The sequence below is a fragment of the Aulonocara sp. 'chitande type north' Nkhata Bay genome, linkage group LG23 (assembly GCF_057382095.1).
Source record: "Aulonocara sp. 'chitande type north' Nkhata Bay isolate Kocher_YH1m ecotype deep benthic linkage group LG23, A_spYH_male_GT1.1, whole genome shotgun sequence".
Classification (NCBI taxonomy): domain Eukaryota; kingdom Metazoa; phylum Chordata; class Actinopteri; order Cichliformes; family Cichlidae; genus Aulonocara; species Aulonocara sp. 'chitande type north' Nkhata Bay.
Genome location: NC_141365.1, coordinates 43,531,596 through 43,653,690, shown reverse-complemented (window position 1 = coordinate 43,653,690; position 122,095 = coordinate 43,531,596). Strand labels below are relative to the sequence as shown.

At 41.6% G+C, this 122,095-nt stretch overlaps 4 protein-coding genes, 4 long non-coding RNA genes and 4 other non-coding genes across 12 annotated transcripts; 6 read left to right on the top strand and 6 right to left on the bottom strand.

Annotated features, from left to right (window-relative positions):
* Positions 1–10,695: 10,695 nt before the first annotated feature.
* Positions 10,696–15,650, bottom strand: LOC147302578 (uncharacterized). Its single transcript, XR_015127259.1, has 2 exons — positions 15,302–15,650; positions 10,696–13,356 (listed from the first exon to the last, which is right to left on the bottom strand). It is a non-coding gene; the product is annotated as an uncharacterized LOC147302578 (long non-coding RNA).
* Positions 15,651–16,141: 491 nt separating this feature from the next.
* LOC147302577 (uncharacterized) lies at positions 16,142–19,072 on the top strand. The gene has a single exon (XM_086284698.1). It carries the CDS (start codon positions 16,259–16,261, stop codon positions 18,593–18,595), a length of 2,337 nt encoding a protein of 778 aa, XP_086140824.1. The 5' UTR covers positions 16,142–16,258; the 3' UTR covers positions 18,596–19,072.
* Positions 19,073–20,673: 1,601 nt separating this feature from the next.
* LOC147302576 (5S ribosomal RNA) lies at positions 20,674–20,792 on the bottom strand. Its single transcript, XR_015127455.1, has one exon. It is a non-coding gene; the product is annotated as a 5S ribosomal RNA (ribosomal RNA).
* Positions 20,793–22,047: 1,255 nt separating this feature from the next.
* LOC147302575 (5S ribosomal RNA) lies at positions 22,048–22,166 on the top strand. Its single transcript, XR_015127406.1, has one exon. It is a non-coding gene; the product is annotated as a 5S ribosomal RNA (ribosomal RNA).
* A 4,482-nt stretch (positions 22,167–26,648) lies between these two features.
* LOC147302574 (uncharacterized) lies at positions 26,649–32,339 on the bottom strand. The gene is made up of 3 exons (XR_015127368.1): positions 30,735–32,339; positions 30,386–30,498; positions 26,649–27,495 (listed from the first exon to the last, which is right to left on the bottom strand). It is a non-coding gene; the product is annotated as an uncharacterized LOC147302574 (long non-coding RNA).
* A 15,046-nt stretch (positions 32,340–47,385) lies between these two features.
* LOC147302573 (uncharacterized) lies at positions 47,386–50,773 on the top strand. The gene is made up of 2 exons (XM_086283587.1): positions 47,386–49,473; positions 49,801–50,773. Exons 1-2 carry the CDS (start codon positions 47,386–47,388, stop codon positions 50,314–50,316), a joined length of 2,604 nt encoding a protein of 867 aa, XP_086139713.1. The 3' UTR covers positions 50,317–50,773.
* Positions 50,774–56,594: 5,821 nt separating this feature from the next.
* On the bottom strand, positions 56,595–67,369 carry LOC147302572 (uncharacterized). The gene is made up of 3 exons (XR_015127369.1): positions 67,233–67,369; positions 66,795–66,929; positions 56,595–56,723 (listed from the first exon to the last, which is right to left on the bottom strand). It is a non-coding gene; the product is annotated as an uncharacterized LOC147302572 (long non-coding RNA).
* Positions 67,370–73,937: 6,568 nt separating this feature from the next.
* Positions 73,938–76,950, top strand: LOC147302571 (uncharacterized). The gene has a single exon (XM_086284699.1). It carries the CDS (start codon positions 74,137–74,139, stop codon positions 76,471–76,473), a length of 2,337 nt encoding a protein of 778 aa, XP_086140825.1. The 5' UTR covers positions 73,938–74,136; the 3' UTR covers positions 76,474–76,950.
* A 29,024-nt stretch (positions 76,951–105,974) lies between these two features.
* LOC147302570 (uncharacterized) lies at positions 105,975–108,992 on the top strand. The gene has a single exon (XM_086284114.1). The coding sequence runs from the start codon at positions 106,179–106,181 to the stop codon at positions 108,513–108,515; it is 2,337 nt and encodes a 778-aa protein (XP_086140240.1). The 5' UTR covers positions 105,975–106,178; the 3' UTR covers positions 108,516–108,992.
* Positions 108,993–110,593: 1,601 nt separating this feature from the next.
* On the bottom strand, positions 110,594–110,712 carry LOC147302569 (5S ribosomal RNA). Its single transcript, XR_015127453.1, has one exon. It is a non-coding gene; the product is annotated as a 5S ribosomal RNA (ribosomal RNA).
* A 1,255-nt stretch (positions 110,713–111,967) lies between these two features.
* LOC147302568 (5S ribosomal RNA) lies at positions 111,968–112,086 on the top strand. Its single transcript, XR_015127405.1, has one exon. It is a non-coding gene; the product is annotated as a 5S ribosomal RNA (ribosomal RNA).
* Positions 112,087–115,862: 3,776 nt separating this feature from the next.
* LOC147302567 (uncharacterized) lies at positions 115,863–119,709 on the bottom strand. The gene is made up of 3 exons (XR_015127299.1): positions 119,419–119,709; positions 119,070–119,182; positions 115,863–116,179 (listed from the first exon to the last, which is right to left on the bottom strand). It is a non-coding gene; the product is annotated as an uncharacterized LOC147302567 (long non-coding RNA).
* Positions 119,710–122,095: the final 2,386 nt, after the last annotated feature.

The window sequence follows — 122,095 nt, the reverse complement described above, 5'->3', positions numbered from 1 at the left end:
AAAAAAAGTCGCCCTAGGGGTCTGAAAACTCGCTAAATATAGCAACAAAGTCGCTAAGTTGGCAACACTGCTGGACATAGCGTAAAAGAGTTAGTAGTTTATTTTCTTACTACCTGTACTTTATTGAAGATTACTTGTATTTGCTTAATTGTTTACTAAATGTTTGAGGTGTGAAATTAACCGCAATGGTGCAAAATATGGGTGTGTGTGGTTGGAAGATGTGTTCTTGCGTGCGCACACGAGGGGGGAGGGGGAGCGCGAACATTTTTCTTGTAAAACAAAGGGGGGCCCAGCAAAAAAAGTTTGGGAACCACTGCAGTAAGGACATCTCCTGGTTTCATCTTCATGTTTCCCTCTCACCAGATAAACAAACCATATCATGACCAGCAGCTTTTACAGCTGTGGCTCCAGCAAACATCAGCTGATACTAGAAATTAATATTAAATAAATCTAACAACAGCTGATCAAGCTTAAACATGCTGCTGCTGTTTAACGCGACATCCGCTGGTTTCCTCTTTCTGGCGCAAAGTGGGCGATAAATAAACGAGAGAAAAGCCGATCAGCTGATCATTGATCAGTTTCATGATTGAGCAGCAGGAGAGGAAGGGAGAGAGAGAGGCAGTCGCTCCATATATCGGTTGTAAAGCTTAACGTGGGAATGCTTTACAAACATTAAGAGATGAACTTAGGGTTGCCAACCGTCCCTTAAAAAACCGAATCGTCCCGTGTCCCGTGTCGAGTATGAGAATTCAGATTACCGCTCATCTCATTGGTCGAGGAAAGGTCGCTTGCGGAGAAAATACCGGAAGACAACGGATGACCACAACAAGAAGCATGGCCAACAGGGAAACAAACGCCGACACTGCGGTGCAAGTCTCGGACGACAGTACACCTAAAGCTGGGCAAACACTGTGCAATTTTTTCAGTCACGTTATTCAGCTCCTGCTCAAACTGCACGATTGACTCGCAGGGGTTAGAAGTTGGTAGGTCACGATGCAGGTCTCACACTATACGACCCGATGCTCTGATGCGACCTGAGTGCTCACACTGTGCCTCCATAAAAGGAAGGTTATAACAGAAATTCTGTCGCTCACTCTCCCTCTCTGTCTTTCACTCACACAGACACACCACCACCATCAACTTTGCTAAATTGCTAATGAAAATCATTGATCAGGCAGCTGTGATTGAGCAGCAGTGTAAATCCAACTATTTTCACAGTTGTTGTGGTTGTGATAATTTTGTGATGCCACATCGAAAAGGCTCGGATGAGCTTTCCAAAGTTCTACAAGTTGCGCCTCCATCGCTTGTGTCCAGATCACACGCTGCACAGCCGTGCTGCTCCGTCTTTTTCACCGACGTTTACGTGTTTGCGCATGAGCAGTGTGAGCGGCTGCGGCGACACCCTCACGAGCGATTGATGACCGGGAGCTGCTCGAGGTGTTAATCGCTTCTCGTTACCCCACGTATACTAAACGATGCACGATGAAGGCCAAAATCGGGCCGATCACCAATTCGGTCGCACGACTCAAAATTCGGCTCAAAATGGGCCAAAAATGGCACAGTGTAAGCCCAGCATTAGAGCAGCAATGTTTGTTCCCCTCAGAGAAAGAAAAAAAAAAGGCTGCAAAAGTACAGGGAGGAATGGGAAAAGGGAAACACCTGGCTGGGAAAGTGCACGATAACACCTATAAAGCGCACTGCACTGTGTGCCGGCACACTTTTTCCATAGGCATGCTCCTAGTGGTGGGCACATGAAGAACATGAGGGGCGTGAAAGCTCGGGGAACCCTTAACCAATTTTTTGTCCACCAGGCCACGGCAGAAGCAGATATGGTATGTAAACACTGGTGTGTTTGTTTTTAAACCCTCTGGTTAAGGTTAATATGGGCATGTGCAGTGAATATCAGCGCTATGTGGCCAGAAGTGTGATAATATAATTTATTTTGTGTAATAAACAACTGCAAGGATAGATGATTACAACAAATAGATGACTAATACATAAAAGTAATACATAGATGAATAATGATGATGAGTTAAGATGCGTAATCATGGGAACAAGCGGGTTTACAAACAGGAGCAGCTGATTAGCATTAGAAAAGCTGAAATAATACCTCAACTGAAGCCAATTGTACTAAATGCACTATATGTGCACTGTTACAAGAATATTTTTCGTTCTATTATTTTCTATTAATTTATATAATTTTAAGTTAAGCAGGACAGAGTTCTTTTAAAGAAAGACTTACTTATATTCTCAAAAGCTAAGCATGACAGGCTTCTGTTTAAGAAAGAGACCTGTTTTACTGTGTTAATGTTGTCATTTTGAGTTAAAAATAAATGGCTAAATGATCATTTGTTTCCCATATGGTCATATCACAAAGAATATGCATCTGCTTAAATCAAATTCAAGTCAAATGGTTAAAAAATAATTTCACACACAAAAAAAAGAGCTACCACACTGGGAAGGGTGAAGACAACTGGGTTGCCCGGCCCTGGCCACGAGGTGTCCCTTATTTATTTTTCAGGGAGTTGGCAACCCTAGATGAACTTACACACTTGCTTTACTTCTCTCTGGGATGACTTCCTCGGAGATGAAATGCTGGTTTGGTAGTGAGGCTACAAATGCACACAGCCGCTCTATCACGTGACACGTACTGCTGCCACGTGCTACGGTTATGGTCTGAGTTACGCCATGTCGCAAGTTCTGTGAGGTGCTTTTTTGATATTTAATGGATCGGATTACATTTTTTATTTCTCTCCGATATCCGATCCAGTAATTTACGTCAGTATTGGACCGATACCGATACGCAATATCAGATCGGTCCATCTCTAGTAATAACCTCTCCATCTCTGGAGAAAACCCTTTCACGTGGTACTAAGAAGGCAGGGGTTTAAGGGTATCCCACAGAAAGCCTGTAAAGATTTGGATAGATGCACCTCTGCTTAGATTATATAGATTAGGTGTTGTTGTACCCCAGTTGTTTGGCACAACACAAAAAAAGAGGTGAAAAAGGTGAATCTCCAACATGAGCAGAAGAATTTTGCAGGGATCCAATAGCACATACAGTGGTCCCTCACTGTTTCGCTGATTTTTTCTTTTTTGTTGCATTTTTTATTTATTTTTTTAAGTGCATTGTATTCTGCGTCCTGACTGGCTGTAGACAATTAGACCATTGTCAATCAATCTCGTGTTGTGTCTCCTGTACAGTACAGAATGCGTTCAGCTGGTCAAATTTACATAAAGCTTCGATCGCTAGCAGTGTGACTCTGACGTGCTGTACTGTATGTTTGTAAGTTTTCTCCCCAACAAACACAACAATGTCGACAAAACATCGTCACCGGCGGGTGCCTTTGGTTTCCTTCTATAACACTGGACTTATTTTTCTACAAGACTTTGAGAGTGTTCAAACAAGAGAGAAAAGTGTGAAAATGTTCATGCCTGCCTGGGAAAAGTGTATAAAGTGTGTAGTGAGGGGTTTTACAGCCTTAAAACATCTATAATAATTGTAAAAAATAAAGTTGGCTACTTCATGGATTTCATCTATCAGTGACTCCTGCGATAAACCAGGGACCACTGTATATGGTCATTAATCACACCAGCACTCAAACCACTTTCTGAAACAGCAAGACTCTAATAATTTTCTTATCAGAGACATTACTCACTCTTAAATAAGCAAGCCTTGATACGTGCTTCATAAAAAATGTACTGGATTTCTCCACAAATGTTCAGTATGTCCCATCATTATTTATTTTCCTGTGTGCAGATCCCGTGGAGAAAACAATGTTGTGGTGAGCTGTTCAGGATTAATTCTAAAGTGTGTGAAGTGTGAAGTGGTTTGGATCTGTCAATGCCCTGTGGAATATCGCTCGCTATCATAATGAACAATAAGCTCATTTTTAACTTTGTTTCTTGAAAGGATATATTTTGCAAACTCTTGAGTCATGAGTTCTGTAGCTGCGTCTTTGGCTCAGTGAATTTGAATATCTTACTTTCACAGCTGTCTGTTGCTTATCTCTGCTCAGATATAGCGTTCTCATTTCTGGTTTTTTAATCAGTATAAAATGGTTTGTAAGGAACTTACAAAGCAGTTTCACCACTGAGCACCATATATGGTTAGTCTTTCTTTTACAGGCATTTATCAGAAATGCATCATCACTACCAGTATGAAGACAATGACTGCAGCGCTATTTGATCAGAATATGTTGTCTTTATATTGCTTGTTTTATGCTAGCATCTTCTTGCAATTGGGGCCTTCATTTGTTTCTCTATTTGGCTCCAGGAAGGAAACTATAAAATACTACAAGGTCAAATATCAACCATGGCTTTCGCTCTAGCATCCACATCACATAGACTATCTAGTCTTTTTATGCGGTACATGATCCCAGTTGTAGCAGAGTAACAAGCACATTACACATTTTAAGATTACTTTGATGCTTTTTTTTCTGATTTTGAAGTTTTCTCAGGTGTATGTTCAGGACAATTACTGGAAGCCACATTTCCTTACCCTTACCTCTAATGAATCTCTGTAGCCAATAAAGGCCCAAATACAGCTGCCCTCAGTTCTTATAACATACCAAAAGTTTGTCATGGCCTGAGGCATCTCATAGTAACGTGAAAGGTATCTTTCCGCATCCTTATGAGATGCTCCAGATTCCCATTTGAAAACAACCGAACGCTGCTCGCAGCAGTAACACACACTTGGAGCAGAGGCTCCTAACATTAACTCTATCCATAACTTTAACCTTAACCCTATCAGGTAGTGTTTTTCAAAGCGATTCATGATTAGAACAAAAAACACATTTACATGTATAGATTCATTCCAAACGGCTCTCATGCCTCCAAACGCATACTGATGACTTGTCACAGCATCGTTACCTGTTGGGATGAGAACGTGTTGTTTCCAAAGCACCACAAATTGGGGTGTCTGTAGCTCAGGTAGGAAACCTACTAATCAGAAAGTTACTGGTTCAATCCCCCTCTGCTCCAGCCTGCATGCCAAATATCCTTGGGCAAGATGCAAACCCCAAGTTGCTCTCCGATGCATCCATCGGGAGGATGAATGCGTATTAATGTTAGATAGAAAGCACTTACAGAGAGAAAAAAGAAGTGATTGGGTGAATGAGGCAAGTTGTAGAGAGTAGAAAGGTTTTATATAAGAACCAGTTCATTTTTATATTTCAGATTTATTTTCAGTTTTCTACTTTTTACATGTAAGATTGATGTACATGTATCACATCTAACTCGGTGACAGCAAATTTGAACAACTGTAATCATTTTTTTCCGGCATCTGAAATATTAGTTTAGTTTGGGGTTGTTGTTTTTTTTGTTTCCTTTTGGCTCCTGATATTAGTCAACTACTATTTGTCAATGTTGAATAATGATAAATGAATTATCTACAGTTGCCTCAAAGCGGTGTATAATGCAATTTCACCAGCTGAGACCGCATCCTTTTTTTAGGTTTGATAGCATTTTTAGTAGATAATGGCAGATGGCATGAGCATGAATTTAAGCTGCAGTTTGGGGAAGGTCACAGAGGGGACAGCCAGCGACTCCTGAGCTGTGCAGATCGCCGAGTGCTAATGAGAAGTAAACAAATTGGAAAAAGGAGGGAGTGCGGGGCTCAAAAGCAAGAACATACAGCCTGTAGTGCTGAGTGAAAACAAATATGTTCAAATTATACATTTTCACAATTTATTATCAAATGGTCAGAATTTCAAAGTAGTTTTACATGACGCCATGGACCTCCATCTCTCTGGCTCAAAGACAAAGGCCAAGAGCAAGAAAAAAACAAGAGGATGCAATGACAGAAGAAGCTGTGTCAACACACAGCTTCGATGGAAATGATGATGCAGCTTCAATAAGTGGTGCAAAAGTGAATATGAACGGTGCTCTGAGCTGAAACTGCTTTGCAGCTCCCAAAATGTTGATTCTGAAAACGTTACATCCAGATGAAGAGAATCAAAGTTTTCGTTACATGGATGATTGAGCAGCGTTTGATTAAATGAACAATAACTGCTGTTATTTGAATAAAGGAAAAAATGAGTACAACATAATATCTGAACAGAGATATAACATGTGCTAAATTAACATTCACTGAGCCAGCCACTTGCTTGCATGAGATCTGAGACACTGGAAGCAGCAAAACAGCTTGTAACATGTTGTTATGTTTGATTCAGGTGGACTGAAAGAGTCTAATACGGGTAAACTATTAATGATATCAATAAATGAAAGACTGCAGTCCACTTTAGCTAACTAAATAAGATCCAGAGGAGGCAGAGCATTAACAAGAACACTGTCAGTGTCTGTGTGTCATGGTTCTGGGTCTTTGTCCCAGTGTTTTGTGTTGGTGGACTTTTGAATGTTGCTTCATCATTATTGTTGTGTTCTTATACTGACTGAAGTTTCCTAGTTTACTTTTCCTGCATTCGTGAATTTTCTGATTATTGTTTTTTCTGTGTCTCCTGTGGATGTCAGTCTTGTTGTCACGTAACGTCTGTCATAGAGTTCGTCTCTGTGTTCTGTCCTCGGCGTCCCCTTAGTGTCCCCAGCCCGTCTTGTGTCTCCCTCTCTTTGTGTCTTAGTGCTGTCTCTGGGTTTTTGTCTCCTTTACCTGTTTCCAGTGTCCCTCTCTTTGTGTGTTGTCCTTGTCTCCTCAGTCCGTCGTGTGTTCCCATGTTTGTTTATTTCCATCCTAGTGTCAAGCTCATGTGTCCTTATCTCAGTCTCTGTGTTCGTGCTACTTCTTGTCTTATTTTGATAATCCTAGTCTGTGTTCCCATGTTTGTCCACTCCCGGATCACCCCTCAGTGTATATACTGTCTCTGTTTTCCTCTGTCCTTTGTCAGAGTGTCTGTTCACCTACCCCCTGTGTCTCCATATTCCCAGTGTTCAAGGTTTCCAAGTGTTTTCCCAGTTTAGGTTGTCATGGTTGGTTCTGTTTGCTACTCAGCCAGAATAAACAGCTCGCTCTTTTTAAAAGTAGGCTCCAGAATGGATGATGGCATGTTCGCATGTCTTTATGCAACACTGAGTGTGCTGAACTAAAGGTAGGCCTAGTTTCATTTTCATGGTCATTATTATCAAGACAATGATTACGCCTTATTCTGATTATTTCTCCCTTTTGGAGGTGTAACGTTTACATGAGGGGTGTAGGAACATTTCCCCCTAAATATGTTTAGATACATTTTTGTTGAAGTCACAGTTTTTGTCGTATTGATGATGCAGCTAGAATAAGTGCTTTTAAATAAAAGAATAACCATTCAAAGTGCTCAGTGGTGAAACTGTAACTCTTTCAGAGTTTGACAGCTGGACAAGTGATGCCGTATTTAAAGAAACATGAGATGAGTGCAGCATATTATCTGAACAGAGATCATTCAATGAGCAAGAATAAACACTGAAAGAGAAACACTTCACTGTTGATTATCATATGAAGTCTAATGAAAGCTGTTAATCTGTTAATATCCTGTTAATCTGCAAATACAGAACATGCGACTTTAAAGCATCCAGCAAAGTGATAACTGTCCTCTGCCCACTAAGTAGTGACTCTACAAAAGATTATTTTCAATATCATCTTTATATTATATTTAGTTATTCTCCAGCGCAACAATGTAAGGAGCTCTGTGATTGGTTAGGAAAGGACAGACTGGCCACCTGGATTTTTCTTCACTGCACATTGATCCATAGCTTTGCTCTGTAAAGGCTAACAAAGTGCTTTTGCTTTACAAAGACATTCAGCGTCGGTATTCACTCTTTTAAAATGCCACTGAACACTGGAGTGAAATGGAGCCCTGATCCTCAGAGTTTTATTGTTGCTAACATTTCTTATAGATAGCACAGATAGTGCCCCACTGCAGTAATCACTCATGTCTAGATATTCCTGTCAAAAAGGAGTTTTTCCTCCCCACTGTAACATGGCAAACATAGCAAACGGATAAACCAGCTGAAGCTTCAGACAGCCGTCAGACAGTGAAACACTGCCATCTGCTGGACTCCAATAACAAAGACGCTGCTTTGACGGGTGAGGGAGTTTCAACAAGTCTGCAACGACTCAAGCATCAAACTACAGAACTATTATAGCGGACATGGTGCTCTAATGACTGCTTCATTAACGCAGGTCAGAAAGGATCAAACATATCAATAAATTATAAAACACAAAACGTCTCTTATTGCCCAGGGCTCAGGAAGTGAGTGTGTTCCTTATAGCCTATTAAACCTTAGCAGGTTATTTTGATGTGTTACAGATGAAACAGCTATCCAGTAACATTCAGCTACAAAAATGCTTTTTTATAATTACTTTTTTACAGCTTCGCACTTTTACACAAGTTTTATCATCAGTGTCACAATGGCTGCTGCTAAAATTGAGTACAAGATATTTGTTGGCCTGATTAAAGGTCTTGATGCGTGCTCAATCATCCAGGGAAGTAAATCTCCAAAAGTTGATTCTGTTCTTCTGGACGTAGCGTTTTCAGTCAGAGAAACCAGCCGACTGAAGGAACAATGGGCTGGGAGGTCAGTTCCTTAATCATGATTATGCAAATTCTCATGACCATTGATCAACAACCACTGATCAATGGTCTTGAGTACCATTCACAGAGAGTTGGAGAACGGCTGCAATCACAGCATTGTAAGATGGTGACAGATGTACCCTTAGGCCCCCTCCTTGATTCAGAGAGGGTCTTTCCCTTTTCACGTAAATGGCCTCCTTGACTCCGCCCTCAAACCAGCGTTCATTGCAGTTATTGTTGACAATCACATTGTATCGTGTAACCATCCAGCTCACATATTCAATGTAAATGATTTGTTGAACTCAAGACATGATGAATGTTCCTGCATTAAAACACATCCAGCCTAGTGTTCTCACTCTCCCTAAATGGATCTGTTACATTAGTGATATGTGGGAGTTGTGTTTCAGTCTTTTCCACATGAGGACATTTACATTTAGTTTTTGCTTTACTGATGAGTGGCTGGTTAACCTGCAGTGGTTGAAGTATGTGTCGGTCGTCTGGAAGAGTAGGTGTAGAAGACATCTTTAATGAATGTAATGCTCTGAAGGTGTCAGTGATTACTGTGAATTCATTATAAAAGTGGATTTCAGTGAATAAAGACAGGCCCTCATGGTGAAGCTCAGGAGTCCATAAAGTGTAACAGGAGAGCTGTGTCATACTTTCAGAGATTTTACATGAGCCAGTCTTTCAAAAAATACATAAATAAATAATTCATTCATTCATCCACAGGAAACACAATGCTCATATCTGAAAGTAAACTCTGATATATATCCCCGACTAGCGTTACTACTAAATAAAGGCTAAATAAATGACTAAATATATAAAGACACTCTCCAGAAGAAGAAGTTAAAGGGATTTTATTTATTGTACAAGCAATATCTTCATAAGAATTACAAATTCTGCAGACATATTACCTTCTTACTGAACCTGAATAACTCACACACAGACGTGTCTGCTGCTTATCTTTGTTCAAACATGATGTTTTATCTTCTCTTCAAAACACATTACTCATCTTTCTGGCATCGTGTTACATGAAAACACCTGCATTCTACCTGTGTCATTGTACCACAAAGACAATGATTGCAACACTGTGCTTGCAAAATAGAAGAAATAAGACGACCAGCAAATACATCAAAGATGGTAAAAGTGATTCCATCTTTGTGTCTCCTCCCATTGTTTCCCCAGTCTGTCTAGTTCCCATATTCCCAGGACACCGCTGGACAACAAGTGGGTATTCCAAGACTGAGAGACAGCCAGAGTTGGCAAAAGATCAGACATTCTTAAGTAGAAGTAAAAATACTATTGTTCCAGTGAAAGTTAAAGTACTGATTCAACTTCATTACTCAGCTAAAGCAAAAAAGTACAGGCTCGAAGCGCTTACAGAGAAAAGCATACAACAGAATGCTGATGGCGGCAGTAACACACACTTGGAGGAGAGGCTCCAGCCGTCCATTCCAGCCCTATCCCTAACATTAACTCTAACCATAACTTTAACCTTGACCCTATCAGGTCTTGTTTTACAAAGCGATTCATGATCAGAATAAAAAACACATTTACACATACCGATGATTTGTCACATAGCATCGTTACCTGTTGGGATGAGAACGTGTTGTTTCCAGAACACCACAAATTGGGGTGTCTGTAGCTCAGGTAGAGCAGGAAACCTACTAATCAGAAAGTTGCTGGTTCAATGCCCCTCTGCTCCAGCCTGCATGCCAAATATCCTTGGGCAAGATGCTAACCCCAAGTTGCTCTCCGATGCATCCATCGGGAGGATGAATGCGTGTTAATGTTAGATAGAAAGCACTTACAGAGAAAAAGCATAGAAAAAAGTGAGTGCATGAATGAGGCAAGTTGTAGAGAGTAGAAAAGTTTTATACAAGAACCAGTTCATTTACCGTTATATTTTAGTTTCATTTTCAGTTCTGTACTTTTTACATGTAATATTGATTCATTAGATTGACTACATGTATTAGACCTAACTTGCTGACAGCAAATTTAAACGACCGTAATAATTTATTTTCAGCGTCTGAAATATTTATTTAGTTTGTTTTTTGTTTTCTTTTTGGCTCCTGATATTAGTCAACTACTATTTGTCAATGTTGAACTAATAATGAATCTAAGAACAGCTATTTGTCACGGTTGTCCAGCGTCAACCGTGGGGATGTGAGGAAGGAGGAGCCAGGCACGGAGCTCTGAATGCAAGCAGTGCGTTTATTTACAGTGAATGGAAAATAACAATAAATCCGCAGTGCGTTCCCGACTCCCGTGAAATGTCCTCTTCCCAGTGCTAGTGTTCCTTGTCTCCGCTCCTCAGTGTCTGAGCACCCCGTGCTCGCTGCCCTCTCGTCTCCACGCTTCTCCTGGGGAGATAACAAACAGGCAGCCGTAAGACACATACAATGCGGCAGACTATCCGTACTGACTGGCCGAGAGACTAACGTGAAGTCACGCAATGATCCAGCGTCAGAGAGAGCGCCACCGCATTCTTAAGTAGCTCCTCCGACAAGGCTTGATCAGCTGTGTGATGGTCTTCAGGTGTGGCCAACCACCTGGCAGGGCCACACCCACCAGGCCTGAAGGTGCCTGTAAACAGGTGCTCTCAGAAACTCCGGCATCCACACACACACACACACACACACACACACACACACACACACACACACACACACACACACACACACACACACAAGCAGGGAGAAGGAGGGACAGCACACCAAAAACACACATGTCCATAACTGCTGGGTCGTTTAGACTCCTGAGCTGTGCACGAGGGGTCGAACACCCACTGGAAGGCCGGGCACTTGTTTTCAACCGTAATATACCTGATGTGCTCAGGTAACCTGTAGCGCCATGAAACCTCTGTCACACCAGGGCGCATAAAAAATGATGCTTTAAGAGACTGATGGGATCGGGCAGCAGGGAAAACATCCACAAAATGCTACTTTCAGTTTGACTCCCTAAGACTACCTAAACTAAGTAGACTCATTACATGCTTGTTAAAAGCAAACTCTCATATAGTTTTTAATGTGCTTCTTTCATTACAATGACTAGATAAAGAATGTGGCACTGTCTCTATTTAACACTGGCTACCCCAAAATGTTTCCAAACCTTCAACCGTAACTTTCACTGAGAGATTTTTAGATACGGTTATTGAAGCTGTGGGGTTAATTTTTTAAGTAACACGAGACGAGAGGCAGCAGCATACACACAGAGCATCAGTGATAGAAAGCTAGGCTAACATAGGGTAGCTACCTGTTCAAGGAGAAACATGTATAGGCCCATCTCAAGTGCCAGTGAACATCTAAATGATTCAGGGAAGACTTTGGAGAAAGTGCTGTGGGGAGATGAAACGAAATTATGTGGCTTTAACTGACCTTTTGAAATAGGAGTGTGATGCAAAAAATAGCATCCCTGCAGTCAAGCAGAGAGATGGAAACATTATGATGTGGGCTACAGGACGACTTAGTCGGGGTTCCAAGCAGTCAGGAAATGTGACATCGTCAGACTGCAGGCCACGGATTGGCTTTTGTCTTTCACTAAAATCAAAACTGCAGTTTTTTTAAAACCCTGCAACAAGGCAAATAGCTGCACAACACCGTGGTTTCCAAGTGTGACAAAAAGCCACAGATACATCATCGCTGCGACGTCTTCCTTTGTTGTGGCATTCGTGTTGCTCATAAATGACAACATGGACATCGGGCCGCTTTGCTGTAATGACCCCACGCACATTAGGTGGTACTTGATTGTAATGGAAAATGAGTCACAGCAAGCTGATCTGAGTATGTACTAATGGAGAAGTGCTATAAGATCACGGAGTGGTCTAGTCAGTCTCCAGACATCAGTACTGTAGAAAATCTGTGGAGGGAGCTGAAGTTTCAACTTTCCAAGTGGCAGTCAAGAAACTTACAGGATTTAGAGAGTTTCTGTAAGGAGCAGAGGGTTAATGTTTGTGTGTCCTCACTGTAAAGACTGCAGGTTACTGGAGCGTGTCGTGTCATGTTTCCTGTTGCTCTGAGGTGCATCCAACAAATACACAAATCATTTACCACTAATAATAACACCTCCCCCACTTAAGTGTGTTCAACAGGAAGCTAAAGACTGGTGCTGTTAAAGTGTTCAAAAAACAGCAGGAGCTCGGTGTGAGGCCACAGTGGGCCAAAAAACACAAGATGACCTCCAGCAAGGACAAAATGTATCTGGACGTCTCTGTGAGCATCTGTCTCACTGTGTAAGTGTAGCACAGTGTCTGTGTGTGCATGGCTGGGCAAGAGAAACAGCACAACTGAAAGCCAGCACTCAGACGAGGACCCGGTGCATCGTCTGTCTCATCTCAGCCAGTTTACTTACAAACTCTTTAAGTTTGAATTTTAAAGCCGACAATGTGCACAGGGCAGTGATATTTCAAATGAAGGTAAACTATTCCAATCTCTGCAGCCCCAATTGTGTATCACACACACACTAAGTTCTCCTCCTGCCTTCAGCCCAACCGTTGAGCGCGATGACAAATAGAGCCGCAGAATTTTGCTGCTGTGTAATTAAATTGAGACGTGGGGTCAAAATTCCCACCTAGATTGAGTGAGATGAAATAGAAATCGGCTCTCCTCTAACTGACTTTATAGAAATAATTACATAAGCTGCATTTATAACTGTTATTAAATAACAGCAGCACACGAGAACTAAAGTGTAATCCCAGCACATTTCGCTTCGCTTGCACTGATTCTTTAGAGATGACGACCGTGGTGGGTAATTAAGGGCAAACAATATACAAGTGGCGTGAAAAATGGAGGCTGCATTACCTTTCCAAAGCTTCCTTTCCCGATGGCCCGCAGTATCTGGAAGTGGTCAAAGTTTACTGTGGAGAAAATGAGAAGCAGTTAGTGAGAACGTGTCAGTTTGAGCTGAGCTATAAAACAGGGAACATGACATGTACAGCACTGTGCAAAAGTCTTGAGCCATCCCTCATTTGCTTCCAGGGATCCGGACTTCCCTGTAATCTTTAAAGTGGTATTAAGGAATAGCTCTCCAGGCTTTTTAAAGTGTTTCTGATTTTTAATCCAGGGCTTGTATTTGACCACTTTTTGTCTGTTAAGACCCTTCACACTAATCTCTGAAACATTCAAACATAAACAGACACCTAAGTCACGGAAAGGACCACAAAACTTAACAAAGAACCAATTTTAAATTGTATCTGTACACATTTACTTGCAGCCTATTGCAAAAAAACAAAAGCCCACATCATTTGTTCTCACTTCTTTAGTTGAAGAATGCAGTTAATAACACCGTTAACACAGACTGACCTGGCAAAACACGAAAAAATAAGGGGGTGGTTCAAGACTTTTGCTCGGTACTGTATGACAAATGCAAATGTGCACTTCACAATGTATCGCTGCACTTCGGCAGTACTGTGAAGATCAAATGTTTTTTCCTTCCCGATGCATGTGAAAGGTTAAGACTTACATCTCCAAATGTACTGGAACTGATTTGAACCAGAGGACTCAGCCACACTGTTACTATGTACTGCATAAACACGTTTACCGATGAAGGTAAATCAGACGCTGTCCTGACTGTGTGGCTAAATTTTGTGCTGAAAGCATCAAATCAATTGAATATGATTAACTTGCTATGAGAGGTTTTTACTCCAAGTGTGACTTTTTCTGGCTTCATACACCTTTCAGGGTCAAATTCAAGCACTTTGTAAGCACGTTTAATGTCCATTTTCAACATTTTCCAGCACATTACCATAAAAAGGATGCATATTTCACTTCGCATCACCTGAGTAAGACCACGTGAAAGGCCAAATTAATAAGTCTTCTCATCAGATATTGATGCTTCTTTCTTATGTGACACAAAAAACAGGAGGAGACAGATCTTTGCTTGTGTTGTTTTTTAAGTTCATTCATTCAAAACTAACTGTAAGACGCTTAACTACATTGCAGTCTGTGTTATTGTTGTAGACCTAATTATCACCTTTAAAGTGTTTGTGCTAATAACATCATGTAGAGTAAGACAGGCATAGAGAACAGCACTGACTGGGAGAGGCTTTGAACACATGACATACTCAGATCAATTCAACACTTTAGACTTTAAAAATGCACAAGCGTCTTTCAAAAACCCATTTATTTAATCTATCATCATTGATATTATTATGTACAGTTAGAATGTACTGTTCATCTCCCTTAAATAAACAGGCAGCCTTAAAGTGTGAAATAGTCACTTGTCTACTGTCTCAGTGGCTGATAGTGCCCCACAGGCCTCAATGTCAGCTCGAAGCCATTATGTTTCAATTGTTTAATGATAAACAGATTTTGAATGAAAGCGAGGAAACTTCGCTAGCACAAAAAAGTGCCTATTCTTTCTTCCCATATGGTTCAGTCATATTACCGTCATTTCCCCCTAAGCTGTTCCCAAAGACACCAGGTTAATACTTGAAAAGGCTGCAGCAATACACAAAAATATCATCAATATTCTGTTTACTTGGTGACAACGTCGCTTTTAGCCTTCAATCAGAAAGCCTGACGTTGGCTAGTTAAGCATCGGGCTAACGTTTAACGCTTTCACTTGAGGGAAGTAACTCGTATTACTGCTACTGCTGTGTAATCTTGGTTCAATTCACAGCATATTCTACAAGTTACCCTGCAATAACTAACTGTTAGAATAGCGCCACCGTATTGTATCGCACTGAGTGCACTTCAATCCTTTGTCCCGCGAGTTTGCTAGCTAGCAAAATAATAATACCAATTTTAAACAAATAACATGTGTAACGTACACACTCGAGAAAATTATTTACTAGTACTTACGCAACTCCCCCGTTGTGAAAACGTACAAATCCTTCTTGTATTTTTCGTTTTCCAGCAAACACTCATTAAAACGGCCTCCAGGCACATTAGCGCACTCACCCCCGACTGATCAGGGAGGGGGTGGGGGGTCACACACTGAAACAGACTAACGTGCAGAGGTACAGCCCAGGCAGACAAATGTTAGACTTTGCGACTCGTTTTATTTCTCTATCTGATAAGAAAACTATTCAATCAGATAGTTCTTTGTAGTGAATGAAATACGGTTACAGTTTCAAGAAGTTTTAAGCACCAAATCCGAAATCCAAGCACTGCAATATTAAAATCCAATTCAATTTCTTGTTTGCTCCGAAATCTACGACATGACTATATACAGAAAAGCTTGACGTGGTATGCAAAAAAAACCCCGAAGACAATACAAATACAAATACATGAACAAAAAATGTTTTAACTGTCAGTTATGTCATTTTAAAATTTTCCAAAACTAACATTTTCTTTGATTGACTGATATTAAATTGATTAGGGTCAAGTTTACTGTGAACAATATTACACAAACAAGCACGTGTGTGCGCATGCGCACATATTAGAATCCCTTCGATCGCTTCTCATATGTGCGCATGCGCACATATTAGAATCGCTTCGATCGCTTCTCATATGTGCGCATGCGCACATATTAGAATCGCTTCGATCGCTTCTCATATGTGCGCATGCGCACATATTAGAATCGCTTCGATCGCTTGTGACATGATAACTTTGCTTTGATCCTTTCTGACGTCATAACTTTGCTTTGATCCAAAACCTATAAATAGAAGCGCTCACCTGTTACTTTATGCTTAACGGACGTTGACCTGCAGCAACTAAAACCCTTTTGAGAAGTTTTGAGAGCAATTTACGAGAGAAACCAAAACAAGTTCAGTTTTGTTTCTCACCAATTCACAGCGCAAACAGACACATTACACCATGTCAGCCAACCCATCCTTCGGCTCAGATGAGCTTGGAATATCTAAAGGGACCATTTTGGGAGATCACCACATGGTGGAGGCTTTCCTTGGAGAAGGAAGCTTTGGTGTTGTAACCAGATGTCGCGATACAAAAAACAACAAAACTGTTGCTGTTAAAGTCAACAAGAGCGACCCTGAAATTCTGCTCCAGGCAAAACTGGAAATTTTCATCCTGGAGCAGCTACGACGCTTGGATCCAGACAGGTGCAACATTGTGGAATGGAACGGCTATTTCCTCGATGGAGAGCGCATTTGCCTGAATTTTGAACTCCTCGACCAAAGCCTGTCAGACTACATAGGGGACCGGAATAACCAAGGTCTCCCAATGAGAGAAATCAGGCCAATTTTGCATCAGCTTGCAAATGCTCTATTCCACCTGGGTTCTGTGGGAATAGTGCATGCTGACCTCAAACCTGTCAACATCATGGTTGTGAACCGCAGTGAGTCTCAAGTCAGAGTCAAACTTATAGACTTTGGCATCGCATGTAACACCTCTGCAGTGATTCCTGGTGACTGTGTGGGGACAATTGGTTATTGTGCACCTGAGATTATGCTTGGCACTCCATATGATGAAGCAATTGACATGTGGTCTCTAGGGCTGGTAGCTGTGGAGCTTGCTACAGGGGTGCCTCTCTATCCTGGGGAAGACGATTATGACGTTTTGAAATTCATAATTGAAACCCAGGGTCAGCTACCAGATCATCTCCTAGAGTCTGGCTTGTACACTGACAGCTATTTCATCGAGGATAACCACAAGGAACAGCGCTGGACATTTAAGACCCCAGAACAATTTCAATATGAGACAGATTATCGATCCAAGGAAACTCGATCGATAAAACTTAAGTGTCTCGATGACCTCGAACAACTGCTGAAAGTTAGGCGAGGACCGGAAAATGGCCAATCATTATTTGTAAGGCTAATCAAAGAAATGTTGGCCTTGGATGCAAATCAGCGCATAACACCCTCGGAGGTTCTGAAGCATCCCTTTTTCCACCCTGGCCTCTCAAGGACAACCCCCTGCACTGACATGAATAGTACAGGGGGAGAACTCCTTGTGCTCTCTCAGCAGCCTTCAAGCTGGAAAAGTCATGGATCGCAAAAATTCAGCTGCAGTTTCCAAAACTCAGTTGAATTTCCTCAAAAAGGAGACATCAACACCTCAGCCAACCCATCTGCCTCTGAAGATGATCTTCAAATAACGGAAGGGACCATTTTAGGAGATCACCACGTGGTAGAGGCCTTCCTTGGAGAAGGAGGCTTTGGTGTTGTAACCAGATGTCGCGATACAAAAAATAACAAAACTGTTGCTATTAAAGTCAACAAGAGCGACCCTGAAATTCTGCTCCAGGCAAAACTGGAAATTTTCATCCTGGAGCAGCTACGACGCTTGGATCCAGACAGGTGCAACATTGTGGAATGGAACGACTATTTCCTCGATGGACAGCGCATTTGCTTGAATTTCGAACTGCTCGACCAAAGCCTGTGGGACTACATTGGGGACCGGAATAACCGAGGTCTCCCAATGAGAGAACTCAGGCCAATTTTGCATCAGCTTGCAAATGCTCTGTTCCACCTGGGTTCTGTGGGAATAGTGCATGCTGACCTCAAACCTGGAAACATCATGGTGCTGAACCACAGTGAGTCTCCCGTCAAAGTCAAACTCATAGACTTTGGCCTCGCATGTCCTGCTTCTGCAGTGATTCCTGGTGACTGTGTGGGGACAACTGGTTATTGTGCACCTGAGGTTATGCTTGGCATTCCATACCACGAAGCAATCGACATGTGGTCTCTGGGGCTGGTAGCTGTGGAGCTTGCTACAGGGGTGCCTCTCTATCCTGGGGAAGACGATTATGATGTTTTAAAATTCATAATTGAAACCCAGGGTCAGCTACCAGATCATCTCCTAGAGTCTGGCTTGTACACTGACTGCTACTTCATCGAGGATAACTACAACAAACAGCGCTGGACATTTAAGACCCAAGAACAATTTCAATACGAGACACATTATCGATCTAAAGAAACTCGATATATAAAACTTAAGCGTCTCGATGACCTCGAACAACTGCTAAAGGTTAGGCGAGGACCGGAAAATGGCCAATCATTATTTGTAAGGCTAATCAAAGAAATGTTGGCCTTGGATGCAAATCAGCGCATAACACCCTTGGAGGTTCTGAAGCATCCCTTTTTCCACCCTGGCCTCTCAAGGAGAACCCCCTGCACTGACATGAATAGTACAGGGGGACAAAACCTTGTGCTCTCTCAGCAGCAATCATCGTTTGGGTGGCCAGAATTCTAGGGGAGCTAGAAATTCTTGTGGAAAAAAAGCCCAAAACAATAACATCAACAAAAACAACCAATGAATGTGGTCTTAAACTTGGGCACAATTTGGCTTGAAATCCATCAACTAATCTCTCAATATTCAAAGCGGAGCAGCAGACAACTTACCATCACATCAGTCCTTCAATCAGACCTACAACAAACGTCTTCAGTCTCTCACCCCAACCGGTCGCAGCAGATGGCCGCCCCGACCTGAGCCTGGTTCTGCCGGAGGTTTCTTCCTGTAAAAAGGGAGTTTTTCCTTCCCACTGTCGCCAAAGTGCTTGCTCATAGGGGGTCATATGATTGTTGGGTTCTCTGTATGTATTATTGTAGGGTCTACCTTACAATAATACATACAGCCTTGAAGTGACTGGTGATGTGATTTGCTGCTGAATCAATTCGGAACTAATTGGAAATCTGGATATTAATTAAATAAACCTGCTTTGACCATCAATTAATTGTTCTTTGAAATTCTTTATAAATATATAAATATAGTGCCACTCTTCTACTGTTTAAATTGCAACTGTTTCAAACTGACTAATTTATTCATACACTTGAGCATAAACACACGCACAGTAAATGGCCTGTATTTGTACAGCGCTTTACTTAGTCCCCAAGGACCCCAAAGAGCTTTACACTACATTCAGTCATTCACACATTCACACACACATTCACACACTGGTAATGGCAGCTACATTGTAGCCACAGCTGCCCTGGGGCGCACTGACAGAACATTGCAGAACCTTCAGCACCTCGTATGAAAAATATTTGACTGTGTGTATGCTTTTAGCGCTGTTTGGATTTGAGAAAATCTAAAATAAATTGAAATTTGTCTTTAGAAATTGTTTTATACATTTCAGTGGTATATTATGCATACAATAGGACATCTATTTAGATTTACATCTTCCACAGAAAAAACTGCACATTACTGAAACTTAGTATACTGGACTTTGTTGTTGTCCCACACAGGTTCAATTTCGAGTGGTAGATGGCTCAGTGCTCAGTCAACCAAGATTTTATGATAGTGGGCACAATGAGGTAGATAAGCTGCTTGTAAACAGTACTTTTATGCTCTCTTTTTCCATTTGGATAAGAAAGAAAGAACCAGGAAACAAAGGCAAACAAATAATCTCTGCCTTTATCCCAGATTCACATTATAGGAACAGCTGCTCAATGACCACTGTAGTCTTTGCTTACTGCACTTTTATCTACATCTATGCAAAGTGATCCACTACACCTACTTTTACAGTTAAATCGTTTTATGAGCACTCATGCCATTTTAATCTGAGTTTCTACTCAAATACAATCAGTAAAGAAAAACACAGTCTGTGACGTTTGTTTTGAAGGAAAAGGTATTCCCTGCAAATGTTTATCTGTGTGAGACTATTCAGAAAACAGTAATTTTCAGCTACTGTATAGCTCTGTGTAAATAATCATTCTGTACATTCGATAATCTTTAATCCTACAACTGTTTACAACTTGCATAGTTCCCATTTCTGTATAACTGTATATCCCAGATTCTGTAAAGTTATTTATTTCATATTCTGTATAGTTTTTCATATTTATATCCTGTTCATAGCCTGTACATAGCTTGTACTCACTACAGCCTGTACATACTTATAGTTATAGAATATTCACAACATACTTCATACCGTGTACATTATAACATACCATAATAGACCCATTTCTGTAATATACTCACATATCTATATTATTGCTAATATATATTGTAATATATCTATATCACTAAAGAACTTCTGGATGGATGCAAACTGCATTTCGTTGCCCTGTACCTGTGCATGTGCAATGACAATAAAGTTGAATTCTATTCTATTCTATTCTATTTTGTTTTATAGGTGAGACACTTGGCCTCTTTTTTCCTTGTTCTACGTTTGTCTTTTGTCCGATTACTCTGGAACACAAGATGGAAAATTGATATTCTCATGTTAAAAATATAGAAAAAGGATTTTATCACCCATAAATGTTAACTTCTCATGCCTCTTAGCACAAGCAGGAGCAGAAGCGCCCTCTGCAGTTTTTGTGTGGAAGTGCAAAAGCTTACAGCACCTGGTATTCCCAGGCGGTCTCCCATCCAAGTACTGACCAGGCCCGACCCTGCTTAGCTTCCGAGATCAGACGAGATCGGGCGTGTTCAGGGTGGTATGGCCGTAAGCGAAAGCAAAGCTGTGAAAAAGACCTTTTATTGGTGGCAAATGTCTCACAGTTTGATCTATATTATTGTGCTAAACTTCATATGTTACAGCGACAACATGCAAACCTTCGTTATTACAGTTTTTTCTGATTGCTTAAGCACATTTTTTGTAACTATTGGCTAATTTTGCAAAACTCTTCACACAAATAAGAAAACCTGTCACCCAATCATCAAAACATTGTAGTTCTCTTGCAAAAGCAAACACAGCTAGACTAACTCTTCACACCTTCGTAAAAGTGGTGTTTCCGTATCAAACAGTACACACAAGCCATCATCTACTAAGCACACAACTAACCGATTCTCATTTCAAGATGTCCTTATGGTGCTTGCTACAGTGTAGCGGCTCGAGTTAGGCTGGACCCGTTGGCCAGCTACCCTCAGGGTCACTCCACGGTTGATTACATGGTCCACTATTGTAGCTCTGATGTCATCAGTAATTCTATTTCTTACTCTTCCTACCCTTCCTCTCCCCCCTCCTCATCTTCCTCTCCCCCCTCCTCATCTTCCTCTTGCTCCTCCTTGTCCTTGTCGTCCTCTTCATCCTACTTCTTCACCTCCACGTCCTCTTCCTCGGCCTCCTCTACTTCTCACTCTTTCTGCTCCCTCCATTGTACTCCGCACACACAGCTTACCTGTATCATAGTGCTTAGGCTGATTGCAAAGTGAACGAATTATCTAAAAAAGTTTTCACATGTGAAAGTGTGCCAGACAGTTGGCAAGTTAGTGTTAATGATAGCCATACATGTGTATACTTTTGCTAGGAGTGTGTTGGAAATTTGGTAATTGAGTGTTGTGCAGTGAATTGTGCCTACAGTTTTGCAAAGTGTGTGTTACAAAATTGCAAACTGAGTGCAAAGCAGTTTTTGTGCTTTTAGTTTTGCAAACTCAGTGAGTGGTTTTGCTATAAGTCTGAATAGTTTTAGAGATTGTGCTACAGGAATCACAGTTAGGGTTTAAGCATTCAGAAAAAACTGTAACTGCAGCTTCAAATTGAGCTGCAAAAATGCTTTTCCCGCAGTAACATCACGATAAGAAGACATGTTCGTTGATTACAGCACAGTGTTAAAGTGACAGAGAGCACACGGTGTGTTGGGTCGATTTGGAAGTCCAACATTTTTGTCGTTTGGACATTTTAACTTAAATATAGAAAACAAAAACGTAAGCGTGTATGTGTCATTACAGCATGTATAAAAACGCCGTTTCTGAGCTGACCTTTCGCTTGCGGCCATACCACCCTGAACGCGCCCGATCTCGTCTGATCTCGGAAGCTAAGCAGGGTCGGGCCTGGTCAGTACTTGGATGGGAGACCGCCTGGGAATACCAGGTGCTGTAAGTTTTTGCACTTCCACACACAAACTGCAGAGGGCGCTACTGTTTAGTAAGAAACTTCATGACCTCTCTTCTAATTTTTTGCTTGTGTACCGTTAAAAAATTAAAACAACAATCATCTCTGCAGCTTATTGGAGACACCTTTGTGATTCTGTTGTAGAGCAGAGCAGAGGCAGACATTTGATACACCCGGGGCTTAGCCCTAAAGGGTAGTATGCATCTGGGACTTGGGGGGTGGGGGGGAAGAAATGACTGAAAGATTAATTGGCTCTGTTTTGAGTTCATATTCATATAGGGAAAAATATATCACATGTGCAGGACACCTTAAAGTAGTTTTTTAATTAAGCAGCAAGGCAGAACAAAGTCGGGGCTGTAACAAGACACGAGGACTAAACCCCAATTCAACCAGACCCAGAACTGATCCGGAATTAAAACAGGACTACAACAGTTCAGAAGCAGGACTACTTAGGATTTAACCAAGACAGAACCAGAATCAGAGCTAGATGATAGTAGCACTAAAAATCATCATAGACCTGCACTACACTTATTTTTTAATTCTACCAAAGTACAATATTTAGATTCAGAAAAGTTTAGATAATTATTTAACCTTGTTGTGCAAACAAGCCTGCAAAACTTAATAAATATAGAATTTGAAAAATAACAAACCTAAAAAGAAACACTAGGTACGAGATACATGAGGACCTATGATACGCTGATACTTTTGGTAAACAACCATTTGACTAACATGTGTGTCTCACCTGCTCTTGTTCATCTCTGTTCTGTCCTCTCCCTCTCTCTCTGTTCCTCTCTCTCCCGCTTTGTGCTGACAATCAAACCAAACACCAACATCATCAAATATACAGTTGAAACCAGATATTTACAAACTCTTCAGATAAAAACAAAAACACTTTTTTAATTGTAACATCAAATCAGACTAAATGTTTATTTTTTATGTTGATAAATATAAAAAACATATTTGTTAACTTTAAGAGTAAAGAGAGAAACTGTCTGTATTTCTTAATTGTAAATGGCACCAAATTATATTCAAACTGAGCCACACTTATGGAGCTCCACAATTCTTTTCCAGGTGTTTTGGTTGACATCTCTTGATGTTCCCATGTCAAAGAAACAGGCTCTGTGTTTTGCCTTATATGCATCCACAGGTGTGCCACCAACCTATCAGAAGCTTCTTCAGCTCAGAATGGAATCGTCTGGAGTTTTCTTATTAATTAACAATAAACTTAGTGTATATGTGCTCCTAAATTTGGTGAAAGTGATAAAAAAGAGACAGCTCTCTCTCTTTAACTAATTCAAAATATATTTCAATATTTATTTATGCAAAACAAAACAAGTTTACTCTAAATTGATGTTGTACAGTAAAAAAATGTTCTTGTGTTTTCCATAAAGTGTATGTAAATATCTGGTTTCAACTGTGAATATACTGCTGTGTATTGAAATTCCTTTTGTTTTGCATAGAAATATACTGAACAACATACAAAGCATAATATATAAAATAACATCTACCAGAGTTTTTCTTTGAAAGAAGCTCCTTATGTCCAGTATGGTATATCAGTGCATAACTGAAACCGATTTATTTAGCCGTGGAGGGAAACAACTGAAAATATGAAATAAACACACATGTAAGCTAAGACTCTCTAAAGAAACAGCATTGTTGTTGTTCGGCTTTTCATTTCACCTTTTGTTGATTCACTTGAAGAGCAAGTAACGTAATATGGGTCAAGTGATCAGTTTGATATCAATCTTTTGTGATGCACCGTCATATTTACATTATTTGTACAGTACGAATGATTTGCTTTGGAACCTGGTCAAACTTCAGTTCTCTGTCTGCCTCGCTGCGCTTCTCCAACAGCGCACTCGCAGGCAGCAGCTGCCCCGCCCCCTCGCTCAGTGCCTGAGCTGGGATCATACCAATATTAAGGGGAAAAGTTCACAGCAAATGTCTTTAGTGGCAGGAAGGATCGATTCTTCACCAATAGTGAATGACTTTTTAGCCTTAGCAATACGGTTAGCCACCAAGTATGATGCTCTCAGTGCACTTGTATTTGTTGTTGTGGAGGCCCTCAGTAATGGCTTCTGTCCCTGTTGTTCCTGCTTTTTTCTTTTAAACTAGTCCAAAGGCTTGTTTTTTAATGTCTCCAAGTGACGAAGCAGTTTTGAAGGCTTCATTGCCTCATTGGAGAGCTGGTCTCCACATATATTATGCAGAGCGGGCTTGGTGCATGGGAATCACTTGTTGCAATATATCCACTTGTTGTCTGTTAAATGCAGCTTTCTTTTTCTTAGTAGTTGTCATAGACTCTTCTTCTGTCTCCTCACTGGGCCTTTTTTCCTTTGCAAAGAAACCCTCCAAAGACATCTGTTTTTTACTAATTTTGCTAGTTTGTGGGTTTAATATTAACTAATGTATCTTGACATCTTTGTACACATATGACTGTGTGGCCACTACCAGCTCCACCACCATCATCAAGTTTGCTGACGACACCGTCGTGGTGGGCCTGATCTCTGATAACAACGAGACGGCCTACGTGAAGGAGATTAGGAATCTGGAGAACTGGTGCCAGAGGAACAACCTCCTTCTAAACGTCAGTAAGACAAAGGAGCTGATAGTGGACTTCAGCACTAAGCAGGAGAGGAACTACCAGACCCCCGTCATCAACGAGTGCCCAGTGGAGAGAGTGGACAGCTTCAAATACCTCGGAGTTCACATCACGCAGGACCTGTCATGGTCCTGTCACATCAACACCGTGGTGAAAAAGGCCCGACAGCGTCTCTACCACCTCAGACGCCTGAGAGACTTCCAACTGCCCTCCAAGGTGCTCAGGAACTTTTACTCGTGCACCATAGAGAGCATCCTGGCGGGAAACATCTTAACCTGGTTCGGGAACAGCACCATGCAGGACAGACGAGCTCTACAGAGGGTTGTGCGGTCAGCTGAGCGCACCATCCGCTCCGAGCTCCCTGACCTGCACTCAATCTACAGCAGGCGGTGCTGGACCAAGGCCAGGAAGATCGTGAAGGACCTCAGCCATCCCAACAACAGACTGTTCTCTCTGTTGAGGTCAGGAAAGCGATTCCGCTCCCTGAAGACCAACACAGAGAGACTGAGGAGGAGCTTCTTCCCGCAGGCGATACGGTCTCTCAATCACACCACCACACAGTACTGACCCACACATACAGTTCTTACACACACACTGGACTTTCTGGACTTTGGTTTTGCACAACACTGGTCACTATATTCTTCATTTCCGGTTAATACTTGTACAGCTGCTGTTATTGTGTATATATTTATTTATATTTAGATTTCTTCATACATTCTTATATAGTTCTATATTGTGTATTGTGTATTTTGTTGTACAGTTATTTTATTTTCAACTTTAATTTATATATTTTATCTTATTCTTCCCAGTTAAATTTACCCTTCATTCTAATTTGTGTTGTACAGTTATTTCATTTTTAACCTTAATTTATATTTTATTCCTTCCTAGTTAAATTTACCCTTTTTAATTTTTCATATTTATTTCCTATCTTATTCATAGCCTTTCCTTTTTTGTTTTCTTTAGGTCACGAGCAGTTGTCCAAGCATTTCACTACATATCGTACTGTGTATGACTGTGTACGTGACAAATAAAATTTGAATTTGAATTTGAATTTGAATTTTGAGTCAGTCATAGACTGAAGTAACTGAGAGAATTCAGTCTTTTTCCAAATAAAACACTGTTCAGAGTCGGATAATAAATAAAACGGAAATAATGTAAGTTATTTATTTTTTCTGTGCGGTACGAGCTTCAACTCTCTTGACCCGGTACCAAACGACTCAAGGCCTGGTACCGGTCCGTGGCCCGGGGGTTGGGGACCGCTGCTATAGACTACAGTGTACGCTCTACACCTACTTACTGGTTTTTGTTGCACCAGTCTGCATCTCCCAATTACTTTGTGTGTTTCGCTTACAGCTCCGCACCACCCAGGCGGCAAAAAATGTGCATGTTCTTTGTGATCTCGTAACCAATGCCCTCTGCCGTCAAAGTCGAGAATTAGTTAATGGGCATCATGTGACTAGTGGAAGCCAGATCCTTTTATTTAGCAAAATTGGGGTTAATAGTTAAATGTTATTGTTGAGGGGCACAGACAGCACATGTACACAGATTAAAAAATAGTAATGCCTCAAGAACAGGGCTCTTGGGACGTCCAAGAGGAAAGGGGCAAATGCTCAAGCCCCCTCCGTTATGGCAACGACGTTTACACTTTTGTCTTTTAGACATTTAGAAAAGTCTTAGAAATGAATCGCATGCCAAAATGAAAACAAAAAAATTGGATGACATTAAAAACAAAAGAAACAAGAGACAGGGCGCTGAATAAGAACTTGTCAGCTTGTGAGTCTTGTAACTGGTGATGCTCCAAATGTTAAAAAATAAATATATAAAAACCAACAAACACCAAAAAGTGACATTTATTATATGCTTATCCTGTGATCAGATAAAAAATATTTTATTAGAAGCAAGCTGGATCTAAGAGATTATTTCTACACAGCATCCTACAGTCAGTACAATTAATATGTCGGTATTGGTGGGATGAATATAAAATTCCCTCATCAGAAGGAAATAATAGTTTTATGTTATTTCATGTAACATGTGAAGAAATAGAGGTTGATCACATGTTAAAAAATGTATATACTTATTGCTAAGACAGACTCAAATAAAAACGTATAATGAAGAAGACGTTTCCAGCGACGTTTAGTTAGAGCTGATGCTAAATGTTGCTCTTTTGTTATCTCAGAAATGTATATTTGTGGGTACAGAAGTAGAGCGCATGGGGATTTTTCCTATAGTTGCATTATTGGATTCAAAGGTCATTTCATCACCACAATAGTGCACAGGTAACTTTCCTTCACATTTGACCACAACTATTCTGTTAGTGAGAAGTGTGCCTTTATACTGACACTTGGGTTTCCTGGCTGCATTGTTCTTTAGGTCACATCTAACAATGCGAAACTTTGCTACACTCTTTGTCGTGCCATTCGTCTGATCATATCTTCCTTGACCGTTACAAATGGCTTTGACCTGTTTGTAATCACTGAGGATGAATGTGTTAACATCCTTACATTTGTTTCGATCAGCATATATTTTCTTTTTTTTCATTTCTGTATCACATTTTTTCCCGCTCATCTTGGCATCTACATGCTGTCGTCTAAACTTTTCATAATTTGTTTCATTCAGTCGCTTCTCAATTCGGTTGGGTTGAAGATTGGCTGGTTTTGAGAGTCCAGTAACAAAGGGCAGCACAAGCAGCAAACAGGTAAACATGATCCTCATTGTTTCCTGGAGAGAGAAAAACAGGAACATTTTCCAGATCAAGAATTTAATGCAACAAAAGCGTCATCACTGTAGTGGCAGAAGTAAGTATTTGATCCCCTGCTGAATTTGTAAATTTGTTCCCTTATAAAGAAATAAACAGTCTCTATTTTTTGTGGATGTTTTATTTTACTGGAGAGAGACAAGAACACCAACAGAAACAAAACACAATACATGATTTATTTTCACTGATTTGCATATAATTGAGTGAAGTAAGTTTTTGATCCTCGACAACCCAACAAGAGTTCTGGTTCCCACAGACTGGATTACAGTCAATCAATCAGTCCATTACAGATACTCCCAATCTCAGTTTATTATGTGTATAAAGCACACCTGTCCACAGTACCAAGTTCTTCCATTCCAACTCCATCTCCACCACCATGGGCAAGATTGAAGAAGTGTAAAAGGATTAGTTACTGAGGTCTACTCGGGCAAGGGACCTCAGGGACAAGAAAAATCATGGTCAAGACCAAAGACCTCTTATCTTGCTCCATGTAATATCTTGGCTCATGGGGTGAGGATAATCATGAGAAAGGTGTTGGATCAGCCCAAAACTACAGGCCAGTCTTAAGTTTGCCAGTAAACATCTAAATGATTGAGAGAAGGTTTGGGGGGAAATGCTGTGGTCATTTGAAATCAAAAACTCTGTGGCATGAACTGAGCCCACTGTGTTTGGAGGAAGAGAAATGCTGAGTGTAACCCACAGAACACCATCCCCACTGTCAAGCACAGAAGTGGAAACATTATACTGTGGGGCGCCTCGCCACATTGAGGCGGCCAGTAGATGGAGCCATGTACTGCAAAATCTTGGACAAGAACCACTTTCTCTCAGGCAAAAGACTGAAGATGTGTCATCGATGGGTCTTCCAGCATGACAATGGCCTAAAACATACCACTGATGCATACTTTAGGTGTGGCTAAAGAAGAAGCACAAGGACATGGAGTGGGGCTAAGGCAGTCTCCAAACCTCAGTCCTGAAGAAAATCTGTGGAGGGAGCTGAAGCTTAAAGTTACCAAACAGCAGCAAAGAAATCTAAAGAATTTAGAGAGTTTGTGGAAGGAGGAGTGGAAAAAAATCCCTCCTGAGATGTGAGCAAACCCAGTGACCAACTACAAGAAACATATTACCGCAGTGCTGGGCAATAAGGGTTTCTCCACCAAGTACTGTTGTGTTTGAGATCAAATACTTACTTCACTCAGTGACATATAAATCAATTCATTTATTTTAGCAAATATATTTTTTATTGAATTTTGGTTGATATTCTGTCTCATTACATCAAAATGAAAATACTTAAAAAAATTAGAGACTGATCATTTAATATAAGTGAACAAACTTACAAACTCAGCAGGGGATCAAATGATTATTTCCCCCCAGATAATAGCTTCTTTTTATGACCAGCTTTTTTCTTTTTTGTCTTTTTGAAAAGCTGCTGGCCAACAAAGTTTTATTCATAGATGTTTTTTGCATTAGATAAATTTGCAAACTGAACTCCACGCTTCCAGAACCTCTCAGTTTCTTTGGCAGAGTTTACGTTTCATTTTTAATGGCTTGTTGTTTTTTTTATTGACTTATATAGAAACCCACACAAGTTTAACTTTAAAAACAACTTATGTAACAAAAAAATGAACCAACTTAATGGATCAACATAAATAAAAGGATAATTTCAGTGTTTTTCATCTATTCTTTATGGAGTTTTTCCAAAACATTTTCAAACGTTCAGATCTGTCTTTTATTTTCTTGTTTTAACATTATACATGGTGAACTAAAAACCCTGGAACATGGTTTGAAACATTGAAGGCAGCATGTTTCGCTTTTTGGCAGCTTTTATTTTGAAACTGCAACACTAAGCAGTACTTCTCCACACCTGTGGTGCACGCGCTGCGCAGACCCCGTCGGGCATGCGCGGCAGAGGAGGGGGCTGACTTGAGCAGAAAGCGCGGAGAGACAAGTCGAAAGGAAAAGACAGACGATCTCTGATAAAGCAAAGCAGACAGAAAGAATTTACCTGAGCTCTCTGCTGGACAGGTAATTACCGCAGTTTGGTTTAATATTTTGTTTTAAACAGTGTAACTACGAAGCGAACATAAATACAGGTGATATATTTTCATACAGTTATGTTCCAGTCGGGTTAATGTTTGTGTGTCCTCACCGTAAAGACTGCAGGTTATTGGAAAGTGCCTGAAAATATGTCTGCAAAGCACCCCTCAGTTGAAATATTAATTTTGGCTCGCTATCTACTCTAGAAAATAATTTGCGCGTCTACGTCGCCATTTACGGTTCAATGTGTGGCCGTAAGCAAGGAATTCCTGGTGCTTGAGGGTCATCTAGTAAACGCCAACCATCATTTAAAAATAACCAAAAACAGCTGTCGTTACTTTAATGTAGTCTTTTAAATCATTAAATGATAAAATAAAGAAAATCAAAATCAATATAACAGCTTCAAAAAAATTCAACATCTAAACCAGTCATTTTTTTTCTTCAGTAAATATTTTGAAACTTATCAGAGGCACTGGAGGACATGTTGAACAATAATATTGTGTACGTTTTTTAGAGTATTACTGGATATTTTTAAAACAGGCAATTTTAATCATTTACTTACATATGGTAGATATGGTAAACAAGTGAAAATGAACAACAAATTAAGTAATTTAAATAAATTTGATGATTTGTTAACTCTCAGTTGATGAGTTCATGAGGTGTATCTAAAGGCAACTTCTCTACTTGCATCCACACATTGAACCTTACAGAGGGAAACGGTCATTGCACTCAGTCATGACAACATTCTTGTTAAATGTAATTATTATATTAGAAAGTTATGAAACTTTTAAGCAAACTTTTCCAAATGAGGACACTTACCGTATTTTTTGCTTTACTGATCAGTGGTTGGTTGATTAACCTGCAGGAGTTCAGGCACGAGTCAGTCGTCTGGAACAGCAGGTGGTGAAGATGTCTTCAGTAAATGAAATGCTCTAAAGGGGAATTAAAATTGAACATTATTTGAACATAAATAAAAAAAGATAGGCCTCTGCCTGTGCATGCACATTTCTTATTCACGATATTCATGGTCACAGAACCCAGATGATGCATGTTTTAAAGCCCATATCTGGTTAGTGAATGTGAGTATAAGTGTGGCAGGAGATCGAGTTATTCAAAATAAGCCTGTTGTCTATAAAAGATTTTAAATATACAAATAAAAAGTTCTTACCAAACGAGGAGTCAAGATGAGCAGAGACCAGGTCTAGTGCAGCTCAGCTGTTAGTAAATTCTACCTGAGCAGGTTGGAGCTCATTTGTGTCACAGACAAGTAAAACTTTGGGGGCTTCAGCTTTTAAACATTTCAGCAGCCCCACCTTAAATTAACTAGCATCAGTGTCTACATCACCAGCCCACCAGTTAGCACTGCTCTGTTTGTGGTTCAGAACATGCTGCAAACATGATGTGAGGACCAGTGACCACAGCTGCAGATGCAGGTTGTCTTTCATAGCTCGCGTTACAACAATTGCAGCTATTTTTTTTTCAATTCAATAAACCACATGTTTTAAAAATAAGTAAATAAAAAAATATTGACATTTGTGAAAAAAGTGCAGAAACTGCCTTTTGGCTTAGTTTTTGTTAAGGCAAGGCAAGTTTATTTGTATAGCACAATTCAACAACAAGGTGATTCAAAGTGCTTTACAGAGACATTAGAAACAAGAACAAATAAAAAGCATGATTTAAAATTGATTAAAACAAGCAAATAAACTAACTAACTAATTAACAAACAAACAAAACAGTATATAAAATCAAAACAGATAAAATCAGAACAGTAGATAAAATCAGTAGTTAAATGTAAGTTTTGAAATTTAAGCTTAAAGTGTGGATTTGGTGTTTTATTCAAATGCAGCTGAGAACAGGTGAGTCTTCAACCTGGATTTAAATAAACTGAGTGTTTCAGCTGATCTGAGGCTTTCTGGGAGTTTGTTCCAGATATAAGGAGCATAAAAGCTGAATGCAGCTTCTCCGTGTCTGGTTCTGACTCTGGGAACTGATAAAAGACCGGATCCAGATGACCTGAGGGATCTGGATGGTTCATACTGGGTCAGGAGGTCATTGATGTATTTTGGTCCTAAACCATTCAGAGCTTTATAGGCCAGCATCAGAACTTTAAAGTCTATCCTCTGACGGACAGGCAGCCAGTGTAAGGACCTCAGAGCTGGACTGATGTGGTCCACTTTTTTGGTCTTAGTGAGGACTCGAGCAGCAGAGTTCTGAATGAGCTGTAGTTGTCTGACTGATTTTTTTAGGTAGACCTGTAAAGATGCTGTTACAGTAATCAAGCCTACTAAAGATGAATGCATGGACTAGTTTTTCCAGGTCCTGTTGAGACATCAGATCTTTTATCCTTGATATATTCTTGAGGTGATAGTAAGCTGATTTTGTTATTGTCTTAATGTGTTTTTCTAAGTTTAGGTCTGCATCCATCACTACACCCAAATTTCTCGCCTGGTTTGTGGTTTTTAGATGTATAGATTGAAGTTCTCTGGTGACCTGTAATCGTTTTTCTTTGGCGCCAAAGACTATTACCTCAGTTTTGTTTTTGTTTAGCTGGAGAAAATTGTGGCACAACCAGTCATTGATTTCCTCAATGCATTTACCAAGAGCCTGTACAGGGCCTCGGTCTCCTGGTGACATTGTGATATATATTTGTGTGTCATCTGCATAGCTGTGATAGTTTATTTTGTTGTTGTTTATAATCTGTGCCAGTGGGAGCATGTAGATGTTAAACAGAAGGGGTCCCAAGATGGAACCTTGGGGAACTCCACATGTGATACTTGTCTGCTCAGATGTGAAGTTACCTATTGATACAAAGTATTTCCTGTTTTCTACGTATGTTTTGAACCAGTTTAGTACAGTTCCTGAAAGACCTGTCCAGTTCTCCAGTCGTTTGAGTAATATGTTGTGGTCAACTGTATCAAATGCTGCACTGAGATCCAGTAAAACTAGGACTGACATTTTTCCACTGTCTGTATTCAGACATATGTCATTAAACACTTTGGTCAGAGCGGTTTCAGTGCTGTGGTTCTGTCTAAAACCTGACTGGAAGGCATCGTAGCAATTATTCTGTTTTAAGAAGTAACTGAGCTGTTGAGAAACTGCTTTTTCAATGATCTTACTTAAAAACGGGAGATTTGAGATCGGCCTGTAGTTGTTCATTTGTGTCTTGTCAAGATTGTCCTTTTTCAGTATAGGTTTGATTACAGCAGTTTTTAGTGATTCTGGAAACACACCTGATAATAAAGAAAAGTTGACGATCTGTAACAGGTCTGACTCTAAAGTCTTTGAGACCTTTTTGAAAAAACTTGTTGGCAGGACATCTAAACAGCAGGAGGAGGAGTTCAGTTTACCTAAGATGTCCTCCAGGTCTTTGCTGTTAATAGGTTGAAACTGTTTCATGGTGTTTAAACAGTTTTTTGGTGGACACAGTACATATCCTGGATCTGCTGTTGATGTACCAATTGCTTGTCTAATTTTTTGGATTTTTTCAGTGAAGAATTTGGCAAAGTCATTGCAGGCCATGGTCGAATGAAGTTCAGCTGCCACTGACACAGGAGGGTTTGTTAGCCTGTCAACTGTAGAAAATAAGACCCGAGCATTATGGCTGTTTTTAGTGATGATGTCAGAGAAGTAGGACCTCCTTGCATTCCTCAGTTGTAAATTATAATTGTGAAGTTTCTCTTTATAAATGTCATAATGAACCTGGAGGTTTGTTTTTCTCCATCTGCGCTCAGCTTTCCTACACTCTCTTTTTTCTTTTTTCACCAGTGTGGAGTTTCTCCATGGAGACTTTTTCCTTCCAGAGATAACCTTCACCTTAATGGGAGCAATAGTGTCCATTACATTTAACATGTTAGCATTGAAGCTATTGACGCGCTCATTGACTGAACCTTTGGACAGGTCAGGTGTTAATGGGAAGACCTGGTTAAAAATTGCACTACTGTGTTCAGTTATACACCGTTTTGTGATCACTGTTGTTGATATATTTGTGTGGGCTGAGATTTTACTTTCAAAGAAAACACAGTAATGATCAGACAGGCCCACATCAGACACAGTAACCTTTGAAATGCTCAGGCCTTAAGTAAATAATGGCACGGTGTAATATATCACGTGTTGTTATTCCCCTGATGTTGTATACACCTAATTTTAAAGTGGGCACTAAGACTCTATTGTAGAGTCTGACAGCAGCTGGAAAGATATCATCTGAAATTTCTCCTCGCACACTGTTGTTGCAGCAGCGTGTCACTGTAGGAGCTGCTCAGTGCTGCTAGGATGACCTGCATGTGGTGGGAGGTGGGTTTTTGTTTTATTTTTAATATCCTGTCCTATCTGCCAGCTTTTGCAATCAGAATTGTGACCTGAATGCATTGTGGTGCAGAACACATTTTGCTTTTGCAAGATCAGCTACTTAGAATCTCTATAGGCTCCTCTTGTTCATGTGACTATGTTATCTGTTTATTTATTCATTTCTATTTCAGTTATTACACTGGTATAGTATGACTATGTCACCTGCAGCCTCCAGCAGTACCAGTTACCTGAGACCACACATCTCAGCGACGTGTGCGTGCCCATCCCAGCAGGGGAAAGAGGGAAGCCCCAGCTGTCCCAGCAGAACACACCATAAAAGATGATTGATGTCACCCCAGAGTCATAGACGGTCTTCAGAAACTCCAAAACAATTGAATCTAGCCTTCTAGGTGTCCATCAGGTGTGATGTCAGAGCCACCAGCCTGCAGCTGTTGTTCATTTACATCTGCCTAATTTATCATTTATCCTCAGCACAATTTTCAGTTCCCTTGCCTGAAACTGGATAACATGTAAAGTCTAAATTCAAACAAAGGTTGGGGAAACCTGCACTGAGCCGAGACAGAAGAAGTCTGAAGTCGAACTCGGATGAGTGACAGAGCGTTCCTGCTACTGAAAACTCTACGTCCAGATGAACAAAATGAACTTTTCGGGGCAGGTCCCCAGATGTTTTCTCTTCTCAGAATCCTCTTCACAGATCGTATCTCTTTTATCTGACATACAGTCATGTGGAAAAGAGTGTTTTCATGGGAATCTATAGAGTACTCTGAAAAACTAAGCACTGTACATGAGTGAGTAGCTTGCAGAGCCACCTTTTAGCAGCAGTAGCGTCACCAAATTGTTTCTATATGACTCTTAGTCTCCATTCGCCTGACGTTTCTTTACATCGTTTTGTCAGTTCATTGAGGTTTGTGGTATTGTTTATGTAAAGCCCTCTTAATTTCCCAGCACTGTTTTTCAGGTTGAGGTGTGGACTGTGACCTGGTCATTGCAACACCTTGATTCTGTTGTAGCTCTGCTGATGTGCTTGGGATCTTTGTCCTGCTGCATTACCAAAACTCAGTTTTGACTGTAGACTACTTGGTATACAAGGGAATTCATGGAAAACTCAATGACTGCAAGGGCCCAGGTTCTGTAGCTGCAAGACAAGCTCAAATCATCACCCCTTCACCACCGTGATATATATATATATATATATATATATATATATATATATATATATATATATATAGAGAGAGAGAGAGAGATATAGATATATGGATATATAGAGAGAGAGAGAGATATAGATATATGGATATATATAGAGATATATATAGATATATGGATATATATAGAGATATATATAGATAGATATATAGATATATATATATATAGAGATAGATATATATATATAGAGATAGATATATAGAGATAGATATATATATACAAAAAACTTGAATCTTACAGTGTTTATTTATCGGATAAAATAAGTTAAATGTCACCGTTATTATTGTCCAGCCGGAAACAGGCCAGGGGTGTCCAAATTCAGAGTCTGCGTCCACCTGAGGACCCGGCCTTCGTGGTCTAAGTGGGCTGGGTCCTCCAAAAGCCGGGCAGACCGGAAATGAGCAACTGTGAAATTGGACGGTCTAGCCTTCAGAATTATGTCACGAGCTCTCTCGGTGGAGTGAAACTCAGGTGTCTGCTCCTTGCTATCTAAAATATAACCGGACGCTGGCGTAAATTTTTGACCATCTCACACTTCTGTTTAATCAGTTTTCTGTTTGACGTTTATTCAGCTGTGTGAAAACCCCGGAGGAATCCTCCCGAGGGATTAATAAAGTTTTATTTAATCTAGTCTAATCTAATAACTTTAATCTCAGCCAAACCGATTTACTCACGAACAAATAAAACCCAATAACAAAAACATGTTTCAGTTATTTAAGTGACTTATATATCATGTTTAACCTGAGTAGCGAAAGACCGCGGGGGTTTGAAAACGATGTTCCAGGAGTTTGCTGTTCTCCCCGGCTCAGATATTTGAAGTTTACACAGCTATATTGTCGCCTGAAAATATGTTAAAAGTTTATTTTGTGACCCAGAAAGAGTAATAAGAGTAAAATTAAAACTAAGTAGCTGCAGTAGTAGTATCCATTGTTGGAAACTGGAATTGGCTGGGCCAATCTGGGATATGGTTTTTCAATTTTGTTGTCCGGGTGGAAAATCGGGAGAAATTGGGGAGAATGGTGGCTCCGGGAGACTTTTGGTAGCGGCACTGAAATTCGGGATTCTCCCGGAAAAATCGGGAGGGTTGGCATGTATGCATGTGAATCAACATTGCAGTTATTGTTGACAGCAGGCCTAAAATTTTATGATATTGGATCATGAAACTGTCCTCAGATATTAAATGTAAATGATTTGTTGCTGCCACAGGATTAGTCTTTCCTGCTTTGGTTTTGATGGAGCTGATGATCTGTAGGAACAATGATATTCTCCTCAGAGAGGTGCAGTATAAAACAGGACTTTCCTGCATTAAAAGACATCCAGCGTAGTGTTCTTACTCTACCTAAATGGATCTGTTACATTAGTAATATATGGGAGTTGTATTTAAGTCCTTTCCACATGAGGACACTTACCTTATTTTGTGCTTTACTGATGAGTGGTTGGTTAATCTGCAGTGGTTGAGGTATGTGTCGGTCGTCTGGAAGAGAAGGTGAGAAGACGTCTTTAATGAATGTAATGCTCTGAAGGTGTCAGTGATTACTGTGAATTCATAGTAAAACTGGATTTCAATGAAAAGTTTATTTAAATTTGAGCATAAATCCATAAATTTGGTGTGTATAAATATACATAATATAAATAAAAAATTCTTACCAATTGAGGAGTGAAGACTTGATGAGCAGAGATCACGTCTGGTGCAGCTTCTGTCACAGAAGCAGAAGAACTGACACTTGGCTCTGGAGGCTTCAGTTTTTATACATTTTAAGTAGCTCCAAAAATAATCAAGACCTACGTCACTAGTGCACCAATTGTAACACACTTCTCTTTTTGTGGTTCAGAAAAACATTGCAAATATGAGGAGAAATGACCACAATAGCATGCAGATGTGCTTTGTTATTCACAGCTGAGTCCTGCAAGCAGTTCCTGTGGCCAAACTATTGACAATGTCTTTAAATTATTTTTCTTTACATAAATAAACTGAGTGCACCTAAGAATTGCAGACAATTGCTTTTCAGTTTTACATTTCAAATAAGGATCCAAATGCAGACACAACAGAGAAAAGGGAAGAAAAAGTTTATTTAATTAAAACAAAAGTCAAGGCTCAACACAGGCAGGAGAAAAACTAAATATACCAAAATTAAATAAGGACATGGAAAAAAAGCACACAAGGGACTGGAGATGCAACTTCACATGGCAGAAATTTCTTATTGAAAACAAATTTTAAAAGACTCCTAAAATGTAAAATAAAGACACTGAAATCATCAAATAAGAACCTCCAGCAGGTTAAGTCTCAAACACAACTGAAGATGAACACACCAGACCCCCAGGGGCTCTTACTGTTACAGTCCACCCTTTTTGTTCAGTTCAGGAAATCCTGTATTATCCAGTTCTGTATTTCATAGCATTACCAGGCCACTTTCCCTGTAAGAATCCATTATGGTGGTCAGAGGGCCCGATGGCGCCAGTGTCCGGCAGCCTCGCCTCTGTCAGTGCGCCCTAGGGTGGATGTGGCTAAAATGTAGCTTGCCATCACCAGTGTGTGAATGTGTGTGTGAATGTGTGTGTGAATGTGTGAATGACTGGATGTGTAAAGCGCTTTGGGGACCTTAGGGACTAGTAAAGCGCTATACAAATACAGACCATTTACCATTTTCTCTCTTCACTCCCAGCCAGTTGTCAGTCAGAGGAGCACATGTGCCATCTCTTACACTTTGTTCAAAGCCAGATAGTTGGACACAAAAGAAACCTTTGATAATAACCAAACATAATATCTGTGTACTAATAAGCAAACACAATGATCTTTCTTTTACTTTTTACACATGAACACAAACCTGACGAAACAAAGCAAAGATGAAAACCAGCCCAAAGTGACTTTAAAGCGATTGCCACAGTGATTCTACCATAGAAACCTGTACAGGTAGAAACAGAGGCTGCAGTCTGACTGCCCATAACTGTCTTTCCTTAGGGATTATTCAACTATTCTGATTCTGACTGATTGTTACCTGTTGAGGGTCAGGGTCTGGCTGGTTGGTCGGAGTCAGCATGCACTCAGCTGTATCATCACTCTTCTTTGTTAGCTCTTTACGTTAGCATGTTGTCTGTGCTGTTGGTTTGATTTTGTTTTGTCTGTCTGCCTGACATGCAGATTACCGAAGATCATTTCTGAAGCAACAATTAACAACATCGTCTGTGAAGGTTCTCAGTCATCCAGGTCATTGTAGTCAAAGGAGCTTGCAAAGAAAAGCGTCTGGACTTCTTTAAGTTGCTTGAAGACGTTTCACCTCTCATTCGAGAAGCTTCTTCAGTTCTAAGGTCAAATGGTGGAGAGTCCCAGATATAAACCTAGTGGGAGTTTCCCCCCACAGAGGGACAAAAGGACCCCCTGATGATCCTCTAATCGCCTGAGCCAAGGTGTGAAACTGGGTGTGGGTCCCAATCAGCCAGAGTTTCGGGTGTGTTCATTCTCCAAGCATGACATCCCGGTGTACTTCAGACCCAGCAACACGCTCAGACAAAAACTGGTTCACCCGAAAGACAAAACGCCAAAACACAAACTTAACAATGTGGTGTATGCTGTACAGTGCAGCGAGGAATGCCCAGACCTCTACATTGGAGAGACCAAACAGCCACTTCACAAGCGCATGGCACAACACAGAAGAGCCACCTCCACAGGACAAGACTCAGCAGTCCATCTGCATCTTAAGGATAAAGGACACTCTTTCGAGGATGCCAATGTTCACATTTTGGACAGAGAGGACAGATGGTTTGAAAGAGGAGTGAAAGAAGCCATCTATGTCCACTGTGAGCGACCATCTTTGAACAGAGGCGGGGCTTTACGACACCAACTCTCTGCCATCTATAATCCAGTTTTGAGATCCCTTCCCAGACGCCTTAACGCCCACTCACATCCTGGGCCATCTGACCTCAGGAATTCGCATGATAAGGTGGGGCCAGGTTTCACAATGAACACACCCGAAACTCTGGCTGATTGGGACCCACACCCAGTTTCACACCTTGGCTCAGGCGATTAGAGGATCATCAGGGGGTCCTTTTGTCCCTCTGTGGGGGGAAACTCCCGCTAGGTTTAAATCTGGGACTCTCCACCATTTGACCTTAGAACTGAAGAAGCTTCTCAGATGAGAGGTGAAACGTCTTCAAGCAACTTAAAGAAGTCCAGACGCTTTTCTTTGCAAGCTCCTTTGAATTAACAACATCATTGTAACAGTAACGTAATTAGCAAATTTAATACAGGATTGAGTTAGATTACTGCATTATTAAAAAATGTAATGAGATTACAGTAACAGTTTGTAACACATTCCTTGTGCTCAGGACATCTTTAACATGAGTTTTCAGGGGACAAAGACACAAACAAAACAAACATATGACACACAAATAGTCAGGTCTGTTTTTTACAGATGCAGAGCAACACTAACATCTGCATTCACTTCTACTCAGTGAGCAATACACATATTATTAAAGTTATATGAAATTATGAACTTCTTTACCTTTTGTGACACTAATTCTGTCAGAAAACAGTGGAACATTTAGATCAACAATTTAATTCTGAAATCCTAATCTTTGAAAAGCAACACTGTTAAATCATTGAAAAGATTTAATTGTGCATGTCAATACAAATGTGACCTAGGGGTTTGACTGTCTGGTTATAGCTACATGGGTTTCTTTTAGCTTGCAGGTCTTTCACAGAAGAACAAAAAACACCCCCGAAGGCTCAAGATTTCTGATGGTCAGTGCAACCTCACACACTAAGTTCGTCTAACCATCAGATTTCAAACAATTAAAACACAGTAATAATAATAATCAAAGTGTTTTTATTGAGTTTTCAGAAAGCATATCATTCATACAGAAAAGCTCGAACTCAAGTCCTACCACACAGTGTAAGACAAAACTATACCCAGACAGAGGAAGAAAAGAAAAGGGGGAAGAAGAAAAAAAAAGAAAAGAAAAAGAGAAAAAAAAGAAAGAAAAAAAAAAAAGGGGGGGGGGGGGGGAATTGCCAGTTATGGAGTGGAAGGAAAATTAAAACACAGTAAGTTATTGTTTTGTATGTGTCATGATGATAGATTCATTTACGGGTATCACAATGCTCATATCTGAAAGTAAACTGTGATATATATCCCCAACTAAGGTTACTACTAAATGAAGGATCTGTCACGGAGCAGTCGTAGTGTGCTGTGGAGCAGGCAGGATGGAGGACGCACACACAGGACTCGTAACCAAGAGGTTAACTTAAAGTGCAGTTTATTCACCGGGATGACTCATCAGAGAAATAAACATTACTGAAACAACCAAAATCATGAACATGAAACTAGACTGGACACTGGAACCTAAACATAGAGAACCCATAGGAACAGGACTAAGCGCATGAACAACTGCCAAACACAGCACAGGGAGGACATGAACATCAACTGCCAAACACAGCACAGGGAAAACACAGGGCTTAAATACACACTGGGATAACGAGGGCATGAGACACAGAAGGGGAGCACAGCTGGGAGTAATCTGACATGACGAGAGCAAGGGAAGCAAAACTCAATACACTGACATAAGACAACGACTTTCAAAGTAAAACAGGAAACAAAACAGATGCCGACATAATTTAGGGATACAGCAACCATAGAACACAGAACAGAAATAAAAAAGACTAGAAAAGATAAGCGATGACAAAAATTCAATAATGATACAAAACTGAAAACATTGGGTCACCAACCCAGGACCGTGACAGGATCGCCCCAAAATGACTAAATATATAAAGGCACTTTCCAGAAGAAGAAGTTAAAAAGATTTTATTTATTGTACAAGCAATATCTGCACAGGAATTACAAATTCTGCAGACATATTACCTTCTTACTGAACCTGAATAACTCACACACAGACGTGTCTGCTGCTTATTTTTGTTAAAACATGATTTTTTATCTTCTCTTCAAATCACATTAGGCATCTTTAGGGCATCAGTTTGACCACTGAAGAACATACATGCTTTATCTTACATGAAAAAGTCTGTATTATGCCTGTGTCATTGTACCACAAAGACAATGATTGCAACACTGTGCTTGCAAAATAGAAGAAATAAGATGACCAGCAAATACATAAAAGATGGTAAAAGTGATCCCTGTTTAGTTTCTTGTCTGCTATCAGTGTTGGGGAGTAACAGAATACATGTACCAGAGTTACATATTTAAAATACAAAATATGAGTAACTGTATTCCGTTACAGTTACAGTTTAAAAACTGTAACGGACTGTGAGCTCAGGAGTCGCTGACAGTCCCCTCTGAGGCCTTCCCAAAATTGCAGCCTAAATTCATGCTCCAGCCATCTGCCATTATCTACAAGAAATGCTGTCAAACCTAAAATGAGGATGTGGTCTCTGTCAGAATTAATAATTTAAGATTGTCATTTGTGCTAAGATATATACAACCATTTCTTCTATGTGTCCTAATATGGTTGTCATTGTGCAGAAAGAGCTCGATCAGCTTTAGTTCCATTACTTGCGTGTGTGCTGATTAAAATAAAAATGTACCTTTGTGCAGACAGGAAGCAGCCTCGACGCAATAATTTCCCATTGTAGCTTTAGAAACCAGACTGTTCTGTTCTATTAAAGTGCAAGACTTCACACCTTTAAATGTTCAATAATGTACAAATAAACAATTACAGTCAGTGAGTTAGGTCTGATACATGTAGTCAATCTAATGAATCAATATTAAATATAAAAAGTACAGAACTGAAAATAAAATGAACATGTAATGGTAAATGAACTGGTTCTCATATAAAACTTTTCTACTCTCTACAACTTGCCTCATTCACCCAAGTACTTTTCTCTATGCTTTTCTCTGTAAGCGCTTCGAGCCTGTACTTTTTTGCTTTAACTTGAGTAATGAAGTTGAATCAGTACTTTAACTTTCACTGGAGTATTTTTTAACAGTAGTATTTGTTCTTCTACTTAAGTACAGAATGTCTGTTCTTTTACCAACTCTGGCTGTCTCTCAGTCTCGGAACACCCACTTGTTGTCCAGCGGTGTCCTGGGAATATGGGAACTAGACAGACTGGGGAAACAATGGGAGGAGACACAAAGATGGAAACAGTTAAGGGACACGAGACATGGAGGGAGAGAGCGAGAGAGAAGGAACAAGAGACAGAGGGACAAACAGAGAGAGCAAGAGACATGAAGGTGGAAGAGAGGGAAGAGAAAGAGGCAAGACGGACTGGGGAACATACATGAATGCACACGACAGACAGAGGGGACATGGAATGAAACACAAGGAGGGGAATATGTAAAAAGAAAAATTAGACATGACAAACACAGAGAGGCAGCGAGGTACACAGATGATGAAGACACAAAGAGAACCTAATAGACAGTGTTGGGAAGGTTACTTTTAAAATGTATTCCACTACAGATTACAGAATACATGCCCCAAAATGTATTTTGTAACATATTCCAAATACGTTACTCAATGAGAGTAACGTATTCTGAATACTTTGGATTACTTAATATATTATCATGCTTTTTACAACTACATGAATGTACTATTGCTGTGTGACTTATTACTATTACTGAAGGTTACTCTCCATACCAATACCAACTAGATTTTTAAATCTTAATATAAAATGAGTAACAGTAGGTGCACATTAGGTAAGGCTGCACTTTTTGCAGCGATCTCGTATGGGAGTGTTCAGTCTGACGTCACTAGCCGTGTCTGGGTCTAAACTCCGCTGCAGGCCCATATATCAAACGATCACTATAGCATTACTGAGAGTTGAAAAACTGTCTAAAGTCTTTCATCTTTAATAAAATGATCAGTGTTCTGCTCTACCAGGTGTAACAATTGAGTTTAACATCCAGGCATCCATGAAAACGGAATTTATGACATTTAACGGAGTTAGAAGTTAGCAGGAAGTTAGCTCGCTAGCTTCTATCTAAATACAATATAGCATGTCCTGACTGCGGGGTTTTGGAAACAAATGAAAACGTACAGCTCTGTTATCACTTCCAGCATAAATGAAGACAGAAAACTAAACAGCAGTGATGTTTGTAGGGTTACTGAAGTTGGGCTAGCTGGTATATAATGATGTGCTACGTGACCGCTAGCGACAGAGCTATGTAGCATAACATAAACAAGCTTTTTTTCCACTCGATAAAAGTTAACGTGAGTGTTCTCGGTGGTCAGGAACAAATGTAATCGCATGGCAGAATGCTGTAAAAGGGCCAAACTTCAGCCAAGAGAACAACTGAGATAATCCATCCACAATACGAGGTTAGTCATTCATGTACTGCTGCATGGGCTGGGCTGTAGTTACATCCTAAGGTTTTAAAAACTGAGCTTAAATAAATGATTAGCGGTAATAAAAGCCGAGGGAGGTCAACAGTGATCACTGACTGTTTTAGGAGCTTTTTGAGATCAAATAGAAGAAAATGCAAAACATTAAACATGTTAACAACACAAAAGCCATATTAAACGCAGACTACTTTAGACCCGGAAGTAGGATTCGTCGCGTCATCACTGAACAACCGGATAGAAAACTATTCCGCGCGTATATAAAACAGGTCCGCGGCTCCAAACAGTAGTAAAGGGACCTCTGACTAATCCGTCGGTTTCGGTGTCGGGCTCGTAGCTGAAAACTAGCTTTGCTTTGTTGTCTGGGTCAAGTTTGCTAGCGAGAGACAGAGAGAGGCGTTGAAAAGCTGAGGCTACATTCTTTAGGGCTATACCTGTAACACTTTGCCTATTGCCTTCATATTAAATCATTTTTTGAATAATAATTGTTAGGTTTATATTGTTGATTGTCATTTATGCTTAGAAATATGCACTCATATATGCTTAGAGTCTTATAATCGATTGCATATTGATAGTATGTCTGATCCTTAGCAGTCTGCAAAGACTGTGTGCCTCCCAGAGCACTCTGGCATACACACACATCTTAAGGTCATGAGAGAGGTCGTGCCTTCTCTTACTGATTTGTGGTATAGGAGGACACCTACTCTGTATCTGTTTAATAAGTATAAGAGCACTTACAGAGAAAAAAAAGAAGTGATTGGGTGAATGAGGCAAGTTGTAGAGAGTAGAAAGGTTTTATATAAGAATCAGTTCATTTTTATATTTCAGATTTATTTTCAGTTTTCTACTTTTTATATGTAATATTGATGTACATGTATCACACCTAACTCGGTGACAGCAAATTTGAACAACTGTAATCATTTTTTTCCGGCATCTGAAATATTAGTTTAGTTTGGGGTTGTTGTTTTTTTTGTTTCCTTTTGGCTCCTGATATTAGTCAACTACTATTTGTCAATGTTGAATAATGATAAATGAATTATCTACAGTTGCCTCAAAGCGGTTTATAATGCAATTTCACCAGCTGAGACCACATCCTCTTTTTAGGTTTGATAGCATTTTTAGTAGATAATGGCAGATGGCTTGAGCATGAATTTAAGCTGCAGTTTAGGGAAGGTCACAGAGGGGACAGCCAGCGACTCCTGAGCTGTGCAGATTGCCGAGTGCTAATGAGAAGTAAACGAATTGGAAAAAGGAGGGAGTGCGGGGCTCAAAAGCAAGAACATACAGCTTGTAGTGCTGAGTGAAAACAAATATGTTCAAATTATACATTTTCACAATTTATTATCAAATGGTCAGAATTTCAAAGTAGTTTTACATGACGCCATGGACCTCCATCTCTCTGGCTCAAAGACAAAGGCCAAGAGCAAGAAAAAAACAAGAGGATGCAATGACAGAAGAAGCTGTGTCAACACACAGCTTCGATGGAAATGATGATGCAGCTTCAATAAGTGGTGCAAAAGTGAACATGAACGGTGCTCTGAGCTGAAACTGCTTTGCAGATCCCAAAATGTTGATTCTGAAAACGTTACATCCAGATGAAGAGAATCAAAGTTTTCGTTATATGGATGATTGAGCAGCGTTTGATTAAATGAACAATAACTGCTGTTATTTGAATAGAGGAAAAAAATGAGTACAACATAATATCTGAACAGAGATATAACATGTGCTAAATTAACATTCACTGAGCCAGCCACTTGCTTGCATGAGATCTGAGACACTCGAAGCAGTAAAACAGCTTGTAACATGTTGTTATGTTTGATTCAGGTGGACTGAAAGAGTCTAATACGGGTAAACTATTAATGATATCAATAAATGAAAGACTGCAGTCCACTTTAGCTAACTAAATAAGATCCAGAGGAGGCAGAGCATTAACAAGAACACTGTCAGTGTCTGTGTGTCATGGTTCTGGGTCTTTGTCTCAGTTTTGTGTTGGTGGACTTTTGAATGTTGCTTCATCATTATTGTTGTGTTCTTATACTGACTGAAGTTTCCTAGTTTACTTTTCCTGCATTCGTGAATTTTCTGATTATTGTTTTTTTCAGTGTCTCCTGTGGATGTCAGTCTTGTTGTCACGTAACGTCTGTCATAGAGTTCGTCTCTGTGTTCTGTCCTCAGCGTCCCCTTAGTGTCCCCAGCCCGTCTTGTGTCTCCCTCTCTTTGTGTCTTAGAGCTGTCTCTGGGTTTTGTCTCCTTTACCTGTTTCCAGTGTCCCTCTCTTTGTGTTTTGTGCTTGTCTTCTCAGTCCGTCGTGTGTTCCCATGTTTGTTTATTTCCATCCTAGTGTCAAGCTCATGTGTCCTTATCTCAGTCTCTGTGTTCGTGCTACTTCTTGTCTTATTTTGATAATCCTAGTCTGTGTTCCCATGTTTGTCCACTCCCTGATCACCCCTCAGTGTATATACTGTCTCTGTTTTCCTCTGTCCTTTGTCAGAGTGTCTGTTCACCTACCCCCTGTGTCTCCATATTCCCAGTGTTCAAGGTTTCCGAGTGTTTTCCCAGTTTAGGTTTTCATGGTTGGTTCTGTTTGCTACTCAGCCAGAATAAACAGCTCGCTCTTTTTAAAAGTAGGCTCCAGAATGGATGATGGCATGTTCGCATGTCTTTATGCAACACTGAGTGTGCTGAACTAAAGGTAGGCCTAGTTTCATTTTCATGGTCATTATTATCAAGACAATGATTACGCCTTATTCTGATTATTTCTCCCTTTTGGAGGTGTAACGTTTACATGAGGGGTGTAGGAACATTTCCCCCTAAATATTTTTAGATAAACTTTTGCTAAAGTCACAGTTTTTGTCGTATTGATGATGCAGCTAGAATAAGTGCTTTTAAATAAAAGAATAATCATTCAAAGTGCTCAGTGGTGAAACTGTAACTCTTTCAGAGTTTGACAGCTGGACAAGTGATGCCGTATTTAAAGAAACATGAGATGAGTGCAGCATATTATCTGAACAGAGATCATTCAATGAGCAAGAATAAACACTGAAAGAGAAACACTTCACTGTTGATTATCATATGAAGTCTAATGAAAGCTGTTAATCTGTTAATATCCTGTTAATCTGCATACAGCAAATACAGAACATGCGACTTTAAAGCATCCAGCAAAGTGATAACTGTCCTCTGCCCACTAAGTAGTGACTCTACAAAAGATTATTTTCAATATCATCTTTATATTATATTTAGTTATTCTCCAGCGCAACAATGTAAGGAGCTCTGTGATTGGTTAGGAAAGGACAGACTGGCCACCTGGATTTTTCTTCACTGCACATTGATCCATAGCTTTGCTCTGTAAAGGCTAACAAAGTGCTTTTGCTTTACAAAGACATTCAGCGTCGGTATTGTCACGGTCCTGGGTCTTATGACCCAGTGTTTTGAGTTTCAGTTCATTTGTTACCATGCCTAGGTGATTCTAGTTCTTATTAATTCCCCCTCGTGTTTCCAACCCATGTTAAGTCTCCCCTGCTCTTCATGTGTTTCATGTCTGTGTTTTACGTTGTCAAGTTCTGGTTGTCATGTCTGCGTCTCATTATGTTTCCTGTTTTATTGTGAAGAGGTCTGGTGTTTCTGGGTTCATCGTGTTCAGTTTACTCTTCCACTGTGACGTCGTTAATGTCACGTGTCAGCTGTTTCTCTATGTGTTGCCACTTTCCTCATTATCCTCCTGTGTCTATTTAGTCCGTGTGCTTTCAGTCATTCGTTGTCAGGTCGTCTGCTCATCCATGTCTCATCTCCAGGTATCTCTGTCAGTTCACTATGGTTAAGGTTTTTCATGTTTTGTTATTAGTTCACCCAGTTTAGGTTATTGTTTAGTTTTCACCGATGCCCTATTATTTTGTACCCTCGTTGCTAGCCTCAATAAACGGCTTGTTTTGTTAATCCACACCACGTTTTGGTCTGCGTTTGAGTCCTCCTCTGCAACACATACGGTCTGCCCCAGCCAGACCGTGACAGTACGACCTGAACATACTATGGACTCAGCAGACCGCGAGCTCTATGAGCTTCGGGAGGCAGCCTTCGCCCAACTGGAGGAAGAGCTCCGTTGGAAGCCGTGGCGTACTCCCGATTACGAGTGCATTTTCCACGGGACTCGGCTAGCTCTCAGAGGTCCCAAGAGCTGCCAAAAGTCCCCGCCTGTTGCGCTGCCTGCATCCAAGCCTCGCTCGCTTCAGGTGGGAGTCCTCCGTGTGGCTTCAGGCGCTCACGCTCCAGCCTCGGTGTCACCGTTCTGTGCACCAGGGGCTCAGTCGCTCGCTCCGCCAGCTTCCTCTGTTCGCAGGAAGCGGCGCGCCCGCCGCCATAAACTGGACATCGCTAAGCAACTCACGGTGGTGAGTGACAATGACTCCTATTCTCATGTCCCGTCTGACAGTAAAAGTAACATCCTCACCTCTGATCCGTGGGGAACTTCCCTTATGGATGATGACGTGGACTGGGAACAGTTATTTTGCTTTGCTCCCTCTGAACAGGGTGAGATCAAATACAATACCCGCTCGCCTAAGTCCGCACATGCGGTTAAAGGAAAAACTGTGAACACTTCTACCAGGTCTACAACACTCAGTTCAGGTTCTGTCAGTTCAGGTTTTGTTAAGTCTGGTTCAGTCATTACCAAGTCAGCTTACTCTAAGACCGTTAACCCAAGGACTTCAAAGACTGTTAATACCAAGACTGTAAAACATGAAGTGGACGGCGGGTTCATTTTTGATAGATCTGTTTTTGTCGACCCAGTTCATGTTGACCCTGAGCCTGTTAATTCTAAGACTGGTTTTTCTGAGCCTGCTCCTTTGCCTGTTCGTGTTTCTGCTGCCAGGGCAGCTCGGGCCCAGCGTACCCCTGCACCCGTAACAGTTTCTCGGGTGGGGGAGGCTGAGGCCCAGTTGGTCCCTGCTCTGGTTTCCAGGCCGGCTGAGGCTCTGTCCATTTCTGCACCCGTATCAGCTCCTCGGGTGGGAAGGGCAGTTGCCCAGCCGTTGCCGGTGCCTGTCCCGGCTTCCGGGGTGAGGGGGGCTGTGAACCAGTCCACCCCTGCACCCATGCCAGTCCCCAAGGTGAGGTCAGCCAGGATACAGCCCGTCTCCGCACCCGTACCTACTCCTCGGGTGGGAGTGGCTAGTGTCCAGCAGGTGCCTGCACCCGTTCCTGTTTCTACTGAAGGCTCAGGAGAATTCAGTCCACAACCAACACCATCACTACTGCATGCTTTTCAGTCTATAGCTCAGTGGTTAGCTCTGTTAGCAGCCCAGTCTGTAGTACACTTTCCTGTGCTTCCGTTAACTCAGCCCTTAGCCCACTGTGCAGCTCAGCCAGCTCCCCATTGTTCAGCTCAGTCATTTGTTCCATCACCCACTCAGCCTTCTGTTCAGCCAGTACTCTCTGCACCTACTGGTCCTGCCGCTGCTTCAGCTGGAGGGCCCGAGGAGCCCGTCCAGCCTCATGCCTCGTCAGCTGGAGGGCCCGAGGAGCCCGTCCAGCCTCATGCCTCGTCAGCTGGAGGGCCCGAGGAGCCCGTCCAGCCTCCTGTCTCCGCTGGAGCGCCCGAGGAGCCCGTCCAGCCTCCTGTCTCCGCTGGAGGGCCCGAGGAGCCCGTCCAGCCTCCTGTCTCCGCTGGAGGGCCCGAGGAGCCCGTCCAGCCTCATGCCTCGTCAGCTGGAGGGCCCGAGGAGCCCGTCCAGCCTCCTGTCTCCGCTGGAGGGCCCGAGGAGCCCGTCCAGCCTCCTGTCTCCGCTGGAGGGCCCGAGGGGCCCGTCCAGCCTCCTGTCTCCGCTAGAGGGTCCGAGGGGCCCGTTCAGCCACCAGCTGCTCCACCAGCAGCCTCATCCACGCCAGCTGCGGCCTCCGTGTCTCCGCCCACGCCGTTGCCTGGTCCGGCTTCTGCCTGTGCTACGCCTGGTCCGGCTTCATCGTCTGCGCCTGGTCCGGCCTCTGCTTCGGCTACGCCTGGTCCGGCCTCTGCTTCTGCATCGCCTGGTCCAGCTTCTGCCTCTGCTTCTGCTTCGCCTGGTCCAGCTTCTGCCTCTGCCTCTGCTTCGCCTGGTCCAGCTTCTGCCTCTGCTTCGCCTGGTCCAGCTTCGGTTTCTGCTTCTGCTTCGCCTGGTCCAGCTTCAGCCTGTGCTTCGCCTGGTCCAGCCTCAGCATCAGCTCCTGCTTCGCTATCGTCAGGTCCAGCATCGGCCTCTGTTCCTGCTTCGCCTGGTCCAGCTTCTGCCTCTGCTTCGCCTGGTCCGGCTTCGGCCTCTGCTTCTGCTTCGCCTGGTCCGGCTTCGGCCTCAGCTTCTGCTTCGCCTGGTCCGGCCTCGGCTTCTGCTTCGCCCTCGCCTGGTCCAGCTTCGGCCTCTGTTTCTGTGTCAGCCTCGCCTGGTCCCGCGGCTGTTTTGCCGCCGCCCAAGCCACGTTTTGCCCCTCGGAATTGCCGGCCGCTTTCCGGGCCGTCAGCTGGACTTCGTTGCCATCGGGGTCGGCCGCCTGAACTGATGAACTGTGACCTGCTGTGCTCTCGACCTCCGGGTCGGGCCCCTGAACCTTTGACCTCTGACCTGCTGTGCTCTCGACCTCCGGGTCGGCCCCCTGAGCTCATGGATTTTGGACTGCTGGACCGTTGGCCTCCTGGTCGGCCACCTGAACTTTTGAACTTTCTTTTGTTTTGCTGTCAACCTCCGGGGCGGCCACCTGAACTGCTTCGCCATTCGCTCCTGTGCTTGTGTTGGACATTTTGGGTTTTTTTGGCCTTGTTTCTGACTAGATGCCCTAAGGCCGTCCCTACCCCCATATCAACCACAATAGCGAAGGCAGAACTAAACCATGACCCCCCACCCCCACTAGGTGATGAAGCCAATCAAAGTAGTCCAGAGGGATTGATCAAATGTGATGGCAGAGGCTGTATCAAGACTAATGTGATCTATTAGATGGTTTTTATATTGGTTAGAATTAAGATTATTTTTATTTTTCCAGTTCATGAGGACCATTTTCTTGGCAATGCATAGGGCCGTAAAAACAACGTGGGCTGTGTTTATTTCTGCAGTGACTTCATCCAAGTCACTTCATCCCCTTTAGTTGCAAGCATACTAAAGGGGAGGCTGGAATGTTACATTTCCGACACTTTGATAAGTCTTCACATATCTCACGCCAAAACTTCTGAACTGGTGGACAGAACCAAAGAGCGTGGATGTAATTGTCCGAGCAGTTGTTGGAAGACGTATAGCCGATCTTGAACATCCTATGACCAGTATAGTGCACTCTGTGTAATATTTTGTATTGTATTAATGGCAAACTGGGATTTCTGATCCATTGAAAGGTTTTTAAGCATATCTGAGACCAAAGGTTTTGGTCTAAGCTGATTGATAAATCTGCTCCCCATTTTGCAATCGGAAGGGATATTGATTCATCTACTTTAGAAAGTGTTCTGTATATTTTAGACAATAATTTGGGGGGGGTTAGATTAAAAAAATTGTACCACACTTGGTGGTGTTTGTAATTCAGCTTCACTGGGATTAAATTCCTTTTTTTTTTTACTATGGATTTAATTTGTTGATATTCCAAGAAAATTTTCTTGTTGATCCCATATTGTGTAACTAGTCTGTCAAACAAAATAAAGTCTGTTCCTTCCAATATATGTTCCAAGTTTTTAATTCCTTTATAACTCCAAACTGGCAAGTTTATTATGTTATTGTTTTGTAATATGTCCGGATTGTTCCAGATAGGTGTACGTTTGCATGGGATTAATGAAGACTGTTACATACACAGGTACAGGGCAACGAAATGCAGTTTGCATCCATCCAGAAGTGCTTTAGTGATATAGATATATTACAATATATATTAGCAATAATATAGATATGTGAGTATATTACAGAAATGGGTCTATTATGGTATGTTACAATGTACACAGATTGAAGTATGTTGTGAATATTCTATAACTATAAGTATGTACAGGATATGAACAGGATATAAATATGAAAAACTATACAGAATATGAAATAAATAACTACAGAAATCTGAGATATACAGCTATACAGAAATGGGAACTATGCAAGTTGTAAACAGTTGTAGGGTTAAAAATTATCGAATGTACAGAATGATTATTTACACAGAGCTATACAGTAGTGCAGTTAAGATAAGTGAGATATAATTCCTACAGAGGCTATATAAAGTGCTATGTGATGTGAGTGTGCTCAGTTTACGTTTCCCCTGTCTCGTCAGCTGTGATTTCTCCCAGGTGTGTTCCCCTCCTGTCTCTCATCCCTTGATTACTGCCATCTGTGTATTTAAGCCCTGTGTTTCTCTGTGTCAGTGTCGCGTCGTACCCTCAACTTGCTGTGTGTTTGTAATGTCCTGTCCTCCAGCACCTCGGTTTAGAGTTTTGTTTTTGTAAGTTTTATTTCGTGAATCATTCCTCCAGCAATAAAGCTGCGTTTTCAGTTTATTCCCATCTCCAAGAGTCCTGCAATTTTGGGTCCACCACTTCTGCTTGCCTGCCACACAGCCAACCATGACACAGTTTGGTAATGAAGTACTTAAACTACCACCTCACTGATTAGTTATTGCAGAGTGAGCTCAATTCAATTAATCGGGTCACAGTAGTTTAGCACTTCTACAGCAATCATGTAACCAGCATGACTGAGGAGGACACTGGGTGGACGGGCTTTGCAGGTCAGACTTTGAAACTAAAAAGAAGTCATTCATTAGCGTGTACAACTATTTTTAAAGCATGAGCCTAAAATTGCAAAACGAGTGCATATGTGTTGATGTTTGCGTTCACACTCAATGAATCTGAATCTTCTATTGTCATTATGCTAAAAGCAGTGAAAATATGCTGTCCCATTCAGTGCAAATAAAGAATCTGTGTTTACTGACAGGACAAAGCACTGAACATGATTTCATCTGTTAAACTGCAGCTATACAACTTCTATTTCAGGAAAAGTAAACTAAAAACTAAAACATTTTTCTTCAGCTGTGATGGTCCTGAGTCCTGAGATTTTAGACCAGTGGAATTTAAAGTATCTTTTTAAGTTCATTGCTGCCTCTAACCATGACTGTCTTCATCAGTTTTAATGTCACTGTGACTCATATTCAAGCATTTTTGCTTGTCGCCTCTCCACTGCTGTATTCAGAATCAGAATACTTTATTAGTCCCTAAGGAAATTATTGCAAGATGGCAAAAATACCACATGGTGACTCTGCTTATTTATATGTATACTCAATCATTTGCATCACTGTATTGACACCAATAAACTATACCAACAACTATACCCACATGACCTCGTAGAGCTAAACCTTGCAACACTAAGTATTTGATGGAGCCTATAATCTTCAGTAATCCATACCTTGCTTCCTCCTGTTTTCTGGCAACAGCTGAAGAAAGCTGTGAAGCTACAGTGTTCCCACTTTGAGCACAGATGTTCATGGCATGGATATGTAACTGACTTTTTGCATGTCCTGAGAACCTGAAGAGAGCCTTTATCCAATTTCTAAAGCCTACATTCACAAAGGCAGGGTCACACTTGCTTGGATTGACTGATTTGAATAACTTTGACACAGTGAAAACACAGCACCCCTTGTAAAGTGGCACTGTAATGCAACCAAGGAAAAGTTGCGCTACTATAAACCTAGGATCAGGTTGTGCAGGCTTTGTGCAGGTGATGATGTCTGAAACAAAATCCTTTTCTGTCCCTGTCATCTGTGGGTGACTGGTTCCTGACACGGGGCTCAAGTCCTTTTGGTAAACATGACAAGAAAACCTGTCACTCTCTGAGGGCCAGGGCAACAGCCAGGCCCTCAGAGAGGAAACCACACAAACCAAATCAGTGTTCTGACAGTGTGTGTTTGCATGCACAATTATTTTTGTTGATTTTTATGTCTGTTTCCTGGACATCCGTCCCTCCTGTGCAGCTGCCTTCTGTGTTTTCGCTCCCTCTCTTTGGTCATCTGACCCACTGTCACCTTTTCTCTCCCCTCAAGTCTATATACAGCACAATGCCCCCAACCAAACACACACACAAACACACCACTGCCATCATCAGTAAGCCCCCTTCCCCACATATACAGCACAGTGTTAACATCAAAGTTTGCTGTGATTTATGGTGGCAGACGTCAACGAATAGGGCAAATATTTCCTTTTCCTTACATTGCAATTATTTTACATTCAGTATTTCAGATTTTTTGCAGACAAGCTAAAGAACAGCGAACCAGATGTTTCTGTTAATCCTTAACTCACCGTTTCTGTCATAGACTACCTCTGTTTGTAACAAACAAACCTACAACCACGCACCGTCATTCACCGTATGTCGGTGTGTGCAGGCGTGTGCTCTGAACCTTACTGCCTATGCTCTGAACTATCAGCAGCCAGCTGTCAATGACAGAGTTAAGCAGGAGGGATGGCAGATAGGTAAACAATGCCAAAACGTGTGACTGTATTGTAGCAAACAGCTCCTTAAGTTACAATTCAGTGAAACGGACATTGGTCCTACACAGTAGGCTACATCACTGGCAGCCTCTGGCTTTTCCTCACAGGAGACCAACTCCAGTCAACATATCATCACCTAACTTAACAACATGGGTATTTACCTCCTTTTAATCAGGACTTCTTTTCTTTTTACAAGCGGTTGGTCTGAACCAACAATTAAATAGTGTTGTCTGTCCGCATCTTTTCATGTCTGATGTCTCAGTTCAGTTAGCAAGTTTTTAGTTAGCACCAGCGACTGTGCTAACAAACATACAGCAAATAGGTTTGGTAGAGAAAGCCGGTCGTATTATTAAACATGCAACTTTTTTGCTGGTAATAATTGAAATGATTAAAGAAAATCAACAAGCTATTTATGCAAGATAATTCATAATTTATGGGGGGGGGTGTCATAAAGACTTGTCTAAAGGGATGTCTAAAGAGTATTCAGTAGAAAACAAAGCAAGCAACATGTAAAACTAAAACTAAAAAAAACCAAAAACCACCATGTTAATAATTTTACTTTCTTTTTACGAATCAAATCAAATACCCCCCTAACACCCCTGGAAATTACGCGCCTGGATGTGTGACAAGTTCATCTACTAGTAGGCTATGGCACTTGGCCACAGGTGACAGTAGTGGACTGACCTCCATTTGAGACTGCTCCAGCTGCTGTGATGGTCAGTAGAACTGCTACAAATTGAAGATCATATGCAAGTTTTGGAAATTAAATCATGAATATTCCTAACTTGGATTTAGAACAAAAGATTTCTAACTCTCCTCCACGCTCAAAAACAGATGACAAACCAACAGACACACATGAGTCACTCATAAGGTCGACTCAATCACACTGGCTCTGTTTGTTACTAACCACAACCTCGTGCATGGGAGTAACACCAGGTAAACTCACGACACTTTTAAATATTTTGTTAAGGTAACCTCATAAATGTCACAGATGAAATATTTCGTGTTTATTTGCTGGTTTGTCGGTAGCGGCTCCTTAAAAGCAAGTCTACCACACATCTATTCGACCAGCACCAGTGGATCTGCGACGCCAGTTAATCTGGAACACCAACTTAAAGTCTCTACTGGTTCCTGCAGAATTGTTGTTGGTTTGTGTGTTCGACTGGTGACTGGAAAGTCGCAGCCACTTGTGAGCAGCGACCGTGAATGAAATGTGTAATGATGCTGGAAAGCATGCAGTTCTATTATATTCTGTTTTACTTTTTTATCGCCTTTTGCTGGACTTCAATAAAACTTAAGCAGGCCCTTTTACTGGAGTATTTTTTTAACACTAGTGTCTCTACTTCTACTGAAGGACAGAATGTCTGTACCTTCACCAGACAGATGACAGATGATGAAGAGATAAATGGAAGTATCCAGGAACTATTGTATTATTTAGCGTTATGTCTGCCACTTACCATAGTAGAACTTTATGGAGGCAAAACTGAGCACAGCATTTATTTGGATACAAAAAGTGATCTATAATATTCACACTGTAAAGCTAATTTAACTATTCAATATAAGTTCTTTTGTGAATAACTGATCACAGCTTGAACAATATTTTGATATGAAGACAAATATTCAACAAAGGCAGTGCCATTTTTTAATTGCTGATGATGGACTAAATGGGAAAAATGCACTGGTATAATTTTATTATGTTAATTTGTTATTTTTTTGATAATGTTATAAATTCAAGCAATGTGTGCATTGAACCCAGAGAGAAAACACTGAGAACAGCTGTACACAAACTACCATGCGCCAACTCGATTACATTTTTTATTATTATGTATGTATTTATTATGTACCAGCTCAGGTAGTATAAAGAAAAATGACGTGTAACCAGATGGTTTTTTTAGTAACTTTTTTTATTGCTCAAACACAAGAAACATGCTTTGAAAAACAAAATTGCTGGGCAGCACACAGCCCTGGAGTGCTGCTAAAAACAAAGAAAGAAATTAAAAAGTGGCTAACGCGTGTTCAGGTTGTTTACTAAGCTCCAAAAGAAATGACAGAGTCAAAGGTAAAAAGACAAAAAAGCGACAGTCTTCCTCCTGCTGTGACTGACAGAGAAACAGCCCATGTGTGTTCAGTGAAATGTGTGTGATCATGAGACTAGTCATTGACATCGTCCAGACTGTAAAAGTATCACAGAAACACAGTCACCTTTGGCACTGCGTCACAAGCCAGCCATGGCTGATGACAGAATCACTGAACAAGTGGCAGCATGTTACTGTTACGACATGTTAATGCTTTGGACCACAAACTCAAAGCAACACGAGCTTCAGGAATCGTTCGATGTTCTGTGATTACTTTGCAGTTTTAGAGAGATTCAAATTCATTGTTTAGCTACAGGTTAACAGTCTTCACAGCTAAGTTTTGCTTCCACCAAAGAGAAAAAATAATATTACGGGCTTTCCTGAACATACTTAACACTAGTTGTTAGCCGTCTAAGACCAGAATGTCTCTTGCAAAGTGTACAGGTAAATTATTTTCACAATCAACTGCAACATATCTGTTAGTGAGGAGATTACCAGTATACTGGCATCTGGGTTTTCTGGCTCCCTCATTCTTTAGTTCACACTTAACAACTTTGAACTTCTTGTGACTTTTTGTCATTTGAAGTGTTTCATCAAATTTTCCCTCAACACAAATGTTTTTGATCTCACTTGGATTATCAAGGATGAACGTGTTGGTATCTTTACAGCTGTTGTCAACATTGTAGATCTGTTTACTTTTTATAACCTTATCACAATCCTTTGCAGTCATGCTGGTGTCTATGTGTTGTCTTCTAAACTTGCCATAGCGGGTTTCTTCAAGCGTTGAACTCTCAGAGGCAATGAGCAGCAAACAGATAAACAGGATCCTCATTATTACCTGGTGAAGAAAAAACAGAAACAATATTCTGATTGAGAATTTTATCCAGAAAAAGCACAAATTATTGCAACAAATATGTAATAAATTTGAGTCTACATGCTAACTTGTGGTTCCTAAAGTAGAATGGGAAGTGATAGGCTTGTAGCATAAACCTGTTCGCTGGAACGTTCAAGACAGTTTACTACACAGCAAAAAGTAAGACACAAGTAGGCAAAGTTCTTTGTGTTACTCATGCATGAGGGAGGCCTGCCTATGTAGCTGAGATATAATGTACGAATTGTGAACATTCTCAAAACTGTATTGTACATCGGTTATGTTTTTTTATTGTGTGAACTTAATTTTTGTGGAACTAAGGTTCCGTGTGTCATTGTTGAAGTGGGACATTAATCAGTGTAACGCCACCTGCGGCCACGTTGCGGGTGTGGGGTTTCCTAGCCAGAGCTGTACGGACTCCACACTGGTGAGGCACGCTTTCTGTAGCTCTTCTCCCTGTACTAAATTATCCATCTAAATTCGGTGTATTTGTCTTTGTTAAGTATTGGCTCCTATGGTTAAAAGCTCTCAAAGTGTTTTCAATCGCTTTGAGTGAGAAAAATGATATTTGGAACTGTGCTTTATCTGTTATATCATCCGTTTATGTGGAACTGACTTGTGTTAAACAGGGTGAGGAGAAGCCTGCTGCCGCTGTGTGACACTGATTTCGCTGCTACACTTTGTCTTATAGGTATGTGTAAATATGTAGTTTTCGTTTTATGTGTGTAATGAGCTCATGTCCCGAGGCTGCGCTCTGAATAGTATCTCCAGCCATGTTGGGAAGAGTTAAAAAGTTGTTTGAATATGTATTATGTAATTGACCTATTTCAATGGGAATTTGAATGTTATACGTTATTGTTAGTGATTTCATAATTGTCTCTGTTTTGCCCCACTGTAATATTTGATTTTGAAATGGCGGTTGTGAAAATTGTTATTTTGATAAGTTGTATTTTCTTTTATATGATGCAAGCAGAGCTGTACGGACTCCACACTGGGTGAGGAGAAGCCTGCTGCCGCTGTGTGACACTGATTTCGCTGCTACACTTTGTCTTATAGAAATAAACCCAGTTTTCAGCCAGTCCGTGTCTGTCGTCACAACGCAGTCGACCATTTCACATCTGCTACATAAAAGTGGTGCCGTGACCCGGATGCATCTGATCAGCTGCTGCCGATCGCTGAGGTTGAGCTGAACACTTCTGACACCTGTAATATAAGTAAAATTATTCTGTGGGTCAGCAAAAAATTTCCAGTGTTCTGTTAGCAGGCATTTCTCCCAGTTACACCTGTTAGAGTCTAACTGAGCCGTGTTTACTTGTGTTGTATTTTTCTGAGTGATAGGTATTTTTGTATTCCTTTTGTTTCCGATCCTCTTTGTAGTTATTGCTAACCTCCTGTAAGCAACATGGCTGGTAGGGGCAAAGACTCCTTTAACCTTTTCACGCCAGTCGCTGGGAGAGGTTGGAGACTGTCTGGGGCAGATGAAGTGAGAGACAGGTCTATAATGTCGCGTGATGAGCCAGCAGAGTCCGATGACATTATTCGAAATAAAGCTCATGAGCGCCAGTCCTCAACCCCTGCTTTGAGCGACGACAGCACACACAAAGAGCTACGTGAGCTCATTGGTGAATTGGGAACCCAGATAGGTGAATCAATCGCTAGCCGGTTACTATCCAGTCAAGTCCCACTTGCTCCAAACCAGACAGCTCCAGCCGAGTCCCCCAAAGTTAAGAGCCCTGACACCACTCTCGACCTCTCCAAAGTGAACTTAGTGGTCCGACAAGATATCAAAGACCCACCTATGTACAGAGGTGATGATGCAGATAAGTACTCTGTTCATGAGTGGATAGACATGATGGAAGTGTACTTAGAGAAGAGAGGGTTGTCTAGAGCCGTGCAGGTGGATGAAGTCTTAAACCACCTCCTCGGCAGAGCTAAAAACATTGTTAAGGTGGGTTTGAAAAGTAACTCATATTCTGGTGTAGTGACCAACCCTGAGACCATCTATGCCATACTCAGGCGTTATTTTAGTGATAGTCCTGGCTCCTGTCAACCACTGGCTGACTTCTATGCCACCCAAGCAGTTGCAAAAGAGACCCCAGTAGACTATTGGGTGAGGCTTAATATCGCTGCTGAGGCAGCTGACAAGCATTTACAGCGTCAGGGAGGCAAAATGGAGAACATGGAGGCAGAGATAGCCATGATGTTTATCAGAAATTGTCCTGATCCCAGCCTCGCCTGTGTTTTCAAATGTAAGCCCATCAGTAAATGGACAGTAATGGAGGTTCAGGAAGCCATTGATGAACACCAAAGAGAGTGTCATGCAAAAAAGAAGAGCCTGGGCTCTGCCAGACCACATCCCCTCCTCGTGGCCACTGCGACAACCACAAGCGAGTCGCCTGAGTTCGAACTGAACCATGCCCAAGTAGGTACAGTAAAATGTTCCCAGGACAGCCCGGTTAAGGCTACTGGAGCTGCCGCTTCAGACCCAAGTGCTCTAGACCGCGTGCTCAGTATGCTGGAGAGGGTGTTAGAGCGCTCCAACCAGCCTGTCCACCCCGTAATTAGACCACAGCCTCTAGCCTCAGCCAGGTTCCCTTCGTGCCAGGTTTATGGCAATAGCTCACATTCCACACGCACTCACTGCATGAGAGAGAGGAGATGTCTAGGTTGCCTGGAGGTTGGGCATCAGAGGAAAGACTGCCCCAGAGCAGCTGAGCCCATTACCCAGCAAAATAATCCCGAGGGAAACTAGGGTGCTTGCACTTGAGAGGGGACAGTGTGAGCGAAGAGTGTGAAACCCTCAATCCCAGTGATGACATACAGACTGTATACAAAGAAAGCCTGAAGTGTGCCCCACCTGGTACTGTTGTACTTTCCCCGAATATAGTAAGACTTGATGAGGCAGACAGCCTATTTTACACGAATGCATTGGTGAATGACAAAGTCTCTTTGCAGGCCCTTCTTGATGCAGGTTCCATGGCGTGTACCTTGAGCGAAGAGGCGGAGCGAGAGTTAAAGAGCGCTGGGGTCGCATTGGAATTAAGCGACACTCGTACCGACATTGTGCTAGTGGGCTGTGGTGGAGTTCAGGTTAAACCCAAGAGTATATGCGAGTTGAAGATGGAAGTGTATGATTGTACGTTCAGAGTGCCTGCCCTAGTGGTCCCCGGTCAGAAAGATCAGTTGATTTTAGGGACAAATGTTATCAAACACCTCCTCAGACACTTCAGGCTGTCCCCCCATTTCTGGCAAGTCCTGAGCAAACCCGAATCAGCAGAAGCGCCTGAAATAGTGCAGTTTCTGAATATGCTGTCTGGCATTAACCGGTGGAGGGGTGACAAAATGCCAGATGTCATTGGCACTGTCAAACTAGCTCAGGCAGTGACTCTACTCCCCAAGCAAGAGCACCTTGTATGGGGCAGACTGCCAGCGTCATCACCCCTTTCTGAGGGCAGCGCCATTCTGGTTGAACCACCAAAATCGCAAACTCATAAAAAAGGTGTCATTGTCTGTAGAACTGTGGTTTCTATGAGTGGCGATAGGTGGGTCCCTGTTCGAATCCTGAATACATGTGATAAGCCTATCACATTGAGACGAAACGCTAAGGTAGCAGATGCTTCCGCTTGTGTAGCTGTTGAAGATCTCGAAGTGGCTTCTGACCAAAACCCAAGTGAGACCCTTAGGGTCCAGAGCCAGACAGTGTGTAGCGACGCACAGAGTAGCCCTCCCTCCTGCCCTAGCCTGCGTGACAGCTTGCAGAAGATGGGGTTGGAGGACCTAGACCTCGACTCTTGTGAAGTCTCAGACCACTGGAAGGCTCAGGTACTGCAACTGATCCACAGGTATGAGGATGTCTTTTCCAAGGGTAAGCTGGACTGTGGACTGGCAAAGGATTTTGTCCATCGCATCCATCTGTCTGACGACAGGCCGTTCAGACTTCCCTATCGGCGCGTCCCTCCAGGGCAGTACCACAAGTTGCGACAGGTGCTCACAGAGATGGAGGAGCGAGAGCTGATCCGCAAATCCAACAGTGAGTGGGCGTCCCCACTGGTACTGGTGTGGAAGAAGAATGGAGATCTCAGAATATGCGTGGACTACCGCTGGTTGAACGCACGCACAGTCAAGGATGCCCATCCCTTGCCCCACCAGTCAGACTGTCTGGCAGCCCTGGGAGGTAACGCAATTTTCAGTGCCATGGATCTCACCTCTGGCTTCTACAATATTGAGATGGCAGAGGAGGACAAAAAGCTAACGGCCTTCACAACACCAATGGGGCTCTACGAGTTTAACAGACTCCCCCAAGGCCTGTGCAACAGTCCGGCGAGCTTCATGCGTCTCATGATGGGCATATTTGGCGACCAGAATTTCCTAACCCTGCTGTGCTACCTGGACGACCTGCTTGTTTATGCACCCAATGAAGCAGAGGCTCTCAGGAGGTTGGAGATTGTGTTTAGCAGACTACGTGCCCATGGACTGAAGCTGGCCCACAAAAAATGTCATCTGCTCCGAAGGAGTGTGAGATTTCTGGGCCATGTTGTGACTGAAGGCGGGGTTTCGACCGATCCTGACAAGGTTAAGGCGATCACCGCTATCTCAGAGGCTGATCTCATGATGGAGGATGGGGTTACGCCATCCCAGAAGAAGATAAAGTCGTTTCTGGGTATGGTAATGTATTACCAACACTTCATACAGGACTGTTCTAAGATTGCCAGACCCCTTTTTACCCTGACTGCCGCTCCTAAAGGAAAGAAAGTAAATGCCCGAGGTGCTGCTTCTTTCCGGAGGCTCAGCCCAAGTGATTGGAAGAAGGAGCATGTTGACTCGTTTGAACACTTGAAGGCTGCACTCCTTGACTCCGTTGTGCTTGCTCACCCTGATTTCAACAAACCATTTATCTTGTCGACAGACGCTTCACAGGACGGCTTGGGTGCTGTGCTGTCACAAGTCCAAGAGGGCGAGAGTAAAGCACGTCCCGTTGCATTTGCCAGCAAGGCCCTCGCCCGTGCACAGAGAAACTATCCCGCCCATCGCCTTGAGTTTCTGGCGCTAAAGTGGTCTGTCTGTGACAAATTCAGCCACTGGTTGAAGGGGCATAGCTTTACCGTCTGGACAGACAATAACCCCCTAACATATATTCTCACGAAGCCCAAGCTTGATGCATGTGAACAGAGGTGGGTGTCAAAGCTGTCCCCCTACAACTTCAGCATCAAGTACATTCCTGGCAGTAAAAATGTCGTTGCAGATGCACTGAGCAGGCAGCCATTCGTTCACAACCGTGTTAGTCAGAGACTCATGACTGAACCCTATGCAACCCTGTTAGAGGAGTCGCAACAGGTCAAAGAAATCTCGGTTCAGGATGCATTCAGGCTCAGTGCCAGCCACCAAAGTGTTGAGTGTTTGGCCCCTGCAGAGAGCCTGGGGTGTTGTTCCCTGACTAACGATGAAGTTTCCGCAGTCTTCACAGGCCACGCTGAGTGGGACCAAGGCTCAAAACAGAGAGCAATCTCCTGGTTGACTCAAGGGCTAGATCGGCTTCCCTCACTGGGCCAGAACACCTTGTCTGCCTTCTCGCTCCAGGAGCTACAGGAGGAGCAGAGAGCAGATGTAACACTGTCTCAAGTCATTCCGTTCGTCGTACATCACGAAGAGAAAGAGCTCACTTGTCGCACAGAGCGCAAAAGACGATGAAACAGTGGGAAAAGTTGAAAGTGTTGGATGGTATCCTGTACAGAGTGAGCAAAGACCCGCTCACTGGCAAAAAGCGCCATCCACATTAATCAGTCAAGTCCTGTCAGGTGTCCATGATGATGCTGGCCATCAGGGCCAAAGCAGAACTCTGTACCTAGCCAGGCAGAGATTTTTCTGGATCAACATGGAGCATGACATTCGCGAGCATGTCAAGTGCTGTAAACGTTGTGTCGTCAGCAAGACACTCGAGCCTGAGGGGAGGGCCCCTCTTGAAAGCATTAAAACTACCGGTCCTCTTGAGCTCGTCTGCATAGACTTCTGGTCCGCAGAGGATCACAGGGGCAAGAGTGTGGATGTTCTAGTAGTGACTGACCATTTCACCAAGCTGGCCCATGCTTTCCAGTGCTCAGGTCAGACGGCAAAACAAGTTGCGCGCCAGTTGTGGGACAGATATTTCTGTGTCTATGGCTTCCCTCAAAGGATCCATTCAGACCAGGGCGCCAATTTTGAGAGTGAGTTGATCCAAGAGCCGCTGCAAGTGGCCGGGGTGCAGAAGTCAAGAACAACACCTTACCACCCTATGGGTAACGGTCACACCGAAAGGTTTAACAGGACCTTGGGAAATATGATCAGAGCCCTACCTCCGAGGGAGAAGCACAAATGGCCTCAGATGTTGCAGACACTGACCTTTGTCTACAACTGCACCGCTCATGAGTCCACTGGTTACGCACCGTTCTTCCTAATGTACGGGCGTGTCCCCAGGTTACCAGTGGATGTCATGTTTCACAATGTTGCAAGGGACAATGATGTAACAGACTATGACAGTTATGTAAAAAGGATGAGAGATGACCTCAGAGAAGCACTCGCATTGGCCCAGACTAACACCGGAGCTAGTCAGCAGCGTCAAGCAGACCTGTACAACAAAAAGCAGAAAGGTGTTGACATTGAGGAAGGAGATCGTGTCCTTTTGGCAAACAAGGGCGAACGGGGTCGTAGGAAGTTAGCTGATAGGTGGGAGTCGACCATCTACACTGTGATCTCCAAGAACCCCACATGCCACACGTATTGCATCAGGAACGTCAAGAGTGGACAGGAGAAAGTTGTCCATAGGAACTTGCTTTTGCAGGCTAATTTCCTGCCCATTGAGTCCGAGGGCGAACTAGAGATGTCTTTTGCCAGTGAATCAGAACTCGGCCAGGAGCAGAGTCAATCTGATGGAGAATCCCCTGTCGCTGATCCTGAGGACGATCGTACTGAACGCACAGCCCGTTGGGTGGCTCAGATGACGGATGACTGTGTCCCGGCTCCTAGAGGACCCCAAGAGTGTGACAGTATTGGAGACGGTGTCTGTGCGCAGTTGGATGATGAGGAGCATCAGGACAGTGACAGTGCCAGTAGTGAAGTAGCTGCTTACCCTGAAGTAGATGATGACAACAACAGCAGGGCTTGCACTACCCCAGTTGAGGAGGGAACACTACCAAGTATCAGTTACCCTGAAAGTCAGCCAGTCAGCGAGGTTGGGAGCCTCGTGAAACATGGTGGTGTACCCCCAAGTAATGCAGCAGGCCAGATCAGGACGAGAGTGGGTCGAATAGTGAAGCCTGTGAATAGGCTAATCCAGACTATGAAGCGAAGAAACCTACAAACAGGCAATGTAGTGAGCAGCTTTGCCAAGAACTTGTTTCTGTGAGGGCTACTTGTTTTATATGTTGGGTGATTTTCATGTCAGATGTTAACACCTATTTTGAGATTGTCTTCAGCTCAGAGTACTATTCATCATATAGTAGCTGTCACCGTGTTGTTTGTTCAGGATAGTGTATAAGGCACTTTCTCTTGCGAGTAAACATTAGGGGGTCTGGCCAACTTTCTTCTGTTTACTTTCCCCATGAGTTGGGAACCATATTTGTTGCACGTATCACCGGGTAGTGAATTTCCAGATCACTGACAGTTACGAATTGTTATATGCGACGCTCAGTTGCTCACCCTTACCTAACGGGTTTTGAGAAGTTCAGGGGGGAGTATGTAGCTGAGATATAATGTACGAATTGTGAACATTCTCAAAACTGTATTGTACATCGGTTATGTTTTTTTATTGTGTGAACTTAATTTTTGTGGAACTAAGGTTCCGTGTGTCATTGTTGAAGTGGGGCATTAATCAGTGTAACGCCACCTGCGGCCACGTTGCAGGTGTGGGGTTTCCTAGCCAGAGCTGTACGGACTCCACACTGGTGAGGCACGCTTTCTGTAGCTCTTCTCCCTGTACTAAATTATCCATCTAAATTCGGTGTATTTGTCTTTGTTAAGTATTGGCTCCTATGGTTAAAAGCTCTCAAAGTGTTTTCAATCGCTTTGAGTGAGAAAAATGATATTTGGAACTGTGCTTTATCTGTTATATCATCCGTTTATGTGGAACTGACTTGTGTTAAACAGGGTGAGGAGAAGCCTGCTGCCGCTGTGTGACACTGATTTCGCTGCTACACTTTGTCTTATAGGTATGTGTAAATATGTAGTTTTCGTTTTATGTGTGTAATGAGCTCATGTCCCGAGGCTGCGCTCTGAATAGTATCTCCAGCCATGTTGGGAAGAGTTAAAAAGTTGTTTGAATATGTATTATGTAATTGACCTATTTCAATGGGAATTTGAATGTTATACGTTATTGTTAGTGATTTCATAATTATCTCTGTTTTGCCCCACTGTAATATTTGATTTTGAAGTGGCGGTTGTGAAAATTGTTATTTTGATAAGTTGTATTTTCTTTTATATGATGCAAGCAGAGCTGTACGGACTCCACACTGGGTGAGGAGAAGCCTGCTGCCGCTGTGTGACACTGATTTCGCTGCTACACTTTGTCTTATAGAAATAAACCCAGTTTCCAGCCAGTCCGTGTCTGTCGTCACAACGCAGTCGACCATTTCACATCTGCTACACCTGGAGCCAAGTGTCGTTCCACCCGCTTGACCTCCGTCAGACTCTCAGCCAGGTTCCCCATAGCACTCCTTTTATTGTGGTTACATGAATATGCATAGGGTCATTAACATATGAGGTTTCATATAGGTATACATGTGGACAAAGAATAAATTGTCTGTGTGTGTGTGTGTATGTGTGTGTGTGGGGTCAAGATGTGACCCTGTGAAGACTCCCCAAAGCTGGTGCCAGGAGTCAAGCGGTCCATCTGAACAAAAGGCTCTTACACTCATACAGATATACGTGTGTTTGCTATACCATATATCAGCAAGAGAAGATACGACCTCTCCTAGGAGGTGTGTGACCTATGCCAGAACCCTCTGAAGAGGAGTGAACGCACCCCCCTCTTCATGCTACACAGAGTTGTTACAGACCTCCTAGGATGAGACATTCTTTCAATCTACAAATGAATATATACTTCTAAGCATATATAAATATATATTTCTAAGCATAAATGACAATCCAACAATACAAATCTAACAGGAAGCAGAGGCTTCAACTATCACCCAGCCCTCTCCTGTTGAGCCTGCTCCTATTCTGGCTTCAAGCCCAGCAAGAAGCGTCGGATCAGCTGCTGAATGATTGCTTAGTTACTTTGCTTTTGTCTTTGGGTGCTCAGGGACTTCTCATACACTCCTTCCCCTTCATTCATATTCTACTGTTACATACACTATGTTGCCAAAAGATTCTGTTCCTCTGCTTTCACACACACATATAAACTTGAATTACATCCTATTTTTAATCCATATGATGTCGACCTCCCTGTAAATGCTTTCCACAGCGTTTAGGAGTGTATGGGGAATTTATGAGGTCAGCCACTGATCTCACACATTAACTTGCAGTCTCTGCTCTATTTATGAGCAGTTCTGTCAGGTTGAGATCAGGACTCTGTGCAGGCCAAACTCGCTCATCCATGTCTTTATGGATCTTGTTTTGTGCACTGGTGTGCAGTGACATTGGAACAGGAAGGGGCCATCCCCAAACTGTTCCCACAGACTATGGAGCATGAACGTATCATAAGTGTTTTGGTGTGTAGAAGCATTAAGAGTATCTTTTACTGGAACTAAGGGGCCGAGTCTTAAATTGCTGTTGAATCTAAATGTCTTATAGTGAGACACATTAGAATTTTGATTTTGTCTTTTCACAAACTGATCGCCAGCCAGAAATCTTTACATCACACAATGAAACAATTTGCAAGAACTTAAACGTCGACTCGGACATGAAATCATCATAAATGTAAACGCTGGAAGCTTTCCTCACATCTCCTCGTGTATTGTGGCTTGGTCTGTAATAACAAATCTGCACTGCACATCTGAAAACGAATAAAACTCAACTCAAGAACCTCACGACCTTTGCTGCACTAAAAGGCATCCAGCATGAGATTACCTTATTTTTGCTTCACTGATGAGTGAATGAGTGGTTGTTGGTTGGTTGGTTGGTTGGTTGGTTGGTTGGTTGGTTAACCTGCAGCGGTTCAGGCACAAGTGGGTCGTGTGGAGCAGCAGGTGAAAGGCTCTGAAGCTGGCGAAAGATTACAATAAATCAAATACATGACTGAATAGGCAACATCTGATAGTCAGTGTGAATGAAAATGAAAGATTATCTAACATAAAGACTGGTCTCAAACTGTACATGCATGTAGCTTATGCAGGATTTGTGTGCTCACAGAACCCAGATAATGTCAGCATGTTTTTAAGCCCGTGTCTGGATTGTAAAAGTAGGTAAAGTGTGGCAGGAGCGAGGGTTGTTATACTTCCTTGGAGGTGTAGAACATGAGCCTGTTGAGAATTAAATATTTTTATTGCACAAACAAAACATTCTTACCAAATGAGGAGCGAAGACTCGAGATGAGCAGAGTGTAGCTGAGACACGCTGTTACGTTCAAGTCAGTCAAACTGGAACAAAGAACACTTGGTTCTTGTCACTTTCATTTTTATACATTTCAGCAGCACCGCCTTATGTAATCATTTAAATTATCACCTACATCACCAGTGCACCAGTTCTAAGAAAATGTACCACTTCTCTGTTTGTGTTTCAGAAACTTAATGCAACATGACCACAGCATCACGCAAATGTAGTTTGTCACTCATAGCTGGCTTTTCTACTGTTTTACGAAAAAAAAAGTTTTCTTGCATATTTGCAGGCCAAACAATCAGGTTGAACGATCAGGCTTGACGCCTCCATTTCTACCTGTTCGTGTTTCCAAAGTAGAATCACTGTGGCGATCGCTTTAAAGGCTGCATGGCTTTCATTGTTACATTGTGTTCATACCTAAATACTAAGAGAAAGTTCATATGTGTGTCCTCATTAGGACCGAGATTTGTGTTGGTGTGTGGGACTGTTTCCTAAGGTTTATACTGTTACTGGTTATAATGTGACAATGTGTTTCAGCTATTTTACAGAGTAACACAAAAGTAGAATAAAATAGAATAATCCTTTAATTGTCCCACAAGGGGAAATTTGGTTGTAACAGCAGCCAAAAAGACAAATATACAAACAAACAGGACACAGGACACAGAACAGAAACATACACAATTTTTCTTACATATTTACATTAAGGACAATGGTTACTATAAACAGAGAGTACTGTACAGTTATTAAATTAAATAAAAATAATTACAGGTAAGAGGCAAACCAGGTTGTAGTGCGAATTGGTTAATTAACTAACTTATTGCAGTTACAGCATTGATGTAAACATCTATGTTTGTTGGGAGCAGTTCTGATTGTACAGTCTGACAGCTGCAGGGAGGAAGGACCTGCGGAAACGCTCCTTCATGCATCTAGGATGCAGCAGTCTGTCACTGAAGGAGCTCTGCAGTTCAGCAACATCTACATGCATGGGGTGGGAGACTCTGTCCATCAGAGATGTTATTTTGGCCAGAGTCCTTCTGTCTCCCACCACCTGCACTGGGTCCAGGGTGCATCCCAGAACAGAGCTGGCCTTCCTGATGAGTTTATCCAACCTCTTCCTCTCAGCTGCCGATAAACTGCTGCTCCAACATACCACACTGTAAAAAATGACAGATGTAATGAGTAAATAATGCATTGCAATACTTTTAAGAACACTGTTCTGTGTAATGCATTACTTTTTTGACTAGGTTCATGTTTCCCCAGTATTGAACTCTATAAGAACGGGCGATGCCTCCAACATGCACAAACATTTGACCCACAGCATGCAATTCATCTGCATGAATGTAATGCCTTTAATATGCTGCTTAGAGATGGTTGTAGATCTCAACGTGGAGCCAGTTACAACCCAATAAGAATCAATAAGAGAATCATATTGATAAGTGATATTGAGAATGCCATCCCTACCTGCTTGTGTGTCACCCTACTTGCTCATAGGGGTTCATATAATTGTTGGGTCTTCTGTTGTCCTTGTATTACTGTAGGGTTTTATCGTACATTATAAAGCACATTTGTGATTTGGTTCTATAAAAATAAAGTTTAATTAAAAATAATATTTTTTCCGCTGTGCCTTGGCTCAGCCGGTTTCTCTTTTTGGTAATAACCTCTCCATCTCTGGAGAAAAACCCTTTCACGTGGTACTAAGTAGGCAGGGGTTTAAGGGTATCCCACAGAAAGCCTGTAAAGATTTGGATAGATGCACCTCTGCTTAGATTATATAGATTAGGTGTTGTTGTACCCCAGTTGCTTGGCACACACACAAAAAGAGGTGAAAAAGGTGAATCTCCAACATGAGCAGAAGAATTTTGCAGGGATCCAATAGCACATACAGTGGTCCCTCACTGTTTCGCTGATTTTTTCTTTTTTGTTGCATTTTTTATTTATTTTTTTAAGTGCATTGTATTCTGCGTCCTGACTGGCTGTAGACAATTAGACCATTGTCAATCAATCTCGTGTTGTGTCTCCTGTACAGTACAGAATGCGTTCAGCTGGTCAAATTTACATAAAGCTTCGATCGCTAGCAGTGTGACTCTGACGTGCTGTACTGTATGTTTGTAAGTTTTCTCCCCAACAAACACAACAATGTCGACAAAACATCGTCACCGGCGGGTGCCTTTGGTTTCCTTCTATAACACTGGACTTATTTTTCTACAAGACTTTGAGAGTGTTCAAACAAGAGAGAAAAGTGTGAAAATGTTCATGCCTGCCTGGGAAAAGTGTATAAAGTGTGTAGTGAGGGGTTTTACAGCCTTAAAACATCTATAATAATTGTAAAAAATAAAGTTGGCTACTTCATGGATTTCATCTATCAGTGACTCCTGCGATAAACCAGGGACCACTGTATATGGTCATTAATCACACCAGCACTCAAACCACTTTCTGAAACAGCAAGACTCTAATAATTTTCTTATCAGAGACATTACTCACTCTTAAATAAGCAAGCCTTGATACGTGCTTCATAAAAAACGTACTGGATTTCTCCACAAATGTTCAGTATGTCCCATCATTATTTATTTTCCTGTGTGCAGATCCCGTGGAGAAAACAATGTTGTGGTGAGCTGTTCAGGATTAATTCTAAAGTGTGTGAAGTGTGAAGTGGTTTGGATCTGTCAATGCCCTGTGGAATATCGCTCGCTATCATAATGAACAATAAGCTCATTTTTAACTTTGTTTCTTGAAAGGATATATTTTGCAAACTCTTGAGTCATGAGTTCTGTAGCTGCGTCTTTGGCTCAGTGAATTTGAATATCTTACTTTCACAGCTGTCTGTTGCTTATCTCTGCTCAGATATAGCGTTCTCATTTCTGGTTTTTTAATCAGTATAAAATGGTTTGTAAGGAACTTACAAAGCAGTTTCACCACTGAGCACCATATATGGTTAGTCTTTCTTTTACAGGCATTTATCAGAAATGCATCATCACTACCAGTATGAAGACAATGACTGCAGCGCTATTTGATCAGAATATGTTGTCTTTATATTGCTTGTTTTATGCTAGCATCTTCTTGCAATTGGGGCCTTCATTTGTTTCTCTATTTGGCTCCAGGAAGGAAACTATAAAATACTACAAGGTCAAATATCAACCATGGCTTTCGCTCTAGCATCCACATCACATAGACTATCTAGTCTTTTTATGCGGTACATGATCCCAGTTGTAGCAGAGTAACAAGCACGTTACACATTTTAAGATTACTTTGATGCTTTTTTTTCTGATTTTGAAGTTTTCTCAGGTGTATGTTCAGGACAATTACTGGAAGCCACATTTCCTTACCCTTACCTCTAATGAATCTCTGTAGCCAATAAAGGCCCAAATACAGCTGCCCTCAGTTCTTATAACATACCAACAGTTTGTCATGGCCTGAGGCATCTCATAGTAACGTGAAAGGTATCTTTCCGCATCCTTATGAGATGCTCCAGATTCCCATTTGAAAACAACCGAACGCTGCTCGCAGCAGTAACACACACTTGGAGCAGAGGCTCCTAACATTAACTCTATCCATAACTTTAACCTTAACCCTATCAGGTCTTGTTTTACAAAGCGATTCATGATCAGAACAATAAACACATTTACACATACCGATGATTTGTCACATAGCATCGTTACCTGTTGGGATGAGAAAATTCCCACCTAGATTGAGTGAGATGAAATAGAAATCGGCTCTCCTCTAACTGACTTTATAGAAATAATTACATCAGCTGCATTTATAACTGTTATTAAATAACAGCAGCACACGAGAACTAAAGTGTAATCCCAGCACATTTCGCTTCGCTTGCACTGATTCTTTAGAGATGACGACCGTGGTGGGTAATTAAGGGCAAACAATATACAAGTCGCGTGAAAAATGGAGGCTGCATTACCTTTCCAAAGCTTCCTTTCCCGATGGCCCGCAGTATCTGGAAGTGGTCAAAGTTTACTGTGGAGAAAATGAGAAGCAGTTAGTGAGAACGTGTCAGTTTGAGCTGAGCTATAAAACAGGGAACATGACATGTACAGCACTGTGCAAAAGTCTTGAGCCATCCCTCATTTGCTTCCAGGGATCCGGACTTCCCTGTAATCTTTAAAGTGGTATTAAGGAATAGCTCTCCAGGCTTTTTAAAGTGTTTCTGATTTTTAATCCAGGGCTTGTATTTGACCACTTTTTGTCTGTTAAGACCCTTCACACTAATCTCTGAAACATTCAAACATAAACAGACACCTAAGTCACGGAAAGGACCAGAAAACTTAACAAAGAACCAATTTTAAATTGTATCTGTACACATTTACCTGCAGCCTACTGCAAAAAAACAAAACCCCACATCATTTGTTCTCACTTCTTTAGTTGAAGAATGCAGTTAATAACACCGTTAACACAGACTGACCTGGCAAAACACGAAAAAATAAGGGGGTGGTTCAAGACTTTTGATCGGTACTGTATGACAAATGCAAATGTGCACTTCACAATGTATCGCTGCACTTCGGCAGTACTGTGAAGATTAAATGTTTTTTCCTTCCCGATGCATGTGAAAGGTTAAGACTTACATCTCCAAATGTACTGGAACTGATTTGAACCAGAGGACTCAGCCACACTGTTACTATGTACTGCATAAACACGTTTACCGATGAAGGTAAATCAGACGCTGTCCTGACTGTGTGGCTAAATTTTGTGCTGAAAGCATCAAATCAATTGAATATGATTAACTTGCTATGAGAGGTTTTTACTCCAAGTGTGACTTTTTCTGGCTTCATACACCTTTCAGGGTCAAATTCAAGCACTTTGTAAGCACGTTTAATGTCCATTTTCAACATTTTCCAGCACATTACCATAAAAAGGATGCATATTTCACTTCGCATCACATGAGTAAGACCACGTGAAAGGCCAAATGAATAAGTCTTCTCATCAGATATTGATGCTTCTTTCTTATGTGACACAAAAAACAGGAGGAGACAGATCTTTGCTTGTGTTGTTTTTTAAGTTCATTCATTCAAAACTAACTGTAAGACGCTTAACTACATTGCAGTCTGTGTTATTGTTGTAGACCTAATTATCACCTTTAAAGTGTTTGTGCTAATAACATCATGTAGAGTAAGACAGGCATAGAGAACAGCACTGACTGGGAGAGGCTTTGAACACATGACATACTCAGATCAATTCAACACTTTAGACTTTAAAAATGCACAAGCGTCTTTCAAAAACCCATTTATTTAATCTATCATCATTGATATTATTATGTACAGTTAGAATGTACTGTTCATCTCCCTTAAATAAACAGGCAGCCTTAAAGTGTGAAATAGTCACTTGTCTACTGTCTCAGTGGCTGATAGTGCCCCACAGGCCTCAATGTCAGCTCGAAGCCATTATGTTTCAATTGTTTAATGATAAACAGATTTTGAATGAAAGCGAGGAAACTTCGCTAGCACAAAAAAGTGCCTATTCTTTCTTCCCATATGGTTCAGTCATATTACCGTCATTTCCCCCTAAGCTGTTCCCAAAGACACCAGGTTAATACTTGAAAAGGCTGCAGCAATACACAAAAATATCATCAATATTCTGTTTACTTGGTGACAACGTCGCTTTTAGCCTTCAATCAGAAAGCCTGACGTTGGCTAGTTAAGCATCGGGCTAACGTTTAACGCTTTCACTTGAGGGAAGTAACTCGTATTACTGCTACTGCTGTGTAATCTTGGTTCAATTCACAGCATATTCTACAAGTTACCCTGCAATAACTAACTGTTAGAATAGCGCCACCGTATTGTATCGCACTGAGTGCACTTCAATCCTTTATCCCGCGAGTTTGCTAGCTAGCAAAATAATAATACCAATTTTAAACAAATAACATGTGTAACGTACACACTCGAGAAAATTATTTACTAGTACTTACGCAAACTCCCCCGTTGTGAAAACGTACAAATCCTTCTTGTATTTTTCGTTTTCCAGCAAACACTCATTAAAACGGCCTCCAGGCACATTAGCGCACTCACCCCCGACTGATCAGGGAGGGGGTGGGGGGTCACACATTGAAACAGACTAACGTGCAGAGGTACAGCCCAGGCAGACAAATGTTGCTTTTAGACTTTGCGACTCGTTTTATTTCTCTATCTGATAAGAAAACTATTCAATCAGATAGTTCTTTGTGGTGAATGAAATACGGTTACAGTTTCAAGAAGTTTTAAGCACCAAATCCGAAATCCAAGCACTGCAATATTAAAATCCAATTCAATTTCTTGTTTGCTCCGAAATCTACGACATGACTATATACAGAAAAGCTTGACATGGTATGCAAAAAAAAATTCCGAAGACAATACAAATACAAATACATGAACAAAAAATGTTTTAACTGTCAGTTATGTCATTTTAAAATTTTCCAAAACTAACATTTTCTTTGATTGACTGATATTAAATTGATTAGGGTCAAGTTTAGTGTGAACAATATTACACAAACAAGCACGTGTGCGCATGCGCACATATTAGAATCCCTTCCATCGCTTCTCATATGTGCGCATGCGCACATATTAGAATCGCTTCGATCGCTTCTCATATGTGCGCATGCGCACATATTAGAATCGCTTCGATCGCTTCTCATATGTGCGCATGCGCACATATTAGAATCGCTTCGATCGCTTGTGACGTGATAACTTTGCTTTGATCCTTTCTGACGTCATAACTTTGCTTTGATCCAAAACCTATAAATAGAAGCGCTCACCTGTTACTTTATGCTTAACGGACGTTGACCTGCAGCAACTAAAACCCTTTTGAGAAGTTTTGAGAGCAATTTACGAGAGAAACCAAAACAAGTTCAGTTTTGTTTCTCACCAATTCACAGCGCAAACAGACACATTACACCATGTCAGCCAACCCATCCTTCGGCTCAGATGAGCTTGGAATATCTAAAGGGACCATTTTGGGAGATCACCACATGGTGGAGGCTTTCCTTGGAGAAGGAAGCTTTGGTGTTGTAACCAGATGTCGCGATACAAAAAACAACAAAACTGTTGCTGTTAAAGTCAACAAGAGCGACCCTGAAATTCTGCTCCAGGCAAAACTGGAAATTTTCATCCTGGAGCAGCTACGACGCTTGGATCCAGACAGGTGCAACATTGTGGAATGGAACGGCTATTTCCTCGATGGAGAGCGCATTTGCCTGAATTTTGAACTCCTCGACCAAAGCCTGTCAGACTACATAGGGGACCGGAATAACCGAGGTCTCCCAATGAGAGAAATCAGGCCAATTTTGCATCAGCTTGCAAATGCTCTATTCCACCTGGGTTCTGTGGGAATAGTGCATGCTGACCTCAAACCTGTCAACATCATGGTTGTGAACCGCAGTGAGTCTCAAGTCAGAGTCAAACTTATAGACTTTGGCATCGCATGTAACACCTCTGCAGTGATTCCTGGTGACTGTGTGGGGACAATTGGTTATTGTGCACCTGAGATTATGCTTGGCACTCCATATGATGAAGCAATTGACATGTGGTCTCTAGGGCTGGTAGCTGTGGAGCTTGCTACAGGGGTGCCTCTCTATCCTGGGGAAGACGATTATGACGTTTTGAAATTCATAATTGAAACCCAGGGTCAGCTACCAGATCATCTCCTAGAGTCTGGCTTGTACACTGACAGCTATTTCATCGAGGATAACCACAAGGAACAGCGCTGGACATTTAAGACCCCAGAACAATTTCAATATGAGACAGATTATCGATCCAAGGAAACTCGATCGATAAAACTTAAGTGTTTCGATGACCTCGAACAACTGCTGAAAGTTAGGCGAGGACCGGAAAATGGCCAATCATTATTTGTAAGGCTAATCAAAGAAATGTTGGCCTTGGATGCAAATCAGCGCATAACACCCTCGGAGGTTCTGAAGCATCCCTTTTTCCACCCTGGCCTCTCAAGGACAACCCCCTGCACTGACATGAATAGTACAGGGGGAGAACTCCTTGTGCTCTCTCAGCAGCCTTCAAGCTGGAAAAGTCATGGATCGCAAAAATTCAGCTGCAGTTTCCAAAACTCAGTTGAATTTCCTCAAAAAGGAGACATCAACACCTCAGCCAACCCATCTGCCTCTGAAGATGATCTTCAAATAACGGAAGGGACCATTTTAGGAGATCACCACGTGGTAGAGGCTTTCCTTGGAGAAGGAGGCTTTGGTTTGGTAACCAGATGTCGCGATACAAAAAACAACAAAACCGTTGCTATTAAAGTCAACAAGAGCGACCCTGAAATTCTGCTCCAGGCAAAACTGGAAATTTTCATCCTGGAGCAGCTACGACGCTTGGATCCAGACAGGTGCAACATTGTGGAATGGAACGACTATTTCCTCGATGGACAGCGCATTTGCTTGAATTTCGAATTGCTTGACCAAAGCCTGTGGGACTACATTGGGGACCGGAATAACCGAGGTCTCCCAATGAGAGAACTCAGGCCAATTTTGCATCAGCTTGCAAATGCTCTGTTCCACCTGGGTTCTGTGGGAATAGTGCATGCTGACCTCAAACCTGGAAACATCATGGTGCTGAACCACAGTGAGTCTCCCGTCAAAGTCAAACTCATAGACTTTGGCCTCGCATGTCCTGCTTCTGCAATGATTCCTGGTGACCGTGTGGGGACAATTGGTTATTGTGCACCTGAGGTTATGCTTGGCATTCCATACGACGAAGCAATCGACATGTGGTCTCTGGGGCTGGTAGCTGTGGAGCTTGCTACAGGGGTGCCTCTCTATCCTGGGGAAGACGATTATGATGTTTTAAAATTCATAATTGAAACCCAGGGTCAGCTACCAGATCATCTCCTAGAGTCTGGCTTGTACACTGACTGCTACTTCATCGAGGATAACTACAACAAACAGCGCTGGACATTTAAGACCCAAGAACAATTTCAATACGAGACACATTATCGATCAAAGGAAACTCGATATATAAAACTTAAGTGTCTCGATGACCTCGAAAAACTGCTGAAAGTTAGGCGAGGACCGGAAAATGGCCAAACATTATTTGTAAGGCTAATCAAAGAAATGTTGGCCTTGGATGCAAATCTGCGCATAACACCCTCGGAGGTTCTGAAGCATCCCTTTTTCCACCCTGGCCTCTCAAGGAGAACCCCCTGCACTGACATGAATAGTACAGGGGGACAAAACCTTGTGTTCTCTCAGCAGCAATCATCGTTTGGGTGGCCAGAATTCTAGGGGAGCTAGAAATTCTTGTGGAAAAAAAGCCCAAAACAATAACATCAACAAAAAAAAGCAATGAATGTGGTCTTAAACTTGGGCACAATTTGGCTTGAAATCCATCAACTAATCTCTCAATATTCAAAGCGGAGCAGCAGACAACTTACCATCACATCAGTCCTTCAATCAGACCTACAACAAACGTCTTCAGTCTCTCACCCCAACCGGTCGCAGCAGATGGCCGCCCCGACCTGAGCCTGGTTCTGCCGGAGGTTTCTTCCTGTAAAAAGGGAGTTTTTCCTTCCCACTGTCGCCAAAGTGCTTGCTCATAGGGGGTCATATGATTGTTGGGTTCTCTGTATGTATTATTGTAGGGTCTACCTTACAATAATACATACAGCCTTGAAGTGACTGGTGATGTAATTTGCTGCTGAATCAATTCGGAACTAATTGGAAATCTGGATATTAATTAAATAAACCTGCTTTGAGCATCAATTAATTGTTGTTTGAAATTCTTTATAAATATATAAATATAGTGCCACTCTTCTACTGTTTAAATTGCAACTGTTTAAAACTGACTAATTTATTCATACACTTGAGCATAAACACATGCACAGTAAATGGCCTGTACTTGTACAGCGCTTTACTTAGTCCCCAAGGACCCCAAAGAGCTTTACACTACATTCAGTCATTCACACATTCACACACTGGTGATGGCAGCTACATTGTAGCCACAGCTGCCCTGGGGCGCACTGACAGAGGCGAGGCTGCCGGACACTGGCGCCACCGGGCCCTCTGACCACCACCAGTAGGCAACGGGTGAAGTGTCTTGCCCCGGGACACAACGACCGAGACTGTCGGAGGCGGGGCTCAATCTGGCAACCTTCCAATTACAGGATGAACTGCGAACTCTTGAGCCACGATTGCCCTATATACACATATACTTTACAGTACTAGTCAGTGCTTACATACTAGTTCTTTTCCCTACTTTTTCATGCTTACTGGTACAAATGCCTGTTACTAGAGTTAAATGCTATCAATGTATTCTCACAGTTATGGAACTGTACAAATGCATACAAAATAACGCTCACGTAAACATAACTGTGCACTAGTTTGCCCTTATTGCTGCAGTTTGTTTCAAGTTGTTCTCTCTCTCTCTCTCTCTCTCTCTCTCACTCACACACACACACACACACACACACACACACACACACACACACACTCACTATGTAACGTTTCAGCAAAAAAATACCGCCCCTTCCCCCCACAGTGACACCACCACCACTAGTCTGCACAGCTGACATAAGGCAGCATGGATCCATCCTTTCATGCTATTTATGCCAAATTCTGACCCGACCATCTGCATGTCAGAGCAGAAATCAAGACTCATCAGACCAGGCAACATTTATCCAATCTTCTCATGTCAAATTTTGAGAACTGTAGCTTCAATTTCCTGTTCTTAGCTGACCAAAACGCTCTTCTGCATTCTTTGGTTGCAACAAATGGTTGTATGAGCTACGGTTGCCTTCCTATCAGACATTTTTCTCTGACCGTTGACATCAATAAGGCAGTTTTTCCAAGAGAACTGCCTTTCACTGGATATTTTCTCTTTTTTGTCACCGAAAAGGGTGTCTGTGTTACTTCTTGTCTTATATATATTGTCTCTGTTTTCCTCTGTCCTTTGTCAGAGTGCCTGTTCACCTACCCCCTGTGTCTCCATATTCCCAGTGTTCAAGGTTTCCAAGTGTTTTCCCAGTTTAGGTTGTCATGGTTGGTTCTGTTTGCTACTCAGCCAGAATAAACAGCTCGCTCTTTTTAAAAGTAGGCTCCAGAATGGATGATGGCATGTTCGCATGTCTTTATGCAACACTGAGTGTGCTGAACTAAAGGTAGGCCTAGTTTCATTTTCATGGTCATTATTATCAAGACAATGATTACGCCTTATTCTGATTATTTCTCCCTTTTGGAGGTGTAACGTTTACATGAGGGGTGTAGGAACATTTCCCCCTAAATATTTTTAGATAAACTTTTGCTAAAGTCACAGTTTTTGTCGTATTGATGATGCAGCTAGAATAAGTGCTTTTAAATAAAAGAATAACCATTCAAAGTGCTCAGTGGTGAAACTGTAACTCTTTCAGAGTTTGACAGCTGGACAAGTGATGCCGTATTTAAAGAAACATGAGATGAGTGCAGCATATTATCTGAACAGAGATCATTCAATGAGCAAGAATAAACACTGAAAGAGAAACACTTCACTGTTGATTATCATATGAAGTCTAATGAAAGCTGTTAATCTGTTAATATCCTGTTAATCTGCAAATACAGAACATGCGACTTTAAAGCATCCAGCAAAGTGATAACTGTCCTCTGCCCACTAAGTAGTGACTCTACAAAAGATTATTTTCAATATCATCTTTATATTATATTTAGTTATTCTCCAGCGCAACAATGTAAGGAGCTCTGTGATTGGTTAGGAAAGGACAGACTGGCCACCTGGATTTTTCTTCACTGCACATTGATCCATAGCTTTGCTCTGTAAAGGCTAACAAAGTGCTTTTGCTTTACAAAGACATTCAGCGTCGGTATTCACTCTTTTAAAATGCCACTGAACACTGGAGTGAAATGGAGCCCTGATCCTCAGAGTTTTATTGTTGCTAACATTTCTTATAGATAGCACAGATAGTGCCCCACTGCAGTAATCACTCATGTCTAGATATTCCTGTTAAAACGGAGTTTTTCCTCCCCACTGTTGCATAGCAAACCTAGCAAACACAAACTATTGTATAAAACGATCTAATTTAAACGAACAATCATATTGAAGCTTCAGACAGCCGTCATATGACAGTGAAACACTGCCATCTGCTGGACTCGAATAACAAAGACGCTGCTTTGACGGGTGAGGGAGTTTCAACAAGTCTGCAACGACTCAAGCATCAAACTACAGAACTATTGTAGCGGACATGGTGCTCTAATGACTGCTTCATTAACGCAGGTCAGAAAGGATCAAACATATCAATAAATTGTGAAATACAAAAAATTACTGTTTCACTGCACACACAAACCTTCTCTTATTAGCACAACACTGCCCAGGCCTCAGAGTGTATTCCATATAGACTATTAAACCTTAGCATGTTATTTTAATGTCTTACAGGTAAAACAGCCAAAAAGTAAAGTTAACTGTAATTTAAAATATTCAGCTGCAAAAATGCTTTTAGCAAATAATTTTTTATGACTGCTGCTAAAATTCAATACTAGATTTTTGCTGGTCTGATTAAAAGGTTAAATGTAGAAGTTTTGGGATAATATATTAATACTTCCAAAACAATAAAGTTGTTGTAGAGAATCTATGTTCATTATTGTTGCTCATCATGGAAAGACAAAGACATTACACCCTCCTACTCTCTGCACACAGTGGTCTGAGGGATCTTCCAGGATCGGGGATTTTATTTATTTTGTTCTTTTTCGGTCTTACTGGTTAGTAGGTGGTGATTTTCTACCTGTTGATCTCACATTTGGAACATGATTTGCTCTGGAGCAGATTAGGTTCAAAGCATGAGTTGACCTGGCATTATGTCTTGGATTACAAAAAAATCCCACATTAAATCTTGAAGTTAACCGGATAAGACAGCGTTGTGTTTCACAGTAAAGGCCTCAGAGAGTTGTTGCTAACCAAATTCCATCTTGTATGGCCACTCAGCATCTTATGATGTTTTGTAACCTGCCACTACAAAGAAGCAGTGAAACAGTTTCTGTTTTAGCGCACATACACTGTGTGCTGAACAGTATAAGGGCAATAAAGTGATGGTACAGAAATCTGCATCTGGTCAGAAGGAAAAGCACGCACACTTGGAAGACTTGGCCAGATTTTTACAAAATTATTGGCTGACAGTGGACAGATGAAAGGATGTGGATGGTCACACCCTCGTGCAGTAAAGACGGCGTTCGGTTCATTGAATACACAAAACCAAACACACAAAAGACACAATAAGACAGCTGATCAGTTTGCTTCACTGACTCATCTTTTTTTTTTTTTTTTTGCCTGTCCCGTTTGGATCTTTAGCCATCAGAATTGTTGTCTGAAGGCCAAGAAAGATGCCAAGCGGCTTTACTTTACCAATTGGATCATCACGGTCTTGCGTTTGGGCCATTTGATTGACCTTTATTATAATTATATATTTATTTGATTTGATTTTTGGTTGTTACAGATGGGACAGACATGACTGGGGGATAGGACAGGGAGAAAGAATGAAAGAAAGAGAGGGGGAGAAAAAAAAATAGAGGGGAGAAGAGACGGTGAGAAAGGGGGGAAGAAAAAAAGAAAAACAAACAAAACACCTGGATCACCTGTATGGAGATAAGAAAAAACAGAAGAGAAAACAAACAAGAAAGAGCAACATAATAAATATAGCACCATCACAATAAAACAGCTAACAGTAGATAACAGTAGATACCAAATATTAGATGTTATGTTACAGCACGCAAGATCGACAGCGCACAATGTGCTTTCAGGCAGCAGCCAAGAAAGGTGTAGTTTGTGTCTGTGAACACCTGTGTACACACCTGTGTGGATCAGCACGCTTGTATTCAAAAGGTTTCTCCATGTAACGATCTGCTAGGGAGTGTGGGGAGCCATAGCCCCGTCCCCCAGGGCATGAAGCAGGTATGGAGGAGATCCAGGCCCCAGACATCCAGAGGCCCCAGAGTACGAGGACCCGAGGAGGACCACCAGGGGGCCAACGTGCCACCCTCCTGGGAAGAGCTGAGGAGAGCCCCAAACGAGAGGTCACCCAGCAGCCACGGAGCAGAGGCCAGAGGGGGTTGCAGTGATGTGCCCGCGGGCTCTGCCAGCAGCCAGCTGTGCCAGAGAAGACCGGGTATCAGGCCGAGAGGCCTGAGGGCACCCGACCCCCCGTAAGGGGCCTAGCTGGGCCACAGGTGCCAGGCCCCGCCAATCGGCCACCAGGAGTGAGTCGGTAAATACATGAGCGCCCCGCCCCAGACACCAAAACGAATAACAATAATGGATTGCATTTATATAGAGTTTTTCTAGGCACCCAAAGCGCTTTACAATTCCACTATTCATTCACTCTCATATTCATAAGACTGGTGGAGGCAAGCTACAGTTGTAGCCACAGCTGCCCTGGGGCAGACTGACAGAAGCGAGGCTTCCCAAATCCCTGAGCCACAGTCGCCCCCAGAACCACCAACACACCAACACCAGCCACCGGCAGGGAGCGTGCCGAGGGGGGAGAGGTCTCCACACCTCGGAGAGCCCGAGATGTCCCCAGAGAGGTGGAGTCTTACACCCAAGCTCCCCCGCTGACCCCAGTAGGCACCCCCACACTCTGGAACCCACCGGGGCAAGAGGGCCCAGGCCCATCCGGACCGGGACCCACAGCAGCAGCACCACCCGGCCCCACAGAGTCCGGGACAGCCCACCCGACCCCACTGCAGAGAAAAATGCACCCACCCCGTCATCCAATCTTCTCCCAGACTACACAAGACAATAGACACCCAGGTTGAGTCATTCTCCACCTCTCCAATATCTTTCCCCCACCTGCAGAGTCTGCTCCTGTAGAGAGGAGACCTCCTGCAAAGATGTAACAGCCTCCCCACCAGTTAGAGAGCCCTCCATTCAGGCCGATGCACCAGAGGTCCCCCGCTCCGGGGCTGAGCCCCCATGCACCACCCCGGCGACACAACAACCAGGACCCAAGGCCCCAAGGCCCAGCCAGAGCCCCAGCCTGGGGGCGGAGCACCCCCAGACCCCCAAGCCTCCACGCCCATCCCGGACCCACCCAGGGGCAGCCAGGCTACCAGGCCAGTAACCAATGTCCACCAGCACAGACCCTCCCCCATCTCCGCTGTAAGCAGCCACAAGGAAAACACCATCTAAGAGCCACCAGAGCCCCTTACCAGGTCATGGCCACAGGGAAAACGTCCCTAGGGAATCCCTAGATGCCCTAAGGCCGTCCCGACCCCCATATCAACCACAATAGCGAAGGCAGAACTAAACCATGACCCCCCACCCCCACTAGGTGATGAAGCCAATCAAAGTAGTCCAGAGGGATTGATCAAATGTGATGGCAGAGGCTGTATCAAGACTAATGTGATCTATTAGATGGTTTTTATATTGGTTAGAATTAAGATTATTTTTATTTTTCCAGTTAATGAGGACCATTTTCTTGGCAATGCATAGGGCCGTAAAAACAACGTGGGCTGTGTTTATTTCTGTAGTGACCTCATCCAAGTTGCCCAGCAAGCATACTAAAGGGGAGGCTGGAATGTTACATTTCAGACACTTTGATAAGTCGTCACATATCTTGCGCCAAAACTTCTGAACTGGTGGACAGAACCAAAGAGCGTGGATATAATTGTCCGGTGTATTTGCTGTGCAGTGTGAGCAGTTGTTGGAAGACGTATAGCCGATCTTGAACATCCTATGACCAGTATAGTGCACTCTGTGTAATATTTTGTATTGTATTAATGGCAAACTGGGATTTCTGATCCATTGAAAGGTTTTTAAGCATATCTGAGACCAAAGGATTTGGTCTAAGCTGATTGATAAATCTGCTTCCCATTTTGCAATCGGAAGGGATATTGATTCATCTACTTTAGAAAGTGTGCTGTATATTTTAGACAATAATTTTTTTTGGGGGGGGGGGGGTTAGATTAAAAAATTGTACCACACTTGGTGGTGTTTGTAATTCAGCTTCACTGGAATTAAATTTCTTTTTTTTACTATGGATTTAATTTGTTGATATTCCAAAAGTATTTTCTTGTTGATCCCATATTGTGTAACTAGTCTGTCAAATAAAATAAAGTCTGTTCCTTCCAATATATGTTCCAAGTTTTTAATTCCTTTATAACTCCAAACTGGAAAGTTTATCATGTTATTGTTTTGTAATATGTCCGGATAGTTCCAGATAGGTGTACGTTTGCATGGGATTAATGAAGACGCCGTCAATTTTAGAAACTCCCACCATGCTGTCAGAGAAGAGCTGATATTGATGCTTTTAAAGCATTCATGTCGTTTGATGTTTGAGCTGATAAATGGTAGGTCTGAAATCTCTAGGTTATTACATAGTGCCTGTTCTACATCTATCCAGGTTTCATCTAAGAAGATGTGTTTAAACCATCTAGAGATGAACTGAAGCCTGTTGGCTAAAAAGTAGTGATTAAAGTTAGGCAGATCTAATCCTCCTTTATCCTTGGTCCTTTGTAGTGTTTTTAAGCTGATACGTGGGGATTTATCTTTCCAAAGGAATTTAGAAATATACGAGTCTAGAGATCTGAACCAATCTTGTGATGGCTTATTTAGGATCATTGAAAATAAATAGTTTATTTTTGGCAAGACCATCATTTTTATAGCGGCGACCCTTCCCATGAGTGATATGGGTAGAGAAATCCATCTAGCCAGGTCGCCTTCTACTGTCTTTAAAAGTGGGATGTGGTTTAATTTAGTTAATTCTGCAAGCTCGGGAGAGATATTACTAACTCATCTACACAAGTCGTGTTGTAGAAGGTACAGTATTTATTGTTGTATTTATTATGTACCAGCTCAGGTAGTATAAAGAAAAATGACGTGTAACCAGATGGTTTTTTTAGTAACTTTTTTTATTGCTCAAACACAAGAAACATGCTTTGAAATTGCTGGGCAGCACACAGCCCTGGAATGCTGCTAAAAACAAAGAAAGAAATTAAAAAGTGGCTAACGCGTGTTCAGGTTGTTTACTAAGCTCCAAAAGAAATGACAGAGTCAAAGGTAAAAAGACAAAAAAGCGACAGTCTTCCTCCTGCTGTGACTGACAGAGAAACAGCTCATGTGTGTTCAGTGAAATGTGTGTGATCATGAGACTAGTCATTGACATCGTCCAGACTGTAAAAGTATCACAGAAACACAGTCACCTTTGGCACTGCGTCACAAGCCAGCCATGGCTGATGACAGAATCACTGAACAAGTGGCAGCATGTTACTGTTACGACATGTTAATGCTTTGGACCACAAACTCAAAGCAACACGAGCTTCAGGAATCGTTCGATGTTCTGTGATTACTTTGCAGTTTTAGAGAGATTCAAATTCATTGTGTGTTTAGCTACAGGTTAACAGTCTTCACAGCTAAGTTTTGCTTCCACCAAAGAGAAAAGAAAAAATAATATTAGGGGCTTTCCTGAACATACTTAACACTAGTTGTTAGCCGTCTAAGACCAGAATGTCTCTTGCAAAGTGTACAGGTGAATTATTTTCACAAGCAACTGCAACATATCTGTTAGTGAGGAGATTACCACGATACTGGCATCTGGGTTTTCTGGCTCCCACATTCCTTAGTTCACACTTAACAACTTTGAACATCTTGTGACTTTTTGTCATTTGAAGTGTTTCATCAAATATTCCCTCAACACAAATGTTTTTGATCTCACTTGGATTATCAAGGATGAACGTGTTGGTATCTTTACAGCTGTTGTCAACATTGTAGATCTGTTTACTTTTTATAACCTTATCACAATCCTTTGCAGTCATCTTGGCATTTATGTGCTGTCTTTTAAACTTGCCATAGCCGTCTTCTTCAAGCATTGAACTCTCAGTGGCAATGAGCAGCAAACAGATAAACAGGATCCTCATTATTACCTGGTGAAGAAAAAACAGAAACAATATTCTGATTGAGAATTTTATCCAGAAAAAGCACAAATTATTGCAACAAATATGTAATAAATTTGAGTCTACATGCTAACTTGTGGTTCCTAAAGTAGAATGGGAAGTGATAGGTTTGTAGCATAAACCACAGTTTACTACACAGCAAAAATCAAGACACAAGTAGGCAAAGTTCTTTGTGTTACTCATGCATGAGGGAGACCTGCCTGGAGCCAAGTGTCTCTCTGAAGAGGAGTGAACGCACCCCCCTCTTCATGCTACACAGAGTTGTTACAGACCTCCTAGGATGAGACATTCTTTCAATCTACAAATGAATATATACTTCTAAGCATATATAAATATATATTTCTAAGCATAAATGACAATCCAACAATACAAATCTAACAGGAAGCAGAGGCTTCAACTATCACCCAGCCCTCTCCTGTTGAGCCTGCTCCTATTCTGGCTTCAAGCCCAGCAAGAAGCGTCGGATCAGCTGCTGAATGATTGCTTAGTTACTTTGCTTTTGTCTTTGGGTGCTCAGGGACTTCTCATACACTCCTTCCCCTTCATTCATATTCTACTGTTACATACACTATGTTGCCAAAAGATTCTGTTCCTCTGCTTTCACACACACATATAAACTTGAATTACATCCTATTTTTAATCCATATGATGTCGACCTCCCTGTAAATGCTTTCCACAGCGTTTAGGAGTGTATGGGGAATTTATGAGGTCAGCCACTGATCTCACACATTAACTTGCAGTCTCTGCTCTATTTATGAGCAGTTCTTTCAGGTTGAGATCAGGACTCTGTGCAGGCCAAACTTGCTCATCCATGTCTTTATGGATCTTGTTTTGTGCACTGGTGTGCAGTGACGTTGGAACAGGAAGGGGCCATCCCCAAACTGTTCCCACAGACTATGGAGCATGAACGTATTGTGGCAGGATGAATGTTATCCCTCGGTCCAACCCACTTTCAGCCTGGCCCATTAGGGGGTGCTGGTATAAATAGTGGCCATTTGAGTGTCTCTGGATTGCTTGCCTGTGATCTCCTTTTTGGTCATCTGACTTCCTCGGTGTGGTAGAGATCGTTTGTGGGTTACTCCTCTAAAGTCTCCATCGCGGCTGGTCGTAGCTATAGAAGCCTCCTCTGAGCTATTCTGCTTACATTCTATGACCCGGCTTACTTGGTATGTAATCAACTTTTGTTACGCTCTCTGCCTTCTATTGTTCTTTTATAGTAATTATTTATTATGTTTCGCAGGAAGTGTGGGCCTTAGTTTTGCGCCAAGCTACGCGAACTGAAGTGCTGCTGTTTTGCCTTGCTGTGCTTTTACCGTCTGTTCCCGTTGTGAGAATTCTTTCCCTGCTGCTGTCAGCTTTTACAGTGGACGTCGGCGAGGACAACGGCCATATGCATGCCGGTTATCGGAGTCAGCTGGCGTGCATATTGATTGACTGTTAACTTATCGTCGTGTGGACGGCAAGTTGGAGCAGTACGGCGATTCCGTTTGCTCCAGATTTTAGAGTTTTATTCAGATTGTATGTTGTTTTATTGCTTTTTGATTTGTAGTTTGGATTTTCTGTTACACCACTGGTGGGAGGCCCTTTTTCTAGCTGTAGATCACCAGTGTGGTCTTGCAGTTGGGTTATCCCCCGGTGCTACACATTAGTTTGTTGTAATATATTAAAATTTTCTTTGTTTCTTTTTATTCAGATGCGGAGTGCCGACGTGGAGGAGACTAGGGTGCCTTGGTGGTGGGATCCCTTGAGTGTACACACCTGCCTTGTTTAGTTTATTAGTGTGAGTGTGTGTGATAGTGTGTTGCACTTGTGTTTTGGGTGTGTTTTCTTTCTTTAGTTTGTGTGTGGCATCCCTGCCCCTCCACTGGTAAGCCTCAGCTCTGAATAAAAAGAAACAAAGAAAATTTTAATATATTACAACAAACTAATGTGTAGCACCGGGGGATAACCCAACTGCAAGACCACACTGGTGATCTACAGCTAGAAAAAGGGCCTCCCACCAGTGGTGTAACAGAAAATCCAAACTACAAATCAAAAAGCAATAAAACAACATACAATCTGAATAAAACTCTAAAATCTGGAGCAAACGGAATCGCCGTACTGCTCCAACTTGCCGTCCACACGACGATAAGTTAACAGTCAATCAATATGCACGCCAGCTGACTCCGATAACCGGCATGCATATGGCCGTTGTCCTCGCCGACGTCCACTGTAAAAGCTGACAGCAGCAGGGAAAGAATTCTCACAACGGGAACAGACGGTAAAAGCACAGCAAGGCAAAACAGCAGCACTTCAGTTCGCGTAGCTTGGCGCAAAACTAAGGCCCACACTTCCTGCGAAACATAATAAATAATTACTATAAAAGAACAATAGAAGGCAGAGAGCGTAACAAAAGTTGATTACATACCAAGTAAGCCGGGTCATAGAATGTAAGCAGAATAGCTCAGAGGAGGCTTCTATAGCTACGACCAGCCGCGATGGAGACTTTAGAGGAGTAACCCACAAACGATCTCTACCACACCGAGGAAGTCAGATGACCAAAAAGGAGATCACAGGCAAACGATGCAGAGACACTCAAATGGCCACTATTTATACCAGCACCCCCTAATGGGCCAGGCTGAAAGTGGGTTGGACCGAGGGATAACATTCATCCTGCCACAGTATCATAAGTGTTTTGGTGTGTAGAAGCATTAAGAGTATCTTTTACTGGAACTAAGGGGCCGAGTCTTAAATTGCTGTTGAATCTAAATGTCTTATAGTGAGACACATTAGAATTTTGATTTTGTCTTTTCACAAACTGATCGCCAGCCAGAAATCTTTACATCACACAATGAAACAATTTGCAAGAACTTAAACGTCGACTCGGACATGAAATCATCATAAATGTAAACGCTGGAAGCTTTCCTCACATCTCCTCGTGTATTGTGGCTTGGTCTGTAATAACAAATCTGCACTGCACATCTGAAAACGAATAAAACTCAACTCAAGAACCTCACGACCTTTGCTGCACTAAAAGGCATCCAGCATGAGATTACCTTATTTTTGCTTCACTGATGAGTGAATGAGTGGTTGTTGGTTGGTTGGTTGGTTGGTTGGTTGGTTGGTTGGTTAACCTGCAGCGGTTCAGGCACAAGTGGGTCGTGTGGAGCAGCAGGTGAAAGGCTCTGAAGCTGGCGAAAGATTACAATAAATCAAATACATGACTGAATAGGCAACATCTGATAGTCAGTGTGAATGAAAATGAAAGATTATCTAACATAAAGACTGGTCTCAAACTGTACATGCATGTAGCTTATGCAGGATTTGTGTGCTCACAGAACCCAGATAATGTCAGCATGTTTTTAAGCCCGTGTCTGGATTGTAAAAGTAGGTAAAGTGTGGCAGGAGCGAGGGTTGTTATACTTCCTTGGAGGTGTAGAACATGAGCCTGTTGAGAATTAAATATTTTTATTGTACAAACAAAACATTCTTACCAAATGAGGAGCGAAGACTCGAGATGAGCAGAGTGTAGCTGAGACACGCTGTTACGTTCAAGTCAGTCAAACTGGAACAAAGAACACTTGGTTCTTGTCACTTTCATTTTTATACATTTCAGCAGCACCGCCTTATGTAATCATTTAAATTATCACCTACATCACCAGTGCACCAGTTCTAAGAAAATGTACCACTTCTCTGTTTGTGTTTCAGAAACTTAATGCAACATGACCACAGCATCACGCAAATGTAGTTTGTCACTCATAGCTGGCTTTTCTACTGTTTTACGAAAAAACAAGTTTTCTTGCATATTTGCAGGCCAAACAATCAGGTTGAACGATCAGGCTTGACGCCTCCATTTCTACCTGTTCGTGTTTCCAAAGTAGAATCACTGTGGCGATCGCTTTAAAGGCTGCATGGCTTTCATTGTTACATTGTGTTCATACCTAAATACTAAGAGAAAGTTCATATGTGTCTCCTCATTAGGACCGGGATTTGTGTTGGTGTGTGGGACTGTTTCCTAAGGTTTATACTGTTACTGGTTATAATGTGACAATGTGTTTCAGCTATTTTACAGAGTAACACAAAAGTAGAATAAAATAGAATAATCCTTTAATTGTCCCACAAGGGGAAATTTGGTTGTAACAGCAGCCAAAAAGACAAATATACAAACAAACAGTACACAGGACACAGAACAGAAACATACACAATTTTTCTTACATATTTACATTAAGGACAATGGTTACTATAAACAGAGAGTACTGTACAGTTATTAAATAAAATAAAAATAATTACAGGTAAGAGGCAAACCAGGTTGTAGTGCGAATTGGTTAATTAACTAACTTATTGCAGTTACAGCATTGATGTAAACATCTATGTTTGTTGGGAGCAGTTCTGATTGTACAGTCTGACAGCTGCAGGGAGGAAGGACCTGCGGAAACGCTCCTTCATGCATCTAGGATGCAGCAGTCTCTCACTGAAGGAGCTCTGCAGTTCAGCAACATCTACATGCATGGGGTGGGAGACTCTGTCCATCAGAGATGTTATTTTGGCCAGAGTCCTTCTGTCTCCCACCACCTGCACTGGGTCCAGGGTGCATCCCAGAACAGAGCTGGCCTTCCTGATGAGTTTATCCAACCTCTTCCTCTCAGCTGCCGATAAACTGCTGCTCCAACATACCACACTGTAAAAAATGACAGATGTAATGTGTAAATAATGCATTGCAATACTTTTAAGAACACTGTTCTGTGTAATGCATTACTTTTTTGACTAGGTTCATGTTTCCCCAGTATTGAACTCTATAAGAACGGGCGATGCCTCCAACATGCACAAACATTTGACCCACAGCATGCAATTCATCTGCATGAATGTAATGCCTTTAATATGCTGCTTAGAGATGGTTGTAGATCTCAACGTGGAGCCAGTTACAACCCAATAAGAATCAATAAGAGAATCATATTGATAAGTGATATTGAGAATGCCATCCCTACCTGCTTGTGTGTCACCCTACTTGCTCATAGGGGTTCATATAATTGTTGGGTCTTCTGTTGTCCTTGTATTACTGTAGGGTTTTATCGTACAATATAAAGCACATTTGTGATTTGGTTCTATAAAAATAAAGTTTAATTAAAAATAATATTTTTTCCGCTGTGCCTTGGCTCAGCTGGTTTCTCTTTTTGGTAATAACCTCTCCATCTCTGGAGAAAACCCCTTTCACGTGGTACTAAGTAGGCAGGGGTTTAAGGGTATCCCACAGAAAGCCTGTAAAGATTTGGATAGATGCACCTCTGCTTAGATTATATAGATTAGGTGTTGTTGTACCCCAGTTGCTTGGCACACACACAAAAAGAGGTGAAAAAGGTGAATCTCCAACATGAGCAGAAGAATTTTGCAGGGATCCAATAGCACATACAGTGGTCCCTCACTGTTTCGCTGATTTTTTCTTTTTTGTTGCATTTTTTATTTATTTTTTTAAGTGCATTGTATTCTGCGTCCTGACTGGCTGTAGACAATTAGACCATTGTCAATCAATCTCGTGTTGTGTCTCCTGTACAGTACAGAATGCGTTCAGCTGGTCAAATTTACATAAAGCTTCGATCGCTAGCAGTGTGACTCTGACGTGCTGTACTGTATGTTTGTAAGTTTTCTCCCCAACAAACACAACAATGTCGACAAAACATCGTCACCGGCGGGTGCCTTTGGTTTCCTTCTATAACACTGGACTTATTTTTCTACAAGACTTTGAGAGTGTTCAAACAAGAGAGAAAAGTGTGAAAATGTTCATGCCTGCCTGGGAAAAGTGTATAAAGTGTGTAGTGAGGGGTTTTACAGCCTTAAAACATCTATAATAATTGTAAAAAATAAAGTTGGCTACTTCATGGATTTCATCTATCAGTGACTCCTGCGATAAACCAGGGACCACTGTATATGGTCATTAATCACACCAGCACTCAAACCACTTTCTGAAACAGCAAGACTAATAATTTTCTTATCAGAGACATTACTCACTCTTAAATAAGCAAGCCTTGATACGTGCTTCATAAAAAACGTACTGGATTTCTCCACAAATGTTCAGTATGTCCCATCATTATTTATTTTCCTGTGTGCAGATCCCGTGGAGAAAACAATGTTGTGGTGAGCTGTTCAGGATTAATTCTAAAGTGTGTGAAGTGTGAAGTGGTTTGGATCTGTCAATGCCCTGTGGAATATCGCTCGCTATCATAATGAACAATAAGCTCATTTTTAACTTTGTTTCTTGAAAGGATATATTTTGCAAACTCTTGAGTCATGAGTTCTGTAGCTGCGTCTTTGGCTCAGTGAATTTGAATATCTTACTTTCACAGCTGTCTGTTGCTTATCTCTGCTCAGATATAGCGTTCTCATTTCTGGTTTTTTAATCAGTATAAAATGGTTTGTAAGGAACTTACAAAGCAGTTTCACCACTGAGCACCATATATGGTTAGTCTTTCTTTTACAGGCATTTATCAGAAATGCATCATCACTACCAGTATGAAGACAATGACTGCAGCGCTATTTGATCAGAATATGTTGTCTTTATATTGCTTGTTTTATGCTAGCATCTTCTTGCAATTGGGGCCTTCATTTGTTTCTCTATTTGGCTCCAGGAAGGAAACTATAAAATACTACAAGGTCAAATATCAACCATGGCTTTCGCTCTAGCATCCACATCACATAGACTATCTAGTCTTTTTATGCGGTACATGATCCCAGTTGTAGCAGAGTAACAAGCACATTACACATTTTAAGATTACTTTGATGCTTTTTTTTCTGATTTTGAAGTTTTCTCAGGTGTATGTTCAGGACAATTACTGGAAGCCACATTTCCTTACCCTTACCTCTAATGAATCTCTGTAGCCAATAAAGGCCCAAATACAGCTGCCCTCAGTTCTTATAACATACCAAAAGTTTGTCATGGCCTGAGGCATCTCATAGTAACGTGAAAGGTATCTTTCCGCATCCTTATGAGATGCTCCAGATTCCCATTTGAAAACAACCGAACGCTGCTCGCAGCAGTAACACACACTTGGAGCAGAGGCTCCTAACATTAACTCTATCCATAACTTTAACCTTAACCCTATCAGGTAGTGTTTTTCAAAGCGATTCATGATTAGAACAAAAAACACATTTACATGTATAGATTCATTCCAAACGGCTCTCATGCCTCCAAACGCATACTGATGACTTGTCACATAGCATCGTTACCTGTTGGGATGAGAACGTGTTGTTTCCAAAGCACCATAAATTGGGGTGTCTGTAGCTCAGGTAGGAAACCTACTAATCAGAAAGTTACTGGTTCAATCCCCCTCTGCTCCAGCCTGCATGCCAAATATCCTTGGGCAAGATGCAAACCCCAAGTTGCTCTCCGATGCATCCATCGGGAGGATGAATGCGTATTAATGTTAGATAGAAAGCACTTACAGAGAAAAAAAAGAAGTGATTGGGTGAATGAGGCAAGTTGTAGAGAGTAGAAAGGTTTTATATAAGAACCAGTTCATTTTTATATTTCAGATTTACTTTCAGTTTTCTACTTTTTACATGTAAGATTGATGTACATGTATCACACCTAACTCGGTGACAGCAAATTTCAACAACTGTAATCATTTTTTTCCGGCATCTGAAATATTAGTTTAGTTTGGGGTTGTTGTTTTTTTTGTTTCCTTTTGGCTCCTGATATTAGTCAACTACTATTTGTCAATGTTGAATAATGATAAATGAATTATCTACAGTTGCCTCAAAGCGGTTTATAATGCAATTTCACCAGCTGAGACCACATCCTCTTTTTAGGTTTGATAGCATTTTTAGTAGATAATGGCAGATGGCTTGAGCATGAATTTAAGCTGCAGTTTGGGGAAGGTCACAGAGGGGACAGCCAGCGACTCCTGAGCTGTGCAGATCCCTGAGTGCTAATGAGAAGTAAACGAATTGGAAAAAGGAGGGAGTGCGGGGCTCAAAAGCAAGAACATACAGCTTGTAGTGCTGAGTGAAAACAAATATGTTCAAATTATACATTTTCACAATTTATTATCAAATGGTCAGAATTTCAAAGTAGTTTTACATGACGCCATGGACCTCCATCTCTCTGGCTCAAAGACAAAGGCCAAGAGCAAGAAAAAAACAAGAGGATGCAATGACAGAAGAAGCTGTGTCAACACACAGCTTCGATGGAAATGATGATGCAGCTTCAATAAGTGGTGCAAAAGTTAACATGAACGGTGCTCTGAGCTGAAACTGCTTTGCAGCTCCCAAAAAAGTTGATTCTGAAAACGTTACATCCAGATGAAGAGAATCAAAGTTTTCGTTACATGGATGATTGAGCAGCGTTTGATTAAATGAACAATAACTGCTCTTATTTGAATAAAGGAAAAAAATGAGTACAACATAATATCTGAACAGAGATATATCGGACCATGAAAGAACTTTCTGCAGCCATTAACAAACACCAGAATAAACACCCCGAGGCTGCTTTTATTGTTGCTGGCGACTTCAACCACACCAACTTAAAGACAGTCCTCCCCAGATTCCACCAACATGTCTCCTGCCACACCAGAGGAGACAAGACTTTAGACCATGTGTATTCCAACCTGGCTGGAGCCGTTTCTGGTCACCACCCAGAAACGGATCACCATGTACCCCAACCAGAAGCCTTGGATGAACCGGGATGTTCGTCTCCTCCTGAAGGCCCGCAACACCGCCTTTAGGTCAGGAGATGCACACGCCTACAGCACAGCCAGGGCTAATCTAAAGAAGGGCATCAAAAAAGCCAAACACCATTATAAAAAGAAGGTAGAAGAACACTTCTCCAACTCCAACCCCCGACGCATGTGGCAAGGACTCCAGACCATTACAGACTACAGGACCACCAAACCCTCCCCCGCATCCTCTGATGTCTCCTTCCTCAACGAGCTCAACAACTTTTATGCTCGTTTTGAGCGAGGGAACCCCACAACCACAACCAAAGCAGACATGACGCCAGACCACCAACCTCTGACTCTCTCCCCCACCGATGTAGGAGCGGTGCTGAGCAGGATCAATGTCCACAAGGCTGCAGGTCCCGATGGCATCCCCGGGTGTGTTCTCAGAGCGTGTTCTGGGGAGCTTGCAGGAGTGCTCACAGACATATTCAATCTGTCCTTGGCCCACGCTGTGGTACCAGCCTGCTTCAAATCCACCTCCATCGTCCCGATACCCAAAAACTCCAACCCATCTTGCCTCAATGACTACCGCCCAGTAGCACTCACCCCCATCATCACTAAGTGCTTAGAGCAGCTGGTCCTAGCACACTTCAAATCCTGTCTCCCCCCCACCCTGGACCCCCACCAATTCGCATACCGCCAGAACAGGAGCACAGAGGATGCAGTCTCCATCGCACTGCACTCTGTCCTCTCACACCTGGACAACAACAACACCTACGCCAGAATGCTGTTTATAGACTTCAGTTCAGCATTCAATACAATCCACCCCTCACAACTCATCAAGAAACTGACAGACCTGGGCATCAGTTCCCTCATCTGCAAATGGTTACTGGACTTCCTGACCAACCGCCCCCAACATGTCCGGCTGGATAACCACTGCTCATCTACCATCACAATGAACACCGGTGTACCACAAGGCTGTGTGATGAGCCCTTTCCTCTACTCCCTCTTCACCCACGACTGCAGACCTGCTGATGGTTCCAACACCATCATTAAGTTTGCAGATGACACCACGGTGATTGGCCTCATCAGTGACAACGATGAGGCCGCCTACAGGGAGGAAGTGGATCGTCTGGCTGAGTGGTGCGACAGAAACAACCTGCTGCTTAACACCGAGAAGACCAAGGAGCTCATCGTGGACTACAGGAGGAATGCTGACCCACATCCACCCATCCACATTAAGGGGACGGCTGTGGAGCGTGTGAGCAGCTTCAAGTTCCTGGGAGTCCACATCTCCGAGGATCTCACCTGGACGACCAACTGCTCCAAGCTGGTCAAGAAGGTTCATCAGCGCCTCTTCTTCTTGAGGACTCTGAGGAAGAACCACCTGTCCTCAGACATCCTGGTGAACTTCTATCGTTGCACCATCGAGAGCATCCTGACCAACTGTATAACAGTCTGGTACGGGAACTGCTCTACCTCGGACCGGAAGGCGTTGCAGAGGGTCGTGAAAACTGCCCAGCGCATCGCCGGAGCACCACTTCCTGCCATAAAAGACATCTACAGGAAGCGGTGTCTGAAAAGGGCTGGGAAAATCATCAAAGACCCCAGTCACCCATCACATGGACTCTTCACCCTCCTGCCCTCTGGGAGGCGCTACAGGAGCCTCCGGACTAAGACCACCAGGTACCGGAACAGCTTCTTCCCCACAGCTGTCAGACTCCTGAACTCTGCCTCCTGACATCTGACCCACGTTAACATATGGACTGAACATACACACACCCACAATGGACAACTGTACCCTCAAACACACAATAATAACATGGACTGAACCACCACTCACAACCACTAGCACTTTATATAGCCTCTGTAGAAACTATCTACACCCTCACTTATCTTAACTGCACTACTGTATAGCTCTGTGTAAATAATCATTCTGTACATTCGATAATCTTTAACCCTACAACTGTTTACAACTTGCATAGTTCACATTTCTGTATAGCTGTATATCTCAGATTTCTGTAAAGTTATTTATTTCATATTCTGTATAGTTTTTCATATTTATATCCTGTTCATATCCTGTACATAGCTTGTACTCACTACAGCCTGTACATACTTATAGTTATAGAATATTCACAACATACTTCAATCTGAGTACATTATAACATACCATAATAGACCCATTTCTGTAATATACTCACATATCTATATTATTGCTAATATATATTGTAATATATCTATATCACTAAAGCACTTCTGGATGGATGCAAACTGCATTTCGTTGCCCTGTACCTGTGCATGTGCAATGACAATAAAGTTGAATTCTATTCTATTCTATTCTATATAACATGTGCTAAATTAACATTCACTGAGCCAGCCACTTGTTTGCATGAGATCTGAGACACTGGAAGCAGCAAAACAGCTTGTAACATGTTGTTATGTTTGATTCAGGTGGACTAAAGAGTCTAATACGGGTAAACTATTAATGATATCAATAAATGAAAGACTGCAGTCCACTTTAGCTAACTAAAGATCCAGAGGAGGCAGAGCATTAACAAGAACACTGTCAGTGTCTGTGTGTCATGGTTCTGGGTCTTTGTCCCAGTGTTTTGTGTTGATGGACTTTTGAATGTTGCTTCATCATTATTGTTGTGTTCTTATACTGACTGAAGTTTCCTAGTTTACTTTTCCTGCATTCGTGAATTTTCTGATTATTGTTTTTTCTGTGTCTCCTGTGGATGTCAGTCTTGTTGTCACGTAATGTCTGTCATAGAGTTCGTCTCTGTGTTCTGTCCTCGGCGTCCCCTTAGTGTCCCCAGCCCGTCTTGTGTCTCCCTCTCTTTGTGTCTTAGTGCTGTCTCTGGGTTTTGTCTCCTTTACCTGTTTCCAGTGTCCCTCTCTTTGTGTGTTGTCCTTGTCTCCTCAGTCCGTCGTGTGTTCCCATGTTTGTTTATTTCCATCCTAGTGTCAAGCTCATGTGTCCTTATCTCAGTCTCTGTGTTCGTGCTACTTCTTGTCTTATTTTGATAATCCTAGTCTGTGTTCCCATGTTTGTCCACTCCCGGATCACCCCTCAGTGTATATACTGTATCTGCTTTCCTCTGTCCTTTGTCAGAGTGTCTGTTCACCTACCCCCTGTGTCTCCATATTCCCAGTGTTCAAGGTTTCCGAGTATTTTCCCAGTTTAGGTTTTCATGGTTGGTTCTGTTTGCTACTCAGCCAGAATAAACAGCTCGCTCTTTTTAAAAGTAGGCTCCAGAATGGATGATGGCATGTTCGCATGTCTTTATGCAACACTGAGTGTGCTGAACTAAAGGTAGGCCTAGTTTCATTTTCATGGTCATTATTATCAAGACAATGATTACGCCTTATTCTGATTATTTCTCCCTTTTGGAGGTGTAACGTTTACATGAGGGGTGTAGGAACATTTCCCCCTAAATATTTTTAGATACATTTTTGTTGAAGTCACAGTTTTTGTCGTATTGATGATGCAGCTAGAATAAGTGCTTTTAAATAAAAGAATAACCATTCAAAGTGCTCAGTGGTGAAACTGTAACTCTTTCAGAGTTTGACAGCTGGACAAGTGATGCCGTATTTAAAGAAACATGAGATGAGTGCAGCATATTATCTGAACAGAGATCATTCAATGAGCAAGAATAAACACTGAAAGAGAAACACTTCACTGTTGATTATCATATGAAGTCTAATGAAAGCTGTTAATCTGTTAATATCCTGTTAATCTGCAAATACAGAACATGCGACTTTAAAGCATCCAGCAAAGTGATAACTGTCCTCTGCCCACTAAGTAGTGACTCTACAAAAGATTATTTTCAATATCATCTTTATATTATATTTAGTTATTCTCCAGCGCAACAATGTAAGGAGCTCTGTGATTGGTTAGGAAAGGACAGACTGGCCACCTGGATTTTTCTTCACTGCACATTGATCCATAGCTTTGCTCTGTAAAGGCTAACAAAGTGCTTTTGCTTTACAAAGACATTCAGCGTCGGTATTCACTCTTTTAAAATGCCACTGAACACTGGAGTGAAATGGAGCCCTGATCCTCAGAGTTTTATTGTTGCTAACATTTCTTATAGATAGCACAGATAGTGCCCCACTGCAGTAATCACTCATGTCTAGATATTCCTGTCAAAAAGGAGTTTTTCCTCCCCACTGTAACATGGCAAACATAGCAAACGGATAAACCAGCTGAAGCTTCAGACAGCCGTCAGACAGTGAAACACTGCCATCTGCTGGACTCCAATAACAAAGACGCTGCTTTGACGGGTGAGGGAGTTTCAACAAGTCTGCAACGACTCAAGCATCAAACTACAGAACTATTATAGCGGACATGGTGCTCTAATGACTGCTTCATTAACGCAGGTCAGAAAGGATCAAACATGTCAATAAATTATAAAACACAAAACGTCTCTTATTGCCCAGGGCTCAGGAAGTGAGTGTGTTCCTTATAGCCTATTAAACCTTAGCAGGTTATTTTGATGTGTTACAGATGAAACAGCTATCCAGTAACATTCAGCTACAAAAATGCTTTTTTATAATTACTTTTTTTACAGCTTCGCACTTTTACACAAGTTTTATCATCAGTGTCACAATGGCTGCTGCTAAAATTGAGTACAAGCTATTTGTTGGCCTGATTAAAGGTCTTGATGCGTGCTCAATCATCCAGGGAAGTAAATCTCCAAAAGTTGATCCTGTTCTTCTGGACGTAGCGTTTTCAGTCAGAGAAACCAGCCGACTGAAGGAACAATGGGCTGGGAGGTCAGTTCCTTAATCATGATTATGCAAATTCTCATGACCATTGATCAACAACCACTGATCAATGGTCTTGAGTACCATTCACAGAGAGTTGGAGAACGGCTGCAATCACAGCATTGTAAGATGGTGACAGATGTACCCTTAGGCCCCCTCCTTGATTCAGAGAGGGTCTTTCCCTTTTCACGTAAATGGCCTCCTTGACTCCGCCCTCAAACCAGCGTTCATTGCAGTTATTGTTGACAATCACATTGTATCGTGTAACCATCCAGCTCACATATTCAATGTAAATGATTTGTTGAACTCAAGACATGATGAATGTTCCTGCATTAAAACACATCCAGCCTAGTGTTCTCACTCTCCCTAAATGGATCTGTTACATTAGTGATATGTGGGAGTTGTGTTTCAGTCTTTTCCACATGAGGACATTTACATTTAGTTTTTGCTTTACTGATGAGTGGCTGGTTAACCTGCAGTGGTTGAAGTATGTGTCGGTCGTCTGGAAGAGTAGGTGTAGAAGACGTCTTTAATGAATGTAATGCTCTGAAGGTGTCAGTGATTACTGTGAATTCATTATAAAAGTGGATTTCAGTGAATAAAGACAGGCCCTCATGGTGAAGCTCAGGAGTCCATAAAGTGTAACAGGAGAGCTGTGTCATACTTTCAGAGATTTTACATGAGCCAGTCTTTCAAAAAAATACATAAATAAATAATTCATTCATTCATCCACAGGAAACACAATGCTCATATCTGAAAGTAAACTCTGATATATATCCCCGACTAGCGTTACTACTAAATAAATGACTAAATATATAAAGACACTCTCCAGAAGAAGAAGTTAAAGGGATTTTATTTATTGTACAAGCAATATCTTCATAAGAATTACAAATTCTGCAGACATATTACCTTCTTACTGAACCTGAATAACTCACACACAGACGTGTCTGCTGCTTATCTTTGTTCAAACATGATGTTTTATCTTCTCTTCAAAACACATTACTCATCTTTCTGGCATCGTGTTACATGAAAACACCTGCATTCTACCTGTGTCATTGTACCACAAAGACAATGATTGCAACACTGTGCTTGCAAAATAGAAGAAATAAGACGACCAGCAAATACATAAAAGATGGTAAAAGTGATTCCATCTTTGTGTCTCCTCCCATTGTTTCCCCAGTCTGTCTAGTTCCCATATTCCCAGGACACCGCTGGACAACAAGTGGGTATTCCAAGACTGAGAGACAGCCAGAGTTGGCAAAAGATCAGACATTCTTAAGTAGAAGTAAAAATACTATTGTTCCAGTGAAAGTTAAAGTACTGATTCAACTTCATTACTCAGCTAAAGCAAAAAAGTACAGGCTCGAAGCGCTTACAGAGAAAAGCATACAACAGAATGCTGATCGCGGCAGTAACACACACTTGGAGGAGAGGCTCCAGCCGTCCATTCCAGCCCTATCCCTAACATTAACTCTAACCGTAACTTTAACCTTAACCCTATCAGGTCTTGTTTTACAAAGCAATTCATGATTAGAACAAAAAACACATTTACACATACCGATGATTTGTCACATAGCATCGTTACCTGTTGGGATGAGAACGTGTTGTTTCCAGAACACCACAAATTGGGGTGTCTGTAGCTCAGGTAGAGCAGGAAACCTACTAATCAGAAAGTTGCTGGTTCAATCCCCGCCTGCTCCAGCCTGCATGCCAAATATCCTTGGGCAAGACGCTAACCCCAAGTTGCTCTCCGATGCATCCATCGGGAGGATGAATGCGTATTAATGTTAGATAGAAAGCACTTACAGAGAAAAAGCATAGAAAAAAGTGAGTGCATGAATGAGGCAAGTTGTAGAGAGTAGAAAGGTTTTATACAAGAACCAGTTCATTTACCGTTATATTTTAGTTTTATTTTCAGTTCTGTACTTTTTACATGTAATATTGATTCATTAGATTGACTACATGTATTAGACCTAACTTGCTGACAGCAAATTTAAACGACCGTAATAATTTATTTTCAGCGTCTGAAATATTTATTTAGTTTGTTTTTTGTTTTCTTTTTGGCTCCTGATATTAGTCAACTACTATTTGTCAATGTTGAACTAATAATGAATCTAAGAAAAGGTATTTGTCACGGTTGGCCAGCGTCAACCGTGGGGATGTGAGGAAGGAGGAGCCAGGCACGGAGCTCTGAATGCAAGCAGTGCGTTTATTTACAGTGAATGGAAAATAACAATAAATCCGCAGTGCGTTCCCGACTCCCGTGAAATGTCCTCTTCCCAGTGCTAGTGTTCCTTGTCTCCGCTCCTCAGTGTCTGAGCACCCCGTGCTCGCTGCCCTCTCGTCTCCACGCTTCTCCTGGGGAGATAACAAACAGGCAGCCGTAAGACACATACAATGCGGCAGACTATCCGTACTGACTGGCCGAGAGACTAACGTGAAGTCACGCAATGATCCAGCGTCAGAGAGAGCGCCACCGCATTCTTAAGTAGCTCCTCCGACAAGGCTTGATCAGCTGTGTGATGGTCTTCAGGTGTGGCCAACCACCTGGCAGGGCCACACCCACCAGGCCTGAAGGTGCTCTCAGAAACTCCGGCATCCACACACACACACACACACACACACACACACACACACACACACAGATATACCTGCAAGCAGGGAGAACGAGGGACAGCACACCAAAAACACACATGTCCATAACTGCTGGGTCGTTTAGACTCCTGAGCTGTGCACGAGGGGTCGAACACCCACTGGAAGGCCGGGCACTTGTTTTCAACCGTAATATACCTGATGTGCTCAGGTAACCTGTAGCGCCATGAAACCACTGTCACACCAGGGCGCATAAAAAATGATGCTTTAAGAGACTGATGGGATCGGGCAGCAGGGAAAACATCCACAAAATGCTACTTTCAGTTTTTAAGTAGAGTCATTACATGCTTGTTAAAAGCAAACTCTCATATAGTTTTTAATGTGCTTCTTTCATTACAATGACTAGATAAAGAATGTGGCACTGTCTCTATTTAACACTGGCTACCCCAAAATGTTTCCAAACCTTCAACCGTAACTTTCAGTGAGAGATTTTTAGATACGGTTATTGAAGCTGTGGGATTAATTTTTTAAGTAACACGAGACGAGAGGCAGCAGCATACACACAGAGCATCAGTGATAGAAAGCTAGGCTAACATAGGGTAGCTACCTGTTCAAGGAGAAACATGTATAGGCCCATCTCAAGTGCCAGTGAACATCTAAATGATTCAGGGAAGACTTTGGAGAAAGTGCTGTGGGGAGATGAAACGAAATTCCAATTATGTGGCTTTAACTGACCTTTTGAAATAGGAGTGTGATGCAAAAAATAGCATCCCCGCAGTCAAGCAGAGAGATGGAAACATTATGATGTGGGCTACAGGACGACTTAGTCGGGGTTCCAAGCAGTCAGGAAATGTGACATCGTCAGACTGCAGGCCACGGATTGGCTTTTGTCTTTCACTAAAATCAAAACTGCAGTTTTTTTAAAACCCTGCAACAAGGCAAATAGCTGCACAACACCGTGGTTTCCAAGTGTGACAAAAAGCCACAGATACATCATCGCTGCGACGTCTTCCTTTGTTGTGGCATTCGTGTTGCTCATAAATGACAACATGGACATCGGGCCGCTTTGCTGTAATGACCCCACGCACATTAGGTGGTACTTGATTGTAATGGAAAATGAGTCACAGCAAGCTGATCTGAGTATGTACTAATGGAGAAGTGCTATAAGATCACGGAGTGGTCTAGTCAGTCTCCAGACATCAGTACTGTAGAAAATCTGTGGAGGGAGCTGAAGTTTCAACTTTCCAAGTGGCAGTCAAGAAACTTACAGGATTTAGAGAGTTTCTGTAAGGAGCAGAGGGTTAATGTTTGTGTGTCCTCACTGTAAAGACTGCAGGTTACTGGAGCGTGTCGTGTCATGTTTCCTGTTGCTCTGAGGTGCATCCAACAAATACACAAATCATTTACCACTAATAATAACACCTCCCCCACTTAAGTGTGTTCAACAGGAAGCTAAAGACTGGTGCTGTTAAAGTGTTCAAAAAACAGCAGGAGCTCGGTGTGAGGCCACAGTGGGCCAAAAAACACAAGATGACCTCCAGCAAGGACAAAATGTATCTGGACGTCTCTGTGAGCATCTGTCTCACTGTGTAAGTGTAGCACAGTGTCTGTGTGTGCATGGCTGGGCAAGAGAAACAGCACAACTGAAAGCCAGCACTCAGACGAGGACCCGGTGCATCGTCTGTCTCATCTCAGCCAGTTTACTTACAAACTCTTTAAGTTTGAATTTTAAAGCCGACAATGTGCACAGGGCAGTGATATTTCAAATGAAGGTAAACTATTCCAATCTCTGCAGCCCCAATTGTGTATCACACACACACTAAGTTCTCCTCCTGCCTTCAGCCCAACCGTTGAGCGCGATGACAAATAGAGCCGCAGAATTTTGCTGCTGTGTAATTAAATTGAGACGTGGGGTCAAAATTCCCACCTAGATTGAGTGAGATGAAATAGAAATCGGCTCTCCTCTAACTGACTTTATAGAAATAATTACATCAGCTGCATTTATAACTGTTATTAAATAACAGCAGCACACGAGAACTAAAGTGTAATCCCAGCACATTTCGCTTCGCTTGCACTGATTCTTTAGAGATGACGACCGTGGTGGGTAATTAAGGGCAAACAATATACAAGTGGCGTGAAAAATGGAGGCTGCATTACCTTTCCAAAGCTTCCTTTCCCGATGGCCCGCAGTATCTGGAAGTGGTCAAAGTTTACTGTGGAGAAAATGAGAAGCAGTTAGTGAGAACGTGTCAGTTTGAGCTGAGCTATAAAACAGGGAACATGACATGTACAGCACTGTGCAAAAGTCTTGAGCCATCCCTCATTTGCTTCCAGGGATCCGGACTTCCCTGTAATCTTTAAAGTGGTATTAAGGAATAGCTCTCCAGGCTTTTTAAAGTGTTTCTGATTTTTAATCCAGGGCTTGTATTTGTCCACTTTTTGTCTGTTAAGACCCTTCACACTAATCTCTGAAACATTCAAACATAAACAGACACCTAAGTCACGGAAAGGACCACAAAACTTAACAAAGAACCAATTTTAAATTGTATCTGTACACATTTACTTGCAGCCTATTGCAAAAAAACAAAAGCCCACATCATTTGTTCTCACTTCTTTAGTTGAAGAATGCAGTTAATAACACCGTTAACACAGACTGACCTGGCAAAACACGAAAAAATAAGGGGGTGGTTCAAGACTTTTGCTCGGTACTGTATGACAAATGCAAATGTGCACTTCACAATGTATCGCTGCACTTCGGCAGTACTGTGAAGATCAAATGTTTTTTCCTTCCCGATGCATGTGAAAGGTTAAGACTTACATCTCCAAATGTACTGGAACTGATTTGAACCAGAGGACTCAGCCACACTGTTACTATGTACTGCATAAACACGTTTACCGATGAAGGTAAATCAGACGCTGTCCTGACTGTGTGGCTAAATTTTGTGCTGAAAGCATCAAATCAATTGAATATGATTAACTTGCTATGAGAGGTTTTTACTCCAAGTGTGACTTTTTCTGGCTTCATACACCTTTCAGGGTCAAATTCAAGCACTTTGTAAGCACGTTTAATGTCCATTTTCAACATTTTCCAGCACATTACCATAAAAAGGATGCATATTTCACTTCGCATCACCTGAGTAAGACCACGTGAAAGGCCAAATTAATAAGTCTTCTCATCAGATATTGATGCTTCTTTCTTATGTGACACAAAAAACAGGAGGAGACAGATCTTTGCTTGTGTTGTTTTTTAAGTTCATTCATTCAAAACTAACTGTAAGACGCTTAACTACATTGCAGTCTGTGTTATTGTTGTAGACCTAATTATCACCTTTAAAGTGTTTGTGCTAATAACATCATGTAGAGTAAGACAGGCATAGAGAACAGCACTGACTGGGAGAGGCTTTGAACACATGACATACTCAGATCAATTCAACACTTTAGACTTTAAAAATGCACAAGCGTCTTTCAAAAACCCATTTATTTAATCTATCATCATTGATATTATTATGTACAGTTAGAATGTACTGTTCATCTCCCTTAAATAAACAGGCAGCCTTAAAGTGTGAAATAGTCACTTGTCTACTGTCTCAGTGGCTGATAGTGCCCCACAGGCCTCAATGTCAGCTTGAAGCCATTATGTTTCAATTGTTTAATGAGAAACAGATTTTGAATGAAAGCGAGGAAACTTCGCTAGCACAAAAAAGTGCCTATTCTTTCTTCCCATATGGTTCAGTCATATTACCGTCATTTCCCCCTAAGCTGTTCCCAAAGACACCAGGTTAATACTTGAAAAGGCTGCAGCGATACACAAAAATATCATCAATATTCTGTTTACTTGGTGACAACGTCGCTTTTAGCCTTCAATCAGAAAGCCTGACGTTGGCTAGTTAAGCATCGGGCTAACGTTTAACGCTTTCACTTGAGGGAAGTAACTCGTATTACTGCTACTGCTGTGTAATCTTGGTTCAATTCACAGCATATTCTACAAGTTACCCTGCAATAACTAACTGTTAGAATAGCGCCACCGTATTGTATCGCACTGAGTGCACTTCAATCCTTTGTCCCGCGAGTTTGCTAGCTAGCAAAATAATAATACCAATTTTAAACAAATAACATGTGTAACGTACACACTCGAGAAAATTATTTACTAGTACTTACGCAACTCCCCCGTTGTGAAAACGTACAAATCCTTCTTGTATTTTTCGTTTTCCAGCAAACACTCATTAAAACGGCCTCCAGGCACATTAGCGCACTCACCCCCGACTGATCAGGGAGGGGGTGGGGGGTCACACACTGAAACAGACTAACGTGCAGAGGTACAGCCCAGGCAGACAAATGTTGCTTTTAGACTTTGCGACTCGTTTTATTTCTCTATCTGATAAGAAAACTATTCAATCAGATAGTTCTTTGTAGTGAATGAAATACGGTTACAGTTTCAAGAAGTTTTAAGCACCAAATCCGAAATCCAAGCACTGCAATATTAAAATCCAATTCAATTTCTTGTTTGCTCCGAAATCTACGACATGACTATATACAGAAAAGCTTGACGTGGTATGCAAAAAAAACCCCGAAGACAATACAAATACAAATACATGAACAAAAAATGTTTTAACTGTCAGTTATGTCATTTTAAAATTTTCCAAAACTAACATTTTCTTTGATTGACTGATATTAAATTGATTAGGGTCAAGTTTACTGTGAACAATATTACACAAACAAGCACGTGTGTGCGCATGCGCACATATTAGAATCCCTTCGATCGCTTCTCATATGTGCGCATGCGCACATATTAGAATCGCTTCGATCGCTTCTCATATGTGCGCATGCGCACATATTAGAATCGCTTCGATCGCTTGTGACGTGATAACTTTGCTTTGATCCTTTCTGACGTCATAACTTTGCTTTGATCCAAAACCTATAAATAGAAGCGCTCACCTGTTACTTTATGCTTAACGGACGTTGACCTGCAGCAACTAAAACCCTTTTGAGAAGTTTTGAGAGCAATTTACGAGAGAAACCAAAACAAGTTCAGTTTTGTTTCTCACCAATTCACAGCGCAAACAGACACATTACACCATGTCAGCCAACCCATCCTTCGGCTCAGATGAGCTTGGAATATCTAAAGGGACCATTTTGGGAGATCACCACATGGTGGAGGCTTTCCTTGGAGAAGGAAGCTTTGGTGTTGTAACCAGATGTCGCGATACAAAAAACAACAAAACTGTTGCTGTTAAAGTCAACAAGAGCGACCCTGAAATTCTGCTCCAGGCAAAACTGGAAATTTTCATCCTGGAGCAGCTACGACGCTTGGATCCAGACAGGTGCAACATTGTGGAATGGAACGGCTATTTCCTCGATGGAGAGCGCATTTGCCTGAATTTTGAACTCCTCGACCAAAGCCTGTCAGACTACATAGGGGACCGGAATAACCAAGGTCTCCCAATGAGAGAAATCAGGCCAATTTTGCATCAGCTTGCAAATGCTCTATTCCACCTGGGTTCTGTGGGAATAGTGCATGCTGACCTCAAACCTGTCAACATCATGGTTGTGAACCGCAGTGAGTCTCAAGTCAGAGTCAAACTTATAGACTTTGGCATCGCATGTAACACCTCTGCAGTGATTCCTGGTGACTGTGTGGGGACAATTGGTTATTGTGCACCTGAGATTATGCTTGGCACTCCATATGATGAAGCAATTGACATGTGGTCTCTAGGGCTGGTAGCTGTGGAGCTTGCTACAGGGGTGCCTCTCTATCCTGGGGAAGACGATTATGACGTTTTGAAATTCATAATTGAAACCCAGGGTCAGCTACCAGATCATCTCCTAGAGTCTGGCTTGTACACTGACAGCTATTTCATCGAGGATAACCACAAGGAACAGCGCTGGACATTTAAGACCCCAGAACAATTTCAATATGAGACAGATTATCGATCCAAGGAAACTCGATCGATAAAACTTAAGTGTCTCGATGACCTCGAACAACTGCTGAAAGTTAGGCGAGGACCGGAAAATGGCCAATCATTATTTGTAAGGCTAATCAAAGAAATGTTGGCCTTGGATGCAAATCAGCGCATAACACCCTCGGAGGTTCTGAAGCATCCCTTTTTCCACCCTGGCCTCTCAAGGACAACCCCCTGCACTGACATGAATAGTACAGGGGGAGAACTCCTTGTGCTCTCTCAGCAGCCTTCAAGCTGGAAAAGTCATGGATCGCAAAAATTCAGCTGCAGTTTCCAAAACTCAGTTGAATTTCCTCAAAAAGGAGACATCAACACCTCAGCCAACCCATCTGCCTCTGAAGATGATCTTCAAATAACGGAAGGGACCATTTTAGGAGATCACCACGTGGTAGAGGCCTTCCTTGGAGAAGGAGGCTTTGGTGTTGTAACCAGATGTCGCGATACAAAAAATAACAAAACTGTTGCTATTAAAGTCAACAAGAGCGACCCTGAAATTCTGCTCCAGGCAAAACTGGAAATTTTCATCCTGGAGCAGCTACGACGCTTGGATCCAGACAGGTGCAACATTGTGGAATGGAACGACTATTTCCTCGATGGACAGCGCATTTGCTTGAATTTCGAACTGCTCGACCAAAGCCTGTGGGACTACATTGGGGACCGGAATAACCGAGGTCTCCCAATGAGAGAACTCAGGCCAATTTTGCATCAGCTTGCAAATGCTCTGTTCCACCTGGGTTCTGTGGGAATAGTGCATGCTGACCTCAAACCTGGAAACATCATGGTTGTGAACCGCAGTGAGTCTCCCGTCAAAGTCAAACTCATAGACTTTGGCCTCGCATGTCCTGCTTCTGCAGTGATTCCTGGTGACTGTGTGGGGACAACTGGTTATTGTGCACCTGAGGTTATGCTTGGCATTCCATACCACGAAGCAATCGACATGTGGTCTCTGGGGCTGGTAGCTGTGGAGCTTGCTACAGGGGTGCCTCTCTATCCTGGGGAAGACGATTATGATGTTTTAAAATTCATAATTGAAACCCAGGGTCAGCTACCAGATCATCTCCTAGAGTCTGGCTTGTACACTGACTGCTACTTCATCGAGGATAACTACAACAAACAGCGCTGGACATTTAAGACCCAAGAACAATTTCAATACGAGACACATTATCGATCTAAAGAAACTCGATATATAAAACTTAAGCGTCTCGATGACCTCGAACAACTGCTAAAGGTTAGGCGAGGACCGGAAAATGGCCAATCATTATTTGTAAGGCTAATCAAAGAAATGTTGGCCTTGGATGCAAATCAGCGCATAACACCCTTGGAGGTTCTGAAGCATCCCTTTTTCCACCCTGGCCTCTCAAGGAGAACCCCCTGCACTGACATGAATAGTACAGGGGGACAAAACCTTGTGCTCTCTCAGCAGCAATCATCGTTTGGGTGGCCAGAATTCTAGGGGAGCTAGAAATTCTTGTGGAAAAAAAGCCCAAAACAATAACATCAACAAAAACAACCAATGAATGTGGTCTTAAACTTGGGCACAATTTGGCTTGAAATCCATCAACTAATCTCTCAATATTCAAAGCGGAGCAGCAGACAACTTACCATCACATCAGTCCTTCAATCAGACCTACAACAAACGTCTTCAGTCTCTCACCCCAACCGGTCGCAGCAGATGGCCGCCCCGACCTGAGCCTGGTTCTGCCGGAGGTTTCTTCCTGTAAAAAGGGAGTTTTTCCTTCCCACTGTCGCCAAAGTGCTTGCTCATAGGGGGTCATATGATTGTTGGGTTCTCTGTATGTATTATTGTAGGGTCTACCTTACAATAATACATACAGCCTTGAAGTGACTGGTGATGTGATTTGCTGCTGAATCAATTCGGAACTAATTGGAAATCTGGATATTAATTAAATAAACCTGCTTTGACCATCAATTAATTGTTCTTTGAAATTCTTTATAAATATATAAATATAGTGCCACTCTTCTACTGTTTAAATTGCAACTGTTTCAAACTGACTAATTTATTCATACACTTGAGCATAAACACACGCACAGTAAATGGCCTGTATTTGTACAGCGCTTTACTTAGTCCCCAAGGACCCCAAAGAGCTTTACACTACATTCAGTCATTCACACATTCACACACACATTCACACACTGGTAATGGCAGCTACATTGTAGCCACAGCTGCCCTGGGGCGCACTGACAGAACATTGCAGAACCTTCAGCACCTCGTATGAAAAATATTTGACTGTGTGTATGCTTTTAGCGCTGTTTGGATTTGAGAAAATCTAAAATAAATTGAAATTTGTCTTTAGAAATTGTTTTATACATTTCAGTGGTATATTATGCATACAATAGGACATCTATTTAGATTTACATCTTCCACAGAAAAAACTGCACATTACTGAAACTTAGTATACTGGACTTTGTTGTTGTCCCACACAGGTTCAATTTCGAGTGGTAGATGGCTCAGTGCTCAGTCAACCAAGATTTTATGATAGTGGGCACAATGAGGTAGATAAGCTGCTTGTAAACAGTACTTTTATGCTCTCTTTTTCCATTTGGATAAGAAAGAAAGAACCAGGAAACAAAGGCAAACAAATAATCTCTGCCTTTATCCCAGATTCACATTATAGGAACAGCTGCTCAATGACCACTGTAGTCTTTGCTTACTGCACTTTTATCTACATCTATGCAAAGTGATCCACTACACCTACTTTTACAGTTAAATCGTTTTATGAGCACTCATGCCATTTTAATCTGAGTTTCTACTCAAATACAATCAGTAAAGAAAAACACAGTCTGTGACGTTTGTTTTGAAGGAAAAGGTATTCCCTGCAAATGTTTATCTGTGTGAGACTATTCAGAAAACAGTAATTTTCAGCTACTGTATAGCTCTGTGTAAATAATCATTCTGTACATTCGATAATCTTTAATCCTACAACTGTTTACAACTTGCATAGTTCCCATTTCTGTATAACTGTATATCCCAGATTCTGTAAAGTTATTTATTTCATATTCTGTATAGTTTTTCATATTTATATCCTGTTCATAGCCTGTACATAGCTTGTACTCACTACAGCCTGTACATACTTATAGTTATAGAATATTCACAACATACTTCATACCGTGTACATTATAACATACCATAATAGACCCATTTCTGTAATATACTCACATATCTATATTATTGCTAATATATATTGTAATATATCTATATCACTAAAGAACTTCTGGATGGATGCAAACTGCATTTCGTTGCCCTGTACCTGTGCATGTGCAATGACAATAAAGTTGAATTCTATTCTATTCTATTCTATTTTGTTTTATAGGTGAGACACTTGGCCTCTTTTTTCCTTGTTCTACGTTTGTCTTTTGTCCGATTACTCTGGAACACAAGATAGAAAATTGATATTCTCATGTTAAAAATATAGAAAAAGGATTTTATCACCCATAAATGTTAACTTCTCATGCCTCTTAGCACAAGCAGGAGCAGAAGCGCCCTCTGCAGTTTTTGTGTGGAAGTGCAAAAGCTTACAGCACCTGGTATTCCCAGGCGGTCTCCCATCCAAGTACTGACCAGGCCCGACCCTGCTTAGCTTCCGAGATCAGACGAGATCGGGCGTGTTCAGGGTGGTATGGCCGTAAGCGAAAGTAAAGCTGTGAAAAAGACCTTTTATTGGTGGCAAATGTCTCACAGTTTGATCTATATTATTGTGCTAAACTTCATATGTTACAGCGACAACATGCAAACCTTCGTTATTACAGTTTTTTCTGATTGCTTAAGCACATTTTTTGTAACTATTGGCTAATTTTGCAAAACTCTTCACACAAATAAGAAAACCTGTCACCCAATCATCAAAACATTGTAGTTCTCTTGCAAAAGCAAACACAGCTAGACTAACTCTTCACACCTTCGTAAAAGTGGTGTTTCCGTATCAAACAGTACACACAAGCCATCATCTACTAAGCACACAACTAACCGATTCTCATTTCAAGATGTCCTTATGGTGCTTGCTACAGTGTAGCGGCTCGAGTTAGGCTGGACCCGTTGGCCAGCTACCCTCAGGGTCACTCCACGGTTGATTACATGGTCCACTATTGTAGCTCTGATGTCATCAGTAATTCTATTTCTTACTCTTCCTACCCTTCCTCTCCCCCCTCCTCATCTTCCTCTCCCCCCTCCTCATCTTCCTCTTGCTCCTCCTTGTCCTTGTCGTCCTCTTCATCCTACTTCTTCACCTCCACGTCCTCTTCCTCGGCCTCCTCTACTTCTCACTCTTTCTGCTCCCTCCATTGTACTCCGCACACACAGCTTACCTGTATCATAGTGCTTAGGCTGATTGCAAAGTGAACGAATTATCTAAAAAAGTTTTCACATGTGAAAGTGTGCCAGACAGTTGGCAAGTTAGTGTTAATGATAGCCATACATGTGTATACTTTTGCTAGGAGTGTGTTGGAAATTTGGTAATTGAGTGTTGTGCAGTGAATTGTGCCTACAGTTTTGCAAAGTGTGTGTTACAAAATTGCAAACTGAGTGCAAAGCAGTTTTTGTGCTTTTAGTTTTGCAAACTCAGTGAGTGGTTTTGCTATAAGTCTGAATAGTTTTAGAGATTGTGCTACAGGAATCACAGTTAGGGTTTAAGCATTCAGAAAAAACTGTAACTGCAGCTTCAAATTGAGCTGCAAAAATGCTTTTCCCGCAGTAACATCACGATAAGAAGACATGTTCGTTGATTACAGCACAGTGTTAAAGTGACAGAGAGCACACGGTGTGTTGGGTCGATTTGGAAGTCCAACATTTTTGTCGTTTGGACATTTTAACTTAAATATAGAAAACAAAAACGTAAGCGTGTATGTGTCATTACAGCATGTATAAAAACGCCGTTTCTGAGCTGACCTTTCGCTTGCGGCCATACCACCCTGAACGCGCCCGATCTCGTCTGATCTCGGAAGCTAAGCAGGGTCGGGCCTGGTCAGTACTTGGATGGGAGACCGCCTGGGAATACCAGGTGCTGTAAGTTTTTGCACTTCCACACACAAACTGCAGAGGGCGCTACTGTTTAGTAAGAAACTTCATGACCTCTCTTCTAATTTTTTGCTTGTGTACCGTTAAAAAATTAAAACAACAATCATCTCTGCAGCTTATTGGAGACACCTTTGTGATTCTGTTGTAGAGCAGAGCAGAGGCAGACATTTGATACACCCGGGGCTTAGCCCTAAAGGGTAGTATGCATCTGGGACTTGGGGGGTGGGGGGGAAGAAATGACTGAAAGATTAATTGGCTCTGTTTTGAGTTCATATTCATATAGGGAAAAATATATCACATGTGCAGGACACCTTAAAGTAGTTTTTTAATTAAGCAGCAAGGCAGAACAAAGTCGGGGCTGTAACAAGACACGAGGACTAAACCCCAATTCAACCAGACCCAGAACTGATCCGGAATTAAAACAGGACTACAACAGTTCAGAAGCAGGACTACTTAGGATTTAACCAAGACAGAACCAGAATCAGAGCTAGATGATAGTAGCACTAAAAATCATCATAGACCTGCACTACACTTATTTTTTAATTCTACCAAAGTCCACTATTTAGATTCAGAAAAGTTTAGATAATTATTTAACCTTGTTGTGCAAACAAGCCTGCAAAACTTAATAAATATAGAATTTGAAAAATAACAAACCTAAAAAGAAACACTAGGTACGAGATACATGAGGACCTATGATACGCTGATACTTTTGGTAAACAACCATTTGACTAACATGTGTGTCTCACCTGCTCTTGTTCATCTCTGTTCTGTCCTCTCCCTCTCTCTCTGTTCCTCTCTCTCCCTCTTTGTGCTGACAATCAAACCAAACACCAACATCATCAAATATACAGTTGAAACCAGATATTTACAAACTCTTCAGATAAAAACAAAAACACTTTTTTAATTGTAACATCAAATCAGACTAAATGTTTATTTTTTATGTTGATAAATATAAAAAACATATTTGTTAACTTTAAGAGTAAAGAGAGAAACTGTCTGTATTTCTTAATTGTAAATGGCACCAAATTATATTCAAACTGAGCCACACTTATGGAGCTCCACAATTCTTTTCCAGGTGTTTTGGTTGACATCTCTTGATGTTCCCATGTCAAAGAAACAGGCTCTGTGTTTTGCCTTATATGCATCCACAGGTGTGCCACCAACCTATCAGAAGCTTCTTCAGCTCAGAATGGAATCGTCTGGAGTTTTCTTATTAATTAACAATAAACTTAGTGTATATGTGCTCCTAAATTTGGTGAAAGTGATAAAAAAGAGACAGCTCTCTCTCTTTAACTAATTCAAAAGATATTTCAATATTTATTTATGCAAAACAAAACAAGTTTACTCTAAATTGATGTTGTACAGTAAAAAAATGTTCTTGTGTTTTCCATAAAGTGTATGTAAATATCTGGTTTCAACTGTGAATATACTGCTGTGTATTGAAATTCCTTTTGTTTTGCATAGAAATATACTGAACAACATACAAAGCATAATATATAAAATAACATCTACCAGAGTTTTTCTTTGAAAGAAGCTCCTTATGTCCAGTATGGTATATCAGTGCATAACTGAAACCGATTTATTTAGCCGTGGAGGGAAACAACTGAAAATATGAAATAAACACACATGTAAGCTAAGACTCTCTAAAGAAACAGCATTGTTGTTGTTCGGCTTTTCATTTCACCTTTTGTTGATTCACTTGAAGAGCAAGTAACGTAATATGGGTCAAGTGATCAGTTTGATATCAATCTTTTGTGATGCACCGTCATATTTACATTATTTGTACAGTACGAATGATTTGCTTTGGAACCTGGTCAAACTTCAGTTCTCTGTCTGCCTCGCTGCGCTTCTCCAACAGCGCACTCGCAGGCAGCAGCTGCCCCGCCCCCTCGCTCAGTGCCTGAGCTGGGATCATACCAATATTAAGGGGAAAAGTTCACAGCAAATGTCTTTAGTGGCAGGAAGGATCGATTCTTCACCAATAGTGAATGACTTTTTAGCCTTAGCAATACGGTTAGCCACCAAGTATGATGCTCTCAGTGCACTTGTATTTGTTGTTGTGGAGGCCCTCAGTAATGGCTTCTGTCCCTGTTGTTCCTGCTTTTTTCTTTTAAACTAGTCCAAAGGCTTGTTTTTTAATGTCTCCAAGTGACGAAGCAGTTTTGAAGGCTTCATTGCCTCATTGGAGAGCTGGTCTCCACATATATTATGCAGAGCGGGCTTGGTGCATGGGAATCACTTGTTGCAATATATCCACTTGTTGTCTGTTAAATGCAGCTTTCTTTTTCTTAGTAGTTGTCATAGACTCTTCTTCTGTCTCCTCACTGGGCCTTTTTTCCTTTGCAAAGAAACCCTCCAAAGACATCTGTTTTTTACTAATTTTGCTAGTTTGTGGGTTTAATATTAACTAATGTATCTTGACATGCGTCAAGAGTCAGTCATAGACTGAAGTAACTGAGAGAATTCAGTCTTTTTCCAAATAAAACACTGTTCAGAGTCGGATAATAAATAAAACGGAAATAATGTAAGTTATTTATTTTTTCTGTGCGGTACGAGCTTCAACTCTCTTGACCCGGTACCAAACGACTCAAGGCCTGGTACCGGTCCGTGGCCCGGGGGTTGGGGACCGCTGCTATAGACTACAGTGTACGCTCTACACCTACTTACTGGTTTTTGTTGCACCAGTCTGCATCTCCCAATTACTTTGTGTGTTTCGCTTACAGCTCCGCACCACCCAGGCGGCAAAAAATGTGCATGTTCTTTGTGATCTCGTAACCAATGCCCTCTGCCGTCAAAGTCGAGAATTAGTTAATGGGCATCATGTGACTAGTGGAAGCCAGATCCTTTTATTTAGCAAAATTGGGGTTAATAGTTAAATGTTATTGTTGAGGGGCACAGACAGCACATGTACACAGATTAAAAAATAGTAATGCCTCAAGAACAGGGCTCTTGGGACGTCCAAGAGGAAAGGGGCAAATGCTCAAGCCCCCTCCGTTATGGCAACGACGTTTACACTTTTGTCTTTTAGACATTTAGAAAAGTCTTAGAAATGAATCGCATGCCAAAATGAAAACAAAAAAATTGGATGACATTAAAAACAAAAGAAACAAGAGACAGGGCGCTGAATAAGAACTTGTCAGCTTGTGAGTCTTGTAACTGGTGATGCTCCAAATGTTAAAAAATAAATATATAAAAACCAACAAACACCAAAAAGTGACATTTATTATATGCTTATCCTGTGATCAGATAAAAAATATTTTATTAGAAGCAAGCTGGATCTAAGAGATTATTTCTACACAGCATCCTACAGTCAGTACAATTAATATGTCGGTATTGGTGGGATGAATATAAAATTCCCTCATCAGAAGGAAATAATAGTTTTATGTTATTTCATGTAACATGTGAAGAAATAGAGGTTGATCACATGTTAAAAAATGTATATACTTATTGCTAAGACAGACTCAAATAAAAACGTATAATGAAGAAGACGTTTCCAGCGACGTTTAGTTAGAGCTGATGCTAAATGTTGCTCTTTTGTTATCTCAGAAATGTATATTTGTGGGTACAGAAGTAGAGCGCATGGGGATTTTTCCTATAGTTGCATTATTGGATTCAAAGGTCATTTCATCACCACAATAGTGCACAGGTAACTTTCCTTCACATTTGACCACAACTATTCTGTTAGTGAGAAGTGTGCCTTTATACTGACACTTGGGTTTCCTGGCTGCATTGTTCTTTAGGTCACATCTAACAATGCAAAACTTTGCTACACTCTTTGTCGTGCCATTCGTCTGATCATATCTTCCTTGACCGTTACAAATGGCTTTGACCTGTTTGTAATCACTGAGGATGAATGTGTTAACATCCTTACATTTGTTTCGATCAGCATATATTTTCTTTTTTTTCATTTCTGTATCACATTTTTTCCCGCTCATCTTGGCATCTACATGCTGTCGTCTAAACTTTTCATAATTTGTTTCATTCAGTCGCTTCTCAATTCGGTTGGGTTGAAGATTGGCTGGTTTTGAGAGTCCAGTAACAAAGGGCAGCACAAGCAGCAAACAGGTAAACATGATCCTCATTGTTTCCTGGAGAGAGAAAAACAGGAACATTTTCCAGATCAAGAATTTAATGCAACAAAAGCGTCATCACTGTAGTGGCAGAAGTAAGTATTTGATCCCCTGCTGAATTTGTAAATTTGTTCCCTTATAAAGAAATAAACAGTCTCTATTTTTTGTGGATGTTTTATTTTACTGGAGAGAGACAAGAACACCAACAGAAACAAAACACAATACATGATTTATTTTCACTGATTTGCATATAATTGAGTGAAGTAAGTTTTTGATCCTCGACAACCCAACAAGAGTTCTGGTTCCCACAGACTGGATTACAGTCAATCAATCAGTCCATTACAGATACTCCCAATCTCAGTTTATTATGTGTATAAAGCACACCTGTCCACAGTACCAAGTTCTTCCATTCCAACTCCATCTCCACCACCATGGGCAAGATTGAAGAAGTGTAAAAGGATTAGTTACTGAGGTCTACTCGGGCAAGGGACCTCAGGGACAAGAAAAATCATGGTCAAGACCAAAGACCTCTTATCTTGCTCCATGTAATATCTTGGCTCATGGGGTGAGGATAATCATGAGAAAGGTGTTGGATCAGCCCAAAACTACAGGCCAGTCTTAAGTTTGCCAGTAAACATCTAAATGATTGAGAGAAGGTTTGGGGGGAAATGCTGTGGTCATTTGAAATCAAAAACTCTGTGGCATGAACTGAGCCCACTGTGTTTGGAGGAAGAGAAATGCTGAGTGTAACCCACAGAACACCATCCCCACTGTCAAGCACAGAAGTGGAAACATTATACTGTGGGGCGCCTCGCCACATTGAGGCGGCCAGTAGATGGAGCCATGTACTGCAAAATCTTGGACAAGAACCACTTTCTCTCAGGCAAAAGACTGAAGATGTGTCATCGATGGGTCTTCCAGCATGACAATGGCCTAAAACATACCACTGATGCATACTTTAGGTGTGGCTAAAGAAGAAGCACAAGGACATGGAGTGGGGCTAAGGCAGTCTCCAAACCTCAGTCCTGAAGAAAATCTGTGGAGGGAGCTGAAGCTTAAAGTTACCAAACAGCAGCAAAGAAATCTAAAGAATTTAGAGAGTTTGTGGAAGGAGGAGTGGAAAAAAATCCCTCCTGAGATGTGAGCAAACCCAGTGACCAACTACAAGAAACATATTACCGCAGTGCTGGGCAATAAGGGTTTCTCCACCAAGTACTAAGTTGTGTTTGAGATCAAATACTTACTTCACTCAGTGACATATAAATCAATTCATTTATTTTAGCAAATACATTTTTTATTCAATTTTGGTTGATATTCTGTCTCATTACATCAAAATGAAAATACTTAAAAAAATTAGAGACTGATCATTTAATATAAGTGAACAAACTTACAAACTCAGCAGGGGATCAAATGATTATTTCCCCCCAGATAATAGCTTCTTTTTATGACCAGCTTTTTTCTTTTTTGTCTTTTTGAAAAGCTGCTGGCCAACAAAGTTTTATTCATAGATGTTTTTTGCATTAGATAAATTTGCAAACTGAACTCCACGCTTCCAGAACCTCTCAGTTTCTTTGGCAGAGTTTACTTTTCATTTTTAATGGCTTGTTGTTTTTTTTATTGACTTATATAGAAACCCACACAAGTTTAACTTTAAAAACAACTTATGTAACAAAAAAATGAACCAACTTAATGGATCAACATAAATAAAAGGATAATTTCAGTGTTTTTCATCTATTCTTTATGGAGTTTTTCCAAAACATTTTCAAACGTTCAGATCTGTCTTTTATTTTCTTGTTTTAACATTATACATGGTGAACTAAAAACCCTGGAACATGGTTTGAAACATTGAAGGCAGCATGTTTCGCTTTTTGGCAGCTTTTATTTTGAAACTGCAACACTAAGCAGTACTTCTCCACACCTGTGGTGCACGCGCTGCGCAGACCCCGTCGGGCATGCGCGGCAGACGAGGGGGCTGACTTGAGCAGAAAGCGCGGAGAGACAAGTCGAAAGGAAAAGACAGACGATCTCTGATAAAGCAAAGCAGACAGAAAGAATTTACCTGAGCTCTCTGCTGGACAGGTAATTACCGCAGTTTGGTTTAATATTTTGTTTTAAACAGTGTAACTACGAAGCGAACATAAATACAGGTGATATATTTTCATACAGTTATGTTCCAGTCGGGTTAATGTTTGTGTGTCCTCACCGTAAAGACTGCAGGTTATTGGAAAGTGCCTGAAAATATGTCTGCAAAGCACCCCTCAGTTGAAATATTAATTTTGGCTCGCTATCTACTCTAGAAAATAATTTGCGCGTCTACGTCGCCATTTACGGTTCAATGTGTGGCCGTAAGCAAGGAATTCCTGGTGCTTGAGGGTCATCTAGTAAACGCCAACCATCATTTAAAAATAACCAAAAACAGCTGTCGTTACTTTAATGTAGTCTTTTAAATCATTAAATGATAAAATAAAGAAAATCAAAATCAATATAACAGCTTCAAAAAATTCAACATCTAAACCAGTCATTTTTTTCTTCAGTAAATATTTTGAAACTTATCAGAGGCACTGGAGGACATGTTGAACAATAATATTGTGTACGTTTTTTAGAGTATTACTGGATATTTTTAAAACAGGCAATTTTAATCATTTACTTACATATGGTAGATATGGTAAACAAGTGAAAATGAACAACAAATTAAGTAATTTAAATAAATTTGATGATTTGTTAACTCTCAGTTGATGAGTTCATGAGGTGTATCTAAAGGCAACTTCTCTACTTGCATCCACACATTGAACCTTACAGAGGGAAACGGTCATTGCACTCAGTCATGACAACATTCTTGTTAAATGTAATTATTATATTAGAAAGTTATGAAACTTTTAAGCAAACTTTTCCAAATGAGGACACTTACCGTATTTTTTGCTTTACTGATCAGTGGTTGGTTGATTAACCTGCAGGAGTTCAGGCACGAGTCAGTCGTCTGGAACAGCAGGTGGTGAAGATGTCTTCAGTAAATGAAATGCTCTAAAGGGGAATTAAAATTGAACATTATTTGAACATAAATAAAAAAAGATAGGCCTCTGCCTGTGCATGCACATTTCTTATTCACGATATTCATGGTCACAGAACCCAGATGATGCATGTTTTAAAGCCCATATCTGGTTAGTGAATGTGAGTATAAGTGTGGCAGGAGATCGAGTTATTCAAAATAAGCCTGTTGTCTATAAAAGATTTTAAATATACAAATAAAAAGTTCTTACCAAACGAGGAGTCAAGATGAGCAGAGACCAGGTCTAGTGCAGCTCAGCTGTTAGTAAATTCTACCTGAGCAGGTTGGAGCTCATTTGTGTCACAGACAAGTAAAACTTTGGGGGCTTCAGCTTTTAAACATTTCAGCAGCCCCACCTTAAATTAACTAGCATCAGTGTCTACATCACCAGCCCACCAGTTAGCACTGCTCTGTTTGTGGTTCAGAACATGCTGCAAACATGATGTGAGGACCAGTGACCACAGCTGCAGATGCAGGTTGTCTTTCATAGCTCGCGTTACAACAATTGCAGCTATTTTTTTTTCAATTCAATAAACCACATGTTTTAAAAATAAGTAAATAAAAAAATATTGACATTTGTGAAAAAAGTGCAGAAACTGCCTTTTGGCTTAGTTTTTGTTAAGGCAAGGCAAGTTTATTTGTATAGCACAATTCAACAACAAGGTGATTCAAAGTGCTTTACAGAGACATTAGAAACAAGAACAAATAAAAAGCATGATTTAAAATTGATTAAAACAAGCAAATAAACTAACTAACTAATTAACAAACAAACAAAACAGTATATAAAATCAAAACAGATAAAATCAGAACAGTAGATAAAATCAGTAGTTAAATGTAAGTTTTGAAATTTAAGCTTAAAGTGTGGATTTGGTGTTTTATTCAAATGCAGCTGAGAACAGGTGAGTCTTCAACCTGGATTTAAATAAACTGAGTGTTTCAGCTGATCTGAGGCTTTCTGGGAGTTTGTTCCAGATATAAGGAGCATAAAAGCTGAATGCAGCTTCTCCGTGTCTGGTTCTGACTCTGGGAACTGATAAAAGACCGGATCCAGATGACCTGAGGGATCTGGATGGTTCATACTGGGTCAGGAGGTCATTGATGTATTTTGGTCCTAAACCATTCAGAGCTTTATAGGCCAGCATCAGAACTTTAAAGTCTATCCTCTGACGGACAGGCAGCCAGTGTAAGGACCTCAGAGCTGGACTGATGTGGTCCACTTTTTTGGTCTTAGTGAGGACTCGAGCAGCAGAGTTCTGAATGAGCTGTAGTTGTCTGACTGATTTTTTTAGGTAGACCTGTAAAGATGCTGTTACAGTAATCAAGCCTACTAAAGATGAATGCATGGACTAGTTTTTCCAGGTCCTGTTGAGACATCAGATCTTTTATCCTTGATATATTCTTGAGGTGATAGTAAGCTGATTTTGTTATTGTCTTAATGTGTTTTTCTAAGTTTAGGTCTGCATCCATCACTACACCCAAATTTCTCGCCTGGTTTGTGGTTTTTAGATGTATAGATTGAAGTTCTCTGGTGACCTGTAATCGTTTTTCTTTGGCGCCAAAGACTATTACCTCAGTTTTGTTTTTGTTTAGCTGGAGAAAATTGTGGCACAACCAGTCATTGATTTCCTCAATGCATTTACCAAGAGCCTGTACAGGGCCTCGGTCTCCTGGTGACATTGTGATATATATTTGTGTGTCATCTGCATAGCTGTGATAGTTTATTTTGTTGTTGTTTATAATCTGTGCCAGTGGGAGCATGTAGATGTTAAACAGAAGGGGTCCCAAGATGGAACCTTGGGGAACTCCACATGTGATACTTGTCTGCTCAGATGTGAAGTTACCTATTGATACAAAGTATTTCCTGTTTTCTACGTATGTTTTGAACCAGTTTAGTACAGTTCCTGAAAGACCTGTCCAGTTCTCCAGTCGTTTGAGTAATATGTTGTGGTCAACTGTATCAAATGCTGCACTGAGATCCAGTAAAACTAGGACTGACATTTTTCCACTGTCTGTATTCAGACATATGTCATTAAACACTTTGGTCAGAGCGGTTTCAGTGCTGTGGTTCTGTCTAAAACCTGACTGGAAGGCATCGTAGCAATTATTCTGTTTTAAGAAGTAACTGAGCTGTTGAGAAACTGCTTTTTCAATGATCTTACTTAAAAACGGGAGATTTGAGATCGGCCTGTAGTTGTTCATTTGTGTCTTGTCAAGATTGTCCTTTTTCAGTATAGGTTTGATTACAGCAGTTTTTAGTGATTCTGGAAACACACCTGATAATAAAGAAAAGTTGACGATCTGTAACAGGTCTGACTCTAAAGTCTTTGAGACCTTTTTGAAAAAACTTGTTGGCAGGACATCTAAACAGCAGGAGGAGGAGTTCAGTTTACCTAAGATGTCCTCCAGGTCTTTGCTGTTAATAGGTTGAAACTGTTTCATGGTGTTTAAACAGTTTTTTGGTGGACACAGTACATATCCTGGATCTGCTGTTGATGTACCAATTGCTTGTCTAATTTTTTGGATTTTTTCAGTGAAGAATTTGGCAAAGTCATTGCAGGCCATGGTCGAATGAAGTTCAGCTGCCACTGACACAGGAGGGTTTGTTAGCCTGTCAACTGTAGAAAATAAGACCCGAGCATTATGGCTGTTTTTAGTGATGATGTCAGAGAAGTAGGACCTCCTTGCATTCCTCAGTTGTAAATTATAATTGTGAAGTTTCTCTTTATAAATGTCATAATGAACCTGGAGGTTTGTTTTTCTCCATCTGCGCTCAGCTTTCCTACACTCTCTTTTTTCTTTTTTCACCAGTGTGGAGTTTCTCCATGGAGACTTTTTCCTTCCAGAGATAACCTTCACCTTAATGGGAGCAATAGTGTCCATTACATTTA

Bases quoted from the DNA above. Each gene is read 5' to 3' on its own strand.
- LOC147302577 (XM_086284698.1), top strand. From the start codon at position 16,259: ATGTCAGCCAACCCATCCTTCGGCTCAGATGAGCTTGGAATATCTAAA.
- LOC147302573 (XM_086283587.1), top strand. From the start codon at position 47,386: ATGGACTCAGCAGACCGCGAGCTCTATGAGCTTCGGGAGGCAGCCTTC. The intron at 49,474-49,800 runs GGTCCAGCTTCG...CCGCCGCCCAAG, and splicing joins CTTCTGCCTCTGCTTCGCCT to CCACGTTTTGCCCCTCGGAA.
- LOC147302571 (XM_086284699.1), top strand. From the start codon at position 74,137: ATGTCAGCCAACCCATCCTTCGGCTCAGATGAGCTTGGAATATCTAAA.
- LOC147302570 (XM_086284114.1), top strand. From the start codon at position 106,179: ATGTCAGCCAACCCATCCTTCGGCTCAGATGAGCTTGGAATATCTAAA.